We start from the raw sequence: 136,561 nt of genomic DNA on the forward strand, positions 1-136,561 counted from the left end.
GTGACGACGGCCACTGTACGCGTTGGGAAGGGAATGGTCACTGTATGTCCCTCATCCACTTCCTCCTCCTCCTACGGGAGTAGCCCCACGGTAACAGCCACTGTATGTACCGGGGAGGGAAAGGCCACTGTATGTCCCTCAGCTACTTCACGTTGGGCAGGCAGACCTGCGGCAACGGCCACTGTACATGCCGGGGAGGGAACAGCCTCTGTACATCCCTCATCTGCCTATTCCTCCTTTGGGAGTAGCACCGCAGTAACAGCCACTGTATGTACCGGGGAAGGAATGGCCACTGTATGTCCTTCTGCTCCCCTTAGAGACTGTGGAACCGCAACAACGGCCACTGTACTCGTTGAGGAGGGGATGGCCACTGTATGCCCTTCATCCACAGTCTCGAGGGTTCTCCCGGAGGGGAAGGCCTCTTGCGCGGCTGGCTCACTACCTCCTGGCTGCGTGGGACGCCCTTCTCTCTCTCCCTCCAGGTGTGGTTCCCCGGAGGTGCTGCCGTTCCAGGAGTGGTGGTGAGGTCCTGTTCCCGAAGGCCGGGTTCCTGTCCTATAGCCTGCCCCTGGACAATGCCGGACCCTGATGGATGCCCCGCAGGAGAGGTGCCACAGCCAACCCCTGATGGCGCCCCAACCTGTAGGCAACTGCAGTACCAGGCCTCTCAGGGCCAGCCCCAGACCCCAAGGCGGGACTGCTCAGGCCCCGCTCTCCATCAGCCCTCCTCCCGGAGTAAGAAGCGGTGGGCCCAACTCCTGACGCTGTTTGGCCCAAGTTCCACGGGCCACCTACCAGGTCGAGGCCCCCAGATGAAAGGGCCTCCCTGCACCCCAGACTGGACACGCACTTGGGTTGTGATGCCCATGGGAGCTGTGCCGTGCCTCCTACAGGAGAGCTCTCCAGAGGGGCCCCCTCCCACTCCCGGGTGCCACCTCAGTTAACCCCAGGCATCGGTAATCCAGTGATGACACCTTCAGCCTTAAGAGTCGTGTTAAAGACTTAGTGGATGTGAACAGTGAGACAGAAATGATACACTAAGGTTCCTACTCTAGTTTATCCAAGATACTGTGTTTATGCTCAAGCCCTTCGGAACCAGGGCAATCTATTAGTGTGCGGCCCGAGACTAACCTACTAAGAACGATGCTAACGACAGAACGTGTGATCAGTGTCGCCACAGCTAAGTGACATTCCTTTGTGCCTTGACTCAGGTATAGACACCGTGTCTATGTGATATGTATGCTCGTACTAATTAACTTGTCGCTTCACTCTATTCATATGTAAAGTATCCTGACGTGTATATTGAATGGAAATTGTGCACTAACTCTGACATCTATATTGTGCCCTTGTGATCTGTTATATATGTGTATTGAAGTGAAGTGGTACACCGGCTCAGACATCGATACATTGACTATGGACACATTGTACCAATATTAGTCACTCTGTCACTTTACCTCTTCCATATTCAGTATATCTTTGTATGTGTATTGAAAGGAGTTTGAATTAAGACAATAGATGTTTTAAGGTATACTGCTGAATTTTTATGCCCTATTCCTTTGTGCATGTTCTACAGTACTTCCGGTCTAGAAAGAGGACCCCGCTCAGTCGCTGGTGTCTTTTGGACGAGAGGTCGGATTAAAAACACCTAATATAACAGGTAGGCCTAGTGAGACAGCGGACACAGCACCAGGTCGTTCACGTGGCCAATCTGACCGCGGCAGGTATAGTGTGGCTGCAGGAAAGAGGAAGTGGTGTAGCGTCTGCTCAGCTTTGGCGTGAAGAAACAGAGCCTAGAGATGTACTGTTCAAAATATTCAGTCCATAGTGAAGGACATTTCGATCCCTCTTTTATGTCATGCCACAGTCTTTCAATGGTCTGCGTATTGTTGGTCGGGTCATCTGGGTCCACAAATGCCTCCTTGTGGTTTATCACGCATTGCGTGTACCCATCGTCCGCCAACCGTCGATATGCAGCCCAACCATCACTGTTAAATATGCTACCTGGCCGAATGAATTTTTTGATTATCGGTACAAGGGTTGCTGCACTCCTATCAAGTACTTGATTCCCCTTCACTAAAGGCACCAATAAAAACATCTTTTCGACCCTTTCAGTCCCTCCAAAAAGCCACACGTCCCTTAGGTTTCTCCCATGATCATATTTTGCACTCACAAAAAATATCTCATCAATCTCGACAACAGCGCCAGGTCCCCCGATGGGTGGCTGGTTCTGTAGCCATGAAAGGATCACTTCTGAGCAAAAGCTTTGCCAGTCCACACTTGTTTTTGTCGACCACTTCAAACACGTGAAGTAACGTCGTGGTTCCACAACTTTTGAATCCAGTGGTTTATGAACAATATAAATTGCCAAGCAGGAAGGTGTGTGTTGTCCAAAAAAGTTTCTTTGTAGTCGGAAACAAAAACTACACTGTACCCGTTTCTTGGTTTTTGCGTACTTTTTGTACCAACCAAAGTACCACTGATGTCTGTCTTTTCTAAATTTACACGGTTCCGACAGTCTGGGCAATAAACTTCCGAAGGTAATACACCGTGTTTTCTAAGAAAATCAATAGCCTCCTCAGGTCCCAAGTGGAAACGCTTAATCACCCATAAATAATCAATATCACACCTAGGACACAGCACGTCTTTCTTCTTCAGAGGCCATATCGAGAAGAATTTGAATTTTTCATCCACAAGGAATCAAAGACCGCAGTTCAAATTGTGTGGCAGAATACCATCACGTCACCTAAAGTAGGCCTATGAGTGAGTGATACTGTTATGCTGGGTGTTTTTAGTCCGACCTCTCATCCTAGATACACCAGCGACTGAGCGAGGTCCTCTTTCTAGACCGGAAGTAGAATATTCACAAAGGAACAGGGCATAAAAACTCGGAAGTATACCTTAACACATCTATTGTCTTAATCCAAACTCCTTACAATACATAAACAAAGATACACTGAATATGGAAGGGGCAAAGTGACAGAGTTACTACTATTGGTACAATGTGTCCATAAGCACCGTATTGATGTCGGGGTCAGTGTACAACTTTCTTTAATACACATATATATGACAGATCACAAGGGCACAACATAAGTGTTAGAGTTAATGCACAATTGCCATTTAATACACACGTCCGGATACACTACATATGGATGGAGTGAAGCGCCAGGTTAATCAGTACTAGCATACATATCACATAGGCACAATGTCTGTACCTGAGTCACGGCGTGAGGGAATGTCACTTAGCCCCGGCGACACTGTTCACACGTTCTGTCTTTATTGACTGTTCTTAGTTAGTCTCAGGCCGCCACTAATACATTTCCCTCGTTCAGAAGGGCTTAGTTATCAACCCAGTATCTTGGGTCAGTTAGGGTAGGACTCTTGGTGTATTACTTCTGTCTCACTGTTCACATTCACTGACCATTACCTTCTGGTGTATTGTTTCTGTCTCACTGTTCATATTCACTGACCGTCACTTTCTGGTGTATTGTTTCTGTCTTACTGTTCACATTCACCCACTGTCACTTTCACTAAGTCTTTGACACGACTCAGGAGGTGGAAGGTGTCGTCACTGGACTGCTGATGCCTGGGGATAACAGAAGTGGCGCCTGGGAGTGGGAGGGGGCCCCTCGGAAGAGCTCTCCTGTAAGAGGCACGCCACAGCTCCCGTGGCTGTCACTGCCGGGGCGCATGTCCGGTCTGGGGTGCAGGGAGGCGCTTCCGTCTGGGGGCCTCGACCTGGTAAGTGGCCCTCAGGACTGGGGCCGAACAGCATCAGGAGTCGGGCCTGCCGCTTCTTACTCTGGGCGAAGGGCCGACAGGGAGTGAGACCTGAGCGGTCTCACTTTGGGGTCCACAGGCTGGCCCTGGGAGGCCTGGTGCTGCAGTCGCCTACAGGGTGGGGCGTCGTCAGGGGCTGGCTGTGGCACCTCTCCTGTGGGGGGTCCATCAGAGGCTGGCATCGTCCAGGGACAGGTAGTACGGCAGGAACCCGACTTTTGGGGACAGGAACCCGCCACCACTCCTGGAACGGCAGCACCTCTGGGGAACCACACCTGGAGGGAGAGAGAATGGCGTCCCACGCGCCAAGAGATAGTGAGTCGGCCGCACAAGGGGCCTTCCCCTCCGTGAGAACCCTCAAGACTGCAGATGAAGGGCGTACAGTAGCCGTCCTTTCCCCAACACGTACAGTGGCCGTTGTTGTGGTTCCACAGTCTCTAAGGGCAGCAGCAGAAGGACGTTCAGTGGCCTTTCCTTCCCCGGTATATACAGTGGCTGTTACAGCAATGCTGCTTCTGAAGGAGGAAGAGGCAGATGAGGGATGTACAGTGGCCGTTTCCTCCCCAGCACGTACAGTGGCCGTTACCGCGGCGCTGCTCCCGAAGGAGGAAGAGGCAGATGAGGGACGTACAGTGGCCATTGCTGCCAGTCTGCCTGCCCAGCGGGAAGTAGCTGAGGGACGTACAGTGGCCGTTCCCCCCCCCCCGTACGTACAGTGGCCGTTACTGCGGGGCTACTCCCGTAGGAAGAGGAGGAGGTGGATGAGGGACGTACAGTGGCCATTCCCTCCCCAACGCGTACAGTGGCCATCGTTGCAGTTCCACTTATCCTGCCTTTGCCTGTCAGTGTGTGCTGAATAGCTAGGACACTGAGGCGGTCTCCAGACGTGGTTGCAGCTGAGGAACGTACAGTGGCTGTTCTCTCCCTGGTATGTACAGTGGCCGTTATTGCGGGGCTGCAGGGGGAAGCAACTGAGGGACGTACAATGGCCGTTCCCTCCCTGGTACATAGAGTGTCCATTACCGCGGCGTTGCCTGGGACTGTATCTGGAGCAGTCCTACCCCGATCCTGGTGAGGGCTGCTCCGTCCGTGAAGTAGTGTCACATTCCTGTGACGTCGCAGTTGGGTAGGTTGAAGGGAAGAGGGACTCAAGGTAGGGGCACCCAGCACCCGTCTTGCTCTGGGCCCGCACTCACCTGGCCCTCCGTGGTGTCCTCCTGGGGTGGGGGTAGGGCTGCAGCTCAGTAGAGGGGTGGGGGGTCCTGCGGCGGAGGCACGTATTTTACCACCGTCCGTGGTAAAGAAGTCACGGGCCCATGACTGGAGGTGGTAGGTACTGGTAGTGGATGTCTGGTGGGTAAGTGTGATGTGTTGGAGAAGGGTGGTCCAGTGGTGTGTTATGTGGTTGGGTTCTTGGTGTGGGTTGAGTGTGAGGTGGAGTGTGGAAGTGTGTGTGGTGTGGTGGAGGTTGCGGAGGAGCTGGTAGGTCCCTCATACTCTCAGGCCCGGACAGTGTGAGGGATGCCAAACTATCCTCTGGATCCTCATCTCTGGTGGTGGTGCTCGGTGCAGGGTCGATGGCTGTATGCTGGCTAGGGGTGAGGTCCTGGGCTTTTTATGGAGTAGGTTAGGGTCGGAGCATCGTCTTCCCCTGAGGAATTGGGTAGGGGGAAATTTCCACCGTGCTTGGTGTAGGGTAAGCGTGATGGGGGTAGTGTTGGGGGTATGCATAGTGTGTGGGGGTGAGGGTGGGAAAGTAGTGGAGGCAGGAGTGGGCATAGAGGTGTATCTGGTCGGTGGGCGTGAGAGGCGTCCGGATATGGTGGTAGTGGTAGTAAGGGTAGGTGTGGGAGGTGAAGCTGTGGAGGGATGTGGTGGTGTGGGCGTCCTGTTGTGGCTGTGGGCTGTTGTGGGTGGTGGTGTGGGGTGGCATGTGTAGTGGGCATGGTCAGTAGGTAAAGACCGGACAGGTGTGGACGAATGAGTGGCGTGGGTGCTAGGTGGAGTTGATGCATGTGGGGAGTTAGTGGGTGAGGTGGTGTGTGGGGTGATGATGGGGGGAGTGCAGGTGGGGGAGGGGGGTGTCGTGGCGTACTGTGTGGGTGGTTGTTTCCATGGTGGTCATGGCGGGACTTGTCGCCGAGCCGTGTGGTGTGGGCTTGGTGGTGGCAGTAGAGGGTAGTGATTGAAAGTGGTGGGTTAGAGGAGGGGAGGTGGGCATTGGAGGTGTGGGCAGCAGTGAGGTTGGTGAGGGATCAGACTCAGGAATGTGGTGGTGGGTCATGTGGGGGTGTCATAGGAGGACGTGTGATGGCAGGTGAGGTGGAAGGGGAGGGTGAGAAGAAGGAGTATGAATCTGTGGGGTGATTCTCGGAAGGAGAGGAGGTGGGTGGTGTGCTGCAGGAGGTGTGTGGCGCGCAGTTGAGTGGAGAGTTATTGTTGGTGGGTTGGAAGGGGTGCACGTGTCAGTTGCGGTACGTACGTGTATGCCCGTGCTGTTGGATAATGACCTGGTAAGGGTTGGAGACTTTGATTATGGTGAAGGGGCCTTTGAATCGGGGAGAGGTTTGGCTGGGGGTGGGTAGGCGTGCCACGACAGAATCTCCCGGTTTGTGGGAGTAGGAGACGATCGTGTCGGGCTGTAGGTCTTGTTGCGATTGAAGGTGGTGTAGGCGCCTCTTGAGGTGGTGTAGGGGGTCGGTGGTGGAGGGTGCGGGAGGGGGTTGGAGGTGTTGGCAGAGGGGCAGCAGGAGCAGGGCTTCCCCGAGGACTCGCTCGTGGGGGGTTACTCCATCATCCCTGGAGCATGTGTTGAGGCCCCACTGCACAATTCTGACATGGGCGGGCCATTCGTTGTTGCCTGTTTGAACAATTCGGGTTCGTACCTGGTTAAGGAGAGACCGATGACTTCTCTTGCAGACAGTATTTCCTTGAGGCCAGTATGGGGAGGAGTGTGAAATATGGTAGCCGAATAGTGCTGCAAGTTCTTCCCAGACTTTGCCTGTGAATTCAGGACATTATCAGAATGCAGGGCCTGGGGGATCCCAAAGTAAGGGAAGACGTGGCAGACCAATGCATCTGCAATTGTCACGGCGTTATGGTCTTCAGCGGGGCAGGTGATGATGAATTTGAAGTATACATCAACGAAGGTGATGATGTATTTATAACCTGCCTTGGGTGTAAGGGGTCCAACCACATCAACCGAAAGTAGTTGCCACGGTTTTTGTGTGGAGATCTTCCCAGCTGGTTCAGGTGTGCGCGTGATGTCTTTACCCAAGGAACAGGCTCAGCATGTTTGGATGATGTTTTTGGCAATGGTGGAAGTGTTTGGCATCCAATATATGTCACTGGAGAGTTGTAGTAACTTCTTTGTGCCGAGGTGGATGCCATTGTCAGCGTGGAGGTGGAGCATGGCGTCATGTGCAGTGTTGGGGTCAAGGACAATGTGACTGTCTTGGTTCAATAGGTGATCGCCGTGTTGGTGTAGTTTGGTGAATGTGCATGGCGGGATCCAGGTGAGGCGTTGTTTGTTGTGCCACATTTGGAGGAGGTCTGGTTTGGTGCGAATTGCGTTGATGGGGAGTCGGGAAAGGGCGTCAGAATTCGTGTGTAATTTCCTGGATCAATAAGATATTTCAAAATTGAATTCTTCCAGTGCCTCTCGCCATCAGATCAGTTGGGCGCTGGTGGTGTTGGACTGTCGTAGTCACTGGAGCGATTGATGGTCCGTAATGATGACTACGTGGGTGCCTGAAATGTAGGAGCAGAAGCATCCAACACCCAGATAATACCAAGGCACTCGCTCTTGGTAGCAGCATAATTCCTTTCTGCCTGATTGAGGGTGCGGCTGGTGCAGGTGATAATATGTTCCCGTCCGTCTTGCACCTGGGCGAGTACAGCCCCTATGGCAATGAGGGAAACGTTGGTGTATAGATGAAAAGGGAGGTTGTAGTCCGGGAGAGCTACAATCGGGGCTGAGATAAGTTTGCTTTTTAGGGTGCTGAATGCAGTGATTCTGGTATCTGTCCACACAAAAGGTTCGCCTTTCTTTGTCAGATCGTGTAATGGTTTGGCGATGTCAGCGAAGCCTTTGACGAAGCACCAGTAGTAAGAGGTAAGTCTGAGGAAGGCGTGCATTTCGTGGACGTCCTTAGGTAGGGGGAGGTCGGCGATGGCACGCAATTTGTCGGGATTGGGGGAGATGCCCTCAGCTCCGATCATGTGTCGTAGGAAGGAGATGGATCTTTCTGCTAGGACGCACTTTGAGGGTTTTAGTTTAAGTCCGGCCTGGCATATTCGTATGAAGACTTGTTTGTGGCCGTGGAGATGGTCGGCCCGGGTACAGCTGAATACGATGACATCATCTAGATACACCAGGCAGATCTTCCAGGTCAGGCCGCTCAGAACCGACTCCATGAGGTGGGAGAATGTGGCTGGGGCATTGCAAAGTCCGAAGGGGAGGACGTTAAATTCATAATGTTAGCCATTGATGGTGGAGAAGGCTGTTTTTTGTTTGTCCTCAGGATGGATGAGGACTTCCCAGTTGAAATGCGTGGCTTTGACGGACACACATACGGTACTCTGGAATATTCCAGAGAATACCATAGTATCCCCGACAACAAGGCGAACCAGAAACAACGGAGTTCGCCCACAAGAATGCCGACACCCCCACTCGGACCCCATGGGGTAGCCGCCACCAGCCACCACCATTCCGGGCAACAACGACGTATGTCAGCCAGGGCCGTGCGCCCCTGTGACATTCAACCACCACGCCGCCGCCACCATAGGCAAAAGATACTACCTTCGCATGGCGGAATCACCGAGTTAGCTAGGGGTGGAGTCAGAAACTATACTCCAGGCAGCGCCCCTAAGGTAGAGACGATCTATGGTCGCTCTGATAGTGCTAAGGTAGAGACGATCTATGGTCGCTGCCATAAAAACCCAGTAGAGATGATCTATGGTCGCTCCCATAAAAATCAGGTAGAGACGATCAATGGTCGCTCTGATAGTGCTAAGGTAGAGACGATCTATGGTCGCTCCCATAAAAACCCAGTAGAGACGATCTATGGTCGCTCCCATAAAAATCAGGTAGAGACGATCAATGGTCGCTCCCTGAAAGCTCAGGTAGAGATGATCAACGGTTGCTCCCTCAGCACTCTGGTAGAGACGATCAATGGTTGCTCCCCTAAAAACAAGGTAGAGACGATCTATGGTCACTCCCATAAAAATCAGATAGAGACGATCAATGGTCGCTCCCTGAAAGCTCAGGTAGAGACGATCAACGGTTGCTCCCTCAGCACTCCGATAGAGACGATCAATGGTCGCTCCCCTAAAAACCAGGTAGAGACGATCTATGGTCGCTCCCTTAAAGCTCAGGTAGAGACGATCAACGGTCGCTCCCTCAGCACTCCGGTAGAGACGATCAATGGTCACTCCCCTAAAGCTCAGGTAGAGACGATCAATGGTCGCTCCCTCAGCACTCCGATAGAGACGATCGATGGTCGCTCCCAGGGTATAGTGAGGAGAAAGACGTCTCCACGACCGGAGGTTGAACTCCAGGGGCCTCGCTCCGGAAATTCTCGGAGAGACCTCCCTGTTTCCCCCGGCCTCTGTTCCCTACGCGTGGCCCTTGAGAAGACCCACCTGTCGGGCCCCCATGACAGCCGCTGCCGCAGTCCTCCCCTGACGGCGCCCCTGCTCGTGGGAGACCGCAGTCCGTCGCCTCTTCCGGCCCGCCCTAGGACACCCGGGCGAGACCTCACCACGCCCCCGCGACGCCGGGACCTGACCCAGAGGTTCCTAGACCTCTTCGGCCCCAGTCCTAAGGGCCTTACACCGGAGCCCAGTCCGGAAACCCCCGGACGTGAGAGGACGCCCTCGCGAGTCGCCCCGTGCCCTCTCGGCTCGCTCCACCCTGACGACGCCCTCAGTCCGACCGGATCACCAATGATGTGTCCGTGTTTCTCTTCATGAGGAAATACGAGTGATCCTGTAACAATCGTGAAGTAGGTTAAGTGTGACTCCTTTTCTCCTAGAATAAGTATGGTGCAGTAATTTCATGTAATCTCCATTGGGGTAAACCAGGACATAATACCCCGTTGAAGGACGAGAATGTGGGTTGAGACCTCAAGTGAAAATACGTGCGAGTGTCATCCCGAAGTTTTCTAAGGATATATCTCTAGAGCCCGAAGAAAGACTAAAATATTATTGGAGTGTTATTGGCTAACCTCTGAGTAATATAGTGGAATAGTATTTACGAGTGTTCCGACTTTGTTACGCGTTGGGAAGCGAGAGTCTACATAACATATCGGGGAGATATGTAATGCATAAGTTGTGCCGACAGAAACCTAGTGTCACCAAAACAACAAAGACGGCGAGTAATAACGATATTCCCCTGCTCCGCACACTATTCCTAAAAACTCTCTCCATTCCTCACTCCCGCTCTTAAAGTCAAAATAAGAACCAGAGTTGATTGTCAAAGAATCTTCGCCAACAGAAAACACCTAAACTCCCTTGCTAATATCGGGCCTCATTAAATATTACCATAACTTCCCCCTCGCCGTTCTAAGTCGCTCTCCGTGTCTCCCTACTTCCCCCCCTCCTGGTAGATCAAAAACCCCCCCCTTCTCCCCTCACGCGCTCCGCGCGCACGGGTATTTACTGTACTCCTAGTACTAAGATTTGTTGTATTGTCATTAATATCTAGGAAGCTAGTATCCTGCGAGATACACAATATTTTAGATAAGGTTTTGTATTGCTCTATATTGTGATGTAATGTCTGCTGAAATGTCTTGTGTCTGACAAATAATACACGTGTATGGTGTTGCCGAAGGTTTTTATGTCCTACCTCTCTTCATTGCACTAGCTCCGGTCTCGAAAGAGGACCCCGCTCCGCGTTGAGTTGAATTGGGACGAGAAGTCGAGCCAAATTCAACTCAGCATTACACCAGTACACCAGTTGCAGGTTGAGGGTGGAAAACCGTGACAAGCCATGTAGTGAGTCGAGAGAATCGTCAATTCTGGGTAGGGGAGTGGCGTCCTTGGTGGTGACGTCATTTAGTTTACAGTAGTCAACACAGAACTGCATAGTGCCATCCTTTTTTCTAACGAGTACGACGGGGGAGGACCAGGGGCTGGTGGAGTTGGAAATAATGTTGGCATCGAGCATGTCCTGGACCTGCCGGTCTTCCTCTGCCCGTTGTTTAAGGGTTCTTGCGTCATGAGGGTTGGCGGATGGGTGGTCCCGTGGTGTGAATTTCGTGGTTGAGGTAGGTGGTATGCCCAATGTCTGCTGGGCCAGATGAGAAGAGGTCTTGGATGTCCAGGAGCAGTTGTCGGAGGCTGTTAGTTTGGGAGGTGGAAAGGTGAGAAGGTAGAGTAGGTAGAGTGAGGTGGGAAGGTGGGTGCATTTCACAAGGCTTGGCCTCCTCCATGTCGCCTATTATTAATCCTAGCGGAAGGGTAAGTGTTGTGGTGACGAGGTTGGCAATTCACACTGCTTGGACATGGGGAGGAAGGAACGTGGGAGCAACTAAACTTGACGAAAGGGGCCCGGGTGGTAGGGTGGGAGAAAATAGTACGGAGGTACCTGTGGGTCTGTTTAGTTGTAACCAAGCCTCATGGTGAGGGGGAATGATAATGGTGGAAACGATGGTGGCAGGAAAAGATGGAGGGGGAGGTGAAATAGGGGAGGCAGAGGAGAAGGAACGGGGGTGAGAAGGTGAGGTGCTGGGTGATGGGAGGGGTGTGGTTGATGGTGTGATGCACATGCAGAGAGGTTGAGGGTGGTGAGGGGTGGGTGGTGTTTGAGGTGAGGGTGTGCACACGCTGCGTGAGTGGTAAAGGGGGGGGCTGGATGGAAGTGAAGGCGGCACTTGTAGGACTGCAGCTTTTGCAGGGGGTCCAGCCCCATGTAGCCGTCATATGCACGGCAGGTGAAATCGAAGACGATGAAGGAATGTCTTGTGGTGACTTGCTGGTGGGTTTCAGTCCGCAGGTCCTGGGTTTCTCCATGGATAGGCAGGGGGTCATCCCCCGCATCTACAAGGTTGGCTGAGGTGGAGAGAAGGGGGCCGAAGGCGGAGCTGTGGCGGGAGTAAAAATGCAAGTAGAGGCAGGATCTGGCTGCTCCCGTGTCCACCAGTAGCCTTGCCTTGACCACGTTGAGCCTTATTTTGTCGTAGACTGGGGGTCTGTACTTATGTGAAGTGGCCCCCGCCACCATGGGGAGGTGCGGGGGTGGACCTAAAAATTCATTTGCTCTACGGTGCCTTCCTCGTCGGGTTCCTCTTCCCCTTCGTATGCGTACATTAGGGGTGGAGCATCGTCTTGTGGAGCGTCATCTTCCAGAGAGGACAACTTGTGACACCCTTGTGTGGCCGTCCTGCGTCAATTGGCTTTCAGCTGCTCACGGATGTCATGTAGCGGGCAGCTGTGATTGCAGGCGGTAAATTCCCAGGGGTTAATGGAAATTAAGTTGGAGTTTTCCCTGGGGTTAGGGCATTTCTTCTGAGGGTGAGCCCTGGGTATGGCAGGTGACGGCTCCGTAGTGGGTTGTGAGGGGGATGTCCATTGCTTGGGTGGCGCCGTCTTGGTTGTGGGGAATTTACTGACAGCGTGGTTAGGTTGGGGTGTGGGGAGGGCGGCGAGGAGGTGTCGTACTAGTTGCAGGTCACGGTCCATGTCTCCCAATGGGTCATAGGTTGCAAAATGTTCCCTGTCTGTGCTCGGGAGGATTCTCAGCAGGGTGTTGAAGATATGTTGGTCCCGAGTGGCTGTGCTTGCTTTGAGATAGGCAGCAGTGACGAGTCGCCGTGCCTGGACGAAAGTCTCGTCCAGGCTGCCATCGTATGTTAGGGCGTCAAGTTGTGAAAGGACGACAACTCTGCCCAGTGAAGGCATAACAGCTTGTTTCACGATATGTGTGAATTGGTCCCATTTTAAATCACGGACTATTTTTGTGGCTATAGTGGCCACAGTTTTGCCCAGGTTAGGTAGTGTGATGGCAATTTTCTCTCTGTTGCTGTCAAACCCTATGTCTAATAAGGGTTTAACAATATCCAAGTAGACATCAGTATCGTATTGTTCTGGGTTGAACTTTGGCAATTGGATGTGAGGTTTGGCTGCCATTGTGCAAGATTTCCCATTTTCTTCCTACGTGTTCTAATCGGATCCAGAACCACCGTTTGCCACCAGTGTTATGCTGGGTGTTTTTAGACCAACCTCTCGTCCTAAAAACACCAGCGACTGAGCGGGGTCCTCTTTCTAGACCGGAAGTAGAACACTCACAAAGAAACAGGGCATAAAAACTCGGCAGTATACCTTAACACATCTATTGTCTTAATCCAAACTCCTTACAATACATAAACAAAGATACACTGAATATGGAAGGGGCAAAGTGACAGAGTTACTACTATTGGTACAATGTGTCCATAAGCACCGTATTGATGTCGGGGTCAGTGTACAACTTTCTTTAATACACATATATATGACAGATCACAAGGGCATAACATAAGTGTTAGAGTTAATGCACAATTGCCATTTAATACACACGTCCGGATACACTACATATGGATGGAGTGAAGCACCAGGTTAATCAGTATTAGCATACATATCACATAGGCGCAATGTCTGTACCTGAGTCACGGCGTGAGGGAATGTCACTTAGCCCCAGCGACACTGTTCACACGTTTTGTCTTTATGGACTGTTCTTAGTTAGTCTCGGGCTGCCACTAATATATATATATATATATATATATATAAAACAGTATATAAAATGCCGGCTGTGGTAGCTCAGGTTGCCACCAAACCTCCAAGAGGAGGCTAGACGGCGCACGGAATGCGCGCGGGCAATATGGACATAAGTTCACCCGGGCCGTGCACCCCTATTCCCTGGAACTCGCCCGCCTCACCACCTCAGTCAAAATACACTACTTTCCGGGCAAGCTGACCACCGACAGGATCGGGGTGGAACTGGCCTAACAGTTCCGAGCAGCACTCCAGTGACGGCCGGTAGCCATGCATTACCTGAGAGGGCCTGTAGCTGCTCAGAGACAAAAGAGACGGCCTGTAGCCAATCTGAAAAAAGGGCCACGGCCTTTAGCCCAGCACCAGTGATGGCCTGTAGCCACACTCAAAAAAGGCCATGGCCTGTAGCTGGGCCACTAATTAGGAGACAGCTTGTAGCTGCTCAGACTAGTGCTGCTCACACCCCCTACAGAGACCAGCGACAGCCTGTAGCCATGTTGGGGAGAGACCAGTACGTCCCCTCCTTCTGCAGTTTCCTCGGAGGGCACAACACCAGTGACAGCCTTTAGCCACACCCATAGAGAGGAGATGGCCTGTAGCCACTCCTCTCCTGCACATCACCCTCTTTGCGGGACTTCGGTGACGGCCGGTAGCCGCACCGACAGGCAGTTGACAGCGGGTAGCTGCACTTTGCCTGTGTTCACATCAGGGAGTCAGGTCCCGGCGACGGCATGTAGCTGCACCAACAGCGAAGGGATGGCCTGTAGCTGCCCTCTGTCTGTTGCCCAAGGGAACCCAGCGATGGCCTATAACCCCACAGGGAAGAGACACCAAAGTTTCTCGCCCCCTGTGTCTCCACAACGAGGCGATGAGCTGTGCTCAGTCCTGCCCTCTGGCAGGAGCACAGATTACTCTCCTGTCCACCCAGACTGAGGCAACCTCCAGGTGGAGGACCACTGCCCCGAGGATTGGTGGAGAGGTCCCATACGGTCCCCAGGGTTGTTCTCCCTTCACCCGGAAGAAGAGGGCACCCACCTGACGGACTTCAGCAGGGGATGATGCCACAGCCCAGCCCCAACGGTGGCGCCTCCAGCAGAACACCACAGCCAATGCCCCTCCGAGTACGTTTCCCAGACCCCCAGGTGGGCCCACCCCCACCCCGATGAAGGAGACGCCTGTCCTCCGCCTGGCGCCTGAGTGAGTGCCTCCAACGTCTGTTTGGTCCCAGTCCTGAGGGCCAGACCCCAGTCCCTTGTCCCGACAGCAAGGGGCCCTCTACCACACACAGCCCAAACCCCAGCTGAGACACTACGCCCCTGAGAGTGGTCTCATGGCTGTGGGACGCAGGGACTCCCAAAGGGCCTCTGCCCACCCCAGGCCGAGAGTTGTAAGCCCTGGACCTCCCCTTCCCTTAGTGAAACAAAGTGGACCTAAAGACAGTGAATTATCAGTGAACAAGGAGGCCGGCACTATAGGCTCGAGAGTGAGTGTAATGTGATAGAAGTGTACAGTGAGGCCCAGATAGGACATAGATCAGTGAGTGTAAAAGAACAGGCGCCCCAGTGAAATCAAGCTATAAGTGTACGATGAGGCCATGTAAGAACATAAGATAATAAGTGTAAAAGAACAGGCACCTCAGTGATAGCGAGCAGTGAATATACAGTGACACCCCACCTCCTGTAATGGCGCCTGTAGCATAATGTCATGAAGTACTCCCCTCCCTTGTCCAGAGGCAGTAACACCCCTCCCCCGTACTTAGTTTATAACTTAGTGCCAGAAGAGTGAACACCTCACTACAGTGCCTCTTCACCACGGACAGTGTAATAGTGCTTTGCCCTCCTGAACCAGACTTGGACTCCTGTACATGTAGTATCCTGTGCGATATTCTACCTACTAATACCACCTATGCATTGATTTTGCCTTTGAGGTTGTGTAAGATTGTCTGCCTGTTCCACAGCAGTTACTTTGTCAATAAACGTGTAAGGTTGTTCCCCTGTGTTTTTATGCCCTGGCCCTCTCTTGTTTGTCTAAGCTCCGGTCTAGAAAGGGAACCCAGCTGCACTCTAGGCGTTCTATGGACGGGAAGCTTCCCCTTAAACACCTAGCATAACACTGGTGGACAGCGGTGGTTCTTGACCCGGGCATATACAAGGAGGACCAACAGGGAAATCAGTCAAAATGGCAACGAAACCTCACGTACATTTACCCAAATTCGACCCAGAACCTCTACACATATCTAGCAATAATCAAGCCATTGCCGGATATGAGGTTCAAAGATGACAGGCAGAAAATTGCTGTCACATCGCCACTACTGGGCAAGGCCACGGCCAATATTGCACCAAAAGTTGTCCTTGAACTCCATCGCAAACTTTACAAAACGAGTAATCCAGGTTATCACACCATCATTGGGAAAGGTAGCAGGGCTATCCCAATTGGATAGCCGAGCATATGACGGCAACCTGGACAAAACTCTGATCCAGGCCAGGCGACTCGTCACCGCCGCTTATCCGGAGGCAGATGATGAAACCCAGGAACAACATACATTCAACACTCTCCTCAGAGTCCTCTACAGCATAGTCAAAGAACATTTCACGATTCACGACCCAATGGGGGACCTCGACGGAGACATCCAGCAGATATGACGACTCTTAACCTCCCGCTCTGCCCCTCAACAAAATAACGTGGTCAGTAAATTCCCCACAAATAAACCCACACTGCACAACAAACCTCAAACACCGCTACTCCAGACCAGACCAGCACCTGCACCCAGTTTACCCAGGGCCCACACCACAAGCAAGCGCTCCAGTCACAAGGAGAACCAGAACCTCATTTCAATCAACCCCTGGGAGTTCTCCGCATGCAGTCACCAATCCCCACTGCACGACATCTGTGAACAGCTCAAAGCTGCCAGGCGCAAACTAACCACCCCTGGATGATGCAAGGTGTCTTCTTTAGAAAACGAGGGCCCCAAGGATGAAACCGCACCAATGGGAGAAATAGATCCTGGAGAAATGAAGCCAGGGTAGGAAGAAACGAAACAGCAGCTGGATTTTTAGGAGTGCCCCAGCACCTCCCCACGGTGGAGGGGGCCACCTCTCTCAGATACGACTCCCTAGTCTATGACAAGATGAGGCTGAACGGGGTAAAAGTGAGACTTCTGGTCGACACGGGAGCAGCCAGATCATGTCTATACAGCCATTTCTACTCAGGTCATAAGTTGGCTTTTGGCCTGCTTTTCCCTACATCAACCCATCATATAGACGAAGGGAATGGCCCCCTACCCATTTGTGGGGAAACCCGGGCCCTATGCACCGACACCCACCAGCAAGCATCAATGCAACACAAGTTCATAGTTTTCAACTCCTCCTGTCGTAATTATGATGGATACCTTGGACTGGATCTACTGCAAAAGTTACAAGCCATCATTGATTACCACAAGCGGCAGCTCCAGTTCTGGAAACCCCCGACCCCCCCAGGGCAGTGTGCACTTGCACAGCTGCCCCCTTCTCCACTCTCCCCCCTAGCCCTGCCCCCCACTCACCCCCTTCCCCATCTCCCCCCCCTCCGACCCTCCCCCCACCTTCCCCGCCACCACCACCACCACCACCGTAATGAGTCCCCCTCATCACGAAGCATGGCTCCCACTGAACAGGCCAACAGGAACATCAGTCCTATGCTCCCCCGACCTGCCACCTGGACCACTCTTGGCCTGCCTCCTGCCCCCCACCTTCCTCCCCCAACACATCACAGCAGTTCGGATCGTGAACATTGCCCTGACCCCCCTCTCACTACCTAAGGGACTCGTAGTGGGAGAAATGGAAGAAGTTGAACCATGCACCACCCTTCCTCCTTACTTCCCCGCCCCTACCCCCCATCCCCCTATCACCTATCCTCCCACCAATCGGACACCCTGAGCCATCTCCTCGCAGACTTTCAGGACCTCTTCGCATCAGGCCCCTCGGATATTGGCCATACCACCTACCTGATGAACGAGATACTACAGGACCACCGATCCGCCAGCCTCCCCTGGAGGAAGAACCCGAAGCAACGAGCTAAGGAAGACTGGCAGGTCCAGGAGAATCTCGATGCTGATGTTGTTTCCCCATCCACCACCCCTTGGTCCTCCCCCGTCATCCTTGTTAAGAAGAAAGACGGCACCATGCATTTCTGTGTGGACTACCGCCACCTCAATGACGTGACTATCAAGGATGCCATTCCTCTCCCCAGATAGACGAATCCTTTGACTCCCTATACGGCGCCTCTTGGTTCTCCACCCTCGACCTCCAGTCAGGGTAGTGGCAGGTCCCCATACACCCCGAGGACAGAGGAAAAACCACCTTCTCCACCAGTAATGGGAAGCATTATGAGTTCAACATCCTGCCCTTCGGACTCTTCAATGCCTCCGCTACCTTCTACTGACTAATGGAGTCTGTCCTCAGTGGTCTCACCTGGGAAATCTGTCTGGCATACCTGGATGATGTGATTGTCTTTAGCAGAACTTGGGCCTATCACCTCCAGTGCCTCAGGAAAGTATTTCACCGAATCTTCCAGGCCGGCCTCAAGCTCCAGCCTTCTAAGTGCGTCCTGGCCACTAAAACTGTTTCTTTCCTGGGGCACGTCATCTGAGATGGAATATCCCCCAACCCAGACACACTCCACGCCATCGTGAGTATTCCCCTACCACGAGACGTCCACGAGGTCCGAGCCTTCCTGGGCCTCACTTCATACTACTGATGCTTTGTCAAAGGGTTTGCCAACATTGCCAAGCCCCTCCACGACCTGACCCGGAAGGGAGAGCCCTTTACCTGGACCGAGGTGCAACGAGCTGCTTTTCAAAAACTTAACACCAAACTCATAACAGCCCCAATCATTGCCTTCCCCGACTACTCCCTACCCTTCTGATTATATACCAACGTTTCCCTAGTAGCAATCGGCGCTGTCCTAGCCCAAGTCCAGGAGGGATGAGAACACATCATCGCCTGTGCCAGCTGCACCCTTAAACCAGGCCGAGTGAAACTATGCTGCAACCAAGTGGGAATGCTTGAGTATTATCTGGGTCCTCGAACACTTCCCGGCCTACCTACAGGGGACAAACGGGACGGTCATTATGGACCATCAATCGCTCCAATGGCTCTGACAGTCAGACACCCACAATGCACAGCTAATTCGGTGGTGAGAAACCCTGGAGGAATTTAACTATGAAATATCCTACCACCCAAGCAAACCCCACACCAACGCTGATGCCCTATCCCGGTTCCCCATCCACGCCATTCAACACGACACGGAGCTCCTACAGCAGTGGCAGGACAAAAACAGACCCTCCTGGATCCCCTCCCACCTATTCAACAAACTCTACCAGCAGGGCAATCACCTCTTCACTCCATCCGGGTACATTACCCTCGATCCTGACACCGCCCTCGACGCCATGAAACACCTCAACTCTGACAGTGGCATTCACCTGGTCATGAAGAAACTTCGCCAGGTATTTAACGACACTTACTGCACCCCCAGCCCCTCCAACCTTGCCAAGAATATCATCCAATCCTTCCAAGCTTGTGCTAGGCAAGGACACCACCCCGACGGCCGGCCCTTCAGGATGACTCATCGCCCATAAACCATGGCAGCTGCTCTTGGTAGATGTCATTGGACCCCTGCCACCCAGATCCAGGTACCGCTATATCATCACCTTCGTAGACACGTATTCGAAATTCATCATCACCATTCTGCCAAGGAACATCATGCCGTAGCTGTAGCCAACTCCCTGATCTGACACGTCTTCCCCCTACTGTGCAATCCCCCAAGCCCTGCATTCCGACAACGCTCCAGAATTCACAAGCAACATCTGGCGGGAACTCTCAGATTTATCTGGGTATCACATCTCCCACTCCTCCCCCTACTGGCCTCGGGGAAATGGCATTTGTGAACCCAGGCACCATCCATCATGAACCAAATCCGCATGCGGATCAAGGAAACTAAAAACGAGGACTGGCCAGCCCACATAAAAATTGTTTGGTGGGGGATAAACTCCTGCCCACGGGAGGACGGTATATCACTCCATGAGCGTCTGTTCGGGGAAGCACCTCTCCTCCTACCCCTACAACAACACCTACAGCCGCCCGCCACACCACCCACATCCGATCCTCTCCACCACCTCAAGAGGAGACTCCACCATCTACGAAATGGCCTGGACCTCTAGCCAGACGCCACCCCAACCCTTACAAACTGGGCAATACAGTGATGATAGCTAAACTCCCCATGCCAAATAAACTCTTCCCTCGTTTCATGGGCCCATACACCATCACCCACGTCTCTAACCCATATCAAGTAGTCATAGACTACAACACTCCCCGCACCCTGAGAAATCGCCACGTGCACCCCTTCCACTCCACCGTCTCCCCAGCCTCCGCCCCATGCCTCCCCCTGACTCCTACAACTGCTACATCTCACCCTCACCTTCTCTCCCCACTTCCCCCACCCCCTTACCCCCGACCCCGCTGTCTGTCACACCGCATTGAACCTCACAGCTATACTCACCTGTGACGCAAATTCCCGACCCACCCTCCATCCCACCACCACTACCACCCTCCCCTCCCACACCCAACACCATCTCACCCGCCTCCCAGCCATCACCCCCCAGAACCCAGATGCCCACGCACACCCGTAAACTGACTCTTCCCACCACCAACATCACCTCCCCCTCCCCCTCCAACACTACCCATAGGACACCACCTCGAACATTTCCACCCCAACCCACTCTCTCCAACACTACACCATGTCCCCAGCGCACCCGGGTGTCACACGCCCACCTCACCACCCACCCCCACCCTCAAACCCACCATCACCTGCTCCGGCCACCTCTCACGCCCTCCAGCAAGATAAACTACCACCCCCACACCACCAGCCTCACTTCCATCTCCAGACCACACACCCCTTCATTCACACCCCCACCATGACTGCTATCACACTCATGCTACCTCAAACCCAAATCACCCCATCCATTGCCCAGAGGGAATATGACGGCACATTACCCTGGCATAAAAGCACCACCAACGCCTAAGTGCCCAGCATTCAGCTCGATCCCCGGCAGAAGGCAACACCTCCCACCATGGGACTATGATGCACCACTTAGGCACCTACCCTTGGCAGGAACCACTGCATCAGAGGCCCTCATCACCTCCTACAACTCCTCACAGCCCCCGAGCCCTCCACACTTTTTCTGACCTTCGACCCACATCTGGACGAAAATCAAGCCACCTCAAACTGGACTGCCCTCCTGCAACATCTAACACCGGCCCTCACCAACAATACCACTGAGACCTACTACCTGCAGTCACGGGGTCGTGACTTTTCCCCCAATGATGGTGGTAAAATGCCGGCTGTGGCAGCTCAGGCCGCCAACACCCCCCCAGGAGGAGGGCACGGAGGGCTAGACGGCGCGTGGAACGCGCCTGGGCAATAGGGACATAAGTTCACCCAGGCCGTGCACCCCTATTCCCCAGAACCTGCCCGCCACCATCACCTTAGTCAAAGTACACTACCTTCCAGGCGAGCTGACCACCGACAGGATCGGGGTGGAACTGGCCTAATAGTTCTGAGCAGCACCCCAGCGATGGCCGGCAGCCAAACATTACCTGAGACAGCCTGTAGCCACTCAAAGACAAAAGAGACGGTCTGCAGCCGCTTTGAAAAAAAGGGCCACGGCCTGTAGCTGCAACCAAAAATGGCCACAGCCTGTAGCTGGGCCACTAATTAGGAGATGGCTTGTAGCCACTCTGCCTAGTGATGCTCACACTCCTTACAGAGACCAGTGACGGCCTGTAGCTGCGTTGAGGAGAGACTGGTATGTCCCCTCTCCTTCTGTAGTTGCCTCAGAGGGCACAACGCCAGCAACGGCCTGTAGCCGCGCCCGTAGGGAGGAGACGGCCTGTAGCCGCTCCTCTCCTGCACATTGCCCTCCTTGCGGGACTTTGGTGATGGCTGGTAGCCGCACTGACAGGCAGGTGACGGCCGGTAGCCACACTTTGCCTGCATTCTCGTCAGGGAGTCGGGTCCCAGCGACGGCCTGTAGCCACACCAACAGCGAAGGGTTGGCCTGTAGCCGCCCTCCGTCTGTTGCCCAAGGGAGCCCAGCAACGGCCTGTAGCTGCACTGAGGAGAGACGCCAAAGTCCCTCGCCCCCTATGACTGCACAACGAGACGGTGAGCTGTGCTCAGTCCTGCCCTCCAGTAGGAGCACAGATTACCCTCCTGTCCACCCAGACCAAGGCAACCTCCAGGAGGAGGACCACTGCCCCGAGGATTGGTGGAGAGGCCCCGTACTGTCCCTAGGTTTGTTCTCCCTCTGTCCTGAGGAAGAGGGCACCCACCTGACGGACTCCGGCAGGGAACAATGCTGCAGCCCAGCCCTGACGGCGGCGCCTTCAGCAGAAGACCAAAGCCGACACCCCTCCGAGGACGTCCCCTGGACCACCGGGCGGGCCCACTCCCCACCCCAATGAAGGCGACGCCCGTCCTCCACCCGGCACCTGAGTGAGTGCCTCCAACCCCTGTTTGGCCCCAGTCCCAAGGGCCAGACCCCAGTCACCTGCCCCGACAGTGAGGGGCCCTTCACCACACACAGCTCGAGCCCCAGCTGAGAGATGACGCCCCTGAGAGTGGTCCCATGGCCGCGGGACGAAGGGACTCCCACATGGCCTCTGCCTACCCCAGGCCGAGAGTTGTAAACCCTGGACCTCCCCTTCCCCCAGTGAAACAGAGTGGACTTAAAGACTGTGAATTATCAGTGAACAGGGAGGTCGGCACTCGAGGCTCGAGAGTGAGTGTAACGTGATAGAAGTGTAGTGACACCCCACCCCCTGTAACGGTGCCTGTAGCATAATGTCATGAATTACTCCCCTCCCTTGTCCAGAGGCAGTAACACGCCTCCCCCCCGTATTAGTGTAAAACTTAGTGCCAGAGCAGTGACTGCCTCACGACAGTGCCTCCTCACCACGGACAGTGTAATAGTGCTTTGCCCTCCTGAATCAGACTTAGACTCCTGTACATCTAGTATCCTGTGCGATATTCTACCCACTAATACCAGCCTATGTATTGATTTTTGCCTATGAGATTGTGTAAGATTGTCTACCTGTTCAATAGCAGTTGAATTTGTCAATATACGTGTAAGGTTGTTGCCCCGTGTTTTTATGCCCTGGCCCTCTCTTGTTTGTCTAAGCTCCGGTCTAGAAAGGGAACCCAGCTGCACTCTAGGCGTTCTATGGACGGGAAGCCGCCTCTTTAACACCTAGCATAACTATATATATATATATATATATATATATATATATATATATATATATATATATATATATATATATATATATATATATATATATATATATATTAATTATGCAACATATTCTGCGCCCAACTTCTTGGGTTCAGATACGGTGCGGGCCTTGGGTTCTTTATTCTGGACCGGGCTAGAGTATGCAGGCAAGGGATAGGACTCAAACACAGGCTAACCAGATCTACACGTATATTGCCTTACAAACAGAATACAAATGTTCACACACAAGTACGTGGACAATCCTAAATAAAATACAGGTACACTATATGACACAGTATAATATAAAACACAATTACATTATATATCACAATACAATACACATACTGTATGTGGCATGAGCACAATATAACACACGATACTATATATCACAATATAAGACATATGGGGGGGCATGACCGCAATATAACACACGACACTGTATATCACAACACAGTACACACACGTGGTATGAACGCAATATAACACAAGACGCTATAATATATATCACAATGCATAGAACATAGAGCCAGGTCAGGTATGTACCGTAATGCACAGAGAGGGAACAACACGTTCGACAACCCAGTGATGGTTTACTACACTGAAATAATATACTCTCGATCGGATATAACACATGAGTCTTTTATATAGATGTGTGCGGATATCAGGGGGGGGGGGAATGGATATTCCACTGCACTAGGACACTGTATGTCACCACTCGCAGGGCACAGGGGGTCACGATACACCTGTGAGGGGTCAGAGACATTACACAGGGGAGTGTGGGTATTACCTATGGGGCAGAGGGAGGGGGTCACACACAAAGAAGGGGGGCTACACAAGGGAATGCAAACAGGGGAATCACACAAGGGTTTGGTACAAATCTAGGACACACGGGGATGCGACACTCTAGTCAAGAGGGAGAGGTTCGCACACAGGGTCTGGATCACTGGGAATCGTAAGGTGGGGGGGAGAAATATCTTACAGTGTAGGCTGGGTCATCAGTGGGCGCGAGCGGTGCACCCAGGGCTGCAACACAGGTAGCCGTAGGCAGCAGCCCGGTGTGGGAGGAGGGCTGTCGGGATGTGTTCCCGGCACAAGTCTTATACGGCGTGGTCAGGGGTCTGGGTCGAGCTGAAGGGCAGAGTGATGGGCAGTCCTTTCCTGGTGGGGATCCTGGGAGTGTGGTGGCCCTCAGGGCTGGGGCCGAACAGGACTAAGAGGTGCACAGCGTGGCGCCTGCCCTTGGCTGAGGTCGGAGTCTTGGGGGCTGATATAGGCTGGTCCAGACCTGGGGCCGGCCGCCAGACGCCCTTCATTGTCGTGGGGCTGCGGTCTTGCCTGGGGGAGGAGGGCATCAGGGGTTGACTGCGGCTGCTCACCCTGGGGGAGTCCGTCAGCTGCTGGGTGTTATGCTAGGTGTTTTTAGGTCAGCTTCTCGCCCGAAAGACACTAGCTACTGAGAGGGGTCCCCTTTCGAGACTGGAACTAGAACACACAACAAGATGAACAGGGCATAAAAATTTGTTAGACCAACCTTACACATATATTGTCTTAATCTCGATTTCCATACAATATACAGCAAGTAGCCTATATACAATATAGGTATTATGGACAATATCAGGCTTTTGGTACAAAATATTTACAGTACACAATACATACAAGGGCAATCACCATCAGTCAATAATATTCACTAATAGCACATAAGAATTATAGTTACAGACCATACAATCCTTCCCGTACAATCGTAGTGTACCACTGGTTACTTTCAGACTTAGGCAATTCTCATTGTACATTAAGGGTGTCACTGTGATTCAGTCTTTACTGTACCACTGATATAAATAAGCCACATAATACAGACACTGTCAGTTCTCGATCAGCAGGGAGTCACTGTTATTGCACTAGTGGGTTTTCTTGGGCTGCTGAAACCTGGGCTTATCATAGGTGATGCCCGGGGATACAGGGCTGGTCCTCAGGCATGCTCTTCCGTAGGGGACACGGGACTACTGCTGGAGGAGAGGTCGCCCGGGTGTGATCACGTTCTGGGGTGCAGGGAGGCCCTTCCTTAGTGGGGCCTCGACCTGCAATTGGCCCTCAGGGCTGGGGCCAAGCAAAGCTAGGAGACTCACCTGTTGTCATCTGCTCCTGGCAGGGGGTCAGTGGCAGGACGGGCTCGGGAGGTCCCGCCACGAGGTCCTGGGTGTGTCCCTGGTTGGCTGGGGGCTGCGGTCACTACTAGGCTGAACCGACGTCAGGAGTGGCCTGCAGCGTCCCTTCCGGGTGGTGTCTGTCAGTACCAGGGATCATCCAGGGGCAACCCTTAGGGCGTGGACTCCCTCTCCCGGGATTGGGCCCTGCCACCACTCCTTAATGGGCAGCTCCTCCTTCTGGGGACCACACCTGTGGGGAGAGTGGGAAGGGCATCCCTCACGGCCTCTGGGAGGTAAGTGGGCCATGCCAGGAACTTCCTGTGACGAGGAGGCCCTAGAGACTGCAGACGAAATGCATACAGTGGCCAACCCTTCCCTGACGTGAACAGTGGCCGACGTCGCAGTTCCACAGCCTCTGAGGGCAGCAGCAGAAGGGCATACAGTGGCCGCTCCTTTCCCTGTATGGACAGTGGTCGCTCCTTCCCCTGTATGGACAGTGGCCAATACCACGGTACTGCTCCCATAGGAGGTGTAGGCAGATGAAGGGCATACAGTGGCCACTCCTTTCCCTGTATGTACAGTGGCCGATACCACGGTGCTGCTCCCATAGGAGGTGTAGGCAGATGAAGGGCGTACAGTGGCCACTCCTTCCTCAACATGGACAGTGGCCGATGTCACGGTTCTGTCTTTCCCTGGCTCACCAGCCGACGTGAGTGTAGTGGCCGTCACATCCAACCCAGGGCGTATAGTGGCTACCACCGCAGGGCTGGTTCCAGGTGTGGCTGCAGCAGAAGGGCGTACAGTGGCCACTCCTTCCCTGGTATGGACAGTGACCAATACCATGGTGCTGCAGGGGGCAACAGCAGAAGGTCGTACAGTGGCTGATCCCTCCCCGGTATGGACAGTGGCCGATACTGTGGTGCTGTCTAGGACTATCAGAAGACAAGTCCCACCCCGATCCTGGCAAGTGCTGGCCCGGCTGAGCTGCAGTTGACCGGGACTGTTTTTTTGTCTCTGGCCCATGGTATACTTGGGCCCGTATCGCTTGGACCTGGTGTGCTCTCTTCCTGCCCCTCCGTGGTCTCCTTCTGGAGTGGGGGTGTGGTCGTGGCTCCATCCTAGGTGGGGTGTCTCCACTGGGGTGTGTATTTCACTGGGGGCATAGGGGGCTGTGATGCAGGATGCCCACTGTTGTCCGGGAGCTGCGGTCTCACCTGGAGGAGGAGGCCATCAGGGGTGGACTGCAGCTGCTCGCCCTGGGGGAGTTCATCAGCTGCTGAGGGCATCGGGAGCTGGACTGCAGAGACAGGACGCCTGGCCTCAGGATGGTCCCGTCCCAGGTACTCTCTGATGGGGGCCCTGTTGGGGAGCAGTCTCCACTCTCCATGGAGAAGGAGAGGCGGGAGGGGCATCTCACTCGGCCACAGGAGGGGTGGGCTGAGCCAGGGACAGTGCCCTTGTAGGGAGCCTCTGGAGTCACAGAGGAGGAACGACCGGTGGCCTGTTCCTCAGCCTGGCAGGCCTGACGGTTCTTGCCGAAACTGCAAGCTGGGACCGAGGAAAAGGGTCTGGAGGACGCTCCTTCTGCCTGGCAAGTCTGGGGGACGCTGCCTAGGCTCCCTCCTGGGGTAGTGGTTGAAGGAGATCTGAAGGACACTCCCTCGGGCTGAAAGATCTTGGAGACGCTGCCGGGGGACCACTCGTGCCGGGGACAATAGAAGGAGAAGTTGCAGTGGGTCTTCTCTCTTCTGCACCAGGTCCGGTGGACTCTGCCGCCCTCCTGCTGTCGGGGGAAAGTGCAGCTGGGGGACTACTGCTGGTCTCTCCCCTGGTGTCAGATCCGGCGAAGGTTGTCAAGGTGACGGTCCGAGACACCTACTCCCGGAGATGGGTGGCAGAAGATCTGATGGATGCTCCTTCTACAGTAGATCCAGTGGATACTACTACACCGCTGCTCCCGTGGGGTGTAGTAGGACTGTGCGCACTGGCTGCGGCTCTCCCTTTTGTGAAGGCAGGACCGGTGGACTCTGCATCTGAGGGCCTACTTGGGACTTTCCTAGGGCAAGTTCCATCCCAATTTTGGCGAGCGCTCTCTCCGTCAGAGAGTAGCGCACTTCATCAAAGTACTTCCTAGTGGTCTGGCTGCATGGAAGAGGGGCGTCCGATCACGTGGGATATATGCGGCTGTGGCGCGAAACGTAGATGTGTCTCCCCATTGCCTCCTCTTGGGGTGGGGGCTACCTCCCCATGTCCTACTCCTGGGGTGGTGGTGTCGGGATCGGTCCGCCGGGTGGGTATTTCATATATACATATATGCCGTATATATATATATATTTTGAAGTGCCCACCCTCAAGGGAAGCACAGGTAGGGGTTTCGCAACACATACCCAATGAAAGACCCACGGCCCAACACCCATCCCAGGAGGAGACCATGGGGAGGCACATAGGGAGCATGTAAGGCCCGCGAGAGACGGGCCTATGTCCCCCGCAACCCTATGCCCCTCTTCCCTGCAACACAGCCACCAGCAGGAATGCTGCCATGGCAGACTACACTGCAGGCGGGCCAGCCCTCGCCAGGATCAGGGTGGGACTTGTCCTAGCACAGTCCCAAGCAGCACCGCGGTGATGGCCACCGTCCACACTGGGAAGGAAGATACAGCCACCGTCTGCCCTTTGGCTGTTGCCCCCTGCATCACCATGGTGATGGCCACTGTCTGGACCAGGAAGAAAAAGAAGGCCACCGTCTGCCCTTTGGCTGACAACCCAGAGAAAGGCAGAACTGCAGTGATGGCCACCGTCTGTGCTGGGAAGGAAGGGACAGCCACCGTACACCCTTTGTCTTCCACCTCCTCAGGGACCAGCACCATGGTGATGGCCACCGTCTGCACCAGGAAGGAAGAGACAGCCACCGTCCGCTCTTTGGCTGTTGTCTCAAGGGCTTGTGGAACCACTGTGATAGCCACCGTCCACACCGGGAAGGATGGGACAGCCACCATACGCCCTTCGTCCACTGCCCTTGTGACTGCCCCTCTGGAGGAAGTTCCTGGCTCAGACCACCACCCCTCCAGAGGCTGAGCGGGACTCCTTTCTCTCTTTCCCCACAGGTGCAGTTCCCCCAAGGAGTTACAGCTGGAGGAGCTTTGGCAAGGGCCCATCATGAGCCTGGGGATCGGTGCCCTGCAGCCAGTACCTGGGTGACTCCCTTCGCTGATGGACTCTACGAGGAAGGGACACCGCAGGCAGCTCCTGATTGTGGCTAGACCCAGCAGAGACCGATGCCCAGGGGCATCCCTAGGACTCCAGGGTGTGACCTCCCCAACCCCACCACCAGGCAGTCCTCCTCCAGGAGTAGGCGGAGGCAAGCACACCTGCTTGCCCTGTTCCTTCCCCACCGAGGCCCCACTAGGGGAAGGACCTCCCTCCATGCCGACCAGCAGCCCATCCTGGACGACCCAGCCCCCAGCAGTAGTCATGTGTCTCCTACAGGAAGGCACACCTGACGAGCTACCTCCCACACACAGGTGTCACCTGTAAGGCAGTCCAAACCCACAGCAGCCTGGGCCAGTGTCAACTAGTCCAACTGTGTCCTCTTAACCTGATTTGTGTATATTATTAATATTGTTCTTGTTCTGATTGTAACTAAGGTAATATATGTGTAAGGTTGGTCAGCCGAGTTTTTATGCCCTGTTCCTCTTGTTGTGTATTCTAGTTCCAGTCTCGAAAGAGAGCCCCAGCTCAGTAGTTAGTGTTCAAAGGATGAGAAGTCGACCTAAGAACACCTACTGTAGCATAACACTGGTGGCCAGCAGTGGTTCTTGACCCGATCAGAGTCCAAAGAGGAACAAACAGGGAAGTCTAGCAAAATGGCGGCCAAACGTCACATCCAATTACCAAAGTTCGATCCTGAATAGTACGATATCAATATATACCTGTCCATGGTTAAGCCACTATTGGACACAGGCTTTGACCACGACAGGGAGAAAATTGCTGTTACCCAGCTGCACCTGGGCAAGGCAGTATCAAGTATTGCCTCCAAGACCATCCCGGAATTAACATGGGCCCAATTTACCCAAATCGTGACTCAGGCAGTCACACCATCTTTGGGAAGAGTCTTAGCTCTGTCACAGCTCTATGCCCTCACCTACGATGGCAACCTGGACGACACACTTATCCAGCCCAGGCAACTCGTCATCGCCACTTACCTGGAGACCGATGCAGTCACCCAGGAGCAACACATATTTAACACATTGTTGAGGATCCTCCCCAGCACCATAAGGGAACATTTTACCATATACGACCCTTCAGGAGACCTTGACAAGGACCTTCAGCTTGTGCAGTGCCTCCTAGCTGTTTGCTTCATCCTCCAGCATATCGGTGCAGTAAGCAAGTTCCCCACCCAGAGAACAGCACAACACCAGAAGCAACGGACGCACGACTCCCATCCTAGCCCTTCAGTAACACCCTCCGCACCCAGGGCGCACCCTACCAAGAGACACCCCTATCCCAAGGGAAACCTGAATCTGAAATCCATCAATCCTTGGGAATTCACCTCCTGCAGCCGCAGCTGCCCTCTCCACGACATCCATGAGCGGCTAAAGGCTGCCTGGCACAGGACAACCACCCAAGGGCGCAGCAAAGTCTCATCATTAGACAACGAGGGTGCAGAGGACGATACCTCACCCACCGACTACACCGAACCCGGACAAATGGAGACCAAGGAGGAAGACGCCCCACAACAGCTGGATTTTTAGGACCGCCCCGCACCTCCCCATGGTGGCAGGGGTCAACTCACAGAAATATTGCCCCCCAGTCAACAACAAGATGAGACTGAACGAGGTAAAAGTGAGGCTACTGGTCGACACGGGAGCGGCCAGATCTTGCCTCTACACCCACTTCTACTCCCGCCACACCTCGGCCTTTGGCCTGCTTCTCCCTACCTCAGCTCACCACATAGATGGGGGGGATGGCCTGCTGCCAATACGTGGGGAAACCCGGGCGCTACGAGCCGATACCCACCAGCAAGCATCCACCAAACACAAGTTCATCATCTTCAGCTTAACCTGCCATGCCCATGATCGCTACTTGGGACTGGACCTCCTACAGAAGCTGCACACCAGCATTGACTGCCACAAACGGTGTGTCCAATTCTAGAAGCCTCCAGACCCCCCGTCTCAGCCATTCTGCACGTGCACACCTCACCCCTCATCCTGCCCCTCTCCCACCATGTCCTCCACCCCCCCCCACCTCACCTTCCCCACAACCATCGCTTCTGCCCTGACCGTCCCCCCCCCAGCAAGAGGCCTGGCTACATCTGAACAGACCTACCAGAATCTCCATCCTGTTCTCCCTCAGCCTACCACCGGGGATCTTCTCCTCCAGCTTACTGTCACCCACCTTCCTCCCCCCCCCACGTCGGAACACTACACATTGCCAATCTCTCCACCACCCCCCTCACCCTCCCCAGTGGGTTAGTGGTTGGAGAAATGGAGGAGGCCGAGCCTTGTGAAACACCCCCCTTCCCCTGCCACCCTACCCCTCTACCTGAATACCTCTCACCTCACCAAGCTAACAGCCTCCGACAACTCCTCCTGGACTTCCAAGACCTATTTCGTCAGGACCAGCAGACATCGGCCACACCACGTACCTGATGCATGAAATCCACACCACAGGACCACCTATTCACCAACCATCACGGCAGAAAAACCCAAACAATGAACTGAGGAAGACCAGGAGGTCCAGGAAATGCTCGATGCCGGCGTCATCTCCCCCTCCACCAGGCTGTGCTCCTCGCCTGTCGTCCTGGTCAAAAGAAAGATGGCATCATGAGCTTCTGTGTGGATTACAGGCAATTCAATGACATGACCACCAAGGACACCACCCCTCTACCCTGGATAGACGACTCACTTGTCTCCTTATATGGGACATCCTGGTTCTCCACCTTAGATCTACAATCGGGATATTGGCAAGTCCCCGTACACCCTGAGGACTGAGGAAAGACAGCTTTCTCCACCAATAATGGTAAACACTACGAGTTCAGTGTCCTCCCATTTGGACTCTGCAACGCCCCCGCCACATTTCCCAACTAATGCAGTCAGTCCTCAGCAACCTCACCTGGGAAACCTTCATGGTGTACCTGAATGATGTGATCATTTTCAGCCGGACATGGGCCAACCGCCTCCAGCGCCTCAAAACAAGTCTTCCTGTGCATCCACCAGGCGGGACTTAAACCATCCAAGTGCATCCTGGCTGAATGGTCCATCTCTTTCCTAGGCCACATCATCTCAAAGGAAGGTATATCTCCTGACCCCAACAAACTGCGGGCCATCGCAGACCTCCCCCTGCCAAGAGATGTCCATAACGTGCGCACCTTTCTTGGGCTCACATCCTATTATCAGCACTTCATCAAGGGTTTCGCCAACATCGCAAAACCCCTCCACGACATGACTAAAATGGGCAAGCCATTCACTTAGACTGACGACTGAAGCAACGCCTTCCACACCCTCACAACTAAACCCATCACTGCCCCGGTCATTGCATTCCCCGACTATACCCTGCCATTTCGCTTGTACAACGATGTGTCCCTAGTGGCACTTGGCACCGTCCTGCCCCAAGTCCAAGAGGGACAAGAACACATAATCGCCTGTGCCAGCCATACTCTCAACCAAGCAGAAAAGAATTATGCCACCACCAAACGTGAATGCCTGGGCATTACATGGGCCTTGGATTATTCCAGAGCCTACCTCTCCAGCACTCACGTCACTATCATCACAGATCACCAATCCCTCCAGTGGCTACGACAATCCAACACCCACAACGCCTAACTGATCAGGTGGAGAGAGGCCCTCGAAGAGTTTGACTTTAACCCTCCGCGACCCGGAGACGTGAATTCACGTCCTCACATGATGTGCATTCATATCCCGGAGACGTAAATTAACGCGGCAACATTGCAAGGTCCCTAATTTGCACAGTTTTCAATTTTCGCAAGTGGATGAGTTTGAGAGAGTGTGTAAGAAACGGAACCTAAAGGTGAATGTAGGGAAGAGTAAAGTGATGGTCTTTGAGAGAGGTGAAGTCAGTGAATGTACAGTGAGGTTGGATGGTGAGGAATTGGAAAATGTGAGTACGTTTAAGTATTTGGGTAGTGTGATGAGTAAGGATGGAGGTTTGGAGGGTGAAGTGCTTGAAAGGGTACAGCAGGGAAGAAAGGTTGCTGGTTCCTTGAAAGCAGTGATAGGAAACAGGGAAGTGAGCATGGAAGTAAAAAAGTTACTACATGACAGTATTGTGATACCAACTCTAACGTACGGAAGTGAAGCTTGGACATTGTTGGAAGGACACAAGTCGAGAGTGAGAGCAGTGGAAATGAGTTATTTAAGAGGAGCCTGTGGAGTCACGTGGAGAGACAGGCTGACGAATGAGGATATAAAGGAACGTTGTGGTGTGGATGTGGATGTGATAGGAAGCGTTGTGAGGAACACACTGAGGTGGTTTGGCCATGTGGAGAGGATGGAGGGTGAAAGACTGACAAAGAGAGTATATGTGAGTGAGGTGGAGGGTGGAAGAGGGAGGGGGAGACCGAGGATGAGATGGAGGGATGGGGTGGAGAGGTATATAAGAGAGGGGGGTGTGAGTTGGGAGCAGGGCAGTGAAATGGCGGGGGACAGGGCGACTTGGAGGCGATTTGTTTGTGGCCACCCCAAACGGGATTGAGGCGTCTGGCAATAGATAGATAGATTTCACGAGTGATTTTTAGGCACGTATACAAGGGATACCTTCCTCTATTCCTCTACAAGATACCAAGCAGGGACAATGCCTTACACCGCATAACCTCTCCCCCCCCATTGCACACCATTGTCTCAGCAATTCACCTGTTACCAGTGACCTGGCCAATAAAGACATTCAGGGCCAGAGTGATTCCCCAATTGATGACAATGTGGAGGACAAAGTTTACATAGCATTAGAGGAAGAAACAGTCAGAAATGATGATCAGGTAATGCGGGAAAAAAAGGTCATGCATGGTGATGAGTTAGTGAGTGAAACAATGCTTATAATGCCTATATTACCGTTTGAAAGCCAATATACTCTTGTACTACATATAAATTCGTACCAAGTAAATAAATAAATACTGTTTATGAGTGGATAAAATAGTTACCCTCCCATAGAACTCGTTTTCTTTGGTGCCAGCCTGTTAGAAAACCCAGTCAGGTAAGGAGGTACTCGTACCTAGATCGAGTATTTTAAACCTCAGGTGAGCGATTTCTCCATGAATTTTTGATGTTTCTCACCAAAAGGCGGATGTTTGAGCCAAAACAAAAAAAAAGTCCAAAAATGTCAGGACTGGGGTGTACCACTGCCCAGAAAACGTCGGGATGGGGCCGGTTAAGGTCGCTTACAAACCAGGGAAACTACACACCAACACCGATGCCTTGTCCCGCCTACCAATCAACTCCATCAACTTCACCTCCATCCTCCTATAACAATGGCAAAATAAGAAGCGCCCCCATTTGATACCACCCCAGGTGTTCTGCAAGCTCCACAGGCACAGCGATCACCTGTTTACTCAGGCCGGGCACATAGTCCTCGACCTGGACACTGCCCTCAATGCAATGACCCACCTACATTTCAACAACAGCATCCATCTCAGCACCAAAAATCTCTTACACATGTTCAATGACATCTATTGGACACCCGGTCCCTCCAACCTAGCCAAACAAATAATCCAGGCCTACCAGGCCTGCACACTAGGTAAAGATATTACCCGTACACCTGGTCCATCAAGAAGCATCACCGCCCACAAACCATGGCAACTGTTGTCCGTGGACATAGTCGGGCCCCTGCCACCCAAAGCCGGCTACAAATACATCATAACATTTGTAGACATCTATTCCTAATTCCTCATCGCCTGCCCAGCCAAGAAACACCATGCTGTGGCCGAAGCACTCGTCTGCCACGTCTTCCCATATTTTGATAATCCCCAAGCCCTTCACTCAGACAATGCCCCAGAATTTACCAGCAAGATCTGGAAAGAACTCGCCACCATTTTATGTTACCAGATCTCCCACTCCTCTCCCTACTGGCCCCAAGGGAACAGAGTGTGTGAAAGGTGCCACCGCACTCTTCTCAACCAAGTGCGGGCTCGAATACTGGAAACAGAGAATGAAGATTGGCCGGCGCATGTAAAAATTATACATTGGGGTATGAACACCTGCCCAAGAGATGACGGAATCATCCCTCACGAGTGGGTGTTTGGGGAGACCCCCCTCCTCCTACCCCTCCGACACCACCTCCAGCTGCCCTCCACATCTCCCACAACCAACCCCCTTCACCACGTCAAGAGACAGCCACACCACCTGCAAAAGCACCAAGACCTGCAGCTGGATGCGACCCCACCCAACCCCTACAAGACAGGAGACTCGGTAGTAGTAGCACGACTACAGATCCCGAACAAACTCTCACCATGATTCGAGGGGCCCTACACTGTCATCAACGTCCCCAACCCCTGTCAAGTCACTATCCAGTACCACAACACCAAATGCACATATCGAAACTGTCACATGCGACTGTTTCGTACCCCAACAGACAACATCCAGCCATGCCGCACCCACTCTATCTCCTGCCACACCACCCCGCCGCCACCTGCCACCCCAGAACACTCATCTGACTCATATGCTTCCTACCTTAAACCCTCCTCCTCCTCCTCCTCGCCCTTACCTACCCCCCCGTCCACCACTACTTCCCCCACCCCACCATCCACAACTACCTCCTCCACCCCACCCTCCACCTGCTCCACACCACCCTCACGGATCGCTGATGTACCACCAGTGATTTCACCTGACACCTCACTGCCCGCCGACACGCCACCACCACTCGACACGCGGGCCTACCAACCTAGAGACCCCCACCCACCCCCCCATCACCCCACCACATCACCGACACTGCACAACACCTGCCACCACCCCTACACCCACACAATTTTCCCCCGCCCACACCCACTCCCTAACCACATCCAATGCCAAACCACGCACCATCCCCTCACCCACCACCACCACCACATCTTCACATATTCCATCGCTGAGACAATCAACCAACCGCCCACACCCAGCTGCTGCACCATATGGACTCACCACATCACCACCCACCATCACTCCCATGCCCACACGGTCTCCCCACATACACACCCCATGCACCAGCCCCTCACCCACCACCACCACCACTCCACATACACCACCGAGGCACTCGACGACCTGCCCATGACAAGCTGATGTGCCATGTGGCTCCACAACCTCACCACCTACGCCCGTCCTCACCACCACCACAACCAGATCTGGTCGCCTCTCCCACCCATCAGCCAAGTATGCAGCCACACCCTCACCCACATCCCCAACATCACCACAACCACCCCCAGCCAACCCCAACACACCCAGCACAGCCCCCGTCACACTGAGAACACGCCAGACGCAATGGAAATTTCCACCAATCCAGTCCTTCAGGGAGAGGATTTGCATCTGCCCTCCCTGCCCTTGGAACTCCCATAAAACCCAGGTCCTCTCACCTGTCGCCAGCATTCAGCCAGGAGGACTCGACCACTCACCCTCACCGGAGATGAAAATACGCTGCGTGACCTGGTCCCCTGCCCAGGGAAAATGCCACCGGATCCGAGGGACACCTCACCTCCTCCTGCAGACAACACACACCTCCACCCTCCACATTGCCTACGTTCTGCACCAGAAGCCCAATCCACCCACTCACAACTGGGCCACTCTTCTCCACTATCTCACACTGACACACCGGACCATCATCTCGGACACCTACCACCTCCAGCCACGAGGACGTGACTTTCTCCCCCACCGACGGTGGTGAAGTGCCCACCCCCATGGGAAGCACAGGTAGGGGTGTCACAACACCCATCCCAGGGAGAACCCACAACCCAACACCCACCCCAGGAGGAGACCACGGGAAGGCACATAGGGAGCACATAAGACCCAGGGGAGACGGTCCTATGTTCCCCGCGACCCTGAGCCCCTCTTTCCCACAATGCAGCCACTAGCAGGAACGCCGCCCTGGCAGACTAAACCGCAGCTAGGCCAGCCCTCACCAGGATCGGGGTGGGACTTGTCCTAGCACAATCCCAAGCACCACTGCGGTGACAGCCACCATCCGGACTCACTCCCACGGGAAGCACAGGTAGGGGTATCGCAACGCCCATCCCAGGGAGAACCCACAGTCCAACACCCATCCCAGGAGGAGACCACGGGGAGGCACATAGGGAGTATGTAAGACCCAGGCGAGATGGGCCTATGTTCCCTGCGACCCTGTGCCCCTCTTCCCCGCAATGCAGCCACTAGCAGGAACACCGCCCTGGCAGACTACACCGCAGCTGGGCCAGCCCTCGCCAGGATCGGGATGGGACTTGTCCTAGCACAATCCCAAGTAGCACCGCGGTGACGGCCACCGTCCGCACCGGGAAGGAAGAGACGGCCACCGTCCGCTCTTCAGCTGACAACCCAGAGAAAGGCTGAACCATGGTGACACCCACCATCCACACTGGGAAGGAAGGGACGGCCACTGTACGCCTTTCGTCTTCCACCTCCTCCTCAGAGATCAGCACCAATGTGATGTCCACCGTCCGCACCGGGAAGGAAGAGACAGCCACCATCTGCTCTTTGGCTGTTGTCTCAAGGGCTTGTGGGCCAACGTCCACACCGGGAAGGAAAGGACGGCCACTGTACGCCCTTCGTCCACTGCCCTCGTGACTACCCCTCTGGAGGAAGTCTCTTGCTCGGTCCACCACCCATCCAGAGGCCGAGCGTGACACCTTTCTCCCTCTCCCCACAGGTGCAGTTCCCTTGAGGAGTTGCAGCTGGAGGGAGCTTTGGCAAGGGCCCATCATGAGCCTGAGGATCAGTGCCCTGCAGCTAGTACCTGGGCGACGCCCTCAGCTGACGGACTTTACCAGGAAGGGAAGCAGAGAGGCAGCTCCTGACGGCAGCTTGACCCAGCAGAGTCCACAGCCCCCATACGCCCAAGGGCATCCCTAGGACTCCGGGGCATGACCTTCCCAGCCCCGCCACCAGGCAGTCCTTCTCCAGGAGTAGGCGGAGGCAAGCACGCCTGTTTGCCCTGTTCAGCCCCAGCCCAGAGGGCTACTTTCCCCACCAAGGCCCCACTAGGAAAGGGCCTCCCTCCATGCCGACCAGCAGCCCATCCTGGACAACCCAGCCCCCAGCAGTAGTCCCGTGTCTCCTATAGGAAGTCACACCTGATGAGCTACCTCCCATGCCTGGGCATCACCTGTAAGGCAACCCAAATCCACAAGAGCCTGGCCCAGAGTCAACTAGTCCAATTGTGTCCTCTTAACCTGACTTGTGTATATATATTATTAATATTGCACTTGTTCTGATTGTAACTAAGGTAATATACGTGTAAGGTTGGTCAGCCGAGTTTTAATGCCCTGTTCCTCTTGTCATGTATTCTAGTTGGTCTCGAAAGAGAGCCCCAGCTCAGTAGCTAGTGTTCTGAAGACGAGAAATCAACCTAGCCTAACATATATATATATATATATATATATATATATATACAGTAACCTCTCAACTAATGTGAGTTTAAACAGTGCGTTTTCGTTTTAACACAAGAAAATATTTAACGGCCATGCCACGTTGAGTACACCGCTTCCCGTCCGATCAGCGAAGTTAAGCAACGTTGGGTCTGGTTAGTACCTGGATGGGTGACCGCCTGGGAACACCAGATGCTGTTGGCATCCCTACGTGTCAAGTGGGGTTGGTGGAGGATTAGTGCCCCTCCCTGTAAAACAATTAACTCTAAGCCATTGGCCACCCCGTCTGGGATACATGGCGTCTGGCAATGGATGGATGGATGGGAAAATATTTAAGGAGATATGTTTAATTAACAAGGGTTTCTCGATTTAAAGCGACTTTACACGTACGTGATGATTTCAAATTAGTCGCGCATGCCTTGGACAGTCCCGAGCTGATAGACCATCTCGTGGAAGGTTTAATTTATTCAGTTGAAAAAAAAAAAATATATATATTGTATCTGTTTCATTATGGTAAATTAAGTCTTTACATATCAGGACAGCAGAGCGAGGAGGGACAGCAGAGCGTGGAGGGGGAGAGGCGGGAGGTGGGGGAGCGGGGTGAGGAGGGACGGCAGCAGACGACGAGTGATGCGTAGATCAAATGTTGCTGTGTGTTGATATTGTTTGTGACCTTACCGTAATGAAAATGTTGCTTTTACTGTATTATTTCTATGACTTACTAATGCATTAATAATGTCGAGGAACTTTCACAATGTCGTGAAAGAAGCAAAATTGAAAGAAAACGTAAAAAACGAAAACAGTACTGTATGTATTTGGGGAGAAGTAAACAACGCTTCGGCCCAGCTAGGGCTCAAATGTTGTTTACTTCTCCCCAAATACCTTCTTCTGTCCAACTCTCTAATGCAGGAGTTAACCGTTACTCCCAGTCTTTCATTTATGCAACAGGTCAGCTCTGGAACTGTCTCCCTCTGTCTGTATTTCCTGCTGCCTATGATCTCCAGTCCTTCAAACGCAGTGTGTCCAGGCATCTCAAAATGATGGGATCTTGAATTTGGCTCTCTATTGTATTTTGTTTTTCTCTTGGAGGGAACTGTTACTGCGGGCTCATGGCCTTTGGTTCCTTCTTCCTCGCATAAAAAAAAAAATAATAATATTTTTGGTTTTTACGTGGATTTTCTTTCAAATTAATATTGTTGCTTTTAAGTTTTGAGTAGCATAACTTCCCAAATGGGTAGACTTTTCCAGAGTCCAGGAACGTAATCCCCCATATTACCATTGTTTCCAATGGGAAAATTATGTTTAAATAACGCATTTTTAGATAACATGACCTCTCCAGGAACATAACCCTCGCATTATTTGAGAAGTTACTGTTTATATATATATATACAGTATATATATATATATATATATATATATATATATATATATATATATATATGTATATATATTACTGTATCTGTAATGTTGGGTCTGGTTAGTACTTGGATGGGTGACCGCCTGGGAACACCAGATGCTGTTGGCATTACGTTCTCCCTACATGTCAAGTGGGGTTGGTGAAGGATTAGTGCCCCTCCCTGTAAAACAATTAACTCTAAGCCTTGGCCACCCCGTTTGGGATACAGGGTGTCTGGCAATGAATGAATGATGAATCTATATATATATATATATATATATATATATATAGTAATCACTCCAATATCTGATGTAATAGAGCCAAAGGCATGTCCGGATAGCGGTCCTGTCCGGATATTGGGCCCCAGCCTCCTGGACTTGTACTTATGGACCCTAACTCAGAAAAACACCTATACAACTCCCTCTGGACATGCATTGCACCTATTTAAGACCCAAATCACACCAATAAGGGACATAAAAGACTGAAATAAATGCAAAAGAACCATAAAATGAGGTTTTAGAGGTGAGTTTATACAATATTAAACATTCTGGGTACTTACAAGTCCCTGGCTCCTGGACTGGTTTGAACCGCCAGTTTGCAGTCCACAGTTAATCCTCTGCACTCTACATTCTAATTTCTTAACACTGCACAACACTGTAAATTCCCGTGTGTTCTAGTGGCGAGGTATTGCAGTTTATTCACTGTTTATTCACAAAAAACAAGCACCTGTGGCTTGCACTGCTATAAGCATCTGCTCTTGATCGGAGTTAGGCTGTGACTGTTGATGATGGCGGGGTAACAGAGTTGCCAGATCGCAACAGCCACATTACTAAACTCAATTTTCATTACCATTTATAATTTTCATTACCAAATTCATAAAGCTAACATCTATTCTTCACTAATTACCGGTATATACACAAGTGGAAATACATGTAATCACTCTTCTTATAATTAACAGCATGTTGATTATTATCATGCTATATAGGATACCAAATTAATCAGAGAGAGCAAACAATCCACCATCTCCATCCTGTGTATCCTCATACACGTGAAAAATCCATTTGGTAATGCATTATTCTGATTCATTACCAAACGAATTTTTCATTACCAAATTGGCCCACACTTGGTAATGAAAAATACCAAATGGCAACCCTGACAGGGGAGGGGGGAGGAGGGAGGAAAGGGTGAAGGAACCATGGTGTAACAGCTGTTTGGTGCCACGCGACAATTTCAAATTACGAGTGGGAAAAAAGTCAGATTTTTTTCGATTTTTTTGCGGTTTTTGGCCCATTTTGGGAATATTGGATCCTGGGACGATTATGTCCAGTTAGTGGGGATGTTCGGATATTGGGCGTTCGGATATTAGAGGGATTACTATATATATATATATATATATATATATATATAAAGTGGGAGATTCATAAACAAATTTAACAAGTAAAGTTCCTTCCTAAATTCCATTAATTGTCTAATTGCTTCAAAAAATAGGTACCATATAAATAAATAATGTCACTATCAGACAACTTGTCTCTTAAGCTCCAATCTCTTCCTGGAGCCATTGCTGATTGGTGGGATAATTTTTCTTCAATAAAACACTGAGTTTTGCCATGAAATACATTTCATATTATTATTTTTACGTTAAGTACATAGCTAGACAAAGTAGGCAAGAGAAATGTACAGATGAAATCACAGTAGGCTATTGCAGAAAGACCATCATGCAGGTCCAGCTGCTGCAGCTTAGATTTGGTAGGAGGATAATTCAGATCATTACACACTGCAGCTGTGCAGCTCAGATGATTGTCACACGTCATCTCTGATGCATGTCTAGCAAGTTACCACAGTATCTTAGTCGTAGTATAATGCACCATACTTTACATTTTTAAAAAGTAGGAAAATTAATGGTTACTGGCCTTGACTAGATGATTCTCAGATTGTATTTTACCTGCCCCCCTTGCAATAATGTATACTGCTATTAATGCAAATGATCATACTGTGTATGCACTTGTGTATTTCCTTAAGGATGTGTGAGTAATACAAAGTTTTTTAATTGCAGACTCCTTGTTATGGGGAATGTTTGTGATAAACCCATTTATCAGGGATTGCTGATTATTACCATTGTTGCTTCCATGTGTTATGGGATATTCTAATACAGTACTGTACCATGAAATTGTGGATTTTAAGATGGATTGGAAATTTTGCTCAATGGAAACACTTGAAAGAATGCAACAGAACTGTGAGGATGGATAAACAAATTTAGGGCATAGGAAGAGGAACACAAGAGAAATTCAAAGTAGGGAGGCAGACTGGAATGCAAGGTTACCAATTTGTTTCTATAAAAATGATAACTTACTGCAAAAAATAATTGTGAAGTGTATTAAAAATTCATAATAGCCAGAGTAAAAGAGAGAAAGCATCACTGTAGTACAGGGGTTAAGTAAAGCATGGCACCATCTATAGTTTTGCACTTTTGGTTACCAGGAGTGTCAGAGATGTTTACCCTGTAGAGGTTGGGCAACATTGTAGCCTTCCATTCTCTGAGTGATGAGTGAGGATAGTAAGGCTAAGGAGACAAGTTGCCTGGTGGTGGAACAGTAACCATGTAAGAGGTGCTGGGGAGACTGTATATCCAGGAGAATATGACCCATGAACTGCCCACGTTCTTCAGGGTTAAAAATGAGGGTTATGGACTTCACCGTGATGGTGGTGTTGGTGGTGGATATAATAACATGCCTATTCTGAAAACTAGTTACATCCACTGGGTATCTCACCACAATGGCAAACATACCATTAAGGGTGTAGGGAACCTGTGGGACAACCTCACAATAAGTTGCTTACCTGTGGTCAACAGATCTGCTCACTGAGACTAACAGGTTAAGCAACAACAAACACCATGATGACATCTTTAACATTTTGGTCTTGCTATTTCTAGACAGTCTTCTGTCTGGAGAGACTTCAGACTGGAAGGGTCAGGTACAGCCCTCAGTACTAAATGTCTGTCCTATGTGAAATTAATTGTCTGATGGCAGAAAGAATAAAATACAAAGGATGTTGCCAAAATGAAGGAATTAGAATGATCACAAGTTCAGTATTCAAAAGGTATGAAAAAACTCAACTTAATGTACAGTACTGATTTATATTCACAGCAATCACAAACACCAGACTATAATTAAAATTCATAACACTGAAACAAATGCCACCAATCAGAAGGACTGCATTCATAAAGGCTCTAAACCAACTTTCACGATTAACAAGTCTCAATAAAGATGAAATACTGTGAATACTCATCCCACTTGTCTTTTTTTTTTTTTCACATTAATAATTATTAGTAAGATTTATGAATACAGGCCCTGACACATGAATAATAAAATATTTTTATCTAGTGACGATTTGCTGCTTTTCGGTGACACAAGAGTTATTAGCAATATGTCTGGCAAGGCTACTGCTGTGTGAAAATAACTTACCACATCTATCACACTTGAAAGGCTTTACATCGGAGTGAGTTAGTGCATGTCTTTTTAACTGGCTTTTGTCAACAAATGCTTTATTACATTCCAGACATTCAAACTTTAGCTCTGCATGATATCGAAGATGCTGATTAAGGCCTCGCTTGTGAGCAAACAGCTTACCACACTCAACACACACAAACTCCTTTACTCCTGAGTGAATGACAACGTGCTTAACTAAATCACACTTTGCTTTAAATAATTTTCCACAGTCGTCACACTTGAACCTCCTGACTCCTGAATGAACAAGAGAGTGCTTGTTGAGGTCACTAGAACTAGCAAAGAGTTTGTCACACTCCAAACATTTGTGCTTTCTTACTCCCAAATGAGTTTGTGAATGAACTGTCAGCTGGCCTTTCCGAGCAAAGAGCTTGCCACATTCATCACACTGGAAGTCCTTCACTTCAGAATGAACTATAGAGTGCTGTGTGAGGTCACTCTTACAGACAAACAGCTTGCTGCATTCCATACATTTAAAATTCTTTACTCCTGCATGATGTAGTAAGTGCTTGTTGAGGTGACATTTACGAGAAAATAATTTACCACATTCTACACATTCAAACTCCTTTAGTCCTGAGTGAACTAAAGAATGCCTGGTTAGGTGGATTTTTTGAGCAAATAGTTTACCACACTCCTCACAGCTGAACTCCTTCACACCTGAATGAATTAAAGAATGTCGTGAGAGCTGGCTCTTATTGGCAAAAAGTTTGTTACAACCCATACATCGGAATTTCTTCACTTTAGCAGCACGTATAGTTATGTTTGGGGTATTTTCACTCTTAGGGGTGCACACTTTCCCACTCTCCTCCCACTGCACCTCAAATGGTCCTGCCTCCTTCACGTCAGTCATGATATATCTGTCTATACAAGTCACATTCACATTTCTACTTTCCTCTAGTCCAGTACAAAACTACCACCTCCACCTTAACACTTCTTGTTGTCTAAATATCTGCCAAGAATGATAATTACCTGTATCTTCTTTTCTGTTCTGTTCCATGACAGGTAACTGGGTGTTCAGGGATCTATATAACTTTCATATAGGGTATTCACATAGAACTGAATCAAACTTACAACTATGATTACTGTTGTACTTAGCCACCAATGTTTCTGCATAATAAACATGTGAACATGAATTAAATCAAATTTACCCCAAGAGCTCAATAATACAGCAGTTGTTCATCACATTCAATACACCCAACAGTTCACCGACCAAAGTACCATGTCAACTATTCCATTACAAAAGTATTCTTGCTGGATGTCCTCAAGAGGTATAAATCATAAGACCTTCTCCTGTCCGCATTCAGTGTGTCACTCCTCACAGCACAGAGCTCAGTGTACCAGGTTCACTCTTTTCTTGGGTGACTGTCGATAAAGCCTGAAAAGAAGAACTAAAGTAAGTACAGTCAATCCTCAGCATACATGGATTGTGAGTGCACTTCTTCCTCTTACACAGTCATCCCAAACGTGGCCAATTCACCCCATACACAACACTATGAATACAGACTAATATTGGCCAGAGAGTGGTAGTGATGGTGGCTGTGGCAGTTGCAGTGATGGTAGTAGGTGTGATGGTAACTGTTATTGGTGCTGATGGTAGCTGTGGTGGTTTTGGTGATGGGTAGCTACCACTACATTATTTCTTGCTTTCAGCCTCTTTAATATTTACTGTCTTATATCTGTTTTTGCTCTGTATAGTAGTATGTCCTAAGTAAGTGTATCAGCAGGCACACTGGGGTCATATGTGGTTTTTGGTGGAAGAGTGGAGGTGATGCTAGAGATCTGGTTACAGTAACACATTAACTACAACACAATGTGCATGGTCAAGCTAATGGAGAATATGAAACCAACAAAGACAGTGTGGACGTAAATGAAGTTGAGTGAGGATGGAGGGGAGACCGAGGATGAGATGGAGGGATGGAGTGAAGAGGTATATGAGTGAGGGATATGACAGCTGGAGAGAGGGCAGCCTGATGGCAAAAGAGATTTATTTACGGTTGACATGGAGGAGATTCATTTGCGATCATTCCTTCTGGGATGAAGACATCTGACAACAGACAGACAGACATACATAAGGTGAGTCACAGAAGCCTAAATGGGTTAATACTATCCCCAGTAACTCTCCTACAGTATATTAAGAAGGTAACCCTAGTTCTTTGTTCAATTCCAGCTTGATATTATTCTGAGTGAGTCATAAGGAACTGCATATTAAGTCCAAACAGTGATGCCTGCCTATTACAGTAATTCTTGACTAGTTTATTAAACATATCAGGAAAGGTGTATGGCAGGGTGTTTATAGAGAGGGTGTGTAACATAAGAGAAGATAGCATATGCAAGGAACACTGGGTTCAGAAAGGGCAGGGAGTCCATAGTTCAGATATTTACAATACAGACTTTAGCTGGCAAGTATACTGCAAAGAATAAGACCTTGGATGTTGCATTTATGACTTGGGGAAAGCTTAATATAAGGTAGATTGGGAAGGATTGGGAAGTGTATTGGGCACATATTAGGTGCTACCCAAAAGTTCCGGTAATATGAATGTTGAAGGAAAATAAGTTACCTTACCTCCTAGTTCTCACTGTCGCCTTCGAAGTAGTCCCCTTGGGCATGTATACTGCAGTCCCAGCGTTTTTTCCATGAGTCCATGCATCCTTGGAAGGCTTCAGGCATGATTGTCTTGAGCACCTCCTGCGATTCTGTCTGGATCTCCTCAACTGAGTCACACTGATGATCTTTCAGTCGTAATTTCAGCTGGGGAAACAGGAAAAAGTTGCAGGGGGCAAGGTCAGACGAATACGGTGGATGAGGAATGACTACAGTGTTAGTGGAAGCCAGGAACTGCCAGACAGCAATTGAGGTGTGGGCAGGGGCATTATCATGATGCAAGACCCAGTCCTTGTTCTTCCACTGTTCTGGACGTTTGCAGCAGATTTTCTTACTCAGACACTGCAAAACTTCACAGTAAAACTTTTCATTAACAGACTGACAAGGTGAGAAGAATTCCTTGTGAACAATCCCTTGGATATCGAAGAAAATGATAAACATTGACTTTACGTTGCTGTGCCAATGGTCCGCCATTGCAAAACCGCCAAGCCACCTACACACCACATTACAATAATAAGCATAGCTCAATGACACGTCCACTCACAGACACAGCCAGGGTCACACTGATGCACAAGGGGTGCTGCTGACTCCTCCTAGCAGCAAAAGGCAAAACTGCAAAATGTTGGCTCCCGTTGTTTAAATTACTGTAACTTTTGGGTAGCACCTTGTACGATGCAGAACGGAGTTTGTTTAGGGATAACAAAATCCTTTTATGATGGTAGTAATGCATGTCTCAGGGTGATGGAGGTGCTGTGATCCTTTTGGTATTAATGTGAGTGTAATACAGGGATGTATGTAACTTTGACTGTTCGGTGTATGTGTGGATGCAGTATTCAGGGAGATGAAAGTGAGGACACCAGATACTGGAAAAAAACTGATGTAAATGGCAATGTCTTGTAACCTGCCTGTATGCCAATGATGCTGTTTTGATGGCAGAATGTGAAAGCGATTTGCAAGAAGTAGTGAATGAGCCTGAAAGTCAGCACAAAAAGAAAATTAATAGTGAAAGTGAAGAAAATTAAGATAATGGCATGTGAAAGGAAAGATTTTGGCCAGGTAGTACAGGGTAAGAGATGAAACAACGTAAACTGCAGGGTCCATATAGGGGGTGACATGCTAGAGAAGGTAGACAGTTTTATTAATAACTGGAAGCAATGTTGTGCAAATATGGGAAAATGAAAGGTTAAATTATGGATCAATTACCTCAGGGGAGATGAGCAACTGGAGAGCTTGGATGTATTATCAAAGACATATGGAGGTTGAGAGCCCTGTGTAAAAGTCTCTTAACTACTGACACTTTTGTATGGCAGTGAAACCTGGGCAGTGAATGACATGGATGCAAGCTGTAGAAATGACCTTTCTCAGAACAGCTGCAGGCATGGGATGGATGGACAGTTAAGTAACAGTGAAATTTGGTATTAATGTGAGTGTAATACAGGGAAAAGTTTCTAGAGAAGGGAAAGAAGTTGTATGTGGCTTTCATGGATTTGGAGAAAGCATAAGACAGGGTGGATAGACAAGGATTGTGGAAAGTATTAAGAATATATGGAGTAGATGGGAAGTTATTGAATGCTGTGAAGAGTATGTATGATGGTGCTAAGGCTGCAGTGCGTGTGGATGGTGAACTAAGTGAATTTTTCTCTTTGAAGGTTGGGTTGAAACAGGGATGTGTCATGTCTCCATGGTTGTTCAATCTGTACATGGATGGGGTAATAAAAGAGGTACAAGGTAGGGTAGTGGATGTTGGAGTGGCCCTGGTGAGAGAGGATAGTGTTTGGAAACTCCCTGTACTGTTGTTTGCAGATGATACTGCGTTGTTGAGTGAAGATGAAGGGGAGCTGCAAGGCTTGGTGGATGAGTTTGGGAGAGTGTGTAAGAAACGGAATCTAAAGGTGTATGTAGGGAAGAGTAAAGTGATGGTCTTTGAGAGAGGTGAAGTCAGTGAATGTACAGCGCGGATGGATGGTAAGGAATTGGAAAATGTGAGTACGTTTAAGTACTTGGGTAGTGTGATGTGTAAGGATGGAGGTTTGGAGGGTGAAGTGCTTGAAAGGGTACAGCAGGGAAGAAAGGTTGCTGGAGCTCTGAAAGCAGTGATAAGAAACAGGGAGGTGAGCTGGGAGGTGAGCATGGAAGTGAAAAATTAACTACATGACAGTATTGTGATACCAACTCTAACGTATGGAAGTGAGGCTTGGACGTTGTTGGAAGGACACAAGTCAAGAGTGACAGCAGTGGAAATGAGTTATTTAAGAGGAGCCTGTGGAGTCACATGGAGAGACAGGCTGACGAATGAGGATATAAAGAAGCGTTGTGGTGTGGGTGTGGATGTGATAGGAAGCGTTATGAGGAACACACTGAGGTGGTTTGGCCATGTGGAGAGGATGGAGGGTGAAAGATTGACGAAGAGAGTGTATATAGAAATTTGTCAGTGTTATGGAATGGAAGAAAGAGCTATAGAAGACTCACTGAATGGATGAAAAGAATACATTAAGATGGTACTTTATGGAGAAATACAGAATATACACACAGATGAGGTGTCAAAGAATGTCTTTGAAACTGAGACTAAGGAGAGTGTTGACAGAGGCAGATTTTATATGGTGTGGAAGAAGACAGTGGAGCACTATATTAATGAAAGAGAAGGAAATGAAAGAGGAATGGTGAAGAGTGTGTGAGAGGTGTGTGATGATAAGGTAACCTGGAAGCGTTTCTGTCACAGCCATTCAATATAATGGGTCACTCCTAATCTGAATACCACAGAATCATCTCACATAGCATGAATTCAGCAGAACAGATCTTACTGTAATAAAGGAATTAACAAAAAACTGAAAATACAAAAAACAGCAGCTTATTACCTAATTCCATAAACTTCACACGATACTGAATACTATCCTTTACAAGATACTTTTTCCACCTAAGTCCACTCTTGAGACAAGTAAAGAGTGAGAGCAGTGGAAATAGTGTTATCTGAGACGAGCATATGGAGTTACATGGAGAGACAGACGGGCAAATGAGGAAGTGAAGGAGCATTGTAGTGTGGACGGGGATGTGACAGAAAGCATTAGAAGAAAAACACTGATGTGGTTTGGCCATGTGGAGAGGATGGAAAGCAAGAGACTAATGAGGAGAGTGCATGCGAGTGAGGTGGAGGGGGGAGTGGGAGAGGGAGGCCAAGGATGAGATAGAGGGATGGAGGGTAGAGATATGAGAGAGAAGGGGGTGTGAGCTGGGAGTGGGTCAGCAAAATGGCAGGGGACAGGATGACGTGGAGGTGATTTCTTTGTGGCCACCCCGTATGGGAATAAATCATCTGGCGATATATAAATAAATAGACAGATCACCCATTTAAGTTCCATTCATTTTTTTTTTTTTTTACCCCCTGGGGGTAGGGGAGTTTCAAGAATACTCCCCCAGTATCCTTGCTCGTCGTACGAGGGGACTAAAAGGGTTGGTGGTGGGTTAGTGCCCCACCCCGTAAAAAGAACTAAGTAAAAAAGCGAATAAAGCGCCTCAAACCCGGACAGACCATACATTGACGACTAAGGAACAGACAAAGGACATTCTTAGGGTGGGAACATGGAATGTGAGAGGAGTGAATGATGAAGTGAAAGAGAGAGAGATTGTTCAGGTGCTTGAGGATGCAAAAGTGGATATACTGTATGTGGATTGACTGAAACTAAATGGTAAGGTGAAAGGGTGAGAGAATGGGAATATGGTTTAGGTATATGTGCGGGAGTCAATGAGAATGAGAGGGCAAGAGAGGGAGTGTGTCTGATGATAAGCAAGAAGTGGAAGAAGAATATAAGAGAGTACGGAACAGTGGGTGCAAGGATTGTATGGGTGAGGATGAAAGTAGGTATACAAGCATGGGCGATTGTATGTGTGTATGCCCCAACAGAGGATCGAGTGGCAAGAGTGAAAGATGAGTTTTGGGCGAGAGTAGAAGCATGTATGGACAAGTCTGAGAGGAGTGAGAGAGTGCTGTTGATTGGAGACATGAATGGCAAACTTGGGAATGTACGAGTGGATGGAGTGGTTGGTCAGTGGGGTGTGCCAGCTGAAGTAGATGGGAATGGTAGTGCTTTGGTGGACATCTGTGCTTGTAAGGGGTTGGCAATAGCCAACACCTACTTTCATCATAAGATGATCCACCGGTATACATGGAGAGTAATGAGGAGGATGGATGGTGAACTTGTTGAACGAAAGGCAATGATAGACTACGTGTGTGTGGATAAGCGAATGAGAAGACAAGTGTTGGATGCAAGAGTGTGGAGAGGGTGGGGGAATGGAGTCTCGGACCATCACTTAGTGATGGCCAAGGTAGAGATGCAATGAAAGTGGTTGAGGAGAAGAAGGGGAAGACAGGAGGAAGCAGCTCCTGTGAGAAGAGTGGAGAGATTGAAAGATAGTGAGAAAATGACAGAGTATAAGAGCACAGTGGAAGAAAGTTTGGGAAGGTATGAGCTAGAGCAGATGGAAGGGGTGGAAGACGTATGTAAGATATTCACGGAAGAGATAAGCGTAGCGTGTGAGGCGGTTTGAGGAGTGAGGAGGAGATGCAAGGGTGTGCAAGGGACAGCATGGTGGAATGATGAGGTGAAATGAGCTATGGAACAAAAGAAGAAGGCATATAGTGAATGGTTAGCTAATAGAGGTAGGGGAGAAGATGAGAGAGAGAAGAGAGAGGTATATGTGAGCAGGAGAAGGGAGGTGAAGAGACTGGTGAAGGAGAGTAAGAAGAAAGTGGATGAAGAGTTTAGGAGGAATGTGAGTGTGAAATGGAGGAAGAGTAAGGAAGGAGGTAAAGAAGGTAAGGCAGTGTGAAAGGGGAAATAGTAAGGGAGTGAAAGATAGGAATAATAGATTGTTGGTGGAGAAGAGAGAGAAATTGAGGAGATGGAAGGAGCACTTTGAGGATTTGTTGAATGTAGAGAGTGAGAGCAGTGTGAGTATAAGTGGTTGGGGAATGGCTAGGAGAAGAAGAGATGAGAGGAGGGAGGAAGAGATCAGTAGGGCAGAAGCAGTGGAAGCGATGAAGAAGATTAAGTTGGGAAAGGCCCCAGGAATTGATGAAGTGTGTGGTGAAATGCTTAGGTATGGGGGTGAGATTGTTGTGGAGCGGATATGGAAGTTGTGTAGATTGGCGTGGGAAGAGGGAAGGGTTCCAGAGGACTGGAAATCAGATATAATTGTTCCTTTATACAAAGGAAAAGGGGAGAGAGAAGTATGTGGTAACCATAGGGGTATTTGCCTTCTTAGTGTGACCGGTAAAATATATGGTAGAATACTCATTGATAGGGTTAGGCATATGACAGAGGAGCTAGTTGGAGAAGAACAAGGGGGATTTAGGAAGGGAAAAGGGTGTGTAGATCAGATATTTGTTCTAAGATGTTTAGTGGAGAAGTATCTAGGGAAGGGAAGGAAAGTGTATGCTGCCTTCATGGACTTGGAGAAAGCTTATGACAGAATAGATAGGCAAGGTATGTGGAAGGTATCAAGAATATATGGAATGGAGGGGAAATTGTTGAGTGCTGTGAAGAGTATGTACGAGGGAGCTAGGGCTATGGTGTGAGTGGATGGTGAGCTGAGTGAGTTCTTTGATCTCAATGTGGGACTGAAACAGGGTTGTGTGATGTCTCCATGGCTGTTTAATATATACATGGATGGGGTTGTAAAGGAGGTGCAAGGTAGGACAGTGGATGTGGGGCTGGCCCAAATGAATGAGGGTGATATTTGGAAGCTTCCAGTGTTGCTGTTTGCTGATGATACAGTATTGTTGAGTGATGATGAATGGGAGTTCCAAGGTTTGGTGAATGAATTTGGGACTGTGTAGGAGGAGAAATCTGAAAGTTAATGTAAACAAAAGTAAAGTTATGGTGTTTGAGAGGAATGAAGTCACAGAGTGTGCAGTGAGGTTGGATGGTGAGGATATGGAGAACGTGAGTGCATTCAAGTACTTGGGTAGTGTGATGAGTAAGGATGGAGCTTTGGGGGATGAAGTGCGTGAAAGGGTACAGCAGGGAAGGAAGGTTGTTGGTACACTGGAAGCAGCGATGAGAAATAGGGAGGTGAGTATGGAAGTTAAGAAGTCACTGCATGATAGTATTGTGATCCCTACCCTGACGTATGGAAGCGAGGCGTGGACCTTGCAAGAGGGGAACAAGTCAAGAGTGAGAGAAGGGAAATGAGTTACTTGAAAGGAGCATGTGGAGTGACGTGGAGGGACAGGTTGACGAATGAAGAAGTGAAGAAACGTTGTGGGGTAGATGTGGATGTGGTTGAGAAGATTAGGAGAAATACACTGAGGTGGTTTGGACATGTGGAGAGAATGGAGAATGAAAGACTGACTAAGAGGGTGTATGTAGGTGAGGTGGAGGGAGGGAGAGGGAGGGGTAGACCGAGGATGAGGTGGAGGGTGGAGTTGAGAGGTATATGAGGGAGGGGGGGGGTGAGTTGGGAGAAGGGTAGTCAAATGGTGGGTGACAGAGCGACTTGGAGGCGTTTTGTCTGCGGCCACCCTTTGCGGGATTAGGGCGTCGGGCTATAGATAGATAGATAGACATTTTTGTTTTTATTTTTGAAGGCTCCATCATGTTTGCATTCATTTTTGTTTTTATTTTTGAAGGCTCCAGAATGCTTGCATGCGTCTGCCTTGGTAACCTAATGGCAGCTCTCCATGCTCCTCGATCTCTGGCAGATTCCCTATTTAGTTCCTTAACCCTGAGGCCACACTCAATGACCTCATCCCAAGTCTTGTTCGGTCTACCTCTCACTACCCTACCCTGCAAGAGAAAATGAAAAAAAAAATCAGAGTCAAATTCAAGATCTGCTCAATATCAAGATGCCAGGACACACTGCATTTTAAAGACTGGAGTTCATAGGCGGTAGAAAAAACAGATCAAGGAAGACAGTTCCAGAGTTGACCTGTTGCATACAAGAAGGACTGTGAGTAATGGTTAACTCTAGCATTAGATAGCTGGGCAAAAAATGGATGACAGCTTGCTGCCAGACGGGTGCTACGCATCCGCCATAATGGTGGAGGGATACAAGCGGACAGTTCGAACTCGCAGTGACCACTGAAGTAGCAAGAGAAAAGAGATAAAGGTGAAACAGTGCAGCAGAGACTGTGGTTGAAGGGAGCCAGTAAGAGGAGGGGAATTAATGAGATGAAATGCCTTTGACTCCACCATGTTGAGAAGAGCTGTATGTGGGTAGCCTCCCCACACATGAGTGTTGTACTTTATAAAGGGGCAAATAAAACCCCTTTATAGTGTCAACAACTGTGCAGGGAGAAATGAAGGCACTGAGTCAGCTCAGTACACTAATCTCTTGGAAGCAGATTTTTCAAGAAATGTAACATGATCTTTCCAAGTAAATCCTAAGAGAATGAAACCCCAAGTATGTTCAAAGATGATGCAGGATTGAGATGGATACTGTTAAAAATCAGAGGATATTCCTGTCAAAAATTTTGATGGGTCAAAAGATGTAAGAACTGAGTTTTGATGCATTAAAAACAAGATTACATTAACCAGTACCCCAATCAGAGATATGAGCTAAGTCAGACATCAAGTGTGCCATAGCTCCATCCCATGTTTGTTGTGGTAACTGCTGAGATGGACACTGCGAGAAGCAGATGGAAAGGTGAAGGATGCAGCCATCACCATATGAGTCAACAGGATTAGATATAAAGCTTGGAAGATCATTGACGAATAGAAGGAAGACGATTGGTGATAGGACTGAGCCCTGAGGAACACCGCTACTGATAGCTCTAGCAGAAGTACGGTGGCGATCTACAACAACAGCTACAGAATGATTCAAAAGGAAGCTAGAAATGAAGACGCAGATAAAAGGATAGGAACTGTAAGCGGGCAGTTTGGAAATTTCAGATTTGTGCCAGACATCACTGAAAGCCTTTGAGATGTCAAGTGCAATGGCAATACAATCACCAAAGTCCCAAAAGGAGGATGATCAGGTGTCTGAATGGAAGGTGAGAGACTGCCATTGGAGCGTCCCTGGTGGAATGCATACCGACGATTGGAAAGAAGGTTGTGACAGGAAAGGTGCTTTAAAATTTTTTTGTTAGGAGATAAGTGGGGGCACCCTTCATCCACCCACTTAGTGTACCGGTACTCTGTGTTAGGGTAGCTCTACACTGAGTGGCATGCCAAATGATTTCCTGTAAACCAGGAAATTCATTGACAACGCTGGGTGGTAACCTTATATCCAACCAACACGTGTTCCCTATGTGACAACAAGTGGGTTGGCGGAGGGTTAGTGCCCCTCCCCAGAAATCAACTAACTACAAATACGAACAAGAAGCCTCAAACCAGGACTGACCAACAGGTGATGACTAAGGACCAAACAAAGGAGATCGTATGGTTTGCGACATGGAATGTAAAGGGTGTGAATGATGAGGTGAAAGAAAGAGAGATTGTCCAGGTGCTTGAGGCTGCAAAAGTGGATGTATGTGAAATAACCGAGACTAAACGGTGAGATGAGATTGTGAGAAAATGGGAGTATGGATAGGATGTATGCATGGGAGTGGGTGAGAATGAGTGGGCAAAAGAAGGAGTATGTACTGTTGTGAGTAACAAATGGAAGAAGAATATAAGAAAGTATGGATCAGTTGACTCAAGGATTATGTGGGTAAGAATGAAAGTTGGAGTACAAATGTGGGAGATTGTGCGTGTGTGCACCAACACAAGATCATGCAGGCAGAGTGAAAGTAGAGCTCTGGAAATATGTGGAAGCGTGCATGGAAAAGCTGGAAAGGAATACAAGAGTGTTTTTGATGGGAGATATGAATGGTAAAGTAGGGAATGTGAAGGTGGATGGAGTAGTTGGTGAGTGGGGTGTACCTGCTGGAGTGGATGAGAATGGCAGTGCTCTAGTTGACATCTGTGCAGGGAGGGGGTTGGTGATAGCCAAAACCCCCTTTAGATACAAAATGATCCACAAATATACTGTACATGGCGAATGATGAGAAGGGTGGGTGGAAGACAATGACTGATTATGTGTGTGTGGATGATAAAATGGGAAGGTGTGTAATGGATGCAGGAGTGTAATTATGGAGGTTGAGGGAGTGGACTTTCAGACCACCACTTGGTGGCGGTGAAAGTCCATACAAGGAGGGTACAAAGGTTGCAAGAGGATGGAAAATAGGCAGAACATAAGAGAGAAATGGAGAAACATTTGGGTAAATATGATCTGGAGCAGATGGAGGATGTGGAAGGTGTGTGCAAGATATTCACAGAAATCTGTGCAGCATGTGAGCTGGCATGAGGGGTGAAAAGAAGACAAAAGGGGGTGGAAGGAACAGCATGGTGGAATGAAGAGGTGAGACAGGCTGTGGGACAAAAGAAGAAAACATATAGCAAGTTGATGGGAAGCAGGGGTGTGGAGGAAGTTGAGAGACATAAGAGAGAGTTATATGAAACGAGGAAGAGAGAGGTGAAAAGATTATTAAGAAAGGGTATGAAGAGAGTGGATGAGGAATTTGGAAGGAATCTGAGCATAAAGTAGGGAGGATGTAAGGAAAAGTTCTGGAAAAAGGTAAAGAAACTTAGACAGGGTGATAAGGAAGTTAGTCAGGGAATGAAAGATAAAAATGGTGTGTTGCTAGTGGAGAAGGAAGAAAAAGTGAGCAGATGGAGAGAATACGTTAAGGAATTGTTGAACATGGAGAATGAAAATAATGCAAGTATAAGTGGCTGAGGAATGGCTGGGAGGAGGACTGTGAGAAGACAGGAAGAAATCAGTAGGATGGAAGTTGTGGAAGTAATGAAGAGAGTCAAAATGGGGACAGCCCCAGGAGTTGATGGAGTGTGTGGTGAAATGCTGAAGCATGAGAGAGAGATAGTAGTAGAATGGATGTGGAAGATGTGCAGATTGGCCTGGAAGGAAGGTAGAGTCCTGGAGGATTGGAAGTCAGGTATAATTATTCCCCTGTACAAAGGGAAAGGGGAAAATGAAGTGTGTGGTAATCATACAGGTATTTGTCTTCTTAGTGAAACAGGAAAAGTATATGGTTGGACACTTGTTGACAGAGTTAGGGAAATAACAGAGGAATTAGTTGGAGAAGAACAGGCAGGTTTTAGGAAGGGAAGAGGCCGTGTAGATCAGATATTCATTTTTAGGTTTTTAGTGGAAAAGTTCTAGAGAAGGGATAGAAGTTGTATGCGGCCTTCATGGATTTGGAGAATGCATATGACAGGGTGGATAGACAAGCAATGTGGAAAGCATTAAGAATGCATGGAGTAAATGGAAAGTTGCTGAATGCCATGAAGAATATGTATGAGGGTGCTAAGGCTGCAGCGTGTGTGGACAGTGAACTGTGTGAATTTTTCTATTTGAAGATTGGATTGAAAAAGGGATATGTCATGTCTTCATGGTTGTTCAATCTGTATATGGATGGAGTTATAAAAGAGATACAAGGTAGGGCAGTGGATGTTGGAGCAGCCCTATTGCAAGAGGGCAGTGTTTGGAAACTCCCTGTATTGTTGTTTGCAGATGATACTGTGTTGTTATGTGAAGGCAAAGGGGAGCTGCAAGGGATGGTGAATGAGTCTGGGGGTGTGTGTGTAAGAAATGGAATCTAAAGGTGAATGTAGGGAAGAGTAAAGTTATGGTCTTCGAGACAAATGAAGTCACTGAATGTACAGCGAGGTTGGATGAGGAGGAAATGGTGTATATATATATATATATATATATATATATATATATATATATATATATATATTGTCACGGGGTTTTGAAAATAGCTCGGTAATTTTGATATAAATGGTTAAATATTATTCAAATTGATAATAATATTCAATAATATTGAAGAGCAGAGACAATGATTGTCTTGCTACATCAAGCAACGATTACTTTACGCTGATTTGCTAAGATTCTCTAAGAACGAGAATTTATAAACTTTCTCAACAGTACTCAGCAGAGACTAATTACTCACAATTGCTGAATTACTGTACTGTTAGCCTCTGGAGAAAGTTACTTCACCCCTGACAATAAATAACTAATACTAATAATAATAACAGCAGGTTCTTGCTGATGCATTAACTCCTGGCACAACGGATTTTAAGTTAATACAAGACTGGTCTAAGTACCAGTTTTGAATAGTAAAACGTTTATGCAAGCTAGGAGCTATATGGAAAATAAGCTTAATTTGGATTAAATGAAACAAGATTTTTACTCTACATTAAGCTCAAGAAATAGAACTGTTAAATTTATTAATCACAAAAATAAATTTAACATTACATTTCAAATCAAATTAAATGAGACGCACTCGCTCACTCACACAGAAGCTAAATACTTACGCCTAGGAAAAACACCTTAACTAAGCTCTTAAAACTACAAAATACACAAAAGAAATACCAGTCGATGAATACTATGTATCACCATTAAGGTGGGAGCTTGGAGAAACTGTAAGTGGAGTTTGGGTACCAGCTGACCTCTCGCACTGCTGCACAGGTCCTGTCTCCGTCACAGCAAACACTAAACTGAATTCAAATACATTGTATGGGCAGGACGCAAGGCGTGGCTAACGGTTGAGGGAAGTAGAGGCGAACGATAAAGAAACAATAGTATCGCTCAGTAGCGCACTTAGTGACGTGCATCAAATCGGTCACCCCTGAAAACGGTGACGAATGATTTGAAAAATATACCCCGAAATGGAGAGAGAAACGGTTAACTGAGCGATACACAGTGAGTTTTCCACTAATAGTTCGTGGCTTCTCACAAAAAGGAAATGTCGCGAATTGATTCGTGACATTACGCCCCATGAAAATTAAATCTTTCTTCCTTCAGAAGAAAGATTTCAATATACATACATATAAATCCTAACTCAGTCACACAAGATTCACACTGTGGTGTGTGTGCTATCCTGCTACAGGAGAAAGTCGCAGTCGTCAGTGAGCGAAAAAACCTCGTATTTACGTTAATAGAAGCAAGCTTGAGGGAAAAACTCCGTGACGACGGTGAAAATCCTGTACTCAGGTCAAACTGAGCGAAAATTCGCTACATTTACACTGACAACTAATTGTTGTGTAGCGTGGTGTATGTAATACACGGTGTAGGTGTGACAGTTGTAGTGTAACTGTACCTACGTGTAAAATGACAGTAAATAATATGACGACGACGAAGGCAGAGGAGAAGAGGCGGCAGCGTGCGGCAGACGATCAGCTGGTCCGCACAGCAAAACTGCTACACCCATTGCTGAACCTGCAAAACCAATTGAGGTGGAGCATCAAAAGTGTCAATGAGACAAAATTCTTATTAAGCTACAATTACTCTCTCTGCCTAGCAATCAGTACATGCTACGAAAAGTACGCTCTGACTGAAAAATACGAGTGACAGCCAGGCTTCGTACATTCGAGGTCGCCATTAATTATAGCATACGATTAGTTTCGACAAGTTGAGAATCCCTGTGCAAACTCGGGTCTTCCATAGCCTCGAACCGCACACGGGTCCTCAACCTGTGCCTTAACCTACAATACTTATATTAGTATCGGAGAGCTGAGAATCCTTGCAAACTTGGGTCTTCCATAGCCTCAAGTCACCTCTGCGGAATTCTCACTTCCCCTTTAACCTACAGTACAATACTTATATTAGTACCGGGAAGCTGAGAATCCTTGTGCAAACTTGGGTCTTCCATAGCCTCAAGTCGCCACTGCGGAGTTCTCTCTCGAACTTCCCCCTTAACCTACAGTACTTATATTAGTATCGGGAAGCTGAGAATCCTTATGCAAACTTGGGTCTTCCATAGCCTCAAGTCGCCACTGCGGAGTTCTCTCTCGAACTTCCCCCTTAACCTACAGTACTTCTATTAGTACCGGGAAGCTGAGAATCCTTATGCAAACTTGGGTCTTCCATAGCCTCAAGTCGCCACTGCGGAGTTCTCTCTCAAACTTCCCCCTTAACCTACAGTACTTCTTTTAGTACCGGGAAGCTGAGAATCCTTATGCAAACTTGGGTCTTCCATAGCCTCAAGTCGCCTCTCAACTTCCCCAACTTACGGTACATATATTAGTACCGGGAAGCTGAGAATCCTTATGCAAACTTGGGTCTTCCATAGCCTCAAGTCGCCTCTCAACTTCCCCCTTAACTTAAGGTACATAATATGCATGTACAGGCCCTGGACATACTGTGTCCTGTGGGGCCAATGGGCGAGACATCAGGTCTGCACCCACTTCACCACTACCCTGTCTCTCAACTGACTCAGAGATTACAGGTGTGGTTATGAACGGCACAGGAAGGACATGTCCCTGATCAGTGGTGATACTTTGGTACACACTGCAGGAACGGACAAAACTGTCTATGTCTCGTCCCATCCCTGGCCAGAAAAAGTCAGCTCGGATACGGCCCTGGGTCTTCCTTTTGCCCAGGTGACCTCCTGAGGCTGGACAATGACCCCATTGTAACACTGCTGGGCGGTACTTGGCGGGAATGACAAACTGCAGTCGAACCTCGCCCTCGGGTGTTCGTGACTCACGGTAGAGCCGTCCTTGTTTGCGAAGGAACTTGGCTCGACCTCCCCGTGAATACTTAATCACTCGACCCTTTTGTTTATTCCGCACGGCAGCAAGTGTCGGGTCAGAATGTTGTTCTTGTACAACAAGTTGACTGCACATCAGATCTTGCGGCGATTCAATGATCACTGGGGTGACACAGTCTGGAGCCTCAGTCATGGCTCGTGTTACTGCAGCAGCCGAAGTCTGAGTAGCGTCATCGGAGCAACTATCCTTGACTCCATTAATATTGCCTACTATAAAGTCAAATAGAGGCTCTGGCATGACAACTGCAAGTGTCGTACCAGTATAAAATGGAGATGCCACCTGGATACATGCCTCAGGGAACAATCTCACTGATCCATCAATAAGCTTTGCATGGATCTGTCGACCTGTATACTGCTCAGGCCGGAACTAAACTCTGCTTAACAGAGCAACCTGAGGAACCATTGTCTCTCAGGACCTTCACAGGAATGCCTCCCACAAACCCTGGCTGTACAAGGAAGGTACTGTCACCTGTGGTGGGGCCTGTGGAGGAAGCAGCTAGCCACTCATGAGGCTGCTGAATTGATGCGGCAAACATTGTGCCTTGAGAATTAAAAGATGGAACATTGGCCATCTGTGGAGGGGGGTTCACTGTCACTGTGGGACTAGTGAACTGTGGGGAAGTACCCACACTGGTAGGGACGTGACCACCAGGCTGCTGCTGAGGAATGAAGGCTGCATTCGCTTCCTGCCTCTTTTGAGCTGGCGGTGAAAAAGTTTGTCCCGACGTTCGGTCACGTGGCTGATACTGCTGCTGGTTAGGGTACTTGTTGTACCTCTTCCACTCAGGTTTCTGAGTGTTTTGCCCCTGGTCCTTCCACTGCGGTTTTGGACCTTGACCATTACTCTGAGAACGGCCTTGGTGCTGGGATTCAGTCTGAGACGGCTTCCCAGACTTGGCAGTATCTTTTCTGCTCCAGGTGTTTTGCTTACGAGCTTGATACCCGTATGCAGTAAAGAATGCGTCAGCCTTCTCTGCCATTTGGCTGGCATCTTTCACCTGGCAGATCTTAAGCTGTGCTATGAGCTCAGCAGGCCACGACCTCTCTAGCTGTGTACGCAGCATAAGGTCAATTATCTCCTCACGCGTGGAAGGAGTTTCATCTTTCTCCATCCACTCATTTAAGTAAGCTGTGAGACGATCAAGGAACTGAACAGCTGTCTCCTTGTCTTGGAGACGAGCTCGCATGAACTGAACTTTGGCGTCGTCTACTGTGAGACCATACGCCTTAATGAGCGCAGCTTTCATCATCTCATATGTGAGATTGTCTCCACGAATTCTGTGGAGAATATCGAGGGCAGGGCCCTCAAATAGGCTAAGAAACTGAAGCCGCTTAGCTGCCTCATCCAGTTGATACATGTCTGCCATGTCCTCAAAACGAGCTATGTACGGCTCGATTCGCTCGCTTTCCTTGTATGAAGGAAGCTTGATGCGTGGGGTCGCCAGGACATGTGCAGGGAGAAAGCTCGTGGAGCTTGGACCAACTGCAGCAGACGTGTCTGAAGCCAAGGAATCTCGCTTGAGCTTCAGCACTTCAAGTTCATGTTTTTCTCGTGCTTCTCGCTCGGCACGTTCGTGTTCTCGTTCTTTGTCTCGCTGTTCACGCTCGTATTCGCGCTGTTCTCGCTCGTATTCGCTGTTCTCGCTCGCATTCGCGCTGAATCTTACGCTCTTTCACGGGCATCATTCTCGCTGCTGTTCCTGATTATGCCGTGAGAGTATATACTTTAATTTCGGTTGGGTCCGAAAGACCCATTTCTTTGGCTTCCTGTAAAAATACAGTAGTAGCCATGGCGCTAATTTATTAAGCAAACCGAAATTGAGTACTGACTGCTTAGCGACGAATACTAATAAACAAAAGTAAAGAGTACAGACACAAGCTAGTGGTGACCAGTCTTATCTAGTTAACTGGCAAAGAATAAATCAAAAATGTAAATGACTGGGAAGACTCAATAATAAACAGAATGGTACGGCGACTTCCCAGGAGCGAATAAAATCGTCTGGCGTTACCAAGAATAAACTAGAGTTAAGTACTCTATGGATTGATAAAGCAAAATTCACTTGCTAAATTAAGGGTAAACACCAGTAAGCTTGTGCCTATAAACTTTAATGATAAATACCTAAATATGAATGAGTGAGCACTATCTCGTGAATAGCTTTAGAGCCAGGAGTTAATATCCTGGCGAGGTCGCCAATTGTCACGGTTTTTTATAATATCACGGTAATTTTGATATAAATGGTTAAATATTATTCAAATTGATAATAATATTCAATAATATTGAAGAGCAGAGACAATGATTGTCCTGCTACATCAAGCAACGATTACTTTACGCTGATTTGCTAAGATTCTCTAAGAACGAGAATTTATAAACTTTCTCAACAGTACTCAGCAGAGACTAATTACTCACAATTGCTGAATTACTGTACTGTTAGCCTCTGGAGAAAGTTACATCACCCCTGACAATAAATAACTAATACTAATAATAATAACATCAGGTTCTTGCTGATGCATTAACTCCTGGCACAACGGATTTTAAGTTAATACAAGACTGGTCTAAGTACCAGTTTTGAATAGTAAAACGTTTATGCAAGCTAGGAGCTATATGGAAAATAAGCTTAATTTGGATTAAATGAAACAAGATTTTTACTCTACATTAAGCTCAAGAAATAGAACTGTTAAATTTATTAATCACAAAAATAAATTTAACATTACATTTCAAATCAAATTAAATGAGACGCACTCGCTCACTCACACAGAAGCTAAATACTTACGCCTAGGAAAAACACCTTAACTAAGCTCTTAAAACTACAAAATACACAAAAGAAATACCAGTCGATGAATACTATGTATCACCATTAAGGTGGGAGCTTGGAGAAACTGTAAGTGGAGTTTGGGTACTAGCTGACCTCTCGCACTGCTGCACAGGTCCTGTCTCCGTCACAGCAAACACTAAACTGAATTCAAATACATTGTATGGGCAGGACGCAAGGCGTGGCTAACGGTTGAGGGAAGTAGAGGCGAACGATAAAGAAACAATAGTATCGCTCAGTAGCGCACTTAGTGACGTGCATCAAATCGGTCACCCCTGAAAACGGTGACGAATGATTTGAAAAATATACCCCGAAATGGAGAGAGAAACGGTTAACTGAGCGATACACAGTGAGTTTTCCACTAATAGTTCGTGGCTTCTCACAAAAAGGAAATGTCGCGAATTGATTCGTGACATATATATATATATATATATATATATATAAATAAATGTGAGTGCATTTATGTACTTAGGTAGTGTGATTAATAAGGATGGAAATTTAGAGGGTGAGGTGCTTGAAAGGGTACAACAAGGAAGAAAAGTTGCAGGTTCTTTGAAAGCAGTGATGAGGAACAGGGAAGTGAGCATGGAAGTAAAAACGTTGCCAAATGACAGTACAGTATTGTGTTACCAACTCTAACTTATGGAAGTGAAGTTTGGACCTTGTTGGAGGGACACAAGTCAAGAGTGAGAGCAGTGGAAATTAGTTATTCGAGAGGAGCATGTGGAGTCACATGGGGAGACAGACTGACAAATGAGGATGTGAAGGAGCGTTGTGATGTGGATGTGGTAGAAAGCATTAGGAGAAATACACTGAGGTGATTTGACCATATGGAAAGGATGGTGAGTGATAGACTGACAAGGAGAGTGTATGTGAGTGAGGTGGAGGGGAGGAGAGGGAGGGGGAGGCCAAGGATGAGATGGAGGGATGGAGTGGAAAGGTATATGAGATAGAGGGGTGCAAACTGGGAGTGGGACAGTGAAATGGTGGAGGACTGGGCGATATGGAGGCAATTTGTCTGTGGCCACCCCTTATGGGATTAAAGCATCTGGCAATAGATATATAGATGGATAGATTCAAAAACTTTCAAAATACAAGATGCTAAAGGAATTGGGTGATAGTTAGAGGCTGGGAACTGTCACCCTACTTTGGGGCACACTGAATGAGAGCAAACCTCCAGCAAGAAAAAAAGTACAAGTTGACTGACAAAGGCAAAAGAGTTTGCCTAGGCAGGGTGTAGGCACAGAAGCACAGTTCTTAAGGACAACAGGAGGGACCCCATCAGGCCCATATGTCTTGCTAGTATTGGGGCCAGTGATGGCAGAAAACACACTAGTCAAAGAAATTCTTATGTCAGTCATGAGGATGTCAGAGGAGGAAAGTTATGAAGGAACAGCACCGGAATAATTTAAGGTGAAACTGGGGGAGAGAGTGTGAGCAAAGAGTTTGGCTTTATCAGTAGAAGAAACAGCTATAGAGCTATCAATGCAGAAAAAAGGTGGGAAGAACGATGAAGTACCGTAAAACGCCATAACTTCGGACGGCGTCCAAACTTCGGACATTTCGCAAAAAAATGTAATAATTCAAGTTTATTGGAAGAGAGTGCGATATTTGCAAAAAATAATGATGTGGGTAGGTAGGGTAATCCTCTAAGACTATTATGTATTAATCCTATTAAACTAGCTTGAATATGTGCGGGTGAAAAAAATTCGTGAATCCATTGGAAAAAATAACTGAATTTTCTTACCCTGCAAAACTTTGTTCACACAGAACAAACAGTTTCAATTGTAAAAAAGTGAACAGTACGATTATATGTAGAAAAGTGCTGTAAGTACTGGGAAGTAAATTGTTTCAAAATATATGCATGGATAATCTTGCTATGCCTGCTTTAATGAATACTTCTTTATTTTGCAGAAAAAATTCCTAACTTCGGACAGACAAATTATTTGAGCCAAATAAAGTCCAAACTTCGGACAGACAATAATATTAATGGTAAAGTGATGCTAATTATATAAACAGAAAAACATGGCTAAAACAGAGAAATCTCCTATAAAGAGGAAAAGAGCCTACACAAGTACAGTGTCCAAAAGTGCCCTGGAAAAGGCTAAAGATGACATAAATAACAAGAACATGAGTGTGCGCAAAGCAGCTGAAAAATATAAATTAAAAAAGAGCACATTACATGATTACCTGATACAAAAACATTGCAAACAAGTGGGACGTAATACTTCATTGAGCCATGATGAAGAGTTACTGGTGTGTCAGAGAATCCTCACATTGGCAGAATGGGGATTCCCACTCGACAATTTGGACTTGAGGATGTTAGTGAAAGCATATTTAGACAAACGAGGGGTTGTTGTGTCACGATTCAGTAACAATGTACCTGGTGTTAAATGGGCCCATTCCTTCTTCAAGCGCCACAAACAAACCCTTAGTAGACGATTGTCCCAGAATATAAAGACTGACAGAGCCAGAGTGACGAGCCATGCTAGCCTAGTTCTACAGTAACCTGAAAAAATCACTAGAAGGTGTGCCTCCAGAGAACATAATAAATTTTGATGAGACCAATCTTACTGATGATCCAGGTAAAAAGAAAGTCATAGTGAGGTGCGGCACTAAATATCCAGAGAGAATCATGAACTCAACAAAATCCTCAATATCTATTATGTTCTCTGGAACTGCATCTGGTGTGTTACTCCCTCAATATGTGGTGTATAAAGCTATCCATCTTTACGATACATGGACTGAAGGCGGCCCTCCTGGAACACTATACAATAGGTCCCCCAGTGGATGGTTCGACTCGTGTTCATTCGATGACTGGTTCCACAAAATTATCCTCCCCTATGCTAAACGCAAGACAGGTAGAGTTGTCATTATAGGAGACAACTTGGCAAGCCATGTATCACCCAGTGTTATTGAGTCATGTGAGAAACATAATATCTCCCTTCTTCTCTTACCACCTAACTCCACGCACTGGACACAACCTCTCGATGTTGCTGTGTTCCGGCCTCTAAAAGTGCACTGGCGTAAGATCCTCGAGAACTTCAAGAAAACTACTGTTGGTAGGCTGAGTGCTTCATTACCTAAAGACTGCTTCCCAGCACTACTGACCGAACTGGTGGATAAAGTTAAAGGGACCATTGCTGACAACCTACGTAGTGGGTTTAGGAAGTGCGGCATTTATCCTCTTGATCCACAGAAATCCATCTCAAGACTTCCAGAAGATTCAATCCAAGATACAGCTGATACTGGTACACCAGGACCATCTACCAGTACTGCCTTAGACAGCTCAGTGTTGGAATTGTTGAAGGACATGAGGCATGGAACCAGTCAGTCAAGCTCAAGTCCAGCTATAGCGAAACCAAGGCGAAAGAAAAGGTTGAATGTGTCACCGGGCATGAGTATTACTACAAGGGCACTACAAAATGAAACAGAGAGCCAGCATGAAGAGTGTGAAGTTGATGATCCACAACCCCAGCCACTGCAGCCACAAGAGGATACAGCAGAGATAGCAGCACAGCCTTCCACTTCCACATCTGCACCCAACCATGAAGCACAAGCATCTCCCCTGACAGTCACCTCTACCCAGATTATTGGGGATAAAGTTGTTCCCTCAGATTGGGTAGTTGTGAGGGTTCCCTTTGATACCAAAGACAGATATAGGCATTATATTGCTATCACTGTTAAGGTAAAACCAGAAATACATGTCAGGTTTCTCAAACACGTTCAGGGTACACCTCACACATTTGTATACCCAATGGTTGATGACAGCAGTGACAGTGTGTGTGTGTGTGTGTGTGTGTGTGTCTTTAGAACCTGTAAGAAATGTTCAACATCATATTATGTTATTTCGGTATGCATTTGTTGAGTCAATGAGGTAGATACTTGATAATTAAGTGAAGTTTTGTTTAGGAAAATGAGGACAGTTCCTCTTACAGTTTTGGGTATATGCAGTGCATTTTTATTTTATTTTTTCATCTCAAAAAGTTCGTGAATAGTTCTTAGTTCTATTTACGGCCAGAATACCTCACTACAATGTGATATGATGCAATTTAATGTGATATGAAATTACGAGCTCCAAAAAGAAGATATTTTGGGATACTTCTCTATATATATGTATAACTCTGGTCACGAGTGCCCAATATTTTTTTTTACATTTTTTAAAAACTTCTCAAGTGTCCGAAGTTTGGCCAGTGTGTCCAGAGATAGATCCCATTAACCATTCTCATGTTTAAAGGGAAAATACATGGATGTCCGAAGTTTGGAAGAGCTGTCCGAAGTTAGAAAATTTGTTCCTAACTTCGGACACTTGAAAATGAAAAAAAAAAAGCACAAGTTTAGCTTGGCTAATTTTTTTAAATATATGGATTTAGTAGGTACTCTCCCTGGCTACCACATGACACCAACAGGAATAAAATTGCACCATTCTACAAGGAGTTATTCATTAAAACACATAAAAAATGTCCGAAGTTATGGCGTTTTACGGTAGTGTTGTTAAGACAGGTTTTGGCAAGGTGCCAGAAGGAGCAGAAAGAATTTGAGTTGGAGAGTTCACAGCAATTAGTACAAATGAAATTACTTTCAGCGAAGTGATGAAGAGACTTAGCGCGAGTCCGGGCAGAGACATAAAGGAGATGACATTCAGGGGTGGGTTGGCTTCAGTGCCTTTTTGTAGGTCTTCTCCTTGTTGTGGACAGCATTACAACAAGTTTGATTACACCATTTTTTTATTTTTTCATTAGTTACAGGATAAGAGAAAGCAATGTATGCGTCCATGTCCAAAAGAAGAACCTCTGTAATGTGTGGGGCTCACTCAGATCTCTCTCGGCCATGGATCCAATAATCATTCCAGGGAAAGTCAAAGAACTACTGCCTGAGGGCCTCCCAATCAGCAGCTCCAAAGTGCCACAGTCGCTGCTTCTTTGGAGGGTCCACAGGCCATACTAGGGCAATAGGACGAGTTAAAGTGATAAGGTTGCGATCAGAGGAGCCCAACAGAGAGAAAGGATTAACAGCATAAGCAGAAGGATTAGTTGCATGGAAAATGCCTGGTAAGTTGGAACTCTCTCCAAGGCAATCAGGGATATGGGTAAGGTACTGTACAAGCTGCTCTAAGTCATTCGTTTTGTTTCATTTTTAAAGGCTCCAACATGCTTGCATGGGTCGGCCTTGGTCACCTAGTGGCGGCTCTCCATGCTGCACAATCTATTGCAGCCTCCCTGTTCAGTCCCTTAACCCTGAGGTCACATTTAATGACCTCTTCCCATGTCTTTCTCGGTCTACCCCTCGTAACCCCACCCCCAATATTAACACTTCTCACTTTCCTCACCCAATTATCATCCCCCATCCTCTCCACATGCCCAAACCATCTCAATCTACCTCTCCTCATCACAACACCAATACAATCCAGTCCCATCCTACCTTTCAACTCTTCCATCGTGAACCCAGTCCCCCCAGACCTTGGACGCAGGGACAAACTACACATCCACCTAATCATTGTCATTTCTGTACGTCTGAGCTGGCGAATATCCTCCTCCTTCCCTGCCCAGGTCTCACTACCATACAGGATTACACTCCTAACACATGCTGCATACAAGGACCCCTTTGCACGTAGGGAGAGTCCTCTCAACATCAGGAGAGGCAAGAGCTCCCTGGACTACTTCCAACCACTTCTCACCCTAGCCATAGAGCTAGCTCCAGCCCCACCTCCAGCATACAACATGTTTCTCAAATAACAAAACTCTTCCACACACTCAAGAGATTCACCAGCAAGTTCAATTCTTTCACGTCTCACAATCTCCATCTGCTCTCCCCAACACGCCGTACACATAAAATCAGCATTATCTCGCGGTCTACCTCTGATACCACTACATCTCTTATGCACCCATTTATCACAGCCAATCATCTGGGACAACACACTCATAAATAATCCTATTTATCAGGTCAGTGACTAACTTCACCCCTATATTGCCTGAGGCCTTCAACATTTCGGAAGTCAACCCAGACACACCTGCTGCCTTCCCCACCTTCATCCTGCCTATTGCCTCACTCACAGTAGCAGCATCAAACAAAGGCCAAGGGCCAGACACTGGATCTGCTGGCTCCAAACCTTCCCTGTCCCAGTCAAACTCCTCATTCAACAACCGGTTATAATGCTCTCTCTATGCATCTTTAATATCCTCACTGTTCACCACTACCCTTCCTTCATCATTCTTCACACACTGCTCACCTATAATATCCTGATTACCCCTTTTCACCTGACCTACCACCCTAAATATCATATTTTTCCTTTCCCCATGATTTAGGTTAAGAAGTAAAAGTCTCTGTGACTCAGACTTTGCCCTGTATACCTCTCTTCTAGCCCTACACTTGGCAGCCAAATATTCCTCTTTGCTACCACCCTTTTTCCATTCCCGGAAAAGCCTTCTTTTCTCCTTAACTGCAGCTTCTACACCCTCATCCCACCACCAAGTTACTTTATGTCTTGGTGGTCCTCTTGTCCAACCGCATGTTACATCAGTAACTCTCAAGAGATTGTTCTTGAGGGCACTGTACTGTACATTAACGCCTCTGTATACAGCTCCCTGTTCAGCAACCACTCTCCTCAACTGGCTATAGAAGGCATCCCTTACTACTTGGTTTTTCAGCTTCCATAATTTCCTCCTAGATACATAAGTCCTCTTTTTCATCACTCGTTCTTTAAGCACCATATCACAAATCAGTAGTTTGTGCTGCTGCACACACTCCTCACTTCCTATAACTTTAACATCCCTCACTAACCTCCTATCGGTCCTCCTAACCAGAAAATAATCTATCTGACTGCTATTTCCCCCTGACTCATACGTAATTAACCTACTGTCTCTTTTCCTAAAATATGTGTTGCACACAATCATGTCCGTTGCCTCCCCAAACTTGAGTATCCTTTCCCCTTCTGCATTCCTTATATCATATGCACATCCCCCATGCACTCCTTCACAACCTTGTGCTGCTTCACCTACATGACCATTTAAGTCCCCTCCCAAAATCACTACCTCTTCATCCCGCATACCACCCACTACATGTATTAAATCATCCCAAAATCTATTTTTCTCTGCTTCATCCAATCCTGCCTGTGGTGCATATGCTGATATAATTGCAGCTATCCTTCTACTGAAAAGAATTTTCACTACCAATATCCTATCGCTTACTCTCATAACATTCATAACATATTCCACCCATTTCTCCGCAACCATCACACCAACACCTCTATATCCGTCTGTCCCCCTTTGCCAAAACAACTTATAGCAACAGTCCTTCTCAACAATCTTTCTGGCTGATCCACCCCTGTACCGGACTTCCTGCAAACACGCCACATCCACCCACCTCCTACTGAATGCCTCAACGACTTACCCCACTCTTCCCCTCAAACTTCCCACATTCCATGAACCCACCCTCATCTCCCTGGGTGATTTACTGTCCTCAGGCTTGCTTTGAGACTTTTTCTTGTGTTTTGTCATATTCAGTATTAATAAAGGAGGATAGACATACCACAGGTCCCACTCACGGCACAGTCCCAGGTCCAGGCAATGGATCTGGGACCCCTAGCCCACCAGCTTACCAGTGGCTGTGGTAGTGGCCTCGGAGCACCCTACCAGAACAGCTGCAGGGACACCCTCCAAGCGCGCCTTGGCACTGCAATTATCCCGCCATTATACACCCACTGATAGGGCAGCCTCCTGGGGCACTACCCCCAGGTTCGGGCCCCTCTCTATTGGGCGGAAGCGGCAGCCTGGGAACCGCAATGCCCTGTACCCTCTAGCACAGGCCCGAGCCCCATCTTGCCCTGGACCCACGATCTATGCCGGCGGAACCCCCGTCATGCCTCCCCCCCAAAAGTACATAGAAAAAAATCATAGGCTTGTTCACCTGGTGAATCAGTGAAAGGTGAGGAGAGCCAAAGGTGGTGGTGAACACTGAAATCACCTACAATGGAGATTTCAGAGAACTGAGAAACTGATAGGATGTGTTCCATCTTAGAAGTAAGACAGTTGAGGAATTTTTCATAGTCAGCAGAATTACGGGATAAGTACACAGCACAGATATATTAAGTCTGAGAATGACAGGACAGCCAAAGCCAGAGAGTAGAGAATTCAGATGATTCAAGTTCAGGATCATGACAGCAAAGATATATTGTTGAGTACATATACACATCAGCCACCTTTGGCTTTGAAATGAGTATAGAGAAAGTAGGATGATACAGAGAAGGGTTTGCTATCAGTTGTAAGGCCACAGATGTTGCAGACGTGAATAAAGGGTGAGTCAGACAATGGGTCCAAGCATCCCATTTGGTCATCACTGGGAGAGGGGTGAATGGTGGGAGGTTTTATGGTTCCCAACTTGAGGACTCCAAAGCTGGGTTTTGAGGTGCCATTTTTCTTAATTTGAAACATGAAGTGTGGTGTGTAATATGCAGCTGTGCATGTATTTTGGTGTTGACAGTTGGAGGAACTTGTATAGGAGAGTATGCCAACCTAGAGTGTTACTGAAACACTAAAAAAATTCTGCAAAGAGGTCAGAAGCTAGTCCTGAAGGCTGATGAAATATGAGCTCCAACTATCCTTGTCATGAGCTTTCCAACTTCCTTAGAAGCACCGTGTTTGACTGATGGTACAGTCTTGCTTGTGATGTATTGTAAAGGTATTTTAAAATCAGAAAACCGTGATTTTTGTGTTTTTGATTTCCCAGTCATGAGGCAGACATATGTCTTACAGAAGAACCTAAACTTTAAGTGAAGACTGATTGACCCATGTGAGATGTAGGGTAGGAGGCTAAGCTCAAGTGTTCTGTTAAAAAAAAAAATAGCCTACTTACCACAGTGGTATTACATGGTCTGAAGAATTCCAGACACATCTTCATGGATTGAAGCTAATGTGTGCTGGCAAGTCTGTCACTCCAACTGGGGCATTCTAACCACCAGACCATCAGACATCCTTCCATGGGTGATATATCTGTCAAAATTTATATTTTTGGTTAAACTAATAAATCATATTATAATATTCAATAAAAACAGTAGTGTGTGTGTACTGACTATAAGGGAAAAAAAAAGTAAGAGCCAATCCCATATTTCCTCTTCAGGGTTTTAGGAAGACCTGAAGATGGCCTAACACTGCCCACATTATTTAAGTATAAAAGACTGAGGCCCTTGGTGACAGATAGCAGCAATATATGCATATGGTCATTCAAGAAATGTTACCCAGGTTACTTGGTGGCAAACCTGTAGTGTTGGAGCTACATGGTATCCAGTAATCACAGCTGCCTTCAACAAATGAAGAATATATATATATATATATATATATATATATACAGTAACCCCTTTCTAATTCAGATTAATTGGGGGGAACTCTTTGTCGAAATATCTGAAAATCCGAATTATCAGAGCACATGCCTGCCCCTGTATATATATATATCCAGGGGCAGGATCCCAGTGCTACCTGGTGTGTCCCCAGGTGGCGGATAGGGGAAGGCCTTGTAGATATACGAGGTACCAACTTAGACGGCGCGGATCATGGGACCCCCTATAGATATATAGGGCTCCACCGAATATAACGAATAAGGTGGCACAAAAATTACATCTCACCAGAAACTATGTGGCAGGGAAGTGAGATTATTTGCCACAATCCTCCCAACCAAACATGAGTTCTATTGCAAATAATTTGACGGGCGTTCCTGTTGGATCACTGTCTACTAAAGGTCCAACCGCACTGCCTCCTGTGCTTACGGGCAGTGTGCCCCCAAAAGTGAGTAGGCACTGTGTTGGAAAATTAGACTCTTGGATGTTAAACAAACTGAAATCAATGAAGATCTATGTATACAATGTAAGAAGCCTCGCAGAAGATTGCAAACTTGATAACTTGATGACTGAACTGGAAAACATTAGTTGGGATATTGTAGGTTTGAGTGAGATCCACAGAAAAGAAGAAAAAGAAATTCAGCTCGAAGACAGCAACCACCTATTTTACTACAGAGGAAGGGAAAATGAAAGAGTTAGTGGCGTAAGATTTCTAATTAACAGAAATTTTGCAGACAACATTGTTAAATTCAGCAGTGTATCTGACAGAGCAGCTTTTGTTGCCATTAGACTGTACAAAAAAATATACCATGAATGTCATACAGGTATATGCAACAACTTCTCAAAGCCCACATGAAGAAACAGAAACATTCTATAATGACATCTCCCAGATTATGGAAGAAGAAAAGACAACATATACCATACTCATGGGAGACTTCAATGCAAAAGTTGGGAAGTCGAAAAATGGAGAAGCATGTATGGGAAAATTTGGAGTGGGAGAAAGGAATGAAAGAGGAGAAATGCTGGTAAATTTTGCTGAAATGTTTAACATAAGAATAATGAACACATTCATCCACAAAAGAACAGGGAGAAAGTGGACCTGGAGAAGCCCAAATGGAGAAACAAAGAATGAAATCGACTTCATTATAGCAGATAAGAATAAAACGATCACAAATGTCACAGTTATCAACAAAGTAAATATAGGTAGTGATCATAGAATGCTGGGTTGCACAGCCAGATTCAATTTCAGAAGTGAAAGAAAGAAGATGATTAAAGATAGAGATATGCCAAATAATAGTAAATGAAAACAAAGCAGCCTTTCAGTTGGAAATAAGGAACAGATTTCAGGCTCTAAGTAATGCTGAATGTGATATTGATAAGCTGAATGACAGACTAACAAAAGTGCTACGAGAATCAGTGGAGCTAGTAAGAAAACCTAATACAACCAATGCCAAGAAATATTCAGAAAAGACACTCGAGCTTATGAAAAAACGAAAGGAAATGAAAGTAAAGACAAAGAAAGATGAGAACGAACGGAATTAAATAAGCTTATCAACAGAAGACAAAGAGAAGAAAAAAGAAAAACATGGATCAGATCAAAGAAACCATCAAAAATAAAAAAAAGTCTGAAACAGGTCCGAAATAAAATGGCACTAGGAAAGCAACAAATGACATCACTGAAAGAAAAAAATGGTGAAATCATTCAATGCAGAGATAAGATGGTGAAGAGAGTTGAAGAATTTTACAAAGAACTGTATGCATCAAAGACAGTAGTGCCAATCGCTAACTTTTCAGTTGACATAAGTGAAATACCTGAGGTAACACCAGATGAAGTAAATATTTGTCTTAAAAATATGAAAAGAGGGAAGGCTCCGGGAGAAGATGGAATAGTAGCAGATATACTGTTGGATGCAGGAGTAGAAGTACAAAATAGGCTTGCTCACTTATTTACCCACTGTATAAAACAGAAGAAAATTCCCAAAACATGGTGTAATGCAATAGTTATTTTACTCTACAAAAAAGGTGATTCAAAAGATCTTAGTAATTATCGACCCATTAGCTTATTATCAGTCATTTACAAACTCTTCACTAAAGTCCTTACGAACAGAATAACAACAATTTTGAAGGAAAACCAACCTCATGAACAGGCAGGATTCCAAAGCAGGTATTCGACCATGGATCATCTACATACAATGAATCAACTAATTAAGAAAACTACAGAATATAATAAACCACTATGCTTAGGTTTTGTTGATTACAAAAAGGCTTTTGATTCATTGGAGCACAAAGCAATTATAAATTCACTGCGAGAACAAGGAGTGAATGAGAACATTGTAAACCTGCTCAAAAACATATATAAAGAGGGAACTGCTACAGTTAAATTACATAAGGACTCGGAAAATCTATTGCCAGACGCCTCAATCCCGTTTGGGGTGGCCACAAACAAATCGCCTCCAAGTCGCCCTGTCCCCCGCCATTTCACTGCCCTGCTCCCAATTCACACCCCCCTCTCTCATATACCTCTCCACCCCATCCCTCCATCTCATCCTTGGCCTCCCCCTCCCTCTTCCCCCCTCCACCTCACTCACATACACTCTCTTCGTCAGTCTTTCACCCTGCATCCTCTCAACATGGCCAAACCACCTTAAGATTGAGAAGGGCGTGCATCAGGGAGATATAATTTCACCAAAATTATTTACAGCATGCCTAGAAAGTATTTTCAGAAAGCTAGACTGGTAAAACAAAGGAGTGAACATTAATGGAGAAAAGCTAAACCATTTAAGATTTGCAGATGACACTGTCCTAATCTCAGAAACAGCAGAGGCATTGCAAGAAATGTTAAATGACCTGAACAGAGAAAGTCTGAAAGTAGGACTGAAAATGAACCGAAGTAAAACTAAAGTAATGTTTAATCCACAAACACCAAACAACGTCATCAGAATAAGCGATGAAATTCTTGAAGAAGTTGAGGAGTACAACTACTTGCGACAAACTCTAAAATTAACGAAAGATGATAGCTCAACCGGTAGAGAGGTGGCGTGCGGTCCTAACGGACCCAGGTTCAAATCCCGGCTGGGGCAGGGACCAGTTTAAGGATTTGAATTTCATTAAATCAGGCTTTACTGATCTACCAGAAGACCTGCCGACATGTTGTAAAAATACCCCCGCTAATACCAATACACCGGTCCTGTATGAGACAGCCCTAGCATGTATTCAATATGGACGGTGGGTGTTAGCGCCGAAGTGGTGACATGTAGAGGTGTATGGTATGTAGGAGGACTGATGGGCCTTGATAGCAGGCTGTGAAGCCTATGCCCAGAGTCGGACACATAAAAAAAAAAAAAAAAAAAAAAAAATTGGATGGAGAGCTTTCGGTAAACATAGAGACATTATGAAATGTAGCTTGCCACTTTGTATGAAACGAAAAGTATGTAACGAATGTATAATTTCAGCTATGACGTATGGTTGTGAGACCTGGAAACTGACAAAATCAACGGAAAATAAATTAATCCGTTCTCAGAGAGCAATGGAAGGTCAGTGTTGGGAATATCTTTAAGAGACAGGAAAAGATCAACTCAGGTGAGAGAGCAGACTAAAATCAAAGATATTATAGAAGTTATAAAAGAACAGAAATGGAGGTGGGTAGGCCAAGCAAGAATAAGGGATAACCGATGGAGCAAGAAGCTGACTGACTGGACACCAAGAGAATGTAAGCGTAGCAGAAAAAGGCCAGACAGGAGATGGAGAGATGAGATAAAGAAATTTGCAGGGAAAATGTGTCAGAGATTGGCTCAGTCAAGGAATTCATGAAAAAGGTTGGGGGAGGCCTTTGTTCAGCAGTGGACTAGTTATGGCTGATGATGATGATGATGATATATATATATATACATATATATACAGTACCCTCGCGTCCAACACGGTAATATTGTTATGCATGGGTCCCATGTTGGACCAAAAACATGTTGGACAAACAACAGAGCTTATGGGGAAAAATGAATTATGTCAGCAACCCTAGGAAATGACTGAAACATAATGGAGAGGAGAAAGTGTGAGAGAATGGGAGTATGGATGGGGTATATGTGCAGGAGTAGGTGAGAATGAGAGGGCAAAGGAAGGAGTATGTATAGCTGTGAGTAAAAGATGGAAGAAGAGCATAAGACAGTATGGATCAGTTGGGTCAAGGATTGTGTGGGTAAAGTTGAAAGTTGGAATACAAATGTGGGCGATTGTGTGTGTGTATGCACCAACCAAGATCGTGCTAGCAGAATGAGAGAAGAGTTCTGGACAAATGTGGAAGTGTGCATGGAAAAGTTTGGAAGGAATGAGGGAGTGTTTTTGATCGGTGATATGAATGGTAAAGTAGGGAATGTGAAGGTGGATGGAATAGTTGGTGAGTGGGGTGTGCCTGCTGCGATAGATGAGAATGGCAGTGCGTTAGTGGACATTTGTGCTGGGAGGGGGTTGGTGATAGCCAATACCCTCTTCAGGCATAAAATGATCCACAGGTATACATGGTGAGTGATGAGAAGAGTGGGTGGTGAACTGAATGAAAGGAAGGCAATGATTGATTATCTGTGTGTGGATGAAAGGATGCAAAGATGTGTAATGGATGCAAGAGCTTATAGAGGTTAGGGGAGTGGACTTTCTGACCACTACTTGGTGGTGGCCAGAATTAGGATACAAGTAAGATGGAGGAATAGAAGAAGGGAAAGACGAGAGGAAGGAGTAGTTGCAAGGAGAATGGAAAGGTTACAAGAGGATGAGAAAAAGGCAGAGTATAAGAGAGAAGTGGAGGAATGATTGGGCAAATATGAATTGGAGCAGATGGGGGACGTGGAAGGTGTGTGCAAGATATTTACAGAAGAAATATGTCTCTATCTATCTATCTATAGCCCGACGCCCTAATCCCGCAAAGGGTGGCCGCAGACAAAACGCCTCCAAGTCACTCTGTCACCCACCATTTGACTACCCTCCCACCAACTCACTCCCCCCTCCCTCATATACCTCTCAACTCCATCCCTCCACCTCATCCTCGGTCTACCCCTCCCTCTCCCTCCCTCCACCTCACCTACATACACCCTCTTAGTCAGTCTTTCATTCTCCATTCTCTCCACATGTCCAAACCACCTCAGTGTATTTCTCCTAATCTTCTCAACCACATCCACATCTACCCCACAACGTTTCTTCACTTCTTCATTCGTCAACCTGTCCCTCCATGTCACTCCACATGCTCCTCTCAAGTAACTCATTTCCACTGCTCTCACTCTTGACTTGTTCCCCTCTGGCAAGGTCCACGCCTCACTTCCATACGTCAGGGTAGGGATCACAATACTATCATGCAGTGATTTCTTAACTTCCATACTCACCTCCCTATTTCTCATCACTGCTTTCAGTGTACCAACAACCTTCCTTCCCTGCTGTACCCTTTCACGTACTTCATCCCCCAAAGTTCCATCCTTACTCATCACACTACCCAAGTACTTAAATGCACTCACATTCTCCATATCCTCACCATCCAACCTCACTGCACACTCTGGTCTTCATTCCTCTCAAACACCATAACTTTACTTTTGTTTACATTAACTTTCAGCTTCCTCCTCCTACACACTGTCCCAGATTCATTCACCAAACCTTGCAACTCCCATTCATCTTCACTCAACAATACTGTATCATCAGCAAACAGCAACACCGGAAGCTTCCAAATCTCACCCTCATTCATTAGGGCCAGCCCCACATCCATTGCCCTACCTTGCACCTCCTTTACAACCCCATCCATATATATATTAAACAGCCATGGAGACATCACACACCCCTGTTTCAGTCCCACATTGAGATCAAAGAATTCACTCAGCTCACCATCCACTCGCACCGTAGCCCTAGCTCCCTCGTACATACCCTTCACAGCACTCAACAATTTCCCCTCCACTCCATATATTCTTAATACCTTCCACATACCCTGCCTATCTATTCTGTCATAAGCTTTCTCCAAGTCCATGAAGGCAGCATACACTTTCCTTCCCTTCTCTAGATACTTCTCCACTAAACATCTTAGAACAAATATCTGATCTACACATCCTTTTCCCTTCCTAAATCCCCCTTGTTCTTCTCCAACTAGCTCCTCTGTCATATGCCTAACCCTATCAATGAGTATTCTACCATATATTTTACCAGTCACACTAAGAAGGCAAATACCCCTATGGTTACCACATACTTCTCTCTCCCCTTTTCCTTTGTACAGAGGAACAATTATACCTGATTTCCAGTCCTCTGGAACCCTTCTCTCTTCCCAAGCCAATCTACACAACTTCCATATCCACTCCACAACAATCTCACCCCCATACCTAAGCATTTCACCACACACTCCATCAATTCCTGGGGCCTTTCCCAGCTTAATCTTCTTCATCGCTTCCACTACTTCTGCCCTACTGATCTCTTCCTCCCTCCTCTCATCTCTTCTTCTCCCAGCCATTCCCCAACCACTTATACTCACACTGCTCTCACTCTCTACATTCAACAAATCCTCAAAGGGCTCCTTCCATCTCCTCAATTTCTCTCTCTTCTCCACCAACAATCTATTATTCCTATCTTTCACTCCCCTATTATTTCCCCTTTCTCACTGCCTTACTTTCTTTACCTCCTTCCAAAACAATTTCTTACTCTCCCTCCATTTCACACTCAGATTCCTCCCAAACTCTTCATCCACTTTCTTCTTACTCTCCTTCACCAGTCTCTTAACCTCCCTTCTCCTGCTTACATATACCTCTCTCTTCTCTCTCTCATCTTCTCCTCTACCTCTACTCGCCAACCATTCACCATATGCCTTCTTCTTTTGTTCCACAGCTCGTTTCACCTCATCATTCCACCTTGCTGTCCCTTGCACACCCTTGCATCTCCTCCTCACTCCACAAACCGCCTCACACGCTGCGCCTATCTCTTCCGTGAATATCTTACATACGTCTTCCACCCCTTCCATCTGCTCTAGCTCATACCTTCCCAATCTTTCTTCCACTATGCTCTTATACTCTGTCATTTTCTCACTATCTTGCAATTTCTCCACTCTTCTCACAGGAGCTGCTTCCTCCTGTCTTCCCCTTTGCCTCCTCAACCACTTTCTTTGCATCTTTACCTTGGCCATCACTAAGTGATGGTCCGAGACTCCATTCCCCCACCCTCTCCACACTCTTGCATCCAACACTTGTCTTCTCATTCGCTTATCCACACACACGTAGTCTATCATTGCCTTTCGTTCAACAAGTTCACCATCCATCCTCCTCCTCACTCTCCATGTATACCGGTGGATCATCTTATGACGAAAGTAGGTGTTGGCTATTGCCAACCCCTTACAAGCACAGATGTCCACCAAAGCACTACCATTCCCATCTACTTCAGCTGGCACACCCCACTGACCAACCACTCCATCCACTCGTACATTCCCAACTTTGCCATTCATGTCTCCAATCAACAGCACTCTCTCGCTCCTCTCAAACTTGTGCATGTAATATGTGCAGCATGTAATGTGGTGTGTGGGAGGAAGAGAAGACGGAGGGGGGTGCAAGGAACAGCGTGGTGGACTGAAGAGGTGAGACAGGCTGTGGCACAAATGAAGAAAGCATACAATGAATGGATGAGAAATAGGGGCATGGAAGAGGTTGAGAGGCGGAAGAGAGAGTTGTATGTAGAAAGAAAGAGAGAGGTGAAAAGATTAGTAAGAGAGAGTAAGAAAAGAGTGGATGAGGAATTTGGAAGGAATTTGAGTGTAAAGTGGAGGGACTGTAAGAAGATGTTCTAGAAAGAGGTGAAGAGAGTAAGACAGGGTGGAAAGATAGAAAGGTAGGAGGAGGCCGTAGCATGGGCCAAACAGGGTAGTACTCCCGAGGGGAATGGGAATGCTGGTGATAGGGAGAGCTGGAGCTCCTGTTTCACTAGCTATCTAACCATCCCCCTTTGCTGACCTTTTCAGTGTGACAGTAACATGGAGAGTAGACCAGCATACTCTCCCAAACATTTCCTCTAACTATCTATGCACTACACCACATGCACTTTACATTTCACATAACGTAACCCACTACGTTACAGGGGTTGGTGCCAGCAAGGGCATGAGGCCAGAAAACTTTGCCCCCACTACCTAGTGGCGGACTTCTGGGGGGAGGCGTGGCGGGGGTTCCGCCAGTATAGATCGTGGGTCCAGGGCGAGATGGGGCTCGGGCCTGTGCTAGAGGGTACAGGGCATTGTGGTTCCCAGGCTGCCGCTTCTGCCCAATAGAGAGGGGCCCGAACCTGGGAGTAGCGCCCCAGGAGGCTGCCCTATCAGTGGGTGTATAATGGTGGGATAGTTGCAGTGCCAAGACGCGCTTGGAGGGTGTCCCTGCAGCTGTCCTGGCAGGGTCCCCCGAGGCCACTACCACAGCCACTGGTAAGCTGGTGGGCTAGGGGTCCCAGATCCATTGCCTGGACCTGGGACTGTGCAGTGAGTGGGACCTGTGCTGTGTCCGTCCCCCTTTATTAATACTGAAGATGACAAAACAAAATAAGTTTCAAAGCAAGCCTGAGGACAGTAAATCACCAATGGGGATGAGGGTGGGTTCATGGAATGTGGGAAGTTTGAGGGGAAGAGCAAGGGAAGTCGTTGAGGCATTCAGTAGGAGGTGGGTGGATGTGGCGTGTTTGCAAGAAGTCCGGTACAGGGGTGGATCAGCCAGAAAGATTGTTGGGAAGGACTGTTGCTATAAGTTGTTTTAGCAGGGGGGGACAGACGGATATGGAGGTGTTGGTGTGATGGTTGCGGAGAAATGGGTGGAATATGTTATGAATGTTTTGAAAGTAAGCGATAGGATATGGTAGTGAAAATTCTGTTGGGAAGAAAGATAGCTGTGATTATATCGGCATATGCTCCACAGGCAGGATTGGATGAATCAGAGAAAGATAGATTTTGGGATGATTTAATACATGTAGTGGGTGGTATGCGGGATGATGAGATAGTGATTTTGGGAGGGGACTTAAATGGTCATGTAGGTGAAGCAGCACAAGGTTATGAAAGAGTGCATGGGGGATGTGCGTATGGTATAAGGAATGCAGAAGGGGAAAGGATACTAGGAGTTTGGGGAGGCAACGGACATGATTGTGTGCAACACATATTTTAGGAAAAGAGACAGTAGGTTAATTACATATGAATCTGGGGGAAATAGCAGTCAGATAGATTATTTTCTGGTTAGGAGGGCCGATAGGAGGTTAGTGAGGGATGTTAAAGTTATAGGAAGTGAGGAGTGTGCGCAGCAGCACAAACTATTGATTTGTGATATGGTGCTTAAAGAACAAGTGATGAAAAAGAGGACTTATGTACCTAGGAGGAAAATATGGAAGCTGAAAAACCAAGTAGTAAGGGATGCCTTCTATAGCAAGTTGAGGAGACTGCTAGCTGAACAGGGAGCTGTAGACAGAGGCGTTAATGAACAGTACAAAGCCCTCAATAACAATTTCTTGAGAATTACTGATGTAACATGCGGCTGGACAAGAGGACCACCAAGACATAAAGTAACTTGGTGGTGGGATGAGGGTGTAGAAACTGCAATTAAGGAGAAAAGAAGGCTTTTCCGGGAATGGAAGAAGGGTGGTAGCAAAGAGGAATATTTGGCTGCTAAGCATAGGGCTAGAAGAGAGGTATACAGGGCAAAGTCTGAGTCACAGAGACAATTACTTGATAACCTAAATCATGGGGAAAGGAAAAATATATTTAGGGTGGCAGGTCAGGTGGAGAAGGATAATCGTGATATCATAGGTGAGCAGTGTGTGAAGAATGATGAAGGAAGGGTAGTGGTGAACAGTGAGGATATTAAAGATGCATGGAGAGAGCATTATAACCGGTTGTTGAATGAGGAGTTTGACTGGGACAGGGAAGGTTTGGAGCCAGCAGATCCAGTGTCTGGCCCTTGGCCTTTGATTGATACTGTTACTGTGAGTGAGGCAATAGGCAGGATGAGGGTGGGGAGGGCAGCAGGTGTGTCTGGGTTGACTGCCGAAATGTTGAAGGCCTCAGGCGATATAGGGGTGAGTTTAGTCACTGACCTGATAAATAGGGTTATTTATGAGTGTGTTGTCCCAGATGATTGGCTGAAGAGTGTAATTGTAAATGTGTATAAAGGGAAGGGTGATGCCCTGGAAAGAGAAAATTAAAGAGGTATAAAGCTTTTAGATCAGATAATGAAGGTAATGGAGAGAGTTTTAGAAGGTATGATTAGAGAAAGAGTGAATATTGATGAGATGCAGTTTGGGTTTATGCCAGGTAGGGGGACCACTGATGCCATATTCATTGTTCGACAGCTTCAGGAAAAATGTATTGGTAGGAGAAGGGATCTTTATTTTGTTTTTGTTGATTTGGAAAAGGCCTCTGACAGAGTCCCTAGAGAGGTGGTGAAGTGGGCAATGAGAAAGCTTGGCTTGGAGGAGTGGCTGGTTAGGGTGGTTATGGCCATGTATGTGGGTGCTCACACCCAGGTGAGAGTTTTGAGTGATGAGTTTTCCGTGAATGCTGGTGTGCGTCAGGGGTCAGTCTTGAGTCCCATGTTGTTTATCATGGTACTTGAAGCCCTTTCACGTGATTTTAGAAACGGACTCACGTGGGAGTTGTTGTATGGTGATGATTTGGTGTTGACTGCAGAGAATGAAAGGGAGGCGGAGGAAAGGTTTAGGAAGTGGAGAGATGGTATGGGGCAAAAGGGTTTAAGAGTAAATGCAGATAAAACAAAGGTGATGATATCTAGGGTTGGTGGCGGTACTGCCAAAGACGAGGGAGAGTGGCCATGTGCAGTTTGGCACAAGGGCATGGGAAGTAATTCCATCTTGTGCGGTGTGTGTGATAAATGGGTGCATAAGAGATGTAGTGGTATCAGAGGTAGACTGCGAGATAATGCTGATTTTATGTGTATGGCGTGCCGGGGTGAGCAGGTGGAGATTGTCAGGCGTGAAAGGATTGAACTTGCTGGTGAATCTCTTGAGTGTGTGGAAGAGTTTTCTTATTTAGGAGACATGTTGTGTGCTGAAGGTGGGGCTGGAGCTAGCTCTGTGGCTAGGGTGAGAAGTGGTTGGAAGAAGTTCAGGGAGCTCTTGCCTCTCCTGACATTGAGAGGGCTCTCCCTACGTGCTAAGGGGTCTTTGTACGCAGCATGTGTTAGGAGTGTAATGCTGTATGGCAGTGAGACCTGGGCAGTGAAGGAGGAAGATATTCGCCGGCTCAGACGTACAGAAATGACAATGATTAGGTGGATGTGCAGTGCGTCCCTGCGTCCAAGGCCTGGAGGGGCTGGGTTTACAATGGAAGAGTTGAGAGGTAGGATGGGACTGGAGTGTATTGGTGTTGTGAGAAGGAGAGGTAGATTGAGGTGGTTTGGACATGTGGAGAGGATGGGGGATGATAATTGGGTGAGGAAGGTGAGAAGTGTTAATATTGGGGGTGGGGTTATGAGGGGTAGACCGAGAAAGACATGGGACGAGGTCATTAAGTGTGACCTTAGGGTTAAGGGACTGAACAAGGAGGCTGCAATGGATCGTGCAGCGTGGAGAGCTGCCATTAGGTGACCAAGGCCAACACATGCAAGCATGTTGGAGCCTTTAAAAATGAAACGAAACGAAACGAAACGATTACTAGTGGAGAAGGGAGAAAAAGTGAGCAGATGGAGAGAACACTTTAAGGAATTGTTGAACATACAGGATGGAAGTAATGCGAGTATAAGTGGCTGGGGAATGGCTGGGAGAAGGAGGTGTGAAGACAGGAAGAAATCAGTATGATAGAAGTTGTGGAAGCAATGAAGAAAGTTAAACTGGGGAAAGCCCCAGGAATTGATGGAGTGTGTGGTGAAATGCTGAAGCATGGGGGAGAGATAGTGGTAGAATGGATGTGGAAGATGTGCAGATTGGCCTGGGAGGAAGGTCAAGTCCTGGAGGATTGGAAGTCAGGTATAATTATTCCCTTGTACAAAGGAATAGGGGAAGAAGAAGTGTGTGGTAATCACAGAGGCATTTGTCTTCTTAGCATAATAGGAAAAGTGTATGGAAGGATACTTATTGACAGAGTTAGAGAAAGAACAGAGGAATTAGTTGGAGAAGAACAGGGAGGCTTTAGGAAGGGAAGAGGTTGTGTAGATCAGATATTCATTCTTAGATCTTTGGTGAAAAAGTTTCTAGGGAAGGGAAAGAAGTTGTATGCGGCTTTCATGGATTTGGAGAAAGCATATGACAGGGTGGATAGACAAGGATTGTGGAAAGTATTAAGAATATATGGAGTAGATGGAAAGTTGTTGTGAAGAGTATGTATGATGGTGCTAAGGCTGCAGTGCGTGTGGATGGTGAACTGAGTGAATTTTTCTCTTTGGAGGTTGGGTTGAAACAGGGATGTGTCATGTCTCCATGGTTGTTCAATCTGTTCATGGATGAGGTAATAAAAGAGGTACAAGGTAGGGTAGTGGATGTTGGTGTGGCCCTGGTGAGAGAGGATAGTGTTTGGAACCTCCCTGTACTGTTGTTTGCAGATGATACTGTGTTGTTGTGTGAAGACGAAGGGGAGCTGCAAGGCTTGGTGGATGAGTTTGGAAGAGTGTGCAAGAAACTGAATCTAAAGGTGAATGTAGGGAAGAGTAAAGTGATGGTCTTTGAGAGAGGTGAAGTCAGTGAATGTACAGCGAGGTTGGATGGTGAGGAATTGGAAAATGTGAGTATGTTTAAGTACTTGGGTAGTGTGATGAGTAAGGATGGAGGTTTGGAGGGTGAAGTGCTTGAAAGGGTACAGCAGGGAAGAAAGGTTGCTTGTCCTTTGAAAGCAGTGATAAGAAACAGGAAGTGAGCATGGAAATGAAAAAGTTACTACATGACAGTATTTTGATACCAACTCTAACGTATGGAAGTGAAGCTTGGACGTTGTTGGAAGGACACAAGTCAAGAATGAGAGCAGTGGAAATGAGTTATTTAAGAGGAGCCTGTGGAGTCACATGGAGAGACAGGCTGACGAATGAGGATATAAAGGAATGTTGTGGTGTGGATGTGGATGTGATAGGAAGTGTTATGAGGAACACACTGAGGTGGTTTGGCCATGTGGAGAGGATGGAGGGTGAAAGACTGACGAAGAGAGTGTATGTGAGTGAGGTGGAAGGGGGAAGAGGGAGGGGGAGGCCAAGGATGAGATGGAGAGATGGGGTGAAGTGGTATATGAGAGAGGGGGGTGTGAGTTGGGAGGAGGGCAGTGAAATGGCGGGGGACAGGACGACATGGTGGCGATTTGTTTGTGGCCACCCCAAATGGGATTGAGGTGTCTGGCAATAGGTAGATAGATAGACAGAACCCTTGGAAAAGTCACCCTAAATACCTACCATATACCCATACATATATTGGTACTATGGTAATTATAATAAATGGTACTGTGCTATGAATGATAACTAACCTTTTAGGATAGTGTTGGTGGGCTTGCTGGGAATGGAAGGTGGTATCCAAGGATGTAGGTAGTCCTACTGGGTCTCCGGAGGATGGCTGCTGGCGTCACTAGCGGGTAATGGCTGCTGGTCCTCCTCAACCTCCCTCATAAATCCTTCGAAATCACACTCAGAATCACTATCTTCGTCCACAGCCAAGGAAGGTCCTGCTTCTGCCTGTCCTAGCACTCTGTAAGCCTTCACAGCTGCCAGGATCTTGTCTTGGTTTTTTATTATGGTCCTCACGTTGGCTTCATTCATGTCGTAGGCCTTGGCAATGGCAACTTTCCTCTCCCCTTTCTTCTTCCTCTCGATGCTTTCTAGCTTGGTGGCCTGAGGGAGGTGCCGACGCTTCTTGGGGTTCTCAGAAGGCTTCCTAGGCATCGTGAGCATGGTAAAATGCAGTAACAAGGTCAGAAAATGCAGCAAGAAAAAAGCACCTTCCAATGCGAATTATGCGACTGAGTGGCGCTGTGGCGGGAGAAATTTAAACAAAACATCACGTGACAGCAGAAGAGTTTTTAATTGGGCGGCATCACAATCACGTCACGATAGCGGGCGGGGATGGCTACTTGATCAGAAGTTTTCATTGGCTATCATCATCATGGGAATGTCCAGTATGACCGTGTTGGACCGGGGGTGATCGTGCTAGAGGTGAACTCTGCGGATTTCGCCCACTTCTCGGAGCTCTGTGCGTGTTATGCTAACACATTCGTGTTGCAGTAATTAAATCGTATTAAATAATACTAATTATTTGCTCTCCATGCTGGACGTGAATCGTGCTGGACTAACGCGTGTTGGACGCAAGGGTACTGTATATATATATATATATATATATATACACACACTCAATCCTCGTAAATCGCGTGTTCATAAAACACGGATTCATAAATCACGTCAGACTGCAGGCAACCTTAAATCACTGTTAAGTCACAAAAATCGCGGACCTAGGCACCCAAGTGGGCCTTTTCCGAGGAGAACCGTAAACCGCGGCATTCAAACTGAAAATCGCGACCCAACAACCAATCACCGCGCGTCCCTGGTGGCATATGTGCATACTAATGCTGCCTCGCTGTTGTTGTTCTTGTCTCGCCGGTCCGCACACTACAGACCGTCGCCGTGGAGTATGAGAGCTACCTGCCTTTTTGTGCAACTTCCCCCCTGCCTCCTACCTGCCATGGCCCCTCCCAACCCCCCAATGAAGCGCTCTAGGCAGTATGGCGTCAAGAAGCTGCTGCCATTGTCGTACAGTCGACGTTTGGAGCTCATTCATCGTGTAGAGAAGGGAGAGAATTTTTCAAAGCTGGCCATAGAGTTTGGGAAAAACGAGTGCTGAGAGGTTCTAAGTTCTTCCCAACACCACCCCACTCCATTCACTTAAGCAATTTCATCATAGGATTAAGGTGAGATCCCTTAACATTGCTTATTTCTATTTAATACATGCACTGAATATTCCTAAATTTGTATGTTTGTGTTTGATGGTGCCTAGATACGTGTAAGTAGGGTGCTGTGGAGGCAGGTTGGCCAAAGTCCAGACCCAAATTAATTTTTCGCATAAGAGTTATTATTTATAAATCACAGAATTCGTAAATCACGGCAGTGGTCCAGACCCAAAATGCCGCGATTTACGAGGCGTGGACCTTGCAAGAGGGGAACAAGTCAAGAGTGAGAGCAGTGGAAATGAGTTACTTGAGAGGAGCATGTGGAGTGACATGGAGGGACAGGTTGACGAATGAAGAAGTGAAGGAACGTTGTGGGGTAGATGTGGATGTGGTTGAAAAGATTAGGAGAAATACACTGAGGTGGTTTGGACATGTGGAGAGAATGGAGAATGAAAGACTGACTAAGAGGGTGTATGTAGGTGAGGTGGAGGGAGGGAGAGGGAGGGGTAGACCGAGGATGAGGTGGAGGGATGGAGTTGAGAGGTATATGAGGGAGGGGGGAGTGAGTTGGGGCGAGGGTAGTCAATTGGTGGGTGACAGAGTGACTTGGAGGCGTTTTGTCTGCGGCCACCCTTTGCGGGATTAGGGCGTCGGGCTATAGATAGATAGATAGATAGAGTGTATATTACTCCATTAAATAAATTACTCAAAGTCAAGTGGCCACCCCTTACGGGATTGTGGCGTCTGGCAATAGATAGATAGAGATATATATATATATATATATATATATATATATATATAAATATATATATATATATATAGATAAATATATATACTGTATATAAATATATATATATATATATATATATATATATATATATATATATATATAAATATATATATATATATATATATATATATATATATATATATATATATATATATATATATACAGTACATCCCCCTAGTACGCGAGTAGATGCGTACTAGGAATTCGCATTCTGTGAATACATAAACTTATGGGAAAAATTACATATGGGCGGCACCCCCATTCATGGGCAACCCTTGAGACGCCTTTCAAACCTATACCATACTGTACAGGGAAACTATCTAAGACATATTACCTAAGATAAAGTAAACCAACAAGATTATGGCTTTACTAGGTAAATCAACAAGGATATGGCTTAACTAAACCAACAAGAATATGGCTGCTCACCTTTACCCAAAAGGACAACAGGAGTGATGGAGGTAAGAAGAGGATCCGAGGCAGGATGAGGCACCTAGCGTGCATCTCCTGCATCACCCACCACACCACCCGACACACCACCTTCCTCACCACTTTCGTCACCAGCACTTTCGACACTTTCACTACCTAATGCACTCACTACGTTCATAAACCCTTCAAAGTCTATTTGTGACACCTCAGACATCGAATCAGCCTCTTGATCCACCTCAGGATATGGCTCTTCTGATGTTGAAGGGAGTGATTCTTCACTTTTTTCAAGCCGAAGGTAATAGATGTTGAGCATTTGCTTGCATCTGTTTACTTCCTGGTAGTAGTAGTAGTAGTTGTTCCCTAGGCAGTCTGGCCGAACATCCCTGAGTCCCTTAGGAAGGCCATGGCCGAGACCGGGCTTTCCCACAGAGCTCTCAAAGAGTGTATGTTGTGTTGTTGGCATAGGTGATTGTGTGCAATGCAGTCTTCCATAATGTGCTTAATAGTATGAGGTGCTGTGTTGCATCCTGGACAGGCATCAGCGATGGAGTCATCTAGCCTCTTCTGGTAGCTTAAGAGAGCTGGATGGTGCCCACATCTCAGCCTGGCCAGGTGGACCCTGTCCCCACGAGAAAGATAGGATTCAGAAGGGTGGATGTCAGGAGGCCGTGCATGCAGCTGTGTGTCGTCTTTAAGTGACTGAATGGAGCGGCGAGTGATCTGAGTGTGGATATGCTTCTGGAAGCTGGTCTGAGGTGGGAGAGGGGGGAGAGATGACAGTATTTGTGTATGGTATCGTGTGCTGGGTGTTGTTTTGATGTTCCTTAGTGTGGGTGGATGTGCTGCCATGTACTGTAGTGGATGTTGTGGGTTTGTGGAGGCTACAGCAAGAAACTGGGTGCCTCTCATGTCTAGGTGATCCTTGACCTTGAGGACTTTGGTTTCTTGATGTAGGTGGTCTGTGGGTGTAGTAGCTGTGCAGCCAGTGATTATTTTTAGGGCCTTGTTCTGTATGGTCTGTAGAGTGTTGTAGTGTGTTTTGGTCAGGTTAGAAGCCCAGGCAGGGCTTGCATAATTCATCACTAAACGTATGTATTGTTTGTATACTGTGGTGGTGGTTTCTTTGTTGTGTCCGAATGTTGTATGGGCAAGTGACCTCAAAGCATTGAGTCTTGGTGTTATTTTATTTTTAATGTTTGTGATGTGTTGTTTGAATGACACTGATGTATTGTATGTTACACCAAGGATTTTGTGTGTGTGTGTGTGTGTGTGTGTGGTAGTGGAGTGTTGTTTATGGTGAGGTGTGGGATGTGACTGTGTTCCGCTGTCCAGTTTGTGAGAAGAGTAACTGTAGATTTGGCTGGGGCTATTTTGAGCCTGTTTGTGGTGAACCATTTGTGTAGTGTGTTGAGGTAAGGTTGAATGATGTGTGCAGCTGTGTTTGAGTTTTTGTGTGTACATGTAAGTGTTATATCATCTGCATAGGAAGCTATGTGTGTCTGTGGTGTGTGGGGTGTGGGTATGTCATGCATGTATAAATTAAAGAGTGTAGGGGACAAAACAGATTCCTGGTTGTAATTGTCGGTGCAGTAGCGGAAGGTTTTGTCCAGTGAAGACATCACCTCCTCCACTCACAACTGAGAGTGTTCAATGTCCTTGAATTCTTCCTTGAATTTATCAAGGGCACACAGTACCCGGCTGATCTCCATCAGGGACAAATCTTCACTCTCCATCACTGGTGTCGCTGGCTTTGCTGCGATCTCCTGCTCTGCGTCGGCCTCGTCCACTCGTTGCATGATTTCCTGAGGATCCAGCTCTGCTGCTGCCGAATGTAAACCCCTGATCTCCTCCAGCGAGACGGCCTGAAACCCGGGCACAGCTTGTGCACTTGTGAGAATGGCTGCCTCGGCAGCGGCCAGGGACCGAAAGCCGCTTCCCAGTGCGATTTCACACAGGTGCGGTAAGAGGAGGCGGCAAGCATGGTTAATTGTTGCAGTGGTTATATCTGCCCAAGAGAACAACAGAAGTGTGATGGCATCCTTGAGGTTGAATGACTGCCAAAAACCCATAATAGTCTTCGCAGGAGTTGAAGTTGGTTGTGCAGGTGCTGTGCGTGGTGAGGGTGAAGCAGGTGGCAAGTCCTAACCATCCTCAGCGTCCGTGACATCATTCCCAACTGTGTTCAAGTCAAGAACTGCCTGCAGTTCCTCGCAGCTGTCGGTCTTGCTGCGGAGGTAATCGTACTGTAGAGGTGTTAGTGGTATAGCTGCTTGACCGTTGCAATCAACTCCTGGTCTAGTGGTTGGATGAGAGAGGTCATTCCTGGGGGCAGAAAAACGATCGTGCATTCCTTGCTCAGGTCTGCTAGCCAGGTTGGATGACTTGGGCATTATCAAGGATGAGAAGCACCTTGAAGGGGATGCCAAGTTCCAAGGATTTTGCCTTGGCATCAGGGATGAAATGCCGCAACAGCCACTAGGAAATGATGCTACTTGTCATTCAACCACTGGTGTTGCTGTACCAGTATACCCTGCTGTCATCCATGCAGTGCAGATTCTTGAAACATCAGGGGTGTGCTGCAGTATGCACTACAACAGGCCGCATCTTGTGTGAGCCTGATAAGTTCAAGGCAAACAAGACTGTTATCCTGCTCTTGTTGACTTTTCTGCCCTGGGCCTGGAGCTGGTGCTTACTAATATAAGTACACTTCGGCATAGCCTTGTAGTATAAGGCTGTTTCATCAGTGTTATAAATTTGGTCCCTGCTATAGCCGCCCTCGTCGATTATCCCCTTTAGGATGGCTGGATAATCCCTGGCTGCCATTTCATCCATTGATGCACACTCCCCCGTGAGGCGAATGTGACGTAGCTCCTTCCTCTTCAGAAAGCGGCAAAGCCATCTTCTTAACAGCAAGCTTCAGAGCCGCAGCTTTGAAGAAAATCTTGGCCTAGTCCCTGATATAACACCCATTCAGTGGAATTTCTTCCTTCTCTATCTATCTATTGCCAGACGCCTCAATCCCATTTGGGGTGGCCACAAACAAATCGCCTCCAAGTCGCCCTGTCCCCCGCCATTTCACTGCCCTGCTCCCACCTCACACCCCCCTCTCTCATATACCTCTCCACCCCATACCTCCACCTCATCCTCAGCCTCCCCCTCCCTCTTCCCCCCTCCACCTCACTCACATACACTCTCTTTGTCAGTCTTTCACCCTCCATCCTCTCCACATGGCCAAACCACATCAGTGTGTTCCTCATAACGCTTCCTATCACACCCACATCCACACCACAACGCTCCTTTATATCCTCATTCGTCAGCCTGTCTCCCCATGTGACTCCACAGGCTCCTCTTAAACAGCTCATTTCCACTGCTCTCACTCTTGACTTGTGTCCTTCCAACAACGTCCAAGCTTCGCTTCCATACGTTAGAGTTGGTATCACAATACTGTCATGTAGTAACTTTTTCACTTCCATGCTCACTTCCCTGTTTCTTATCACTGCTTTCAAAGAACCAGCAACCTCTCTTCCCTGCTGTACCCTTTCAAGCACTTCACCCTCCAAACCTCCATCCTTACTCATCACACTACCCAAATACTTAAACGTACAGTACTCACATTTTCCAATTCCTCACCATCCAACCTCGCTGTACATTCACTGACTTCACCTCTCTCAAAGACCATCACTTTACTCTTCCCTGCATTCACCTTTAGATTCCGTTTCTTGCACACTCTCCCAAACTCATCCACCAAGCCTTGCAGCTCCCCTTCGTCTTCACTCAACAACACAGTATCATTTCCAAACACTATCCTCTCTCACCAGGGCCACTCCAACATCCACTACCCTACCTTGTACCTCTTTTATTACCCCATTCATGTACAGATTGAACAACCATGGAGACACGACACATCCCTGTTTCAACCCAACTTTCAAAGAGAAAAATTCACTTAGTTCACCATCCACACGCACTGCAGCCTTCGCACCATCGTACATACTCTTCACAGCATTCAACAACTTCCCATCTACTCCATATATTTTTAACACTTTCCACAATCCTTGTCTATCCACCCTGTCATATGCTTTCTCCAAATCCATGAAAGCCACAAACAACTTCTTTCCCTTCTCTAGAAACTTTTCCACTAAAGATCTAAGAATGAATATCTGATCTACACAACTTCTTCCCTTCCTAAAGCCTCCCTGTTCTTCTCCAAGTAATTCCTCTGTTCTTTCTCTAACTCTGTCAATAAGTATCCTATCATACACTTTTCCTATTATACTAAGAAGACAAATGCCCCTATGATTACCACACACTTCATTTTCCCCGTTTCCTTTGTACAAGGGAATAATTATACCTGACTTCCAATCCTCCGGGACTCTACCTTCCTCCCAGGCCAATCTGCACATCTTCCACATCCATTCTACTACTATCTCTCCCCCATGCTTCAGCATTTCACCACACACTCCATCAATTCCTGGGGCTTTCCCCGATTTAACTTTCTTCATTGCTTCCACAACTTCTATCCTACTGATTTCTTCCTGTCTTCTCACCTCCCTCCTTCTCCCAGCCATTCCCCAGCCACTTATACTCGCATTACTTCCATCCTCTATGTTCAACAATTCCTTAAAGTGTTCTCTCCATCTGCTCACTTTTTCTCCCTTCTCCACTAGTAATCTACCATTTTTATCTTTCACTCCCCTGCTAACTTCACTTCCACCCTGTCTTACTCTTTTCACCTCTTTCCAGAACATTTTCTTACAGTCCCTTCACTTTACACTCAAATTCCTTCCAAATTCCTCATCCACTCTCTTCTTACTCTCTCTTACTAATCTTTTCACCTCTCTCTTTCTTTCTACATATAACTCTCTCTTCCGCCTCTCAACTTCTTCCACGCCCCTATTTCTCATCCATTCATTGTATGCTTTCTTCTCCTTCCTGATATTAAATGTAGCCAGGTACAGCTCCATAAAAATTATAGCCTGGTTGGTCAGCCTGCTTCTCCTGTCCAATGCCACCGTCCCATATGTCTTCACAGTCTTCTTTATGGCCTCCCAGTTAGCCGATATAGTTCACACGGACAATTCTGCCAAGCCTAGTTCCTTGCCAATGGCCGTGTTACCCTTCCCACTTTCCTTCTTCTCAATGACTTGCATCTTCATGGCATGGGTGATGCACTTCTTCTTCCTGGAGGAGGGGGCAGACATCCTGGCCCACAGAAAAAATAGCCTCAGAGTACACAGGGACGTACCTGGAACAGCAAGCGTACCCTCTGTGCGCGTGTGTTTCCTCTGCTGGGACTCTCACCTCACCACCCTCTGAGCGGCGCATATGGGCATCACGTGGCAAGTACGCAGCATCGACGTCACAAGGTGGGCGGAGCGTAAGTAACCGTTATCGCTTCTTGGGGGGGCAATGTCATGTACTCGGGGTAACCCCGGATTTCGACCACTCTTCACCCCCCATCTCGCTTACAAGGAGTTCAATTCGTGTACTAAAAAAAAAAAAAAAAAAAAAAAAAAAAAAAAAGGTCCTTGCGTACAAGGGGGATCGCGTACTCGTAACTGGCGTACTGTGGGAATGTACTATATATGTACATATATATATATATATATATATATATACACACATATATACAGTGAGTCTTTGAAATACGAAAACCCGAAGTACGAATTTTCAATGGTACAAAAGCAATGAATATAGGACAAATTCCACAACAAGAAAATATCTGTCTCAATTATACGAAAATCGATATGAAAGGAATTACTGTACAGAAATAGCCCGATTATGTAGACTATGTAGTGTGAAGAAGTGCCTGAATAGTCTGACATCACAATTAATCTGGCGGAAACAAAACACAAGATTGATTTATTTACTGGTAAATGTACAATGAAAGACACAACTATCTTCCCAGTTCCGTCTGAAGAAAATTTACATCAGGCGAAATACAACGAAAACCCTGTTTCTACTAGTGCGTGTTTCAAATGGTTCGATTTTTCCACGCTATATTTGTCAGATTTTGGGAAGATACTTGTGTCTTTCATTGTACACTTGAAGCAGCAGAAAGACCTTACCAATTCAATTCATAAACTTCCAGCTTGTTACCATAATATTCTGACAACTTTCAGTTTGGCAAATTACTTTTTCTTGCTGAAAAATTTCCTCCCTGTTATTATCGTCACTTTCCCCTATGATCATTTCCAGTGCAGTAAAAGAAACTCAACGTGCTCAATGGTGGATATTGTTTCCCAATTTCCCAACTGGAGGTCTATCTATCTATCTATCTATTGCCAGACGCCATAGTCCCGTAAGGGGTGGCCATTTGAATTTGAGTTATTTGTTTTACGGGGAGGGGCACTAACCCTCCACCAACCCACTTGTTGACACGTGAAGAACACGTATGGTTTGGTTATATGGTTACCACCCAGCGTTGTAAATGGTTTCTTGGCTTACAGGAAACCATTTGGCTTGTCACTCAATGTAATGCCACCTGTAAAAGAAAGAAAAGCAATAAGAGGTGACAGGAAAAATGGGAGAAATAGGAAGAGAGGAGGGCAGGCACAGAAAAAGAATTATAAAGGCTAAGGAAAGAGTAGGCAGCACTACATCAAGTGAGTCGATGATGGTCGCCACCACCTACTGGAGGTTAGGTTAGATTAAATTATTAGGTACAGATAAGCTCAATTAGGCCAGGTTTAATTAAACACTTAGGGAAGAACAGTCCTTTCCGCCATTATGTTAACGAAATAAACAAGAGTTGTCACACCAGAACAGCTAAAAACGGCAGGGAAACAGATTTAACAAAAAATGTTTACTGCATTTACCAACCCAGAAATAATCTGAAAAATATAACAGACTATCAGGAAGAACAGATTTGGTAAGGTGCTTTTACACTTAAAGTAAAGCATATGCTTAGCCCCCCTCAATGGCTTTGGGTTCAGATATTTGTATGCTCCCGTGGTCGGCCTTGGGACCATTTTTTCAGGTCTAAAATCAAATTCCTTTTCTTACATATGTGAAAAGACTCATCTGGCACACCTCTATCTATCTATCTATCTATTGCCAGACGCCTCAATCCCGTTTGGGGTGGCCACAAACAAATCGCCTCCAAGTCGCCCTGTTCCCCGCCATTGCACTGCCCTGCTCCCAACTCACACCCCCCTCTCTCATATACCTCGCTTTTTTTTATTATTATTTTTCTCCCTAAACCCATCCTGTGATTTGCTATGATTTATGTAAGAATTAATAAAATTAGGATGCATGTTACATAAGCATGTAAACATCTTCGAGAACATCTGGGATGAAGTGAACTTTGAACGCCTGACTCCTGAGTGCTTGGGATGGTAGAGTTGGGTCGTATAAACACATCAGTGACCTTTGTTCCCTTCCCATAATTGCTCGCAGTTTTTTACAGCTCACCCTATCTCAACGTCACTGACACCGATACAGTAAGGCGTTGTTCAATGCCAGCAGCTATGAAAGCGATAATGGAATACATTATTGTTTATGTCAGTCCTCTCTCATTCACACATACACATAAGAACAAACCAAAAAATTAGCAGTAAATGTACACTAACTTTAAGGAGCAGAAATAACTCCTCAGTCAGTCAGAAATACATTGGGAAGAGTGATATCGAACAAAGAACGTGGAACTGAATTCTAACCTACGAGAACATAGGGAACGAAAGAGAAATTTTCTTTTCTGATTAGCAAACATTTTTGTTCCATATCGTCTCTCAAAATTGTAAAACCCATAATCTTTCGTGTAAGCATACAGCCTAAAGACCTTACCAATTCAGTTCATATTCTCTAGTTTGTCGTCTATATTTTCCTGACTATTTTCTATCTGTCTATCTATTGCCAGGCGCCTCATTCCCGTATGGGGTGGCCACAAACAAATCGCCTCCATGTCGCCCTTTCCCCCGCCATTTCACTGCCCCGCTCCCAACTCACACCCCCCTCTCTCATACACCTCTCCACCCCATCCCTCCATCTCATCCTCAGCCTCCCTCTCCCTCTCCCCCCCTCCACATCACTCAAATACACTCTCCTCATCGGTCTCTCAATTTCCATCCTCTCCATATGGCCAAACCACCTCAGTGTGTTCCTCGTAACGCTTCCTATCACATCCATATCCACACCACAACGTTCCTTTATATCCTCATTCGTCAGCCTGTCTCTCCATGTGACTCCACAGGCTCCTCTCAAATAACTCATTTCCACTGCTCTCACTCTTGACTTGTCTCCTTCCAACAACGTCCAAGCTTCGCTTCCATACGTTAGAGCTGGTATCACAATACTGTCATGTAGTAACTTTCTCACTTCCATGCTCACTTCCCTGTTTCTTATCACTGCCCTCAAGGAACCAGCAACCTTTCCTCCTTGTTGTACCCTTTCAAGCACTTCACCCTCCAAACTTCCATCCTTACCCATCACACTACCCAAGTACTTAAAATCACTCACATTTTCCATTTCCTCATCATCCAACCTCACTGTACATTCACTGACTTCACCTCTCACAAAGATCATCACTTAACTCTTCCCTACATTCACCTTTAGATTCCATTTATTACACACTCTCCCAAACTCATCCATCAAGCAACACAGTGTCATCTGCAAACAACAGTACAGGGAGTTTCCAAACACTACCCTCTCTCACCAGAGCCACTCCAGCATCCACTGCCGTACCTTGTACCTCTTTTAGTACCCCATCCATGCACTGATTGAACAACCATGGAGACATGACATTCCTGTTTCAACCCAATCTTCAAAGAAAAAAATTCACTCAGTTCAATATCCACATGCACTGCAGCCTTAGCACCATCATACATACTCTTCACAGCATTCAACAACTTCCCATCTACTCCATATATTCTTAATACTTTCCACAATCCTTGTCTATCCACCCTGTCATATGCTTTCTCCAAATCCATGAAATCCGCATACAACTTCTTTCCCTTCTCTAGAAACTTTTCCACTAAAGATCTAAGAATGAATATCTGATCTACACAACTTCTTCCCTTCCTAAAGCCTCCCTGTTCTTCTCCAACTAATTCCTCTGGTCTTTCCCTAACTCTGTCAATAAATATCCTACCATACACTTTTCCTATTACACTAAGAAGACAAATGCCCCTATGATTACCACACACTTCTTTTTCCCCTTTTCCTTTGTACAAGGGAATAATTATACCTGACTTCCAATCCTCTGGGACTCTACCTTCCTCCCAGGCCAATCTGCACATCTTCCACATCCATTCTACTACTATCTCTCTCCCAGGCTTCAGCATTTCACCACACACTCCATCAATTCCTGGGCTTTTCCCAATTTGGCTTTCTTCATTGCTTCCACAACATCTATCCTACTGATTTCTTCCTGTCTTCTCACCTCTCTCCTTCTCCCAGCCATTCCCCAGCCACTTATACTTGCATTACAGTACTTCCATCCTCTATGTTCAACAATTCCTTAAAGTGTTCTCTCCATCTCCTCACTTTTTCTCCCTTCTCCACTAGTAATCCACCATTTTTAACTTTCACTCCCCTGCTAACTTCACTGCCACCCTGTCTTACTCTTTTCACCTCTTTCCAGAACATTTGCTTACAGTCTCTCCACTTTACACACAAATTCCTTCCAAATTCCTCATCCACTCTCTGCTTACTCTCTCTTACTAATCTTTTCACCTCTCCCTTCCTTTCTACATATAACACTCTCTTCCACCTCTCAACTTCTTCCACGCCCCTATTTCTCATCCATTCATTGTATGCTTTCTTCTTTTGTGCCACAGCATGTCTTACCTCTTCATTCCACCACGTTGTTCCTTGCACCCCCCTCCGTCTTCTCTTTACCCCACACACCACGTCACTTGCTCCAAATATTTCTTCTGTGAATATCCTGCACACACCTTTTGACTATTTTGAGGGTGGTAAATTATGTTCTTTTGCTGAAAGAAACTTATTCAAAATTAGGGCGCATGTAACATCAACATGCTTGGGATGGTAGAGTAGGGTTGTGTAAATGCACCAGTGACCTTCATTCCCTTCCCATAATTGTTTGCAGTTTTATATGGGACGCCCTAACTCAACATCACTGACACTGAAACAGTACAGTGTTGTTCAAGGCCGGCAGCTATGAAGGGGTTAAAGGAATACTACATGAAAAATTCAAAATGGGCACGGTGCACAGCACCGCAATCGCTTGCCAAGAAAAAATGAACTAACCCCTCTCTGGTAATCCAATTTTCACATACTTCTCAGTTGAGTCCACGTCCCTCCTCTCCTCGCAGCTTCACTGTTCGTGAGGATAGTTTCGCAGCTCTTCACCTTTTCGTATTGTTTTGCCATGCCTCCCAAGTGCCCTGCATCATCTCAAGCATCAGGATAGCCCGCTGCAAAGAAGCAGCACCTTACTCTAACTCTGGAAAGGAAATAGGAAATTATAAGGCCCCATGAGGAGGGACAGGGAGTCTCAGAGATTGGGCGTGCTTTAGGCCTTGCAGCTTCCACCGTTGGGACTGTGATGAAGAAAAAGGAGATGTACAAGAAAGAATATGGCCACCTATTCTCTCCAATTGTATACAGGTATTGCATACTTCAAAATAGGGGGTGTAAAGTCTAGGTGGGGGGGTCCGAGGGGGTCCTAGGACGAATCCCCTCATTTATATGTAAGTAATCCCTGTAATATCAGGATGCCCAATTTCCAGACATCCCCAATAACCGGACATTTTCGTCCCGGGATCCAATATTCCCAAAATGGGCCAAAAAACAAAAAAATTTCGAAAAAAGTCTGACATTTTTCCCACTCGTAATTTGCAATTGCCGCGTGGCGCCAAACAGCTGTTACACCGTGGTCCCTTCATCCCTTCCTTCCGCCCCCCTCCCCTCTCCCCTGTCAGGGTTGCCATTTGGTATTTTTCATTACCAAATGTGGGCCAATTTGGTAGTGAAAAATTCGTTTGGTAATGAATCAGAATGATACAATACCAAACGGATATTTCACATGTATGAGGATACACAGGATGGACATGGTGGACTGTTTGCTCTCTCTCATTAATATGGTAGCCTACCGGTATATAGCATGAAAACAATCAACATGCTGTTAATTATAAGAAGAGTGATTATAGGTATTTCCACTTGTGTATATAATTAGTGAAGAATAGATGCTAGCTTTATGAATTTGGTAATGAAAGTTAAAAATGATAATGAAAATTGAGGAGTTTGGTGACGTGGCCGTTGCGATCTGGCAACTCTGTTACCCCGCCATCATCAACAGTCACAGCCTAACTTCGATTGAGAGCAGATGCTATAGCAATGCAAGCCACAGGTGCTCATTTTTTGTGAATAAACAGTGAACAAACTGCAATACCTCGCCACTAGAACACACGGGAACTTACAGTGTTGTGCAGTGTTAAGAAATTAGAATTTAGAGTGCAAAGGTTTAACTGTGGACTGCAAACTGGCGGTTCAAACCAGTCCAGGAGCCAGGGACTTGTTGTAAGTACCCAGAATGTTTAATACTGTACTGTATAAACTCACCTCTAAAACCTCATTTTATGGTTCTTTTGCATTTATTTCAGTCTTTTATGTCCCTTATTGGTGTGATTTGGGTCTTAAATAGGTGCAATGCATGTCCAGAGGGAGTTGTATAGGTGTTTTTCTGAGTTAGGGTCCATAAGTACAAGTCCAGGAGGCTGGGGCCCAATATCCGGACATGACCACTATCCGGACATGCCTTTGGCTCTATTACATCGGATATTGGAGGGATTACTATATTTCAATGGGGTAAATCGTTCCAAAATATGAAATTTCGAATTACAAAAGTTTCTTTTGGTCCCTATCCCTTTCATATATAGAAGACTCACTGTATAAACTCTATATATATATATATATATATATATATATATATATATAATATATATATATATATATATATATATATATATATATATATATAGATATATATATATATATATATAGATAATATATATATATATATATATATATATATATACAGTGCTCCCTCATTATCGACGTTTTTTTTTTAGATGGATTTGATTATTGACGTTTTTTTTTCCGCTGGGAGTTATTTAAATTATTATTATTAAAAAAAAAAAAATAATAAAGAATTGTATTGGCACCTCCTAGCAAGTTTGCACACCATCCTGCCAGGTGTCTCTGGCTACTCGCGGCATGTTCCTGCCGACCCAACAAACAACAGCATCAGTCCACGTTGGTCTGTTGTTCTCAGATCGTGTTCGGCCACATCTATCGTGCTTTCGTGATCATCATGGCTCTGAAGTGCCCTTGTAACACCCCAACTGGAAATAAGCCAGCTAAGAGAGCAAGGAAAGTACTTACCTTGGAAGTAAAGAACGAAATATTACAAAAACTTAGCAGTGGAATAAGCTATGCAGCAGTTGGTCGCGAGTATGGCATGAATGAGTCCAGTGTTCGTGGCATAAAATGGAGAGAAAAAGACATTAAAGATGCTCTGGCTTCATGCACACCAGGATCGGCTAAAGTAATGATGCATGTGAGAGATGATGCCTTGGTGAAAATGGAAAAGAAACTGAATATTTGGACTGAGGACTTAAACTGCCGACACGTGCTGCTAGACTCCCAGTTCATCAGAAACAAAGCAAAACAACTTTATGCTCGGTTTGCTGGTGAAAGCAGTGGTGTTGGTGAAGATAATGGTGATGAAAGTGAGGCAGGTGAAAATACTGATGATGGTGATGAAAGTAATGACAACGATGGTTATAGGCCTAGTAATGTTGGTGCTTCTAGGCAAAAGAAATTTGCAACCAGCAAGGGCTGGTTCGAGAATTTTAAGAAAAAGTATGGCCTACATAACATTAGGATGACTGGTGAAGCAGCCTCAGCAGATCAGATAGCAGGAGAATCGTACCCACGTGACTTTGCTGAACTTATAAGGGAGAAAGGATACAGGCCTGAACATGTGTTTTATGCAGACGAAACAGGCCTGTGGTGGAAGAAAATGCCTAAAAGAACATACATTTCGAAGGAGGAGAAAAGTGCGCCAGGCTTTAAAGCAGCAAAGGAGCGTGTGTCTGTGCTGTTGTGTGGTAATGCAGCAGGACATATGATAAAAAACCCATGCTCCTGTATCATTCCAAACATCCACGTGCTTTAAAAAATAGAGACATGAACCTCCTGCCTGTGTTTTACCGATCAAACAAGAAAGCATGGATAACAGCTGAATTGTTTCTTGATTGGTTCCACAACTGTTTTGCCCGAGAGGTGGAAAAATATCTGGCAAACCTGGGAATAGAATTTAAAGTTTTACTTGCTTTGGACAACTGCCCTGTGCATCCAGAAAGTTTAAAATTTGCCCACCCCAACGTTGAGGTTGTCTTCCTCCCCAAGATTACGACCTCAATTTTGCATCCAATGGATGAGGGAGTCATTACCGTTTTCAAAGCAAAATATGCAGAGAAAACATTTCCCATGATCAGGGAGTCTCTTGATGAGAAAAATGAGGCCACAAGCAGGGAAATATTGAGGCAGTATAATATCGCCCAGTGCATAGCCTTGGAGAAAGCTTATGACAGAATAGATAGGCAAGGTATCTGGAAGGTATTAAGAATATATGGAGTGGAGGGGAAATTGTTGAGTGCTGTGAAGAGTATGTATGAGGGAGATAGGGCTACAGTGCGAGTGGATGGTGAGCTGAGTGAGTTCTTTGATCTCAATGTGGGACTGAAACAGGGTTGTGTGATGTCTCCATGGCTGTTTAATATATACATGGATGGGGTTGTAAAGGAGGTGCAAGGTAGGGCAGTGGATGTGGGGGCGGCTCTAATGAATGTGGATGAGATTTAGAAGATTCCGGTGTTGCTATTTGCTGATGATACAGTACTGTTGAGTGAAGATGAATGGGAGTTGCAAGGTTTGGTGAATGAATTTGGGACTGTGTAGGAGGAGGAATCTGAAAGTTAATGTAAACAAAAGTAAAGTTATGGTGTTTCAGAGGAATGAAGTCACAGAGTGTGCAGTGAGGTTGGATGGTGAGGATATGGAGAATGTGAGTGCATTCAAGTACTTGGGTAGTGTGATGAGTAAGGATGGAACTTTGGAGGATGAAGTGCGTGAAAGGGTACAGCAAGGAAGGAAGGTTGTTGGTACACTGAAAGCAGTGATGAGAAATAGGGAGGTGAGTATGGAAGTTAAGAAGTCACTGCATGATAGTATTGTGATCCCTACCCTGATGTATGGAAGCGAGGCGTGGACCTTGGAAAAGGGGAACAAGTCAAGAGTGAGAGCAGTGGAAGTGAGTTACTTGAGAGGAGCATGTGGAGTGACACGGAGGGACAGGTTGACGAATGAAGAAGTGAAGGAACGTTGTGGGGTGGATGTGGATGTGGTTTGGACATGTGAAGAGAACGGAGAATGAAAGACTGACTAAGAGGGTGTATGTAGGTGAGGTGGAGGGAGGGAGAGGGAGAGGTAGACCGAGGATGAGGTGAAAGGATGGAGTAGAGAGGTATATGAGGGAGGGGGGGGTGAGTTCCGGGGAGGGTAGTCAAATGGTGGGTGACAGAGCGACTTGGAGGCGTTTTGTCTGCGGCCACCCTTTGCGGGATTACGGCATCGGGCTATAGATAGATAGATAGATAGATAGCATAGCCTTCATTAAAGAAAGTCAGGACGAGTTGACAACAAAATGTGTGAACTCTATCTATCTATCTATCCATTGCCAGACGCCTCAATCCCGTTTGGGGTGGCCACAAACAAATCGCCACCAAGTCGCCCTGTCCCCCGCCATTTCACTGCCCTGCTCCCAACTCACACCCCTTTCTCTCATATACCTCTCCACCCCATCCCTCCATCTCATCCTTCGCCTCCCCCTCCCTCTTCCCCCCTCCACCTCACTCACATACACTCTCTACGTCAGTCTTTCACCATCAATTCTCTCCACATGGCCAAACCACCGCAGTGTGTTCCTCATAACGATTCCTATCACATCCACATCCACACCACAACGCTCCTTTATATCCTCATTTGTCAGCCTGTCTCTCCATGTGACTCCACAGGCTCCTCTTAACCCTTTAACCGCGGGCATTGTTTTGCCCCGACTGGCCTCTCCCGCGGGGGTTTCAGCCAAAATGTAAACAAACTTTAAACCTTTATAACTCTGCACAGAATAAATCTAGAGTGAAAAATAAGGTACCATTAGAAAGTACTAACCTTTGGCTTTGCAATGATGTAGGTTTCATGATTTCGTTGACTATCACTGGATGGGCAGTGCCGTTAGAAGTGAGCGATCTAAAATCACTATTTTTCGCTCACACACCATTACCTTCGCTCACACACCATTACCAAATGCCAACCTCATTCTGATAATAATACTATAAACATATATGAACACTGCACATATGATAAACACCCACTCTGTGTTCACTGAGGCAGGTAAAAGGCACTGTAATTGCCCGCACTTCACTGCCACATCAGCGGTGTTGTAATCACTATTTTTCGTTCACACACCATTACCAAATGCCAACCTCATTCTGATAATAATACTATAAACATATATGAACACTGCACATATGATAAACACCCACCCTGTGTTCACTGAGGCAGGTAAAAGGCACTGTAATTGCCCGCACTTCACTGCCACATCAGCGGTGTTGTAATCACTATTTTTCGCTCACACACCATTACCAAATGCCAACCTCATTCTGATAATAATACTATAAACATATATGAAAACTGCACATACGATAAACACCCACTCTGTGTTCACTGAGGCAGATAAAAGGCACTGTAATTGCCTGCACTTCACTGCCACATCAGCGGTGTTGTCACTCACACAGCTGGACAGATACTGATGCGTGTTGGTCAGGGGTGGGGTGGGGGGCCTGGGGGGTGGGAGGTGGGGGCCTGGGGGGTGGGAGGAGGGAGGTGGGGGTCGGCTGGAGCGAAAGAACTTAATAGCTACTCTCCCTTGAAACAATTGGTGCACGGAAAAAACGCAGGGTATTCAAAATATTCACAAACATTCGAGAATGACACCCACGGTTTGGTCCAGTTTTTACAATGTCATTCTGGGATGACACCCGCGGTTAAAGGGTTAAATAACTCATTTCCACTGCTCTTACTCTTGACTTGTGTCCTTCCAACAACGTCCAAGCTTCACTTCCATACGTTAGAGTTGGTATCACAATACTGTCATGTAGTAACTTTTTCACTTCCATGCTCACTTCCCTGTTCTTTATCACTGCTTTCAAAGAACCAGCAACCTTTCTTCCAGGCTGTACCCTTTCAAGCACTTCACCCTCCAAACCTCCATCCTTACTCATCACACTACCCACGTACTTAAACGTACTCACATTTTCCAATTCCTCACCATCCAACCTCACTGTACATTCACTGACTTCATCCCTCTCAAAGACCATCACTTTACTCTTCCCTACATTCACCTTTAGATTCTGTTTCTTACACACTCTCCCAAACTCATCCACCAAGCCTTGCAGCTCCCCTTTGTCTTCACTCAACAACACAGTATCATCTGCAAACAACAGTACAGGGAGTTTCCAAACACTATCCTCTCTCACCAGGGTCACTCCAACATCCACTACCCTACCTTGTACCTCTTTTATTACCCCATCCATGTACAGATTGAACAATCATGGAGAAATGACACATCCCTGTTTCAACCCAACTTTCAAAGAGAAAAATTCACTTAGTTCACCATCCACATGCACTGCAGCCTTTGCACCATCGTACATACTCTTCACAGCATTCAACAACTTCCCATCTACTCCATATATTCTTAACACTTTCCACAATCCTTGTCTATCCACCCTGTCATATGCTTTCTCTAAATCCATGAAAGCCGCATACAACTTCTTTCCCTTCTCTAGAAACTTTTCCACTAAAGATCTAGAATGAATATCTGATCTACACAATCTCTTCCCTTCCCAAAGCCTCCCTGTTCTCCTCCAACTAATTCCTCTGTTCTTTCTCTAACTCTGTCAATAAGTATCCTACCATACACTTTTCCTATTATACTAAGAAGACAAATGCCCCTATGATTACCACACACTTCTTTTTCCCCTTTTCATTTGTACAAGGGAATAATTATACCTGACTTCCAGTCCTCCGGGACTCAACCTTCCTCCCAGGCCAATCTGCACATCTTCCACATCCATTCTACTACTATCTCTCCCCCATGCTTCAGCATTTCACCACAACTCCATCAATTCCTGGGGCTTTCCCCGATTTAACTTTCTTCACTGCTTCCACAACTTCTATCCTACTGATTTCTTCCTGTCTTCACACCTCCCTCCTTCTCCCAGCCATTCCCCAGCCACTTATACTCGCATTACTTCCATCCTCTATGTTCAACAATTCCTTAAAGTGTTCTCTCCATCCGCTCACTTTTTCTCCTTTCTCCACTAGTAAGCTAACATTTTTATCTTTCACTCCCCTGCTAACTTCACTTCCACCCTGTCTTACTCTTTTCACCTCTTTCCAGAACATTTTCTTACAGTCCCTCCACTTTACACTCAAATTCCTTCCAAATTCCTCATCCACTCTCTTCTTACTCTCTCTTACTAATCTTTTCACCTCTCTCTTTCTTTCCACATATAACTCTCTCTTCCGCCTCTCAACTTCTTCCACGCCCCTATTTCTCATTCATTCATTGTATGCTTTCTTCTTTTGTGCCACAGCCTGTCTCACCTCTTCAGTCCACCACGCTGTTCCTTGCACCCTCCTCCGTCTTCTCTTCCTTCTGCACACCACCTCACATGCTACACATATTTCTGTAAATATCCTACACACACCTTCCACGTCTCCCATCTGCTCCAATTCATATTTGCCCAATCGTTCCTCCACTTCTCTCTTATACTCTGCCTTTTTCTCATCCTCTTGTAACCTTTCCACTCTCCTTGCAACTACTCCTTCCTCTCGTCTTTCACTTCTTCTATTCCTCCATCTTACTTGAATCATAATTCTGGCCACCACCAAGTAGTAGTCAGAAAGTCCACTCCCCCAACCTCATGTTGGAGAAAATTATGGCCTGACATCATAAACGATTTCCAAGGATTCCCCTCTATTGTTCCCCAGTTACGCAACATCGTGAAGATGGCTCATGAAGTTGATGGTGACGGTTTTTCAAATTTACGACCTGAGGAGATAGAAGATGAACTTCTGGGACATGCTGGTGATGACAGACGAGGAACTAGAACAACTTGTCGAGGTTCAAGAGCAGGTTGAGGATGAACAAGAAGAGGAACAGCTCCCCACACTTACTCTGGAAAACCAAGGACAAGTGTTAAGAATGACACGGGCCCTCACTGATCATCTGTTTGAAAGAAATCCATCGCTTGAGAGGTCACTTAAAATGAAGAGGTTGCTGGAAAGTGCCATGATGCCGTACGTGGAGATTCAACGATCTAGGAGGAGGGAAATATCTCAGACCAAAATTGAGCACTTCTTCAGACCAGTCTCCAAAAACTGACAGCACTACAATAAATTGAATGGTGAGCAGAATTACATTTCTGTATAGTTTACTGTTTAAAATATAAAATTTGTGATAATGTTAAAGACGAATTGGATTTTTTGTCAATAAAGGATATGTCTTGCAAAAGTTAAGCTGAGATTAAATATGAAATATACAAGCATAAGGAGAGTTGAATTTTCCTAAAAGAAGATCCTAGCGAAAGTTAGGCTAAGATTCACCTTTGATAGCATAAACTACCATACAGTAGTGAAAATTTAGGTCTGGGAGAAATGGAATACAAGAATGAAAGAAAGCTCTTGAGAATGAAAGTGAAGGGGAGAGCGTGGTCTCCCTGGTATGCACCACGCGTGTGTTGTAAAGATCGGTGCGAACAGCTGATCTGGTCAACATAACACTTGCCTCACACTCTTAGTCATTAGAACGTATGAATGACCACCACTGCTGCTTTCGTTTTTTTTTTTCTTTTTTTACACACTCGGTTATGTAAACGTATGGATGGCTACAACTGCTAGTTTCGCCTTTTAGTTTTAGATGGAGTGAGGTGCAGGTGGAGAGAGAAGCGACGATGCAGCAGTCATTACAAGTTGAGGTCCAGTGCACCACCACTACGCATCAACATCAGAGATTATGCTATTCTTTCCATAATTATTTACTTAATATAAGTACAGTAGTTTTATTATGATATTCAGTTTTTCAATTGCCTAACTAATTTACTTCTAAGAAACACTAAAACTAAATTGCATATTACATATGAGTGATTGAAGGGATACCAAAATATATAAACAAGAGGGTACCTGACCAGACGAAAATCAGTATCGACGGTTTTAGGCATCGACGGGTATCTTAGGTACCTAACCCCTGTCGATAATGAGGGTGTACTGTATATATATATATATATATATATATATATACACATATATGTACACATATATATACAGTAATCTTCCCATTATCCGATGTGATACAGCCAAAGGCATGTCCGGAAAGTGAGTTCATCCGGATGGTGGGCCCCTGCCTCCTGGACTGGTACTTATGGACCCTAACCCAGCCTAACTCAGAAAAACACCAACATAACTCCCTACCAGACTTGCATAGCACCTATTTAAGGCCCTATTCACACAAATATGAGACATAAAAGAGTGAAATAAATGCAAAGGAACCAGAGAATGAGGATTTAGAGGTGAGTATGGAAAATATTTAGCAGTATTCAGGGTACTTACAACAAGTCTGTGGCCATTGCAATGAATAACCTGCCTCCTCTCAGGCTCTGACAGTAATAATGTGCACCTGAAGCACCTACAGTAATCCAGTGTCGCACTGCACTTAATCATTTGCACTCTGAATCCTAATTTCTTAACACTGGCATTCTATTCTCACTTGCTCTCTACTGTACTTGACTCTCACCACTGTTGGACTCTGCACTTAAGTCTTTGCACTCTGAATTCTAATTTCTTAACACTGCACATTATGGTCATTGCACTGCACAACACTGTAAATTCCCGTGTGGTCTAGTGGCTGTTTATTCACTGTCAGAGTCCGAAAGTAGGAGTTGCAGGTGGTCGAGGGGTGCATCACTGGGACGTGGTGATGGACTACCCACTGCAGACGACTCTGAAGAGAGGCACAAAGACACGTCCAGTGGCGACTCCACTGTGGCTGATGTGCTGGGCTGTGGCTCGAAGGTGGAAGGCCTGTCTTGGGGAGGCAGCGGTATGGAGCCAGGGCTGGTCACGGCAGGGGTCACAGGCCTGAAGAAACTGTCAATGATTGATTGATGTAAGGGACGGCGATTCTGGCAAGTGATGATGCACTGCCTGAAAGTGTGCACTTCCTCCACAAGTCCGAAGGGCCCTATCTCCCTGTTGCAGTCCGGGTGTTCTAGTTGAGAACAAACTCGACGTGCTCCCAGAATGCACTCAGCTTGGGGATGGCTGGAATAGTGGCGCGCTGAGAGGAATCCACATCATCGTCGCTGTCGTCATCGGAATCTTCAAGCTAGGTACTTGTACCGGCAACCAAAGATGCGATCTCGACATCAGACATCTGATACCCAGGATCGCCCTCATCGTCATCCATCCACTCACGCACATCATCCACATCTACCTTGCTGCCAACCGCATGAAGACATGCATGGAAGTCATCCACATCAAACATAGAAAGTTGTGCACCAAATCGGCTCCAAGAAGCAGACAAGACCAACCATTTTCCAGAGTCTTGACAGACTTCCCTCCATGCACTGGTCCAGTTCTAGATGGCTGACTTGATGTTGTAATGGCGAAGGTTTTCCAAAGTCCGCTGGCCTCGTGTGTCCCGTCCCTCTCTGTGCTCGTCCTCATCCTCAAGAACAACCATCACCTCGTTCAGGAACTTCCGACAGTACGGCCTCTTCGCTGCCACAGTCACTCCTTGGTCCATTGGTTGGACGAGAACAGTCATATTAGGTGGCAAAAACAAGAGCCTAATGCAGCCATTCTCAGCCACCAACTCCTTGTTGGACGGATGCGCAGATGCATTGTCCAGAAGAAGGTGGGCCTTTGCCTGGTCGTGCAGGATTCCCAGTGTGTTCATCTGAATAATGCATGACCTCCTTGACGAAGTGGCGGTGAAACCAGTCTTTGAAGATCTTGGCTGTGAACTAAGCCTTCACAGAATGGTACCAAACGGCAGGAAGGACATCCATCATCCCGTGAAGACACCGAGGCTGCTTTGCACGGCCAACAATAATCGGGTTGAGCCGGTGCATGCCATTGGCATTGGCACAACACAAAGCAGATATCCCTTGCTTGTAAAGCTTGCAACCAGGTACACGCTTCTCCGTCTCCTCAGCTAGAGTGTTCATTGGCATCGAGCGATACAATAGACCAGTTTCGACAGTGTTGTAGACTTGACCGAGAGTGAGGCCCTCCCTGTCAATTAAGCCCTTCACCTTCTGCTGAAACTCCTCTACTCCTTCCTCGTTGGCGTCCAGAGCTTCGCCATGGGCCTTACAGTTGGTAAGGCCATGCTGTAACTTGAAAGCAAAGAGCCAACCCTTGGATGCTCTGAAGTCTAGGGTGACGTGTAACTTTGCGAACTTCTCAACAGCTGCCTTCAGCTCCGTACCATGCACCAGCACACCAGCAGCACTTTGTTGATGATACCAAATCAGCGTGGAGCGGTTGATTTCTGCAAACTGGAGGGTGAACATAACCTTCCTCTCCACGCTGCGTTTGGTCTTCAATGCGAAGTCAGCCGTATACTGGGTAAGTTTGTCCCAGGATCTCTTAGCCCTTTCAGGTCTCCTGGCCACTATAGTGGCTTTCTCGGTAGGGGTCTCCTAGCCACTCCCATGGCAGCATATTTAGGCATGAATGAAAACTGTTGCGTGAGGCTGGTGAATGAAATAAGGATACAAGCCGCTCCCCAGACCCCTTTGCTTCTACCAGGCATGTGTGGATCACAATATTTTAGTTTGCACAGTCTGGGAAGAGCTAATCATGGTGGGGGGTTGGGTTGCACATACTGGTTCTATTATACTGTTGATCTGGCAATATTTTTTACTATTTTGGTATCAGACAGTTCATTTAGCAAAAGAATATTGTTTGCAAAATATTTTAACTGCTCTGGAGGATACATAGCTCTTATCTCCCTCCTCCCTTTCATATCCCCCTTCCTCCACCCCCTTACCTCCCACCGATCCCCCACCCTTCTACCTCCCACCCATCCACCCTCCACTCTCCATCCAATCCCCCACCCCCTACATCCTCCACCCTCCTGCCTCCCTCCGATCCCCCATCCCTCTGCCTCCCACCCTCAACTTTCCACTTTTCCTCCAATCCCCCATCCCCTGCCTCCCGCTTATGCACATAGCTACCGCGTCACAGGCAAGCAAGATATTTCTGCACTGTATGTCTCAATATTTATTTCCTGGGTGTTAGAGTGTCTGATTGAGGGGAAAATATATACAGATTTAAGATTTTAGGTTTCTAAGGTTGTTTCTGTAGCCTTTTATACATGTACCATACATTAATTTGTTACCAGGCAGACATACACGTGCAGCAAGTGTTGCCTTTTTCACTGACAAATGATTGTCCGTATCTCCTTCCTTCTTTCTGATTTATATTTCATGAGTTTCTCACATTTCCTGGTTATACTTATAACACCATCAATTTTGAGAAATAATAAGTATTTGATCACTGTCTCTACTGTTGCCTGTAAGTACATAGGATGATATGGTTAGCAACAATGAAATAAACATATGTACATATAAAAAGCAAGCTTGTAGGCTTACCCTCATGTCCTCACCCCCACAGCCTTGGACAGTACTAAGCAAAATAAGAGCAAAGTAATGTAAATTAGTAGTAAGTAGTAAGTAAGTGATAGTTTTAAAAGGATCTTGTAACTGTTAAGTTTCTTGTGTGTAAAGAAAACATCTCAAGAATCATTCACAAATCACGTGAGATATAATGTACAGTACATATATCAGTGCATTGTTCTTTTATGGAAAAACATGGAAACAAATAATGCAATCATGTCGCCTATGCACCAAGAAATCACCTACCCACCGAGATGGCAATACTCACCACGCTACCACACACCACTTGCTACGCAACTTCCCATCATTTTTGCAGCACTTGTATGGCGACTAGAGCTCTAATGTTTTACAGGCATATGTGTATTACTTCCTTGTGCATGAATATGATATTTTTTTTCTTTTCTTTATTTGCAAGCCTTGACTTTTTTTTCCAAAAAATGCATTTGTCAAACGTGACCTTGGGACCTATTTGAGACCTGAAAGGGATAATATCAAATAATGTTGAGCGGGCCAGGTTAAATTCACGGAGGATGCATGACGTTGGCCATCCCGCGTCCACCTTGTCCAATATCTCCTTCTTCTCCAGAGTCAGAACCACTCATTTCCCTTTCTCTGGCGACAGGGCCATCATCACACACGCAAGGAAGAAGCAGCCAAGGAACAGCAGGGCCTGCAGCAGGTAAGGCACCAACACAAAAGCGAGCATGTGGGCGGCCATGGTGATGAGCGTGCACTCACGACACTGAATGAGCGGGAAATGGGGAGGAGGCAGCGTCACCCTGCCGGACACTGGCAGAACTAAGTGACAAGACATAGTTGGTCCGCACCACATGCCAAGTTCAAATTATGGGTGGAAAAAAATTTGGATTTAAAATTCTTTTTTTACATTTTTGGGGACATTTTGCGGTTATGAAGGCCTGGGCCCAAAATGTCCGGGTAATGGGAAGTCCAGGTAGTGGGGAGTCCGGATAGTGAGCGTCAGGATATTACAGGGATTACTGTATATACAGTAAACCCTCGATATAACGAACCCTTTTATAGCAAACTTCGGATATAATGACCCACCATTTCCAGTGCGAACATCTGCCAGATATAGCCACCTTTGGTCGCTATATCCAACGGAAGTTCGCTCCCTGGCATGGTAAGTGTACTGTTACAGTACTACATTACATTATAGGCATTGTATACAGTATATGTACAACTTCATACAGGATGGTATTTACTGTACATGTACTGTATGACTACATAAACCATTGAATTCTCCATGTGAAACTTCATAGAGTAAGTTGTGGGTGCACACGTAGGACCAAACAACTCATCGGATATAGCAACCTTGGGTCAGTTATCCGCTGGTTAATAACAACCATCGGATATAGTAAACTTTCGGGTATAACAACCCACCCCTCCCCTAAATTAGTTTGTTATATCGAGGGCTTACTGTATATATATATATACAGTATATATATATACAGTAGAACCTCTCTCATTCGGACTACCTGTATATGGGGGGAAGGGTTGTCCGACTTAGCAGATTGTCCGGACCATCAGGGTAATCTCCAGTTCATACCAAAAACTATCTACTTATGGTATGTTTTTAATTATTAACATATGTGGCATATGTCAACCCTACGTAACTGCAAAAGATGAAAGGATACTAAAATAACCACACTAATCATGTACAATAGTTTTGTATTGCATAATTTACAGGTAAGGCCATGACAAGAAACTAGCCTACATTTTAAATTGTAGTAAGTGACTAAGGCCTGTGTAGGCAAAAAAATAAATTAATAAATTAACTGTAATATTTGGAATAAAAATAAAACTTATGTAGGCAAAAAATACATTGTCATCTTTGGCATATTGATAACGCCCATATGGGCAAGAAGCTAATGTTTGATGTACAGTACAAGTAAAGCACATTTAAGTACAAAAAATAACCTAGAGTAATCATTAAACACTGCAGAATATTCTGACCCATTTTTGTGTAAGCAAACTCCTCCTTTTAACACCTTTATTCATTGCAGAATCTACACTTGCATTAAGGGGCATGGTAAGGAGGATTAACTTTTGAAATACAGCGTAAAAACATAAATGGTTGGTGAACTGGTTGATGGAACGAATGCTAGCGTGTGTTTAAACAGGCGCCCATGTTGCGACCTAGCGTGATCCGAGACTAAACAAATGACGATCGCTTTCCGCGCCGATACTGAAAATGACTTTAGAATTACTTTCAACATATTTTTGGAGCTTATTATTTTTAAATTTTGTCCAAATTAACAGAAATCCGGATCAAAGGGGTCCGGACCAAAGAGGTTCTACTGTATATATATACAGTTACCTTTCAACTAACACAAGTTTAAAAAACACGTTTTCGTTTTAACACGAGCAAATATTTAAGGAGATGTGTTTAACTAACGAGGATTTCTCGATTTAACACGACTTTACACGTACATGATGGTTTCAAATTAGCTGCACGCGCCTTGGACAGTCCTTAGCTGATAGACCGTGTGTGGCAGTTTATGCATAAATACAATTTTTTATTTGTCTGTTCCTTAAACTGGTTTTATTCGAACCATAATATTCGAAAATGAAGTTTGGCCCCATTCTGAGCAATTTGGCTCATTTTTGGACAAAATTTGACCAGAAAAGTGATGGTAGATCTAAATTGTTACAACTTGATGCTGCAGAACAGAAAGAAGAAAACCACTCAGACCAAGATGGAGCAGTTCTTTATGAAGAAGACAGAAAACTTATGGGTTATCTTCATCACCAGTAGCACGGGAGTCAGAGGAAGAGGAAGGACAGCACAGCGAGGAGGGACAACAAATTTAGGGTGGGGAGCGGCGGGAGGTGGGGTAGCGGGGTAAGGAGGGACAGCAGCAGATGACGAGTGATGCATAGATGAAGTGCGGCTGTGTTGTTATTGTTTGTGACCTACTTACTGTAATGAAAATGTTGCTTTTACTGTGGTGTTTTTATGACCTACTAATGCATTAATAATGTTGAGGAACTTTCACAGCGCCGTGAATGACGCAGAATTGAAAAAGAATCCACGTAAAAAACGAAAACAGTATGTATTTGGGGAGAAGTAAACAATGCTTCAGCCCAACTAGGACTCATTCAATCATTCATTGCCAGACGCCATGTATCCCAGACGGGGTGGCCAATGGCTTAGAGTTAATTGTTTTACAGGGAGGGGCACTAATCCTCCACCAACCCCACTTGACACGTAGGGATGCCAACAGCATCTGGTGTTCCCAGGCGGTCACCCATCCATGTACTATCCAGACCCAACTTCTCCCCAGATATACTGTTTTTGTTTTTTACGTGGATTTTCCTTCAAATTAATATTGTTGCTTTTAAGTTTAGAGTACCATAACTCCCCAAATGGGTAGACTTTCCCAGAGTCCAGGAACGTAACCCCCAATATTACCATTGTTTCTTATGGGAAAATTATGTTTTAAAAAATGCGTTTTTAACTAACGCGACCTCTCCAGGAACCTAATCCTCGCGTTATTTGAGAGGTTACTATATATATATACAGTCGCTGTTCACATAACGCACAAATGTTGTTCCTGGCAGGTCACACTTTATGAGAATTCCGTGTTATACTGCCATATGTTTACACGTTAAAGAGTTTCATGGTACCCAAGCAAGCCCCAACTTCACCTTTTGGGGTACTTTTCCAGGATTTTTCCCAGGACATTTACCTACTTAAAAATGACTTCAGTACATACAAACACTGGAGGATTCCTCACCCTGAACTGAAGAGTTTGTGGGCTTCATAGAGGGAGGAGGAGTGGGGTTTCAAGGCAGGGCAGGACTCCTACTGGTCCCCAGCATGGTCCTCTGGCTGCACCAGCTCCACAGGGTCCTGCGCACATTTATAGAGTCAATTGGAACTCCTTCCCTCTCCCATCGGTTTCAGTACATGACCAGGTACCTTTCCATCATAACAAGTGCTGGGTCAAACGAATAGTTGACTTGTTGATTTGACACTTTTTGGCTATGGCACAATTACGCTCTCCTCTCTCCTTCTGCTTGATCATGTCAAGCTTCTGCTCCTGAGTCAAACTCTTCCGCCGTCTTGCTGAGTCATGGTTAGGCTGGGTCAGGTGGCCAAGAAAAAGAGCAAAGTTAACACACAGCACGTGCGAAGGCAGAGAGCAGGCAAAGGGTTGACTGGAGTGGCCGGGGAATGTTCAGTAGACCTTGACGACACCCTGTGCAGACACGTGACATGCATATGTCACAGGCAGATGCAACGCGCGCTACAACTAAATCTGCCCGCGTTTTGTCTGTTTTTTACCGTGTTTTGACCAGTTTTCTTGAGTGATGACTAAATATTCCATAATTTTTGGGCTTTGACCATGTTTTGACTATTGTAGCTGCATAGTATGTTCTTTTAAGAAAAGGACAATTTCCCCACCCGCGTAGTATTTGTCAAAATCGTGTTTTGATCATGTCTTGGAATAAAAAAAGGGCCATGTTACGACTAGTTTCGCGCTTTCTGATCACACGTGATGGGAGCAGTGACTGTATATATACGTGTGTGTATATATACAGTGCTCATCAGAAGTATCAAGCGCCCTACATCCCTCCTACGAAACAAACCTTTCAACATTGAAAAAACATATAAATAATGCATTTTATTTACCATTAGTGCTTCGTAGGGTATCCTTTACGCTTCTTCACAGACCTGAGACGTCTTGGAAGTGAAAGAGCGAGGTTCCTGAGGTGCTGGAGAGGTATTTTGTCCCAGGAGTCATGAATGGCGGCTTCCAGCTCAGGCAGAGAGCTCACATCCTTCCCTTGGAGATTCTTCTTTATGAGGTACCAGAGGTTTTCAATCGGGTTGAGGTCTGGGCTATTTCCTGGCCAGTCTGTCATGAATAATACCTCGCAGTCACAAAGCCAATTGGTGACTGATTTGGCCTTATAAGCAGGTGCACCGTCCTGCTGAAACACTCATGCACCTGTTAGCTCGAAGGACTCTGGTAAATGATCACACAAAAGCTCCAGATATACATCCTGATTCACTCTGCAGTTCTTGGGAAGCACAACAAGCTTCCCCAAACCTTTACCAGAAAAACAACCCCATACCATGAGTGAATCAGGATGTTTAACTGTGCTTTCAATGTAATGTGGGTCAAGTGGGTCACTACCTTTGTGCCGGTACACACATGCTCCTTTCTTACAGGTAACACTAAATGCTGCCTCATCAGACCACAACACTGACAACCATCGCTCCTCACCCCAGTTAAGGTATTTGTTAGCAAAGGCAAGCCTACGAAGTCGCTGGTAACTAGAGAGAAGAGGCTTTCTCACAGGCCTGTGACTTGTGTAACCAAGTTCATGGACCCTTCGAGACACTGTGCGCAAAGAAACCTCACCAAACACTTATGGGTTGCTCTCCTTTATTTTCCTTGCACTGCACATTTTAAAACATTAACAGACCTCGGGGAAGTTTTCCTAGGCCTACCAGACCGAGGTTTCTTTGTGGGAATGTCACCACTGTTTTCCACTCGAAAACGCGCGCACCACCTACGCATTGTCGATCGAGCCACGCCAACCAATTCACTAACTTCCTTCGTTTGGTGGCCTGCCTCCTTTAGAGCAATGGTCTGGGATACGATTTCACTCAATAGTTCATGGGGAGGTGCCATAACAAAGTGGCGTAAGCCAAAACACTGTGGGACACTCGGTAAAAAATGGCACAAAAAGAGAGGGAGACACGGCGGAGTTCCTCTCTCTCAGGCAGCCCATAGGCAACTGAGGCGGGAACCAACCAGCGCGTAGGAAGGCCTCAGGGTACCTTGACATCATGCTAGCGCCGCAAACTTCTGGCTCAATTTTTACTACCAAAAACGGGTGATTCTTTTTTGCCCATAAGTATGGTGCGCCAGGCCATAGGCGCTCCATACTTCTGACGAGCACTGTATATATATATACAGTATAAATATATATATATATATATATATCTATCTATTGCCAGACGCCTCAATCCCGTTTGGGGTGGCCACAAACAAATCGCCTCCAAGTCGCCCTGTCCCCCGCCATTTCACTGCCCTGCTCCCAACTCACACCCCCCTCTCTCATATACCTCTCCACCCCATCCTTCCATCTCATCCTTGGCCTCCCCCTCCCTCTTCCCCCCTCCACCTCAATCACATACACTCTCTTCGTCAGTCTTTCACCCTCCATCCTCTCCACATGGCCAAACCACCTCAGTGTGTTCCTCATAACGCTTCCTATCACATCCACATCCACACCACAACGCTCCTTTATATCCTCATTCGTCAGCCTGTCTCTCCACGTGACTCCACAGGCTCCTCTTAAATAACTCATTTCCACTGCTCTCACTCTTGACTTGTGTCCTTCCAACAATGTCCAAGCTTCACTTCCATACGTTAGAGTTGGTATCACAATACTGTCATGTAGTAACTTTTTCACTTCCATGCTCACTTCCCTGTTCCTTATCACTGCTTTCAAGGAACCAGCAACCTTTCTTCCCTGCTGTACCCTTTCAAGCACTTCACCCTCCAAACCTCCATCCTTACTCATCACACTACCCAAATACTTAAACGTACTCACATTTTCCAATTCCTCACCATCCAACCTTGCTGTACATTCACTAACTTCACCTCTCTCAAAGACCATCACTTTACTCTTCCCTACATTCATCTTTAGGTTCCGTTTCTTACACACTCTCTCAAACTCATCCACCAAGCCTTGCAGCTCCCCTTCGTCTTCACTCAACAACACAGTATCATCTGCAAACAACAGTACAGGGAGTTTCCAAACACTATCCTCTCTCACCAGGGCCACTCCAACATCCACTACCCTACCTTGTATCTCTTTTATTACCCCATCCATGTACAGATTGAACAACCATGGAGACATGACACATCCCTGTTTCAAACCAACTTTCAAAGAGAAAAATTCACTTAGTTCACCATCCACACGCACTGCAGCCTTCGCACCATCGTACATACTCTTCACAGCATTCAACAACTTCCCATCTACTCCATATATTCTTAACACTTTCCACAATCCTTGTCTATCCACCCAGTCATATGCTTTCTCCAAATCCATGAAAGCCTCATACAACTTCTTTCCCTTCTCTAGAAACTTTTCCACTAAAGATCTAAGAATGAATATCTGATCTACACAACCTCTTCCCTTCCTAAAGCCTCCCTGTTCTTCTCCAACTAATTTTCTCTGTTCTTTCTCTAACTCTGTCTATAAGTACCCTACCATACACTTTTCCTATTATACTAAGAAGACAAATGCCCCTATGATTACCATACACTTCTTTTTCCCCTTTTCCTTTGTACAAGGGAATAATTATACCTGACTTCCAATCCTACGGGACTCTACCTTCCTCCTAGGCCAATCTGCACATCTTCCACATCCACTCCACTACTATCCCTCCCCCATGCTTCAGCATTTCACCACACACTCCATCAATTCCTGGGGCTTTCCCCGATTTAACTTTCTTCATTGCTTCCACAACTTCTATCCTACTGATTTCTTCCTGTCTTCTCACCTCCCTCCTTCTCCCAGCCATTCCCCAGCCACTTATACTCGCATTACTTCCATCCTCTACGTTCAACAATTCCTTAAAGTGTTCTCTCCATCTCCTCACTTTTTCTCACTTCTTCACTAGTAATCTACCATTTTTATCTTTCACTCCCCTGCTAACTTCACTTCCACCCTGCCTTACTCTTTTCACTTCTCTCCAGAACATTTTCTTACAGTCCCTCCACTTTACACTCAAATTCCTTCCAAATTCCTCATCCACTCTCTTCTTACTCTCTCTTACTAATCTTTTCACCTCTCTCTTCCTTTCCACATATAACTCTCTCTTCCGCCTCTCAACTTCTACCACGCCCCTATTTCTCATTCATTCATTGTATGCTTTCTTCTTTTGTGCCACAGCCTGTTTCACCTCTTCAGTCCACCACGCTGTTCCTTGCACCCCCCTCCGTCTTCTCTTCCTTCCACACACCACATCACATGGTGCACATATTTCTTCTGTAAATATCTTACACATACCTTCCACGTCTCCCATCTGCTCCAATTCATATTTGCCCAATCGTTCCTCCACTTCTCTCTTATACTCTGCCTTTTTCTCATCCTCTTGTAACCTTTCCACTCTCCTTGCAACTACTCCTTCCTCTCGTCTTTCCCTTCTTCTATTCCTCCATCTTACTTGCATCCTAATTCTGGCCACCACCAAGTAGTGGTCAGAAAGTCCACTCCCCCAACCTCTATACACTCTTGCATCCTTTACACATCTTCGCATCCTTTCATCCACACACACATAATCAATCATTGCCTTCCTTTCATTCAGTTCACCACCCACCCTTCTCATCACTCGCCATGTATACCTGTGGATCATTTTATGCCTGAAGAGGGTATTGGCTATCACCAACCCCCTCCCAGCACAAATGTCCACTAACGCACTCCCATTCTCATCTATCTCAGCAGGCACACCCCACTCACCAACTATTCCATCCACCTTCACATTACCACATTATATATATATATATATATATATATATATATATATATATAATAGATATTTTTACTTGAGTGATATAAAAGCTGCATGCTTGAACTGGAATAAATGGTACGTATGTGTTTAAGTATCCAAGTTAGGGTAATGGCACTTCAGACATGTGAAGCCAAGATGTTCAAGGCTATGAGGAAGGTTAATTCAGTGTTAACTTACATAAAAAGTTGTAGTTATAAGAATAAATTATAGACACTGCATAGTTTCATGTCGCTGATAAAGGCTCCAACATGCTTGCATGCATCGGCCTTAGTCACACGATAGCATCTCTCCACACTGCTTGATCTCTGCCAGCATCCCTATTCAGTTCTTTATCCCTGAGGTCACGCTTTATGACTTTGTTCCAGGTCTTTTTCAGTCTGCCTCTCACAACCCTACTCCTGATGTTCACACCTTTCACTTTCTGCACCTAATTATCATCCTCCATCCTCTCCACATGCCCACACCAACTCAATCTACTCCTTATCACAACACCAGTACACTCCAGTCTCATCCTTCCTCTCCACCTTTCAATCATAAACGTATCTCTCCCAGCCTTGCATTCAAGGATGCACTACATATAGGACTATTAACCACTTCAGCATCATAACATTTTAGTCTGGCCACCACAAGATAATTTTTATCTAGTAACTAAAGGTTAACCAGTCATGGTGCAGAGGCTACAAATGATTTCTGTGAACTTCTTTAGTACAATAATGTTTTTATTTAATTAGGTCTGCCACCAAATGATGTTAATTAGCTTTGAAGACACTCATCATAATGGATACCTTAATCCACTGTATATAAATCGTCTTTTTATGTATTTTTTCACATTACCACTACACAATTTTATTCAGCTTAGGAGAGACTTTGAACTATGGGGGGTTATATTGTACAGTTGTGTATAGTCATTTTACTTTAATTTGACCCACATTTTCATTATTTTCCAGCTTATTTTATATACTTCATTAGTAGAAAAAGACATTACTATGGCTCTACATCCTTTTCATGGCACTTCATCATAGCTAGCTTCATATTCTAATGTTAACATAGTTATAACTTGGCATTCAAGATGAAGGGATGGCAATTTTAGGCTGAGTTGCAGTAAAACAAGTATAATCTTCATTAGCCCTCCACCACTACCTGTAGAAGTATCTCTAAAGCTGGATATACAATATGCTCACTCCTAGTACACACTTCCATAACACCGATTGCTGATAACATGCTAGGCAATTGGTCAGTTTCTAACCTTTACCACAACATGGGTAGAACCCCCACAGTGCATGATATGGGTCCAAACATGCTCAAATGTTGCAGCACCAGCCACTGCCTGATGTATATCCCAAAGCATGGACCATGTGACAACTCCAAGCCTCAATGGTGTGCGTGATGGTGTGATGTGGGATGATGGTGTGGCATGATACTGAGGGTTACAGTGAGGTGTGGGTGATAGTGTGGCTTGAACGAATGTGTGACGGTGTGATCTGGGTGATGTTGTGGTGTGTGTGATGGTGTGGGGTGTGTGATGGTGTGGGGTATGTGATGATGTGGGGTGTGTGTGATGGTGTGATTTGGGAGGTAGTGTGGTATGCATGATGATGTGGTGTGATCTGGGTGATGGTGTGGTTTGTGATGATGTGGTGTGTGATGGTGTGGTGTGTGATGGTGTGGTGTGTGTGATGGTGTGATTTGGGTGATGGTGTGGTGTGAGATCTGGGTGGTGTGGTGTATGTGATAATGTGGTGTGTGATGGTGTGGTGTGTGTGATGGTGTGGTATGTGTGATGGTGTGGTATGTGTGACAGTGTGGTATGTGTGACAGTGTGGTGTGTGTGATGGTGTGGTGTGTGTGATGATGTGGTGTGTGTGATGGCGTGGTGTGTGTGATGGTGTGGTGTGTGTGATGGTGTGGTGTGTGTGATGGTGTGGTGTGTGTGATGGTGTGGTGTGTGTGATGATGTGGTGTGTGATGGTATGGTGTGTGTGATGATGTGGTGTGTGTGATGGTGTGGTGTGTGTGATGGTGTGGTGTGTGTGATGAGGTGGTGTGTGTGATGGTGTGGTGTGTGTGATGATGTGGTGTGTGTGATGATGTGGTGTGTGTGATGGAGTGGTGTGTGTGTGATGGTATGGTGTATGTGATGGTGTGGTGTGTGTGATGGTGTGGTGTGTGTGATGGTGTGGTGTGTGTGATGGTGTGGTGTGTGTGATGGTGTGGTGTGTGTGATGGTATGGTGTTTGTGATGATGTGGTGTGTGTGATGATGTGGTGTGTGTGATGGTGTGGTGTGTGTGATGAGGTGGTGTGTGTGATGGTGTGGTGTGTGTGATGATGTGGTGTGTGTGATGATGTGGTGTGTGTGACGAAGTGGTGTGTGTGATGGTGTGGTGGGTATGATGGTGTGGTGTATGTGATGGTGTGGTGTATGTGATGGTGTGGTGTGTGTGACAATGTGGTGTGTGTGATGGTGTGGTGTGTGTGATGGTGTGGTGGGTATGATGGTGTGGTGTATGTGATGGTGTGGTGTGTGTGACAATGTGGTGTGTGTGATGGTGTGTTGTGTGTGATGGTGTGGTTTGTGTGATGGTGTGGTTTGTGTGATGATATGGGGTGTGTGTGATGGTGTGGTGTGTGTGATGGTGTGGTGGGTATGATGGTGTGGTGTATGTGATGGTGTGGTGTATGTGATGGTGTGGTGTATGTGATGGTGTGGTGTGTGTGACAATGTGGTGTGTGTGATGGTGTGGTTTGTGTGATGATATGGGGTGTGTGTGATGGTGTGGTGTGTGTGACTGTGGTGTGTGTGACAAGGTGGTGGGTGTGATGGTGTGGTGGGTGTGATGGTGTGGTGGGTGTGATGGTGTGGTGTGTGTGACGGTGTGGTGGGTGTGATGGTGTGGTGCATGTGATGGTGTGGTGTGTGTGATGGTGTGGTGTGTGTGATAGTGTGGTGTGTGTGATGGTGTGGTGTGTATGATGGTGTGGTGTGTGTGATGGTGTGGTGTGTATGATGGTGTTGTATGTGTGATGGTGTTGTGTGTGTGACGGTGTGGTGTGTGTGACGGTGTGGTGTGTGTGACGGTGTGGTGTGTGTGACGGTGTGGTGTGTGTAATGGTGTGGTGTGTGTGACGGTGTGGTGTGTGTGACGGTGTGGTGTGTGTGATGGTGTGGTGGGTGTGATGGTGTGGTGCATGTGATGGTGTGGTGTGCGTGATGGTGTGGTGTGTGTGATAGTGTGGTGTGTGTGACGGTGTGGTGTGTGTGATGGTGTGGTGTGTGTGACGGTGTGGTGTGTGTGACGGTGTGGTGTGTGTGACGGTGTGGTGTGTGTGACGGTGTGGTGTGTGTGACGGTGTGGTGTGTGTGACGGTGTGGTGTGTGTGATGGTGTGGTGTGTGTGATGGTGTGGTGTGTGTAATGGTGCAGTATGTGTGATGGTGTAGTCTGGGTGATGGTGTGGTGTGTGTGATGGTATGGTGTGTGTGATGGTGTGGTGTGTGTGATGGTGTGGTGTGTATGATGGTGTGGTTTGGGTGATGGTGTGGTGTGTGTGATGGTGTGGTGTGTGTGATGGTGTGGTGTGTGTGATGGTGTGGTGTGTGTGATGGTGTGGTGTGTGTGATGGTGTGATGTGTATGATGGTGTTGTGTGTGTGATGGTGTGGTGTGTGTGATGGTGTGGTGTGTGTGATGGTGTGGTGTGTGTGATGGTGTGGTGTGTGTGATGGTGTGATGTGTGTGATGGTGTGGTGTGTGTGATGGTGTGGTGTGTGTGATGGTGTGGTGTGTGTGATGGTGTGGTGTGTGTGATGGTGTGGTGTGTGTGATGGTGTGGTGTGTGTGATGGTGTGGTGTGTGTGATGGTGTGGTGTGTATGATGGTGTTGTGTGTGTGATGGTGTGGTGTGTGTGATGGTGTGGTGTGTGTGATGGTGTGGTGTGTGTGATGGTGTGGTGTGTGTGATGGTGTGGTGTGTGTGATGGTGTGTTGTGTGTGATGGTGTGGTGTGTATGATGGTGTGGTGTGTGTGATGGTGTGGTGTGTGTGATGGTGTTGTGTGTGTGATGGTGTGGTGTGTGTGATGGTGTGGTGTGTGTGATGGTGTGGTGTGTGTGATGGTGTGGTGTGTGTGATGGTGTGGTGTGTGTGATGGTGTGATGTGTATGATGGTGTGGTGTGTGTGATGGTGTGGTGTGTGTGATGGTGTGATGTGTATGATGGTGTGGTGTGTATGATGGTGTGGTGTGTATGATGGTGTGGTGTGTGTGATGGTGTGGTGTGTGTGATGGTGTGGTGTGTATGATGGTGTTGTGTGTGTGATGGTGTGGTGTGTGTGATGGTGTGGTGTGTGTGATGGTGTGGTGTGTGTGATGGTGTGATGTGTATGATGGTGTTGTGTGTGTGATGGTGTGGTGTGTGTGATGGTGTGGTGTGTGTGATGGTGTGGTGTGTGTGATGGTGTAGTTTGGTGATGGTGTGGTGTGTGTGATGGTGTGGTGTGTGTGATGGTGTGGTGTGTATGATGGTGTGGTTTGGGTGATGGTCTGATTTACCTCCACACTCCAGGTTATTTACAGTACATTGTGGATTCAAATATGATCATTTTTGGTACATGTAAGGTCAGTTTTAGAAGGTTAGAGCAGGGGTCAGTAGGTGTGACTGCGGGGAGAGCATTGACCATAAGCCACTTACCCCATAAGCTCTGTATCTTCCATAACACATATTTTCCGTAACGTGAGTCCCATTTTCGACGAAGTAGCCACGTTATAGCCGAGCCTACTGCAATCATCATCCCAACAGGAATGAAACACTAAAAACATACTTTGAGTGAAGGGGTTAACTGGCAAAGCTAAAAGGGACCGAATCATTAAAAATCTTATCCTTCATTCCAACAATGGATGTCCTATGGGCCTAGGCAAGGTACCCATCAAGCTAAACTCAAGCATCTTACGAACCTGCACATCCTGAAGCTCGGGATCTTAAATGCTACCCTGCATATCCTTTAGCATCCTTTAGTTCTAACCTTGGGATCCTACACTTACAAATATAACCTACAAACCTAACTTGCACATCCTACAGCCTAACCTCTACATCCTATAACCTGGCTTCCAATCCTACAAGCTTACCTTCCACATCCAACAAACCTAGCCTGAGCATCCTACTAAACAAATCTCCATAGTCCTGGCCAGAGAATCCTACTAAGCAAACCTCCACACCCTACAAACACAGCCTGAACATTCTAATTAAACCTTCATATCCTACAAATGCAGCCGGAGCATCTTACTGACTAAACCTTCACATCCTGTACTTAACCTGGGGATGCTAAAGTACTATGGTCTGTTTCATCATATACAGATATTTGTGTTCCCTTTTAGCCAGTTATGTGTTATGTAAAAGTTAGACTAACATAACAGTTCAGTCACATTATTAATTCCTTAATATTTATTCATAGATGGATACTTATTTTACAGCCCATCTCCTATTATAACTCAGCATTTGATGTAGGCAGATAAATATTTTACTTCCTTTCTATTATAATTCAGCATCTGATACAGAGGGGGTATCAATTTTCTGTCAGATGAGGGTAAATCAGCTACAACTGGGAATACTGGTCTACAAGGTCTGTTCAGAAAGTATCCAACCATAAGGCTCTAAAAAAATTAATAGCTAACCTGTTGAGCTAGGGCACTAATCCCCCTCAAAGTAGGCCCTTTTTGACCTGACACATATAGCCTAGCATTCCCTCCGCTGCCTGAAACATTTTTCGTTGTCAGTTTTCGGTATCTCCTGCAGGTGCTTCATCGCATTCATCATTATCTCTTCTCCCAGATGAACATTGCTCAAGACATGTTGGAGTGTGCAAATCGCGATCCAGACTTTCTGAAGATTATCACTGGAGATGAGTCTTGAGTGTATGGGTACAACCCAGAAACAAAAGCACAGTCATCCCAGTGGAATCATTCAGGGTTATCGGCCAAAAAAAGCTCAACAGGTCTGCAGCAAAGTAAAATGCACTCACATATTGACAGTTTCTTTTGACTACCGTGGTGTTGTGCATCACGAATACACAACAGAAGGTCAGACTGTCAATGAACATCACTACCTTGACGTTAACTGTTGTCTTCATGATGCAGTTCAGTGGAGGAGACCAGACCTTTGGAAAGCGGCAAGTTGGAAGCTGCACCATGACAATGCCCCTAACCATTCTTCTCACCTGATTCAATAATTTTTTGGTCAAGTATAACATCCAGTGACGTAGGTTTGGAAGCTCCCTACTCACTAGACATGGCTCCATGCAACTTTTGGTTATTCCCCAAGCTCAAAACTCTGCTGAAAGGTTCCCGATTTGAGACGAAAGAAGAGATCATGGCAAGTGCAATGAAGCACCTGCAGGAGAAACTGAAAACCGGCTTTGAAAAATGTTTCAGGCAGCGGAAAGAACGCTGAACTAATGTGTCAAGTCAGATGGGGCATGCTTTGGGAGGGATTAGTGTCCTAGCTCAACAGGTTAGCTATTTATTATTTTTGAGCCTATGGTCATATACTGTTTGATCAGACCTCGTAACACAATAATAATCTGGGCAGCTGAACATCCACACCACAAAATGAGGTGTGTTGGGATAAAAAGCTCAGAAGTAGGTCAGCCAAATTTTCACTTTAAACTCTCCCTATAGGATGAACATGAAACTAGAGTCTGTGTTCTTTTCGTTTCGTTTCGTTTCGTTTTTAAAGGCTCCAACATGCTTGCATGTGTCGGCCTTGGTCACCTAATGGCGGCTCTCCACGCTGCACGATCCATTGCAGCCTCCCTGTTCAGTCCCTTAACCCTAAGGTCACACTTAATGACCTCGTCCCATGTCTTTCTCGGTCTACCCCTCATAACCCCACCCCCAATATTAACACTTCTCACCTTCCTCACCCAATTATCATCCACCATCCTCTCCACATGTCCAAACCACCTCAATCTACCTCTCCTCATCACAACACCAATACACTCCAGTCCCATCCTACCTCTCAACTCTTCCATTGTAAACCCAGCCCCTCCAGGCCTTGGACGCAGGGACGCACTGCACATCCACCTAATCATTGTCATTTCTGTACGTCTGAGCCGGCGAATGTCTTCCTCCTTCACTGCCAAGGTCTCACTGCCATACAGCATTACACTCCTAACACATGCTGCATACAAAGACCCCTTAGCACGTAGGGAGAGCCCTCTCAATGTCAGGAGAGGCAATAGCTCCTGAACTTCTTCCAACCACTTCTCACCCTAGCCACAGAGCTAGCTCCAGCCCCACCTCCAGCACACAACATGTCTCCCAAATAACAAAACTCTTCCACACACTCAAGAGATTCACCAGCAAGTTCAATCCTTTCACGTCTGATGATCTCCACCTGCTCACCCCCGGCACGCCGTACACATAAAATCAGCATTATCTTGCAGTCTACCTCTGATACCACTACATCTCTTATGCACCCATTTATCACACACACCGCACAAGATGGAATTACTTCCCACGCCCTTGTGGCAAACTGCACATGGCCACTCTCCCTCGTCTTTGACAGTACCGCCACCAACCCTAGATATCATCACTTTTGTTTTATCTGCATTTACCCTTAAACCCTTTTGCCCCATACCATCTCTCCACTTCCTAAATCTTTCCTCCACCTCCCTTTCATTCTCTGCAATCAACACCAAATCATCAGCATACAACAACTCCCACGGGAGTCCGTTTCTAAAGTCACGTGAAAGGGCTTCAAGTACCATGATAAACAACATGGGACTCAAGACTGACCCCTGATGCACACCAACATTCACGGAAAACTCATCACTCAAATCTCCATTCACTCTCACCTGGGTATGAGCACCCACATACATGGCCATAACCACCCTAACCAGCCACTCCTCCAAGCCAAGCTTTCTCATTGCCCACTTCACCACCTCTCTAGGGACTCTGTCAAAGGCCTTTTCCAAATCAACAAAAACAAAATAAAGATCCCTTCTCCTACCAATATATTTTTCCTGAAGCTGTCGAACAATGAATATGGCATCAGTGGTCCCCCTACCTGGCATAAACCCAAACTGCATCTCATCAATATTCACTCTTTCTCTAATCATACCTTCTAAAACTCTCTCCATTACCTTCATTATCTGATCTAAAAGCTTTATACCTCTATAATTTCCTCTTTCCAGGGCATCACCCTTCCCTTTATACAGATTTACAATTACACTCTTCAGCCAATCATCTGGGACAACACACTCATAAATAATCCTATTTATCAGGTCAGTGACTAAACTCACCCCTATATCGCCTGAGGCCTTCAACATTTCGCCAGTCAACCCAGACACACCTGCTGCCTTCCCCACCCTCATCCTGCCTATTGCCTCACTCACAGTAGCAGTATCAATCAAAGGCCAAGGGGCCAGACACTGGATCTGCTGGCTCCAAACCTTCCCTGTCCCAGTCAAACTCCTCATTCAACAACCGGTTATAATGCTCTCTCCATGCATCTTTAATATCCTCACTGTTCACCACTACCCTTCCTTCATCATTCTTCACACACTGCTCACCTATGATATCCCGATTATCCCTCTTCACCTGACCTGCCACCCTAAATATATTTTTCCTTTCCCCATGATTTAGGTTATCAAGTAATTGTCTCTGTGACTCAGACTTTGCCCTGTATACCTCTCTCCTAGCCCTACGCTTGGCAGCCAAATATTCCTCTTTGCTACCACCCTTCTTCCATTCCCGGAAAAGCCTTCTTTTCTCCTTAATTGCAACTTCTACACCTCATCCCACCACCAAGTTACTTTATGTCTTGGTGGTCCTCTTGTCCAGCCGCATGTTACATCAGTAACTCTCAAGAAATTGTTCTTGAGGGCTCTGTACTGTTCATTAACGCCTCTGTCTACAGCTCCCTGTTCAGCCACCACTCTCCTCAACTCGCTATAGAAGGCATCCCTTACTACTTGGTTTTTCAGCTTCCATATTTTCCTCCTAGGTACATAAGTCCTCTTTTTCATCACTTGTTCTTTAAGCACCGTATCACAAATCAATAGTTTGTGCTGCTGCACACACTCCTCACTTCCCTTAACTTTAACATCCCTCACTAACCTCCTATCGGACCTCCTAACCAGAAAATAATTTATCTGACTGCTATTTCCCCCAGACTCATACGTAATTAACCTACTGTCTCTTTTCCTAAAATATGTGTTGCACACAATCATGTCCGTTGCCTCCCAAACTCAAGTATCCTTTCCCCTTCTGCATTTCTTAGACCATATGCACATCCCCCATGCACTCCTTCATAACCTTGTGCTGCTTCACCTACATGACCATTTAAGTCCCCTCCCAAAATCACTATCTCATCATCCCGCATACCACCCACTACACGTATTAAATCATCCCAAAATCTATCTTTCTCTGATTCATCCAGTCCTGCCTGTGGGGCATATGCCGATATAATCACAGCTATCTTTCTTCCCAACAGAATTTTCACTACCAATATCCTATCGCTTACTCTCAAAACATTCATAACATATTCCACCCATTTCTCCGCAACCATCACACCAACACCTCCATATCCGTCTGTCCCCCCCTGCCAAAACAACTTATAGCAACAGTCCTTCCCAACAATCTTTCTGGCTGATCCACCCCTGTACCGGACTTCCTGCAAACATGCCACATCCACCCACCTCCTACTGAATGCCTCAACGACTTCCCCTGCTCTTCCCCTCAAACTTCCCACATTCCATGAACCCACCCTCATCCCCATGGGTGATTTACTGTCCTCAGGCTTGCTTTGAAACCTTTCATTGTTTTGTCATCTTCAGTATTAATAAATGGGGACAGACACAGCACAGGTCCCACTCACTGCACAATCCCAGGTCCAGGCAATGGATCTGGGACCCCTAGCCCACCAGCTTACCAGTGGCTGTGGTAGTGGCCTCGGGGCACCCTGCCAGGACAGCTGCAGGGACACCCTCCAAGCGCGTCTTGGCACTACAACTATCCCGCCATTATACACCCACTGATAGGGCAGCCTCCTGGGGCGCTACTCCCAGGTTCGGGCCCCTTTCTATTGGGCGGAAGCGGCAGCCTGGGAACCGCAATGCCCTGTACCCTCTAGCACAGGCCCGAGCCCCATCTCGCCCTGGACCCATGATCTATGCCGGCGGAACCCCCGCCATGCCTCCCCCCAGAAGTCCGCCACTAGGTAGCGGGGGCAAAGTTTTCTGGCCGCATGCCCTTGCTGGCGCCAACCCCTGTAACGTAGTGGGATACGTTGTGTGAAATGTAAAGTGCATGTGGTGCAGTGCATAGATAGTTAGAGGAAATGTTTGGGAGAGTATGCTGGTCTACTCTCCATGTTACTGTCACACTGAAAAGGTCAGCAAAGGGGGATGGTTAGATAGCTAGTGAAACAGGAGCTTCATATTTTTCTCTCCTTGAAGTTATGCCTACACTGTGGGAGTTTAGTGTCTACCTCTCTATCTATCTACCTACAGCAAAACATCTTAACCCCAGAAGAGGTCACAAACAAACTGTCTCCACGTCACCCTGTCCTGTGTCATCGGGCTGCCATTTCTCTAACTCACCCGCTCCCCCAATTCGTATGAGTATACAGTACCTCACTCAATGAGCACAAGTATCATCAGTGCGGAAAATGGAAACAGTGAAAAGTAACCAAAATGGACTTACAACGGGATGGAAGCCTTAAAGGATATAAACATGATTCTTTAAGGAATAGAGTTATTTCTTATATGAGTCTGGCAAAACTTGGCTCAAATTTTCTATTTCTGCCATTTCTCACTTCGAAAACTTTTAAAAGCCTGATCCCACTTCGGCAAAATTGGGTTCAGATTCCTTTTTTTTTTTTTTTTTGGTAAATGTAAAGAAGAGACTAGCAATCAGTTTAACATCAAACCTGGTTATCCTCCGTTTTTATTCCCTTACTTACCAGTATTTATTTATACCAAAGGCATTTGTTTTCTTAGTATAATGGGAAAAGTATATGGTAGGATACTTATTGACTGTTAGGGGAAAAGAAAAAAGAGGAATTAGATGGAGAAGAACAAGGAGGTTTCAGGAAGCGATGAGAATGTGTAGATCAAAACTCATCCAAAGGTGTTCAGTTGAAAAGTTTCTGGAGGAGGGAAGTTGTATGCAATCTTCACAGATCTGGATGGCAAAGGCATATGACAGAGTGGACTAACAAGGAATGTGGAAAATATTAAAAATGTATGAAGAAAATGTTGAATGCCTTGAAGAGCATATATGAGGGCACTAGGGCTGCAGTGCGCATGGATGGTGAACTGCGTGAATTTATCTATCTGAATATTGGACTGAAACAGGGATGTGTCATGTCTCCTTGATTGTTCAGTCTGTATATGGATGGAGTTAAAAAAAGATATACAAGGTAGGACAGTGGATGTTGGAGTGGCCCTATCAAGAGAGGGCAACATTGGGAAACTTCCTGTTCCATTGTTTGCAGATGACACTATGTTCTTAAGAGAAAACAAAAGGAACTGCAAGACTCTGTGAATGAGTTTGGAAGAGTATTTAAGAAATGGAATCTAGAGGTGAATGTAGGGAAGAGTAAAGTTGTACTACCTACTGTATCTACTACCTACTGCCAGACGCCTCAATCCCGCAAGGGGTGACCACAAACAAATCCCCTCCACGTGTCCCCTGCCATTTCACTGCCCTCTTCCCAGCTCACACATCCCACCTCTCCACTCCATCCCTCCATCTCATCCTCGGCCTTCCCCTCCTTCTCCCCCTCTCAACCTCACTTACATACACTTTCCTCATTAGTCTCTCACACTCCATCCTCTTCACATGGCCAAACCACCTCAGTGTATTTCTCCTAATGCTTTCTGTCACATCCACATCCACACCACAACATTCCCTCACTTCCTCATTTGTTAGTCTGTCTCTCCATGTAACTCCACATGCTATATATCTGTCTATATACCTTATGCTGCTATCCCCAAAGAAAGGGAGGTAGCTGAGACAGGACGACACGATCCCAATTTACTCATCCACACACACACATTTATTCATATCTTAGTCCCAAGGGAACAGATCCTCACTGCACCACACCGCACGAGGATCAACCGCACAACACAATCAGCGACATCGCAGCAGGGCCCGACAGCAGAGCTGGTTTACCCGTGCCACATCATAATGGACTCTTCTCCTTACCCGCACCTGACCTGATCAAAAGCTGATCAGACCTAATGTGGGAGAATATCCCCTCAGGGCTGCATCACCATTTATTCATTCACAATTTCTCTCCAGTCATTCCTATCACGCACAGACACTCCTCCTTGCTCAACAGACATCCCTTTCGCGTCTAACGCTATCTTCACACTGTCCATCCATCCTATTCGTGGTCTTCCTCTCAGCCTTACACCTCTCGTATCCACTCCAGTTATCTTTTTCACCAATCGCTCTTCATCCATTCTCTCCATATGCCCAAACCATCGCAACACTCTCTGCTCAACTCGACCAGCCATCTCCCGCACAACTCCAGTTCTCCTTCGCACTTCATCATTTCTCACTCGATCTATACGAGTCATTCCACATACTCCTTAGACATCTCATCTCCATTACACTCAAACTTTTCCTCTCTGCTATACCCATATTCCATGTTTCAGCCCCATATAATGCAGTCGGTACCACTACACCCTCATACAGCCTTCTCTTTACGGCCATTCTAAGCAAATGACATCTAAACACTTTTTTCATTCCTCCCAGCACTTTTCCTACTTCATTCATTCTAAATTTCACTTCTACATCTATTCTTCCATCCACAGCAACATGTGACCCTCAATACTTAAAACACTTTATTTCTTCAAGCAACTCACCATTCAAAACACTATTCATCCTCCTCCCGTCTACCAACCTCATACACTTCGTCATTTTACTCTTATTCTCATTTACTCTCAACTTCCTCCTTTCACACTTTACTCTCAATTTCCTCCTTTCACACACCCTTCCAAACTCCTGCACTAACTGTCTCAATCTCTCCTCTGAATCAGCCACCAGTGCAGTATCATCAGCAAACAGCAGCTGATTCAGATTCCACTCTCCACCATCAGCATTTACCAGACTCAAACCTCCATCTAACACTCTTGCATTCACCTCCCTTACAACACCATCCATATACTGTAAATATTAAACAACCAATGCGACATCACACATCCCTGCCGCAGCCCCACTCTCACAGGAAACCAATCACTCACAGTATTTCCTACTCTTACACATGCTCTACTATTTACATATATAAAAACTTTTCACTCCTTCTAGCAACCTACCATCAAGTCCATACAATCTCAAAATAGTCCACAAAGCCTTCCTATCAGCTCTATAATACGCTTTCTCTAAATCCATGAACACCTAAAACACATTCTAACCTTAAGCTAAATACTTTTCACACACCTGTCTCACAGCAAACACCTGATCCACACATCCCCTCCCTCTCCTAAAGCCACACTGCTCATCACCAATCACTCCTTCTGTACCCTCTCTAACTCTCTTAAGTAAAACTCTACCATTTACCTTACCTACAACACTCAACATACTTATATTCCTAAAGCTAGTATATTCATACTTATCATCCTTACCTTTATACAACAGAACTACACAAGAACTTGTCCAGTAAATCGGCACCATATCACTCACAAAACACACATTCAACAATCATACTAACCACTCAACAATAGTTGCTCAACCACCTTTCAGGCATTCCACAGCACACTCATCCATACCAACAGCTTTCCCTGCTTTCATCTCCTCTACTGCCTCCTACACCTTCTCCATCATGATCAAAGAATCATTCAACTCTGCCAACACATTTGTTCCTTGCATCCTTCCATCTACCACATGCTCCTCTCAGATAAATCATTTCCACTGCTCTCACTCTTGACTTGGATCCTTCCAAGCTGTACTCTTTGAGAGAAATGAAGTCACTGAATGCATGGTAAGGCTGGATGGTGAGGAAATGGAAAATGGGTAGTGTGATAAGCAAAGAGGGAAGTTTGGAGGATGAACTGCTTTGGAAGGGAACAACAGGGAAGAAAAGTTGCAGGCTCATTGAAAGCAGTGATAAGAAATAGGGAAGTGAGCAAAGATGTAAAAAAATCACTGCATGACAGTATTTTGATACCAACTCTAATGCATGGATGCAAAGCTTGGACCTTGTTGGAAGGACACAAGTCAAGTGTGAGGGGAGTGGATATGAGCTATCTGTGAGGAGAATGTGGAGTTACATGGAAAGAGTGACCGACAAATAAGGAAGTGAAGGAGGGTTGCGTTGTGGATGTGGATGAGATGGAAAGCGTTAGGAGAAATACACTGAAACGGTCTTGCAATGTGGAGAGGATAGAGAGTGTGAGACTAACTAGGAGAGTGTACATGAATTTCTGTGGAGGGGGGGAAAGGGAAGGAGAGACCAAGGATGAGATGGAGGGATGGATTGGTGAGGTATATGAGGGGGGGGGGGGAGGAGTAAGCTGTGGGGAGGGCAGCAAAATTGTAGGGAATGGGGCGACATGGAGACCATTTTGTATGGCCACCCCTTATGGGATTAGGGTATCTGGCTACAGATAGATGGATTGTTAGGAATATTTATTTCATCCATCCATCCATCATCCAATCCTATGCCACCCCACGAGAAGCATAGGAGCCCCAGGGCTAGGCAAGTTGGTCCTGACATTTAGGACGAGTGACCAGCCTCACTCATCCCTGAGTGGCTGACCATCTCTTGGATATAAGCCTACACAGGCCCAATCCGATTGGAGTGCCTTAATTACCCACTGAACCACCAGCCACCACAATTTGGTTATATGGTTACCACCCAGCACAGTAAATGGTTTCCTGGTGTACAGGAAACCATTTGGCTTGTCACTCAAGTGTAGAGTCACCCATAGGCAGAAGGAAGAGGAAGGATCGAAGGTAAGAAGGACAGAGAGGAAGGGAGTGTAAAGTCACCCATAAGCGGAAGGAGGAGGAAAGAATGAAGGAAAGAAAGACAGAAGAAGAAGGAGGGAAGAGAGGAAAGGGCAGACACCCACAGCAGCACTGCACTGAGTGAGTGGATGGTGAGCAACCCCACCTACCACTAGTATATTTATTTACTTTCATTAATTCCTTTGGATAACTACTTTTTGTGGAAATACCTCTTTCCTTATTTACTGTTCCATTTCCTGTAGCACTGTCAATAAACATGCACAGCACATATTAAACACACACAGCGCAGTGGTAACGTTCTCGCTTGCCATCTGGTAGACGGGAGTTCGCGCCTCGCTCAGGATGCGAAAAGTTTCACTGATGAAGTGGGTGGTTACTGTCCCCCTTGTGCAAGGGGACGAGTGTGTGGGTGTGTGAAGGTCACAGCCTTGCCCTTAGATCGGACTATATGAGCGCTCAGCTCCCTTCCGGGAGGGTAAAATGCTGATGATCACGACCATCAAGTGATCCTGACCGACCCGGTGAATTACCCTTAATGACACAAGCAAAAAAAAATTACTCTAGCAAACCTGAATACAATATAACCTAACATAACCAAAGCCTTGCCCACATTTGGTGGCCATTAACATTTTTGGAGGGTGAGGGACTACCTTTACCCTACTGTATATAAACAAAAAAGGGCAGTTCCCTCAAAAAATGGTACCACTGCAATGAACAATGAACATAAAAAAAAAAAAAACTGGCAAACAAAATCTAGTCAATGATATAATAATGAACTGAAGGTCTTTTATAGATTTTAAATCATACCGGTATTTTCTCTGCTATAAAAGCTCTCTCTACTTTGTGGGTCTTCAAGACTGATGGGGAGAGGGAGAGATGTCCTGCAAATTGCACCAGAGAAGCTAAGCATTTACTTGATAAAGGGCTATTGTACTACTGATTGAAAGAACAATAACAAGAAAGCAATGGCACTTCTTTTGTACTATTCACCAAACTGATTCTCACTTAACAGCTCAAAATACCATGAATTTAATATCAATTCTGCTCTCACATATTTAACTCCTGGTGACTGGAACACTTAACTATGCAAATTAATTCAATAACACTGATGCCACATTCACTGTCCGACAGTTTCAGGAAAAATATATAACAAAGTAAAGGAAGCTGTACTTTGTTTTTGTTGATTTGGAGAAGGCGTTTGACAGGGTCCCTAGGGAGGTGGTGAAGTGGGCAATGAGAAAACTTGGTATCGAGGAGTGGCTCGTTGGAGTGGTTATGGCTATGTCTGTGGGTGCTTGTATCCAGTTGAGAGTGAATGGAGATTTTAGTGGTGAGTTTTCTGTGAATGTTGGCATACATCAGGGGTCAGTCTTGATCCCTTTCTTGTCTGTCATAGTACTTGAAGCTCTCTTATGTGACTTTAGGAATGGACTCCCAGGGAAGATGTATGGTGATGACTCGGTGTTGATTACAGAGAATGAAAGGGAGGCAGAAGAAAGACTTAGGAAGTGGAGAGATAATATGGCCACAAGGGTTTGAGCGTCATTGTGGATAAAACAAAAGTGATGATATCTAGTGCTGGTGGCAGTACTGTCAATGCAATGGGATAGTGGCTATGTGCAGTTTGCCACATGGGTATGGGAAGTAACTCCATCTTGTAAAGAAGTTGTGATTAGTGGGTAGATAAAAGATGTGATGGTATTAAAGGCAGACTGCAAAATAATGCTGATTTGTGTGTGTGGTATGTTGGGAAGAGCATGCAGAGATTGTCAGGCAGAAAAACAACTGACCTTGCTAGTCTCTTGACTATGTGGAAGAGTTATGTTATTTGGGGGACATGTTATATGCTGGAAGTGAGGCTGGAGCAAGCTCTGCGGCTAGAGTGAGGAGTGGTTGGAAGGTCAGGAAGCTGTTGCCTCTCCTGACACTGAGAGGGCCCTCCCTCTATGCTAAGGGATCTTTGTATACAGCATGTGTTAGGAGTGTAATGCTGTATGGTAGTAAGACCCGGGCAGTAAAGAAAGAGGATACTGGTAGGCTCAAAGGTACAGAAATGACAATGATCAGATGGATGTGCAGTGCATCCTTGAACGAGCAAAGAGCTGAGAGGAAGGATGGGACTGGAGTGTATTGGTGTTGTGATGAGGAGGGGGTATACTGAGATGGTTTGCGCATGTGGAGAGGATGGAGGATGACAGGTGGATGCAGATAAAAAGAAGTGTGAACATCAAGGGCAAGGCTGTGTGACGCAGACTGAAAAAGACCTGGGACGAGGTCAAAGAGTCTGACCTCAGGGATAAGGGACTGAATAGGGAGGTTGCCAGAGATTGGGCAGTGTGGAGAACCACCATTAGGTGACCAAGACACACACAAGCATTTTGGAGCCTTCATAAGTGATATGATCTAACAAATGATATGACAGAACTGCTAACATAGAAATCTGCAAGAAATATCATTTTAAGTTAAAAGTACCGTACTTAAACACACACACACACACACACACACACAAGAAAGGGAATAGACAAAATCCACTCAACTACCGGCCAGTATCACTGACCAGTGTTGTAAGCAAGGTATTAGAAAAGCTTAAAAGAAAAGCTTGGGTAAATCATCTAGAAGAACACAGTATGATAACAGAAAGACAGTTTGGTTTCAGAAAAGGAAAATCATGTTACTAATCTGTTGAGCTACTATGACAGAGTAACAGACACAATACAGGAAAGAGAAGGATGGGTGGACAGTATCTATTTAGATTTCAAGAAAGCTTTTGACACAGTACCACACCAAAGACTTTTATGGAAACTGTACCATCAAGGAGGAATTCGAGGCAAACTGTTTTGTTGGATGCAAGATTTTCTCATAAAAAGAGAAATGAGAACAGTACTAAGGGGAAACTACTCATTATGGAAAGAAGTGACTAGTGGAGTACCACAGGGTTCAGTGCTGGCACCAATCATGTTTTTAGTGTATATAAATGATATAAACAGTAACACTGGAAATGAAAGCTATCTAAATATGTTTGCAGATAATGCGAAAATACAAAGGAGAATTACTAACATAGACTCTTGTAAAGAGCTACAAGAAGAATTAAATAAACTTCATGAATGAAGTAATACATGGCAAATGGAATTCAATGTGGACAAGTGTCATGTAATCAAGTTTGGTAAAAGTGGAAAAAGACCTGATTGGGAGTATAAGTTAGGAAATAAAACCCTACACACATCAGAAAGAGAGAAGGACCTAGGTGTGATTATCAATAACAGACTATCTCCGGCTGACCACATCAGTGAGAAGGTACAGAACATGTATACACTGCTTGCAAATACGAGAATAGCATTCACATACATAAATGAAGACATGCTAAGAAGGATAATAACATCATTCATCAGACCAACCCTGGAGTATGCATCAGTAGTCTGGAGTCCTCATCTCAAGAAACACATAGACAAGATTGAAAAAGTTCAAAGGGCCGCTACAAGATGGATATCAA

The 136,561-nt window shown here is 46.5% G+C and overlaps 1 long non-coding RNA gene and 1 other non-coding gene across 2 annotated transcripts; one reads left to right on the plus strand and one right to left on the minus strand.

Moving 5' to 3' along the window:
* The first annotated feature begins 37,613 nt into the window (after positions 1-37,613).
* Positions 37,614-37,732, plus strand: LOC145390811 (5S ribosomal RNA). Its single transcript, XR_013895724.1, has one exon. It is a non-coding gene; the product is annotated as a 5S ribosomal RNA (ribosomal RNA).
* A 7,369-nt stretch (positions 37,733-45,101) lies between these two features.
* LOC145390614 (uncharacterized) lies at positions 45,102-97,152 on the minus strand. The gene is made up of 3 exons (XR_013895696.1): positions 97,007-97,152; positions 70,242-70,378; positions 45,102-45,176 (listed from the first exon to the last, which is right to left on the minus strand). It is a non-coding gene; the product is annotated as an uncharacterized LOC145390614 (long non-coding RNA).
* Positions 97,153-136,561: the final 39,409 nt, after the last annotated feature.

This window comes from Coenobita brevimanus, chromosome 15, assembly GCF_032717465.1.
Source record: "Coenobita brevimanus isolate Jiangsu-jjx chromosome 15, ASM3271746v2, whole genome shotgun sequence".
In the NCBI taxonomy this organism is placed as follows: domain Eukaryota; kingdom Metazoa; phylum Arthropoda; class Malacostraca; order Decapoda; family Coenobitidae; genus Coenobita; species Coenobita brevimanus.